General features: G+C 41.6%; 2 protein-coding genes and 1 long non-coding RNA gene across 9 annotated transcripts; 1 reads left to right on the forward strand and 2 right to left on the reverse strand.

The window, feature by feature from the left end:
* Positions 1 to 23,514: 23,514 nt before the first annotated feature.
* On the reverse strand, positions 23,515 to 74,894 carry TXNRD2 (thioredoxin reductase 2). The gene is made up of 17 exons (XM_077835372.1): positions 74,774 to 74,894; positions 73,231 to 73,296; positions 72,626 to 72,682; positions 71,905 to 72,049; positions 71,503 to 71,577; positions 69,850 to 69,928; positions 68,630 to 68,692; positions 64,251 to 64,321; positions 55,687 to 55,706; positions 55,206 to 55,297; positions 51,567 to 51,741; positions 39,378 to 39,514; positions 34,151 to 34,246; positions 33,797 to 33,889; positions 32,233 to 32,304; positions 30,180 to 30,277; positions 23,515 to 27,494 (listed from the first exon to the last, which is right to left on the reverse strand). Exons 1-17 carry the CDS (start codon positions 74,847 to 74,849, stop codon positions 27,371 to 27,373), a joined length of 1,539 nt encoding a protein of 512 aa, XP_077691498.1. The 5' UTR covers positions 74,850 to 74,894; the 3' UTR covers positions 23,515 to 27,370.
* Positions 74,895 to 74,915: 21 nt separating this feature from the next.
* COMT (catechol-O-methyltransferase) lies at positions 74,916 to 106,672 on the forward strand. Of its 7 annotated transcripts, none has more exons than XM_077835375.1 (5): positions 74,916 to 75,054; positions 94,697 to 94,979; positions 99,763 to 99,956; positions 102,247 to 102,378; positions 105,128 to 106,672. In XM_077835375.1, the coding sequence occupies exons 2-5, from the start codon at positions 94,697 to 94,699 to the stop codon at positions 105,305 to 105,307; spliced, it is 789 nt and encodes a 262-aa protein (XP_077691501.1). In that variant the 5' UTR covers positions 74,916 to 75,054; the 3' UTR covers positions 105,308 to 106,672. The 7 variants fall into 7 exon arrangements, with proteins under 7 accessions (XP_077691501.1, XP_077691503.1, XP_077691504.1 ...); XM_077835377.1 differs by having other exon boundaries at positions 74,978 to 75,136; XM_077835378.1 differs by lacking the exon at positions 74,916 to 75,054 and adding an exon at positions 77,844 to 77,975.
* Positions 80,691 to 91,559, reverse strand: LOC144275845 (uncharacterized). Its single transcript, XR_013348112.1, has 3 exons — positions 90,816 to 91,559; positions 85,073 to 85,138; positions 80,691 to 81,347 (listed from the first exon to the last, which is right to left on the reverse strand). It is a non-coding gene; the product is annotated as an uncharacterized LOC144275845 (long non-coding RNA).
* Positions 106,673 to 117,355: the final 10,683 nt, after the last annotated feature.

Raw genomic sequence — 117,355 nt, forward strand, 5'->3', positions numbered from 1 at the left:
ATTATTGGAAAAAAACAATATCAACAAATACTATGGGAAATATTAGCGCTGTCTCAGAGCAAAATATAAACCTATACAGCTCCAACTTTATTAGAATTACAAAATGATTAACAGCCCAATTAAACACATTTTTGTTTTGGACAGTATAAATTATGCTCGGTATAGCTACACCTATAATAGATTACCCTATCCAGGCCTGTTAGCTGTAATAAAAAAAAGGATACTGTACGTTTTTGGTCATTCTCTTGTAGAGAAAAGAACAAATGCTGCAGTTAATGACAGACAGCATCATTATGAAAAAATTCCATTTGCCACCAGGCAATACGATCTAGTTCCAGCAATTATTGTGTTAGTCAAACTGTGGAGAAGTTTCATAAAGAGAGAGTTTTTAAGCCGTATATTTCATTATTTTGGCAAGTTTTGTGATATAACAATTAAAAACATGCTTCGGGCCTCAAAATGTGCCTGAGATTGCCAAAATCAGATAAAACCCCTGCGGGTCCCAGACTTGCAAAGAAAGAAAAATCAAACTGTTTACATTTCGGATAAGACATTCATCAACATTTGGCTTTTGTTTCAGCCAGTGTCAGCTAATAACTGAATCGGTTTCTAGCAGAACAAAATTTAAGGAGTTTGATGTCAGGCTTTCTGAGGGTTAACTATGGCATTTGCTTTGGGTGGTAGCCGGAGTGAACACTAAAACCCTCACCACGAGAAGCCGATCTGGATGACGCTACCAGCTTCTGCGCTACATGGATAAAATCAGATTCAAGAGTATTCATGAATGTTCTTCAGGGTGAAATGGGGCCATTTTCCACCAGCAAACATCAGGAAATCACTGGGGGTGGTTGATGCAAGTCATTCCTTTCTCAGTGCTAGAGGGGCTGAGCCTGGCATTTCCCCAGACTCTCATGGTTCTAAGGAGAAAACAGAAGCCTCCAGTCCATGTGCACCCATTAAGCTGTCAAAGAGCCATTAACAAAGATATTATCCTTCAAAATGGGAGGGGAATTATTGCTCTTGAACCAATTTATGGACAAATCTATCATCTATCCACTCCCACAATTTGATGGTATTAGGAAATAATGATTTATAACAGAAATTAAGACAGAATGCCATTAGGCCAGGCCTCCACAGGGGGGAGAGGAGGGATGTCGGATCCCAAAAGGTAGGCTGGTCGACCTAGCAGGAAACACGAAGAACTACTGCAAGACCAAGCCTATTGGTAAACGAGATCCCTGGGTCACCTCCCCCCACAAAACAGGTTGAAGACCACACAGATTCTCTGTTTTACTGGAACGATGACAGCAGTTCTCAGTCTGGATTCTTCGAGGCATGTGAGCTGTGGTCTGAGTACAGAACAGGGAACCAGGATGCCATGATTATTAGACAGGTGAGTTCCATATTAGCAACAATATTCTACCAGTTTCCATTTGGAACATGCAGGACCTACTATGGGCAAGTGCAAAGATGTATTACAGCCTAGTCTGCTATGATATTTCATCAGAACAGCACCTCATCTAACCTGGAGAAAGCACATTTGCTATTTTTAGGACCCAGGGGCCTAATTTTTAAAGCTGTCAACCATTGACTTTCAAAGGAACTGTGGTGCTCAGCAGCAAATCAGTCCTTTAGTCGATGATGAAATCTCTAGAGCATTTAATGACCACACAAATCCAGCAGCTACCTTTTGGGAAAAGCAGATCCGCATTTTGGTTTACTTTCTCTTATTGAGCTGACTCGTTCTCTTATGCAGAGACCAGTTTTCTTGTAACTAGGTAACCTAGAGGTCCAAGCATTTACAGTCATCACAAGAGTATAGGTTGGAGATCTCTGAGTCTTGCATATAAATAATTTCAGATGTCACTGTTCCATATTATCTGCATATGAGTTACTTCATTCAAGGTTAGACCATGTCAGACTACCAGATGAGGATTTATGAAGATGTTTTTAATATGTACTCCTTATTAGTATTAAAATTTGATTGCAGAGAAATGAGATCACATATATGAATAAGACTAACTAAGCTAAAAAAATAATTACCTTCCTCATGACCTACATTTTTAATATTCTCCATTAGGATCTTTGACTTACAGGATATTGAAACAGTGGAGGGAAGAGATTGCAAAAATCCAGAAATCACCAGTGTAGCATTTCCCTATGATGGAGGAATAGGACATGCTAATGTTTTGTAGCAATCCTAGATATTACTGAGGACATGCAAGGTCCACTTTAAAAAAAGGTAACATTTATAGTGAAACTGTAAGGGGCTTTAAGTCAGGGTCTGTGAAGAGCTACTGGTTTTATGACTCAGCAAATTTCTCAAGAGGAACCACTACAGCAATGTGATGGGTAGTGGGATTTGGATTATAACCCTGACCAGATTCCACCCGGACACCCCCTGCTTGAAAGAGTTCTAGTTTGTAGGCAATTGCGCCTCCCCAGTTACTTCCAGGTGGCTATTTAGAACAATGCCAAATGGCAAGTGTACTAGCCAGTCAAGACGACGGGTGGCTGATTTTCACAGATACAAGTTTAATTTAAAATATATAATTTTTAATGAAGTATAATCTAAAAACTCCCAAAATGACAAACGTACACAGTACATGGAATAGGGAACAACTACTGCTCCACTGTACTATTATCTAAAGCAAAGAAGTGACCACATCTGCTAAAGACAGTCACTTGGTAATATCAAAATGTATTGGCTAGTATTTGTGTACCACTGCTCTCTACTGAAATGAGCAAGGACTGCTCAACTGTGTCACAGGCCCGATACTGCTACCAGTTTATGGAGGTTCGCCTTTAAATCAAGCTGGCGTTTTGGAGCACAAGAATTCAACTTCTGCACCTGCCACCACTGTGAATTTCTGAATGGTCATGGCGTGCAGCATAGAGAGCACCATGAAGTCCAAGGTGACTACAGACTTGTTACAATATTATGGGGCATTGTCACATGATCAGTATGCTGCATTCTGGAAGTAAATACGTTTGCACACACACACGGTGGTCATGAAAGGAGCTGGATTAACAGACCCTGGAGCCTGAAGACAAACTTGCCTTGACCTTTATTTACAGTAAATGCCTCAGTTCCAGCTCAGCATTTTATCTAGGAACAGTCATCTATTTTCCTGTGACCATGTTCCATCTCATTGGTGCACTGACATATTTACACCTGGGCCAAGGCCTGGGCAGCCATGAATAAGGGGCAATATATCAAGAGAGAAAAGGGATGCAAAGATGGATTTTATGAAATATTTTCAGTTTTCCTTTGACTCAGTCGTGCATTTCGTTACGGCTCATTGGACGCTCACTCAGCACTTGGACACTCTGTGCAATGCAGTCTAGCATATACTTGAAATTGTGTCTGTTTGCCAAACTCCATGCTTGGCAGCCCTTCAGGGGATAGGGCACATTTTTTATTTCCTGCCCTTAGGTGGAGTGGGCCATAGGGAAGGGAGCAACATCTTAAGATTCATAGGTTTTAAGGCTAAATCATTTAATTTGATGCCCCCACCCCCACCCCCAGCATAACACAGGGCACATAATTTTACCCAGTAATTCCTGCAGTGGACAGAATTATTGTTCCCGGTTCCGCCAGGGAACACGAGCTAATTCTGTTGCAGTTTAACCAAATCATATAATAGATTCCAAGGCCAGAAGAGGTCATTGTGATCATCCAGTCTGACCTCTTGTGTAACACAAGCCAGAGAACTTCACCATAATAATCCCTAGACCAGATCTTTTAGAAAAACATCCAATCATAATTTAAAGATTGCCACTGATGGAGAATCCAGCATGACCCTTGATAAATTGCTCCAATGGTTAATTACCCTCACTGTTGACAAGTTACACCTTACTTCCAGGCTGAATATGTCTAGCTTTGACTTCCAGCCATTGGATTGTGTTATACTTTTCTCTGCAAGATTGAAGAGCCCGTTATAGAATAATTATTCCTCATATAGGTACTTATAGACTGTAACCAAGTCACCACTTAACCTTCTCTTTGTTAAACTAAATAGATTGAGCTCCTTGAGTCGATCACTCTAAAGCAGGGGTTCCCAGACTTGTTCAGAGTAAGCCTGTGGGGGGCCGTGAGATGCTTTGTTCACCTGAGTGTCCGCAGGTATCTGCTTGCAGCTCCCAGTGGCTGCGGTTTGCTGTTCCCAGCCAATGGGAGCTGCGGGAAGCGGTGACCCGGCCTGTGCCACTTCCCAGAGCTCCCATTGGCTGGGAATGGTGAACCGCGGCCACTGGGAGCTGAGAGCGGCCGTACCTGCAGACACTCAGGTAAACAAAGCCTCTCACGGCCTGTCAGGGGCTTACTCTGAACAAGCCGCAAACCAAGTTTGGGAACCCCTGCTCTAAGGTAAGTTTTCTAATCATTCTCATGGCTCTTCCTTCTCAAATTTATCAACATCCTTCTTGAATTGTGGACACCAGAACTGGACACATTATTCCAGCAGCGATGTCATCAGTGCCAAATAAAGAGGTAAAATAACTCCTCTGCTCCTACTTGAGATTCCCCAGGTTATGCATCCAAGGATAGCATTCGTCCTTTTGACCACAGTGTTTCACTAGGAGCTCATATTCAGCTGATTCGCCACCCCATCCCCCCAGTCTTTTTCAGAGTCACTGCTTCCCAGGAAAGAGTCCTCTGTCTTGTAAGTGTGGCCTACCTTCTTTGTTCTTAGATGTATACATTTTCATTTAACCATCATTATCAGCAGTACTATGTTCTCTTCCCGATCATTGATAAAAATGTTAAATAGCAAAGGACCAAAAACGAATCCATGAAGGACCCCACTAGAAACACACCAATTAAATGATTCCCTGTTTACAGTTACATTTTGACACCTATCCAGTAGCCAGCTTTTAATCAATTTAATGTCTGCTTTGTTAATATTATGTCATTCCATTTTGTTAATCAAAATGTTGTGTGGTACCAAGTCAAAGCCATACAGACATCAAAGTGTATTACATCAACTCCATTACCTTCGTCAACCAAACTTGTTATCTCACTAGGGTGACCAGATGTCCCGATTTTATAGGGACAGTCCTGATTTTGGGGGCTTTTTCTTAAATAAGCTCCTATTACCCCCCACCCCCTGTCCCAATTGTTTACACTTGCTATCTGGTCACCCTAAATCTCACCCTAGAAAGAGATCAAATTGGAAAATACATCCTGTGAAATTAACTGGATATCTTTTGTGTGTGAGATAACAAGTTTGGTTGACAAAGGTAATTTGGAGTTGATCTCTTTTACCTTTTAAAATATTGGTGTAACATTAGCTTTTTTCTAATCTTCTGGAATTTCATATTTAGTCTTTTCTGAGAGGCAGAAGGGGTTAATATACTATGGCATTGACTTTATCCCTTAATTCTTTCCTACGGTAGATTGAGCAATGCACTGGACGCGTTGAGCATATTTAAACAGGGAAGCTTTGGACATAATAATTACATGTGATAGAACATTAAAAAAAAACAAACACAAAGGCACCTGGCGATTCTGAAGGCATCTTCTGGCCTCTCTAACCTGGCAGCACATAGTGGCCCTCCAACATTTCCATGTGGAAAAACATTATTTAGTGAGGGAGAGTTTACTTTGAGTGACCCTATTGCCTTTCAAACAATGAGATGTCAGGGCCATTGTGAAGCTGAAGAGATGTTTAACTTGTCTCATAAGCGCAGTTCATTGCTCAAACAGCTGAAGGGGGAAAAAAAATTAAAAAGGAACCCAGAGAAACAATTGGAAAGAAAAACTGGACATTTGAATGGAACAACTTCTGGTGTCTTTCCTCTGCTGCTGACATCCTAACAAAAACTATGGGAGGTTTTTCCTTTGTTATTTTTCTGAGCGTGAAGAAGAGAGCTCTTGGTGTATTTTGTCTTAGAGCAAGTCTAGTACAAAAGGTCACCTTGTCTACCTAATGAGGTGCTTAGTTTTACGCACTGTGGGTGATAGTCACCCCTGTTCACAGAGCCCGCCTAAGGTTTGTGAGCCAGAGTCTCACTTAAGCCTTCACAGGGCACTGTGTGGTATATAGGCTTTGTGCAAGCCCTACACAGAGGGTCAATTTCACTCTGTAACAGGCCAGGCCTGCACTGTACCATAAATGTGAGATGAAATAGATCAGGAGGCCCTCCCTTTGCCCAATCACAAGGTGCAATGGCAACCTGCCGGGAGCCCAAAGCCCGCACAAATCTGTGTTTAAATAGAGGTGACTGTGGCCAAGCTCACCTTCAATACAGAGCACTGGCCCTCGGAGACGCAGGTCCCAGAATGCCATGCTCCACCTTGCTTCAAATCGTTTGGCAGCACTGATTCCAGGTGGTCACTGTGGAGCACTCTTCTTTGGCTGGAATTTGGGGTCTTCAGTGCAGATACTTGACAGAGAAAGGCAAGGAAATAAGTGAATGGAGATCCTCAGATGTATCCCTCTGACAGGGTGGTAGATTCTGCCAGGGAAGCAAGAAATAGATAAATGTCATGAACAAGAAGTATTTATATATAGTTCTTATCTCTGTAGTAGCTGAGTGCTTCACGGTCATTAATAGATTTTAGCCTGGCAACACCCCAAATGAAGGGGAGGATTATTATCCCCACGTCACAGACAGGGATCTGCGACAAAAGTTAGGCAAAGTCATGGCTCTCAGCCTTTCCAGACTACAGTGCCCCTTTCAGGAGTCTGATTGATCTTGTGTACCCCCAAGATTCACCTCACTTAAAGACTACTTGCTTACAAAATCAGACATAAAAATACAAGAGTGTCACAGCACGCTGTTACTGAAAAATTGCTGACTTTCTCATTTTTACCATATATATTTATAAAGTAAATCAATTGGCATATAAATATTGTGCTTACATTTCAGTGTATAGTATATAAAGCAGTATAAACAAGTCATTGTCTGTATGAAATGTTAATTTATACTGACTTTGCTAGTGCTTTTTATGTAGCCTGTTGTAAAACTAGGCAAATATCTAGATGAGTTGATGTACTCCAGGTTGAGAACCACTGGGTTAAGTGACTTGCCCAAGATCACACAGAAAGTCTGGGGCTAAGTCAGGAATCGAACCCAGGTCTCCTGAGGTCCAGCCCTGTACCTTAAGCACGAACTCATCAACCCTAGTCTGATTGATCCTGGAGGCCTACACTGTGTCTGAAATTTCCTTTTCATTTATAAATTGAGCATTAGCCAAATGGTGAGTCCGTTAAATCTCTATTCAAAGTGGACTAACATTTCATGTAAGGAATTACATGCGTCAGGTGGTTGCAATCATCTTCTGCACAAATAATTTAAGCTTATTTGGTACATTTTATTCTGATTTAAGTTTTTATTGGAAATATAAATACCTGTGTTGGTCACCAAACCAAATAAAACAAACATATTGAGAAGGGTCTATTATAGACAAATATGGAAACAAATCAGCCAAAAGTCTGGTTTTATTTATAAGCTTATTTGAGGGTTGGTTTTTTTTTAATCTTTAGGGTCATATGAATTGGGTTTGTGGTTTCCACATCTGGGCTGCTGATGCCCAGCTTAGAGCGCGGGCCAAGTTGGACCTGGGCATCCTCCAAGCGCAAAATGGGACAAAACCCACACAGTTCAGTTCCAGCTACCTCAGTGCCAGCAATCACATTGCAGTGCAGCACAACTCGCAGGGGATTTCCAGGTGCCTGGGGTTTTTTGTTGTTGTTGGTTTTTTTTTACTTTTTAAAATATAATTTATTGAAAAGAGTGACAAGAAAGACACTTAGAAGAGTCTGTTCCCTTCGCAGCAGCTTCAGGGAGCAACAGATCACAGGTGCAATGCTACAGCGGGTAAAGAAGAAGTTTCTCCAGAACTTAAAAGTCTTTGACAGGCACATGGGGATCACACGCCCGCACGCACGCCCCTTTTTACAGTTAGACTGGGAGGCAGCACACAGGACCGATCAGAATGTGAGGGTTAAAAACAGTCATCTCAGAAAACACAAACACCAGCCCGAGGTCAGATTTGGGCAGTACTGAGTCCTCCTCTGGCACAACACAGTTGTTGGAAGGCAAACTGCTTCTTCCTCCTCACTCTGCCTGCTTCCGCCATGACTCCTCTGCACAGCCCCTCTTTTCCTCCATTGGAACAAAGGAATTGTGACACTGTATGTGGTGCATATAGGCCAGTATCCTGTCTCCAGCAGGGGCTAGTACCATGTGGTACAGAGAAAGATACCGCTGATCTCTGTGACCTTCAGAACCCATAGAACTGTGTTAATCAGATCAGGACTGTACTAAGCCAAACCCAACTTAGAGATATGAATTTGGCTAATGAAGCTCCTTGAGCATCCAAAATGGATTTCAGAGAGCACTGTGGTGTATTTCAATGCACATGAACACGAGAGAGACTGTTTTTGAAGCTGGGAACCATCATGGGTCTTGTCTACATTCACGATTCTTGCACTAGCATAGCTACACACCAGGGTAAGTTGCCCTGATACAAGCCCTGTGCTACAGTGGTGCAACATGTCTACCTTGGTGTTTGCACTAGTGTAGCTACTTTGGTGCAAAAATCCCTAACACAGACAATAACCTTGGCAGGGTGTTGCTTCCTTTTACAGATCTGGCTCTGTATTCCAAACCAGATCCACAACACCCTGACCCTAGGCATCTCTTGAAGCAAAGACTGCCAACATGTAAAATTGTTCATCTCTATGTACAGAGGATGGTGGGGAGGAAAGGAAGCAGAATTCATGGTGTGAACAATAGCCCACTAGTAACTAGGCTTAGGGTATATCTACACTACGAAATTAGGTAGAAATTATAGAAGACGGTTTTGTAGAAAGCGTTTTTATACAGTCGATTGTGTGTGTCCCCACACAAATGCTCTAAGTGCATGTAGTCGGCGGAGTGTGTCCACAGTACCGAGGCAACCATCGACTTCCAGAGCGTTGCACTGTCTCCGCCGCCCATTTGAATTCTGGGTAGAAATCCCAGTGCCTCATGGGGCTAAAACATTGTCGCGGGTGGTTCTGGGTACATATCGTCAGGCCCCCCTTCCCTCCCTCCTTCCGTGAAAGCAAGGGCAGACAATCATTTTGCGCCTTTTTTCTTGATTTACCTGTGCAGATGCGATACCACAGCAAGCATGGAGCCCGCTCAGCTCACCGTCACCGTATGTCTCCTGGGTGCTGGCAGACGCGGTACTGCATTGCTACACAGCAGCAGTTTATTGCCTTTTGGCAGCAGACAGTGCAGTATGACTGGTAGCTGTCATCGACCTAGTCCTGGGCGCTCTTTTAACCGACCTCGATGAGGTCAGGGGCACCTGGACAAACATGGGAATAACTCAGCCAGGTCATTTCCCTTTTAAGTTTCGTCTCATGGCGATTCAGTCCTACCGGCAGTGCACTGTCTTTTAATCAGCAGCCAGCAGAAGACGATGGCCAGCAGTCATATTGCACCGTCTTCTGCCGAGCACCCAGGAGATGATGATGGCTAGTGGTCGTACTGCACAGTCTGCTGCTAGCAAGATGTATAAAGATAAATGAAGTGGATCAAAACAAGAAATAGACCAGATTTGTTTTGTATTCATTTTCTCCTCCCTCCCTCCGTGAAATCAACGGCCTGCTAAACCCAGTTTTGAGTTCCATCCTTGAGGTTTTGAGTTCTATTCTTGAGGGGGCCGTTCTGTTTCTCGCAAAGCCACCCCCTTTGTTGATTTTAATTCCCTGTAAGCCAGCCATGTTGTCAGTCACCCCTCCCTCCGTCAGGGCAACAGACAACAATCGTTCTGCGCCCTTTTTCTGTGCAGACGCCATACCACGGCAAGCATGGAGCCCACTCAGATCACTTTGGCAATTAGGAGCACTTTAAACACCATGCGCATTATCCAGCAGTATATGCAGCACCAGAACCTGGCAAAGCGATACCGGGCGAGGAGGCAACGTCAGCGCGGTGACGTGAGTGATGAGGAGATGGACACAGACTTCTCTCAAAGCACGGGCCCTGCCAATGCATGCATCATGGTGCTAATGGGGCAGGTTCATGTGGTGGAACGCCGATTCTGGGCTCGGGAAACAAGCACGGACTGGTGGGACTGCATAGTGTTGTGGGTCTGGGGCGATTCCCAGGGGCTGCGAAACTTTCGCATGCGTAAGGGCACTTTCATGGAACTTTGTGACCTACTTTCCCCTGCCCTGAGGTGCAAGAATACCAAGATGAGAGCAGCCCTCACAGTTGAGAAGCGAGTGGCTATAGCCCTGTGGAAGCTTACAATGCCAGACAGCTACTGGTCAGTCGGGAATCAATTTGGAGTGGGCAAATCTACTGTGGGGGCTGCTGTGATGCAAGTAGCCAAAGCAATCAAAGATCTGCTGATATCAAGGGCAGTGACCCTGGGAAATGTGCAGGTCATAGTGGATGGCTTTGCTGCAATGGGATGCCCTAACTGTGGTGAGGCCATAGACGGAACCCATATCCCTATCTTGGCACCGGAGCACCAAGCCGGCAAGTACATAAACCGCAAGGGGTACTTTTCAATAGTGCTGCAAGCTCTGGTGGATCACAAGGGACATTTCAGCAACATCAACGTGGGAAGGCTGGGAAAGGTACATGACGCTTGCATCTTCAGGAACTCTGGTCTGTTTCAAAAGCTGCAGGAAGGGACTTTAGTCCCAGACCAGAAAATAACCGTTGGGGATGTTGAAATGCCAATAGTTATCCTTGGGGACCCAGCCTACCCCTTAATGCCATGCCTCATGAAGCCAATCACAGGCAGCCTGGACAGTACTCAGGAGCTGTTCAACTGCAGGCTGAGTAAGTGCAGAATGGCGGTAGAATGTGCATTTGGACGTTTAAAAGCGCGCTGGCGCAGTTTACTGACTCGGTTAGACCTCAGCGAAACCAATATTCCCACTGTTATTACTGCTTGCTGTGCGCTCCACAATATCTGTGAGAGTAAGGGGGAGACGTTTATGGCAGGGTGGGAGGTTGAGGCAAATCGCCTGGCTAAGCACAGACAGACACAAGGGCGGTTAGAAGAGCACAGGAGGGCGCGGTGTGCATCAGAGAAGCTTTGAAAACCAGTTTCATGACTGGCCAGGCTACGGTGTGAAAGTTCTGTTTGTTTCTCCTTGATGAAACCTCCCACCCCTTGGTTCACTCTACTTCCCTGTAAGCTAACCACCCTCCCCTCCTCCCTTTGATCACTGCTTGCAGAGGCAATAAAGTCATTGTTGCTTCACATTCATGCATTCTTTATTCATTCATCACACAAATAGGGGGATAACTACCAACATAGCTTAGGAGGGGTGGTGGAAGAGAGAAGCACCAGGAGGGGTGGTGGAGGAGGGAAGGACAAGGCCACACACCACTTTAAAAGTTTTAAACTGTAAAACTTATTGAATGCCAGCCTTCTGTTGCTTGGGCAATCCTCTGGGGTGGAGTGGCTGGGTGGCCGGAGGCCCTCCCCACCCTGTTCTTGGGCGTCTGGGCGAGGAGGCTATGGAACTTGGGGAGGAGGGCGGTTGGTTACACAGGGGCTGTGCTCCTGCGGCCTTTCCTGCAGTTCAACCTATGCTGGAGCGCATTAGTTTGATCCTCCAGCAGCCTCAGCATTGAATCCTGCCTCCTCTCATCACGCTGCCACCACCTTTCAGCTTCAGCCCTCTCTTCAGCCCACCACCTCTCCTCCCGGTCATTTTGTGCTTTCCTGCACTCTGACATTGTCTGCCTCCACGCATTCATCTGTGCTCTGTCAGTGTGGGAGGACAGCATGAACTCAGAGAATATTTCATCATGAGTGCGTTTTTTTTGCCTTCTAATCTTCGCTAGCCTCTGGGAAGGAGAAAATCCTGTGATCCTTGAAACATATGCAGCCGGTGGAGAAAAAAAAAAGGGACAGTGGTATTTAAAAAGACACATTTTATAGAACAATGGGTACACTCTTTCACAGTAAACCTTGCTGTTAACATTACGTACATAGCACATGTGCTTTCGTTCCAAGGTCGCATTTTGTCTCCCCCCAGCGCGTGGCTAACCCCTCTCCCTGCCCCCTCCCCTTGGCTAACAGCGGGGAACATTTCTGTTCAGCCACAGGCAAACAGCCCAGCAGGAATGGGCACCTCTGAATGTCCCCTTAAAAAAAGCACCCTATTTCAACCAGGTGACCATGAATGATATCATTCTCCTGAGGATAACACAGAGAGATAAAGAAGGGATGTTGTTTGAATGCCAGCAAACGTACACTGCAATGCTTTGTTCTGCAATGATTCCCGAGTATGTGCTACTGGCCTGGAGTGGTAAAGTGTCCTACCGTGGTGGATGGAATAAGGCTGCCTTCCCCAGAAACCTTTTGCAAAGGCTTTGGGAGTACATCCAGGAGAGCCACGAATGCCAGGGCAAATTAATCATTAAACATGCTTGCTTTTAAACCATGTATAGTATTTTAAAAGGTACACTCACCAGAGGTCCCTTCTCTGCCTGGCGGGTCCAGGAGGCAGCCTTGGGTGGGTTCAGGGGGTACTGGCTCCAGGTCCAGGGTGAGAAACAGTTCCTGGCTGTCGGGAAAACCGGTTTCTCCACTTGCTTGCTGTGAGCTATCATCTTCCTCATCCCCAAAACCTGCTTCCGTGTTGCCTCCATCTCCATTGAAGGAGTCAAACAACACGGCTGGGGTAGTGGTGGCTGAACCCCCTACAATGGCATGCAGCTCATCATAGAAGCGGCATGTTTGGGGCTCCGACCCGGAGCAGCCGTTCGCCTTTCTGGTAGGCTTGCCTCAGCTCCTTAAGTTTCACGCGGCACTGCGTCAGGTCCCTGTTATGGCCTCTGTCCTTCATGCCCTGGGAGATTTTGACAAATGTTTTGGCATTTCGAAAACTGGAACGTAGTTCTGATAGCACGGATTCCTTTCCCCATACAGCGATCAGATCCCGTACTGCCTGTTCGGTCCATGCTGGAGCTCTTTTGCGATTCTGGGACTCCATCATGGTCACCTCTGCTGATGAACTCTGCATGGTCACCTGCAGCTTGCCAAGCTGGCCAAACAGGAAATTGAAATTCAAAAGTTCGCGGGCCTTTTCCTGTCTACTTGGGCAGTGCATCTGAGTTGAGAGTGCAGTCCAGAGTGATCACAATGGAGCACTCTGGGATAGCTCCCGGAGGACAGTACCATCTAATTGTGTCCACAGTACCCCAAATTCGACCCGGCAAGGCCGATTTCAGCGCCAATCCCCTTGTCAGGGGGTGGAGTAAGGAAATCGATTTTAAGAGCCCTTTAAGTCAAAAAAAAGGGCTTCGTCATGTGGACGGGTGCAGGATTAAATCGATTTAACGCTGCTAAATTCGACCTCAACTCCTAGTGTAGACCAAGGCTATGGTAATCAAATTCATTTGCACTGTGTCCTATTTTGGTCATCAAAGTGGAAAGCCGAAATGTATTAACCCACTGTGCCATCTACAACAGTAAACTCCTTCATAACAATTTGATTTTGAGAGATGAGTGACGCAAGGTAGTTCCATAAAACATGTTTTTTCAAGTTATTGTAACATAATTGAGATATTCATTCATCAGCACAGTGATTCATTTTCAAAAATCCCAGCATGGAAGAAGGAAAAAAAAAATGTGGCAAGATTTAAAAAAAAAAAAAAAAGAAAAGGGTTTCACACATCCTCAGTGCCCCAGCTGTGTTGAAGGAAATAATTTCAGTGCCATCCATCATCCTCCTTTTCAAGAGACTACTTTGGCCAAGCATAACTATTGCTGCTGCATTGGCTCCTACGCAGAGGCAATTGGTACGAAATTGAGATGGCAAAAGACGCATGGCTGATAGCACAGGAACAGATCTTTCATCAGCATTGAAGGCAATCGTTCATTGTAGCTGGGGCTGGATCAGGAGTCAAGGAGAGGAGATTAAAAAAATTAGTTTTGGTAAGAGAAGGGGAAAGTCCTTGAAAACTTAGTTCCTGCTGCAGAAGATCATGCTGCAGATTTAGCAGGCCATGGTTCCAAGTCCTGGGTCCTGCCTTGGTAGATGCAGTACGTCTCATGAGATGAATACAAGAGTGAATTTCTCCCATCGTCCGTTTTGGCTGGCTAAGGGAGTGGAAGTTAGCCATGGAAAAAGGCCAATCTCCAACTGTTGCCAGCAAATGAATAGAGCTTTGTAGCAATAACGAGCAAATCCAGCACACCTTGAGTTTTTGCTTTTTATAGGCTCGGGATTCAGAACTTTTACTTTTGGAGCTCTGAGAGCCCAATAGATACACAGTTCCCAGGGAACTTTAGGATACTTTGCTTTCATGTGTCTGAGGGTCGAATTTGACTGTTGGCAGCAGCCTCATTCACCCACTGAGCAGAACCACCACCTGATGAACAGTGCTGGGAAAAAGTAAGCAACAGAAACCCAAGCATTGGAAAGGATAACTGGGCAGCACTGCTTCTTAGATACGGTCTACTCCACAACCTCAGTCCTATCAGGAGACCCGGGGAAACAACACAGTGGTCCCCTAAAGTCTTTACAGCAGAGTTCCAATTTGTAGCGTAGACTGGCCCTTAAGAATGGTTTATAACCAGGCAATGACTTAGAAATGTCCCTTAGGAACCAATTCTGCTGTCAGGGACACTGGTGTAGACAGGGCATAAATCCACTTAGACTGGTGTAAACTGGCTGTAGTATAATCCAAATCAGGCCCCTCTTAGCAAAAGCCAATCAATGTTTGTATAGCCTGCACCATAACAAAAAATGAATGACATGACCGTTCTCAATGAATTCTATTAATTGCAGATTTTGCCAGAGTGAAATAAAGAAACGTCATATTCCCCCATAATCTCGCCCTTACAGTTGTGAGCGTAACCACGTTACTGTGGCTACACTAGCAGGTGGTAGCTGATAATCAAATGCTACAGAGCATGTAGGATAGTGAAGCTAATGCCTCAGAAGGACACTGTTTCAGGTGAGACAGCGTGGTTTGCTTACAAAAATCTCTCTAAGGGCCAGATACTCAGCTCACATAAATCAGTTGTAGCCCCAAAGGATTTACACCATCTGGAGATGTGGCCCTGCAGAGCTAATTTATATTAGCTCTAAGACCTCTGTAAACATGATATTTAAAAGAAAAGTTATAATTTTTTCATTGTAAGTGAAAGAATAATAGAGATATGCCCATGTAAAGTTCCCTGGCACTAATGCAGACATCAAACATATTTCCAACCATCTGTAACATTAATAAATCCCAGCAAACTGCCTTCCCTGTTCAGCTTGGCCGTGACGCGGTGTGGAGCAACAAAGCGATGACCATAGTGCCATACTCGTGGGGAACAATTAGAGTCTTCTAATAGAAAGGGCCCAAGATATTAGAATCCTTAACAGCCTGTTTCTACCAGGTCGGTAGCCAGAGCTTTGAAAGTAAAGCAACTGCAAACTCAAGCATCCACTCAGAAATCCACAGTCTTACAGGAAGAAGCCAAATAGCCTGCTCTCCCTAGTGTATCCTTCACGGGGACAAGTCTGATTCCCAAGCAAAATACCATCATTGCATACTTCTAGGACGACTCTCACAGTTTGCGGCTGCAGGAGACCAAACCCAGCACAGGACACAGGGCTGTGGCCTGGAGCTGACTCCAGGGTTGTCATTACCGCTCAGGAGGGTGCTCGTATGTTGCTATCACCCTCTCTCTCCCACACATTGGTTGGCCCTTGATGCTTATTCTTCCTGTGCGCTCTCTTACCCTCCTCTCCCCTCTTTGGCTGTGTTACATTTAAACACTTGTTGGATGAATCTATTTGTTCTTGGAATAATTTATTTCTTGAGTTAAACCTAATTTGACCCTAATAATGTCGGCTTCAAAGAGGCTAAAAGGGACAATTCCTTGTTGATCCAGACAACTTATCCTCCAAACACTCTAAAAGGGAGGGCCCGTTAGTATTTTCACAGGGCATACTAATGGAAGGAGCTCCCTTATCAAACAAGGAGACTTGGCATGCACTCCAGGCATGTGGGGGCCGGCAGACAGTGTTTTCGCTGCTTTCAGCCGGCAAGGCCACACAAAGTGGGAAGTGGCCATTTGAAAGAGGAGTGGGGAGAATGACAGACGATTTGTGTCTGGGTGTTTTTTGGGAGGACACTGCGTTCCTGCCATGGGAACAGGGTGGACAAGGAAGGCAGCGACCAGACGTGAAGAGTGACAAAGCAAGTCAGCCACGGACAGCCCGTGGGAGGTCAGAGGAAATGCATCATTAGTCAAAGCTGGAGGAAAAATAAAACATGATGACAAGTGGGCCATTCATGTGCTTCCCCCTTCAAGCAATGGCCAGGCCCTTTGCAGCTCAAAAGTACTTTGCAGCTCAAGTATCTGCTTCTTTTCTCTTCAGCCAGGCTAATGCAGGAACAGCACAGATGGAGAAACTCCCTTGTCGTTTACAGTAGCTCTTCTCACATTGTTCTTGGTGACACTATGCTGAAGTACAGAGCTAGGAGAGAGCTTGGATCAGTAAAGCAAACTCAAGTGATCTCTTCTTTGCTATCTGGAGTTCAAGCCAATAGCTCGGGGGTAAACATTCACCTGCTTTTGTAAACCTAGCGATATTAACAATGCTTCCAAAACCACAAAGCAAGGGGACAAACCAGCATGAGAGAAGCGTCTATGCCTCACACACGCCATCACACTGAAGTCCATGGGAGCTGCATGCTTGTATCTGAGCGTTTACGGCTCATTAGCATGATACCCTGGGAGCTAAGAAGTCAAAATAACCAAGGGGGCAGGTGAAGACAAGGACATGTGCTTCAATGGAACAGAGCAAGATGGGTTTAGCTGATGTTCTGCTCTGCCACAGATCATTAAAATCTCAAGGTACTTTTGTTAGAACGGGTGAATCAGACATGTATTGACTTTAGGGGATCCAGCGGTGCCATGCCCAAGGCCTGGGTTTCAGTGCTTGCTCTGGTCCCTTACACTTCAGACAGACAAGAGGCTGTGTGAACTGCCTAGGGAGTCCATGCAGCTCACGGTGGGGAGGAAATGCTCAGCATGGTTTTAAAGCTGCCCCCTCTGCAGTTGCAGCATTGCTGGGTTGTGACGGGCATCCGATTGAGGGTGTAGTTGGAAATATGCAGCCACAGAGGTAAGGGACTTAGAGGAAGGAACAATAAGGGAATCCCTCAGTGCTCAGGGAGCTATAAAGAGGATCTCCCAGGCACTTACTGAACAGGGACAAAGCTAACTGACATCTGGCTGAGTGACTATCTGTAAATATAGCACTAGCCACGGACTGGAGAAGTAATGTACAAAAGAACAAAGATACAGAATAATATAAGGCAGTTCCTCCATTACTTCTGAAGGCTGAGTTACACTAGGAGGTGATTCTAAAGACCTAGAGTACATGTAAAACTCTATTTAGAGTAGGACCAAAACTACTAAGCTAAGACTCCCGATCAACCCTGCCGCTCTTACAAATGGACAAGACTAAATCAAAGAAAGCACAGTCCAAAGCCTCAAGAAAATCTTGCTTCTTTTCATCCATGGGATTGAGGTGTGTGGCACAAACTAGATGGAGAGATTGCAGAGGCAAAAATCAGAATGGTCTTTCAAGCTGTAGTTAGATCCAAGCCAAGTGCAAAAGAAGTACTTAAAGAAAGAGATGGGCGTTGGCAATCGAAATCGCCATTTCTCAGGTCTCCAAAGTGTCCTGTGCTCTTTAAATTGCTTCCTGTTATATGCTTTGTAATTGCTGCTTTATACATTACTGAAACCATTCATCTGGTCTAGCCAAAGTGAACAGCAATATAAAGACTAAGAATGGTAAGATTTCCAAACCACTGCATTTAAGAACAATGTCTTCTGGATTACTGAAGTCTCCGGCCAACAGAGCATTAGTTAACTACATTTTTCTAAGGGAAAAAACCTGGGTTTCCTGATGTTTTCAGCTGTGTTTGCACAACCCGCCTTCGTGTGAAGGCGAAAACTAATGTACTGCCTCTTCGTTCTCTGTCAGAAAGGGACCGCGCAGTATGATCAAAGGTGATAAAAAGCACTGAGTCGCACTTGTTTAGCCCCTCTTAAACAAAAATATTTAAATAAATATTTCAGATTCCTGTGTGCTTTGAGTTTCTTTAAAGACTCCAAACCCACATAAGACTATTCAACCTCCTGAATAAACCCAAAACAGCTATGGGAACTGGGCACTAGTTACATAAGCTTGAACGGAAGCTTGCCTCACTTCATTTAAGTGCGTTTACACTTCAATAAGAAACCAGAATAAAGTAGCTTACTTTCAGTAAACAGCCTGTGGCCATTAAACAGCATGTGCTAGGACAAGGTAGCCAATAGCTTTGGACTTTGTCTCTTATAGGTGGCCTGCAAAGGGGACAAATGTCTGTGCCCTTGGGTTTTTTTTTTTCCCCTCTTTGTTTTTTATGTATTTTAAAGAAGACTGAAAGTCTCCCCGCTTATTTTTCTTACAGTAGAGGCAGGGGGTCTTTATTTCCGTGGTTTTGCTGGAGAACTAGTGGGGTTTTAACACCACATGAGCTAAAGACATGAGCAGTTGTGTGGGGCAGAGCTCTGCAGTCTTATTGTTTAAAATCTTGCGGTTTGGTTTGTTTTTCGTTGCGTTTTTTAACACCTATTTAACTCAAACACTTAACAAAGAGTTGGGAGAAAAACGCTGCCTGTAAAAGACTTAAGAGCACTGCCATGATGCCTGACCACTGGGCAAGCTCCCACACTCCACACAGGGAAAGCCGCTCTGGATTCTGCTGTTGTTTCTAAGGTAGGCAAACAAGCAGAAAGTGAAACAAAATCTCTCAAGCCTTCAGACATGATTAAAAAAAAAAAGAAAAAGAAGAAGAGCACGGACATGTTTCAATCTGTTTTGTAGTTAGTGGGTAGAATGTCGAACAGTCGCCTTGAATTGGAGTATTAATACATGGGGTGATCTGAACTCCCCCCCGCCACCCTGGAATTGCAAAGAAACGTTTGCTTGTAACAAAGTTTTCCTTGGAGCTGCTGGTTGTGACAGGCTGCAAACTTCCAATACCTCGATCTAGTTAATACGGAGAACCTTGTTCCAACAAGACTGGTCTCCATTTCCACTCTTGCCTGAGGGAATATCCAGTTTTCTCACCATCCTGTAACTTTGACTGACGCAATCAGGTTCTGGAAACCTGCCTTGTTAGTTTACATCCCAGCCTTCCAGGGATGATGTTAATTTTCCACTTAGGACCAGCAGTTGTTAAATGTGCTAGATCTTGCCTATAGGAATTAAAATATGATGGCATCTTTAGTACTTAGATGCCGTGCTTAGAAATGCATGGTAGGGACCAGTGCTGGATTGGAACGGAGGTAGATTAGATAATCTAAGGTGGTCTTCCCATGATTCTAAAATAGGATTATAGGATAATTCTCAAAAGGTATATTTTTAAGAGAGGCTTTAACCAGTGCTTTGATCCTGGATGATTATTGTAAAAGTATAAATTTAAAGATACACAAAACTCATCAGGAGCAATAATCTGTTATAGTGGTTATACTAAGCACCCATAAAGAGTGGGTACAGGAGCAGTATATTGAGGGGAGCCCTCTTGGCATCCTTTAAATGCCATTAAATCATTACAGAAATCTAAGGTAGTAAGGAGTGACAAACTATGTGTAGAATATTTGTCCAACTCATACAGTAACAATGGCACATTCTTATTTGAGTGCCATTTGGTTAATGGTTCCATGTCACTTTACAAACATTAAGCCTTTATACCCATTCTACAGACGGTTAAAATGAAGCAGACATGTAAGTGAGATGCCAGTTTCATAAACTAGAGCTTGAACTAAAAACCTGGAATCTTGACTCACGGTCCTGTACTCGATCCACTTCACAAAACTGCCTCCAGGCTACTATCTGAATTCCATGTGTATTGTATAGAAGGGTCTGAAAGTCCTTTAATAAAAAGCCTTCTGTAAGACAGACGTGTAATGGCTCTTGGCTTTATTATTGCATGGAACTGAACATGTCAGGTAGGTGCTGAACATTCACAAAGTGTCACTAAAATGAGGCATTCACCTCATGCTAGACTGGAGAGGGCGAATGAGGCTGAAAAGGGCCCAGTTAAACAGATAGCCTAGGCAAGTTAATTCCCCTCAGGTGTGGCCTAACTCCTGATTGAGGATGGAGCCCAGCTGAGGAGGAACAGGCAGGGCTAGTTTAAAGCCAGGAAGCTGGCAGTAGAAAGGGGGGCTGGAGCAAGGGAGCCTGCAATCTCCACCAAATTGTCCCAGGATTCACTTGCTGCAGGAGCAGCACCTCCTCCTGGCTGCTCTGGAGATTAGCTCCTTCCAGCTCCAACGTCCCCTTCCGTCGCTTGTGTGTGTGCCCCGCAGCCATGCTCTTTGCGTAATTCAGGCTGCTCCCTCTTTGTGCTTGGACCTCCGGCCAGGTTGCTATGTGTCTTCCCCTTCCAGGGGTATCAAAGTCCCACAGGACAAACTGTCCCAGGCAGTCCTCAAATCCACTGCCCTGCCTGCATCACTTCCCCAGTGGCCAGCAGGGAAACCCAGGCCCACCCTTTACTCCAGGTTCCAGCTCAAGGACCCTCTCATCAGGAACTAAGGTCTGCAACATCTTACCTTGCTACTGTTTCCATGAGCCTTTTACTCCGCCTCTCTCAAGCTTTCACACCATCACCCTTCTGGGCAAACCCTTCCCTCAGGGGTTGGCACCCCAGGCTTTCCTTCTTTCTCTCTTTAATGCCCAGAGAGTCACTGCAGGCTTTTTCACTGCAGCCCTCCTCTTTTCTACTGCCAGCTTCCTGGTTTTATACTAACTCCACCTGTTCCTTCTCAGATGGGCTTAATCATCAATTCACCTTTATGGCTGAGGAAGAGCTCAAACTGGCCAGTTTTATGCAAAGAGATTTTTTTAAATGGGAAATTTTAGCATGCATGTTATAGATTCATAGGCCAGAAGGGATCATTATGCTCATCTAGTCTGACCTTCTGTAGAACACAGGCCAGACAACTTCCCCAAAATAATTCCTAGATTTACAACCGCATGCTGCACAAACAGCTAGGAAATCATATTATTTTACTTGACAGTGTGGGATACGGTGCTCAGTTTTAGCATCAATTCACTATCCTAACTCCTCCCTAGACTGGCAAGTTCACTAACCTGCCGGCATGCTGACATGGCTTAAGGGTTTCATTATACCCATTAACAATTAGATCATTTTCCTTTGTTCCCCCAACAAGTAGGGTCCCATCCAGGGCTACAGAGCACCAGTAGATTGAACAATGTTTTCTTAAGGCATACACAAGATTAAACACTGTTAAATCTGATGCATAATACCACAACATTGCCAGGGTCTTTTTAACGTTCATGTGTCTCATGGCAAGATGACTGACAAGGGCTACAATAAGGTGCTGAAAGGAATATTTCACCTGGCCCCTCAAACTTCAATGTAGAGGATTAGAACTAAGAAGAGCTGACAATATTGACTGAGTGCTACGATGGAAATATAATTAGCTAGCTGACATTTAATGGACAGAAACGCTCAGAATTTTTCACCAATTAAAGTAATTACATCAGAACCTGTATGTGCTGCCTTGCAAAAAACGCTGGTTTTTAATCCCCCCGATATAATTTAAATTTGGCGCTGGAACCACTGCATGTGTGTATGTTGTGGCTTTTTGCTGGAGCATCATTAGAAAATTCTTCTATGCAATGCTAAAAAACAAAAGTTCTCTTAACACAGTGCGCACTGAGTCTGAAAGAGCAGGCAATGTGTTTGATACAAATAACGTGGCTAAGTGTGAAGTAAGCTTGGAGAGATGAGTTTGATTTCAAAAATCCCTGAATTAGGCCAATATGGGCATATTTTGCTGCCAGCCTTCAGCTGGATGTCTGGCTGTCCATTGTGCTTCTTATGTTTTTGAACACTGATTAAAGTCTGCTCTTAAGCGTAAGTCTATTCCTATTTAACACCGCACTTAGGCATGTGTTTAAATCCCATTGAAGTCAGTGGTTAATGTTAACTTTAGGTCTGTTGGTTGCATTGAGACTTAAGCATGTGCATTGCTGAATAGGGATGAACTAGCTGAGTCCTAGATTAATACATTCCAAGGCCAGAAGGGACCATTGTGATAATCTAGTCAGACCTCCCGTATAACACAACCCATGAACCTTCACCAAAAGAACTCCTAGAAAAGATACCCTTTGAACAGGGACTTGAACTGTGGACCCTCAGATTAAAAATCTGACCCTTTGTCAATTGAACCAACTGGGCTCATTTAAAAAAAAAAAAAAAAAAGCCAATTTAGCTAGGATTTGAACCTGGGATCTCTCTTACCCTAAGCAAGATATACACACCTCTAGTTCAACAGCTATACCTCCATTGCAGCTACCTGTGTGTCCTGGCTACACTGCTCTACTCATGGTAGCTACCAGCAGTACGCATACACAAACAGGGGAATCACAGCAATTGCTTGTAGTGTAGAGGCAGCCTAAATAATGCAGAATACTGAATCCCCAGGTTTAAAGACTAGCCTAATTGCATCAAGATATGCCTGTTCTGTTATTCTTTTCTCTATTTTAATTTGCCACAGGATTAAAATTTTATGTTGAAACTAAGACAAATGGGTCCAGAAAGCTAAAAGCTACAGTGAAACCTCAAGAGATCAACTGCGTGTGAGTGAAAAGGCCTTTAATACAGCTAAGTGACAGTATTCCTTTTCAAGACCACACCAAGGGCAGAATCCATACGAGAATTAATTTTAAACTAACCAGTTAGAGGTCTGATTATCAGGTAATACCTAAGTGGGAACTTCTCACCAAGGAGAGCAGACTAGGGAGATAAAAGGAAGTTGAGAATGAAACCAGACAATGTGGTTCTTTCTCCTCTGATGGACAGAAGTTCATCGCATGGGCTACAACAACGTTCTACTAAAGTTAATTCCTAATTTCTTTTGCAACATGTTTTCTCCTAGCACTACCCATAATCAACTAATTAGTTTCACTGTAATGCAGTTTCACTATAATCCATTTTATTTGTGCCTTGTAAACAAGGCAAATAAATGCTTTGTTTAATCCTTTGACTTCCCAGTGTTTCAAGGGAGTTTCCTCTTAGCATGCTTCTTGAAGGCACATCATCATCAACACACATGTATTATGAGCCAATCCGGTAGCTCTCATTACCTGGGCAAGCCATGAGAATATTTGAAAGCATAGTTACAGAGCGTAAGGAGTTCCTTTGTTTTAAATTTAAAATAAAACAAGGTCACCCTGCTGTGCTGTAAAGCTAGAAATCCATTAAAGTTTTCAGGGGCTAGTAACTAGAGAGATTAGGTAGCTGAGAGATATGTCTGTGACTTCACGTTCTAGGCATTGAATTTCATTTGGTGACTGTTTTTAGTTTCCTTACCAATCAGCATCCCACCAACAGAAACATTAGAATAAAAAGGCCCCACTTTTAATTGATGACCACTAGGATGAAGTTTTCAGTAAGCACAGACCATGCTTGTAAATTAAGTTAAGCAAAGACATTGCAACACAGTCTTTAAGAAAATCATTTATTTGTCCATAATGTAACAATAAATATCAGGATCATATATATATATATTTAATAGGGGTCCAGCAATCCTCAGACTTGTCTACTCCACTGTGTGGTTTGACACACAAGCCATCATTAGCTGGCACCCCGAGAAGACAGCCTGACTGCATGTATTCATTTAAACATACATTTTCACTTACACACAGAGTAAATAATTTGCAGCATCTATCAGACTTTGCACTTGACATTAGACAGGCTGATTTTATTACAAAAGGCTATCCCTGGAGAGCACACAAGGAATCCACCAAAAAATAATACCAATCCAAGTAGTTTTCAGTTACTCTGCCTCACTCTTGGTTCTGACACATCAGTGTTTTGTAGCTATGAACGTACATCAAGATTTACTTCAGTGGACAACATGTTGTAGTCAATGAGGACCAGAGCCAGGATGCAATTTAAGATGCAAGATCAATTTTCATGGAGTCTATATAAGACCATATTGTGATTCTAAACAAGTGAAAATAAATTGTTGAAAACAAAAAAAGTCTCCCTTAGACGGCTACTTCAGACACTGATGATGTGGATTAATTTCACACCCCACATAAAATCTTGGACAGTTTCCCACCAGATCTCTTTACTGGTTGCAGTACAGCAAGTTGTTTTTTCCATTGGCAGTCTCATGATAGAAGGGAAATTAACTCATCTCACCTCCTGGGCCTCTCTCTAACGGCACATAATGCACAAAAACTCCACAGGTAGGACTGAGTACAACAGCAACATGGTCCATGGCTGAACCAGTGGGTGCCTGAGTAATGCATGCAAAGGGAATGAGCAATGCCATGGTTCAACACAGAGATCATTAGAAATTCTCACACATATACCTTATAACCAATTGAGGGCTGTTTCTCCTAGCAAGATCTCTGAAAACCGAAATGCTCTAGGTGAAGCAGATAATATGTCACAGCAGCTGAGAAAGATCAAATAGGTTTTGCTCTGAAATGCTCAATATTTAAATCAACTAAAATATTTTGAAAGAATTTTAAAAAGTTTACTGTAAGCTTTTTTTTTTTAATTGCTCAAAAATGTACAGAGGTGTTTTGGCTCCAATATTATGTTTCCGCAGGATGTCCTCTTTTACCAAAGGAGATAGGGAGGTTTTGACTACGCGTGTGTGAACATGACATTTTCAAAACATTTTTTATGAAGGAAGTAGCAACAAAAAGGCAGTACACCAAATACATTTCCGTTCCCAAAATGTTTCCTTTCACCTGCAAGTCCATAGACTTGTTCTTAGTGGTGACTCAAACAAATCAACATATGTGATGAGAAATGCAGAATGCTATATTCATTAGGCAACAGCGTTTGATTGAACCACTCCTCTCTTTTACGGACTATGCAATACAAATCCTAGTTTGAACATGCTACTCTAAAATCTGTAATGTTAGGAGTCACAGATCTGGGAAGCAACTTATCCTTAATTTGTGTGTATGGTGCGGTTTTTTTGTTTGTTTGTTTTTAGGAAAAGCCGCAATAGCTGTGAATTGTATCTTGAAATTCTAGCTTTGTGAAACTAACTTAGAAATATTGTAATGCATCATATACAGCTTTTACTTTTATTTTTCTTGAACAGCAGTAGGAAACCTATTTGCTCTCTCTGTACTGCTAGGGTATATTATCTGCTTCACCTACAGGATCAAGACTTAATACATTTATAACACATTTAAGATTTACAGTGTCAAACTTTGGAAATGAGGCAGTTAAAACCCCACAGTGCTGGTTCTGTTTTGTTTTTAAAGTCAGATCCCTGAAAGGAATTTATTGTAATACCACCTTGATGGTGTGTTGATAAGTACTATTACACTCGTTTTGATAATGTCTGCTGAAGCTTCAGAGTTTTTCAATAGCTTCTGGGGCATGCGTTGTACAATTCTGGAGGCAAGATACGTTTTAAACTTAAATTAAATCCACCACTTGTCTATAGTATAACTCTCAGTGAAATAGTAAACTAACAAGGTTTTAAAATGGGCAGTCTAAGAAAAAAGTTTCAAAGATATACATGGTCAGCGAACTGTTTTTAAGAACTTTGCAATTAACAGGGCGAGGATGGCTAGGAAACTGTCAAAACTCGTTTGCAAAAATATTGCTGTTTAAAATACAGCATGAAAGACTGATTTTTATTGTGTCTTTCTAAAGAATGGTAACTAACCCCTCCCCTTCCCACATGCATTGTTTTAAAGGGTTGTAAGTAAATATGTGATTGCACTTCTCAAAATACAGTATTAGCAATAAATTGCTACTTGAAATGAAAATCTGAGGGTTTGTGTTTTTGTTTTGCCTTTGTCAGGCTGCTATTTAACAGTATTTGGCAAAAGCATCTCTGCTATTGGACTTCTATCTTGTTTTTATATTGTCACATGTTAGTCAGGATCTCCCCCTTCTGGCCAATATGAAGAAGAAGCAGCTCACACTAGGTGAATGCTTTCTTCCTACAGGAAGTTTGGGCAATACGCTGAAAGAACAGTTTGCAGACAGGTATCTTAAGGTGAGCTCTGAACACGTACATCTCCTTTCTGTTTTGTTTTTTTTTAATATAATGCAGTTCAGATCCCAACTACCACAAGCTAATTGTGAGAGTTACAGCAGTTTTAGTTTATCAATGAAAATCTATTTTAAAAAACCACAGATCATATACACCCACTCCAATTCATGTCAAATATTTGAGCTGTGTGAACAGCACACACAGCGTTCTATGTTCAATTCCAATTTTCAGTATTGCTTGCTATTTGGCATTGGAGTAGTAATTTGTGTGATCTGCCATTTCAATCTGAGCTGAAATTAATTGGCAATTTGAAAAATGTGCAGGGAAGTTCTCACCAACCCCAAAGTTCTTTCTGTAAGTGTTTAAATGGCAAAATTTCCTCATTTCTAAAGGAATTCTATGAGCTTCCACAATGACACACACTGCCTATGCCAACAGTGAACTCGCCCAATAGTGTAACAACCCTAATGATCACTTTATATTCTCCTCTATTACCAATTCCTGTACATCGTACATTTCCCTGAAACACTGAAGGCTGCTTACCTACTGCTATATGCTTTGGGATCTGTCTCCTGTCAATGAGCCCTGACTTTGAACTCTCGTGATTACCACCAATAGGGAGCTGTATTGCCCGAGGTGAGAAGGAATTATTGCCCGTGTTCTCTATTCACTATCTGAGACCCTGGTTCAGTTCAGTGAGATTTGGACATCATTCCTCATGGATGAATTCTTGGGGGAGGTCAGTAGCAAGGTGTTCTATTGGGAAAACCCTGGCTACGGAAGTCACAATTCACTGTCAGAGAGCTCCAGATATCTGGCATCCTCTTCACCTCTGTTTCACAATGCATTTCTCTGAGGGATGACATCCAAGTGGGATTAATTTGCCAGTGGGTGGGAATGGTTAGTAGTGTGATGGCCACTGTTCCTGTAACAAAGTGACATCCATTTAAGTTTTACATGGCTTTAGCTGCCAAGTGATGGGCAAGAAACATTTTGATGTACAGAAAATGATGACTTTCTCTAGCTCCCAGCAAGACAAAGGACACAGGTACTTCAGAAGTGATGCCTTTTAACATAAATCTTATTTCCTGAAGGTTAAGTACTGCGTTGATTTTAAAGATGTGTGTGGGCAGTTCGTAAGGTAGGTACTGTATGGCTGGGATTGTAAAATTCGCTTTTTGTTGTCTACTGAAGAAGTGATACCTAGGAAACCTTGACCGCAGGACTACGATTACCAAAGCTGTGTCAGTTCAGAATGTTCTTTTTCCTTCTCAGTTCTACTGTATGCTTTTAACTTCTGTCCAGGGATTGTACTTAACCTCAGCAACCTGTGACCTTTGCATCCAAACCAGAGCGCTTTGTGATATATAACTTGGTTACTTCCTCAGCACAGGTAGGGTGAATGCCAACTGTCTTCATCATCTGCGCATACGTAGCGCCACATCTACCAAAAAAAAATGAACGAAGTCATACTCTGTACACATAACACATCTGTAATGGCACAAAGCATCAGACTGGATTTACCTTATTCTCTTTTTCCAGAGTAATATCGAGTGGAGAAATTACATTTGAAGCTATTGTCCAAAAAGCAAAGCAGAGACAATTACCAACACAACCATAGTCTATGAAGGTACTTACGTGGTAACCATTCAAGGATTTATCTTCACAACATTGTGAGGTAGGGAAGGATTATTATTCTTATTTTTATAGATGAAGAGTTGAGGTACAGAGAGATTAACTCATGTGCCCAAGGTCACATAGTGAGTGTGGTAAAGCAAGGAACTAAATCCAGATCTCGTGAGTCACAGTCCAGTTTCTTAACTACAAGACCATCCTTTCAGGTATTAAAACATTTGCAGATGGACATCAGGTTTTCCTACTGGTAGCCATGTAGGAAAAAATCATAGTTTGGTTTGCAGGCAAAAATCAGCTGGAAGAGAGATGAGACTGCCCTCTCAGAATATCAGACGGTGTATGGTGCTTACACTTGCAATTTCCTATAATGCAAACAAGAGAAAACTTCTCCAAAAGGTACACAGCATGCATCCATGATTTCCACTTCTGCACCTGCCAATCCTACTTGGTTAATTCCTTCAGTCTTCTGACCACAAGAGGCGTAGACCTAGATGACCTTTAAGGGTTTGTCTACACTGCAGCTAGGAGTGTGCCTCTCAGCCTGGGTACCCAGACTCACGCTAGCTCTGTGCGAGCTAGCACACTAAATTAGCAGTGTGGATGCTGCAGAGCAGGAGTTCAGACCAAGGGGGTTAGGTGGGCTTGGATGGTTAGCCTCAGCTGCCATGTCCACACTGTTCTTTTTAGCATGATAGCATGAGCAAAGCTAGGGCCAGTCTGTCTTTCCATGTTGAGAGGAACACTCCCAGCTGCAGTGCAGTCATACCTAAAACGTGCCACTATTCTTGTCAAGTCATTTTCTGAAAATGCTGCAACATGATCAAAGATCTAAATTTAAGTATTGTTTCAGGCTGGAAAAATTAGATACTGAGAAAAAAGGAAGAAACCTTCACTAGTATCTCATATGCATTGGCGAATCCCTGTAGGATAAAAATCAGCAGAGACCACACGTTACCAGAGCACAGATTATTTTGGCAGGGGACATCCTTTTAAATGGGGGATAAAATAAGAGCTAATATTTGATCAAGTGAAATGGCAGTTCAGACTTACTACGCCTGTATTGTACATTATAAACCCAAGACTTGTGAAATACAGCAGTATACCAACACCAAGATTTGACCTTCTGAAAATCTGTTACTGTGGCTAGAGGCAAGGCAGAAAAGTGCTCCAGTTTCAAATACTTCCTTTGCATTGGTTATTTTGGATAAAACTTCAAAACGATAACCTCCTAAAAAACGCAATACTAGAATTTCTACCACTGGCAACTAATGAACTACACATATGTTGGAAATATGCATATTTGGGGTATACTGCAGTCAACAATTTCCAAGATATTCCTCACATGATACTTGTGGTCTTGCTGCCTTAGTCCTTTCTGCTTTTCATTTATGCTACACTCAGAAGTAAAAGCCAACAACGCCATAATAATATGGTGATGACATTTAGGACAACTAGCTGACATTATCCTTAGGAAAAAGTTTCTCAGGGATCAGAGTTTGCCTTCTTCATAAAATAGTATGGCGTTCGGAACTATACATTTAATTGTTATAATAAACATTTCTGAAGATGCAAGTCAGTGACAAAGGGAGGAATGAAAAAAGCATTCGGGCACATCTCAGATCTAGCGGTGATGTTCTGCACTTTAGAGAGAGGACTTAGGATTGTTCCTCAAGCTAGGAGTGAAAAGAAGGCAGGGGACTCAACCCAAGAGGAGAAAGTGCCTCACTATCAATGAAAACAAACTCTCATTCTACCTCAGACCAATGGTTCACCTAGTCCAGTGTCCTGTCTGTCTCAGTGGCTGGTACCAAACATTTCAGAAGGTGTAAAATCTCCATATAATGGGAAATTATGAAAGAACTCTCAACACATAGGAGAAGCTTCTTCCTCACCTTCTCACTTAGCAGTTGGCTTATGCCCTGAAGCATAAAAGCTCATATAGGGCTCCAGGCAATGAAGGAGTTGTCTAGTCTCATTTAAGTCAGATGGTGGCTAGACTTGAATCAGGATCTGGAAGGTGGCACATTTAAAGGGTCGAGATCCTTAGGAGACCCGACTGGTATAAGGAGGCCTCTCATGGACAACACATCAAAGTGAACTTTTTTTTTAAAAAAAAAAGAAAAGGCTTGTACAGGTTTATAAAACCATTTCCTGCCTTGTGGGCGCAATGCTGGGAAAGGCTTCTCTGTCATTCTTTGAAGGAACCAAACTTAATAGGTGGACACTCAAGTTGACTTTTTGATGTAACAATGCCTGGCCAATCATACACTTTGCCTAAGTTGTTCCTTAACTATAGCCATTATTTCTTTAACTAAATCCAGTATATCGCAATGAAGAACGACAGTATTTTAGTGAAAATATGTGTAATACTACATAAAAGTAACATAAAACATCGATTCTTTATAGAGTTGCCAAAATTCAGCAGATATCTTTTATACTCTTACAATAACTTAAAAATCAGGCTTTAAAAGTAGAGACATTCCTTTGTACTTACTTTATTCCAAGAGCAAATCCTTGAATCACTTCACCTGCATTTGGTCCAATGAAATGAAGGCCAATGATCCGCTGCTCTTTTTTTCGCAGGCATACCATCTGAATGCAAAACATCATGGGCCATGAAGTTGGGCTTCCCCAAAGTACTAGTTCAGCCGCTTATCCCCTATGGAGCAAAGCATTTAACCACTGCTTAAATCCCACTGACTTCACTGGGATTTACGCATGGGCTTAAATGATTTGCTGAACTGAGGTTTTAATCTACATTCCCAACACTTCAGGCTTCTCTGTGGCGCATCCTGCAGACTTTAGCGAGTCATCAGTAAACAATGATTTAAAGTAAGTGACGTGCTTTGTGGTTTGTCAGGTGACATCTTACAAATGTCCTTGGTGGTCCAATACCCATCCTAACCTCATTTTGACCCAGATTGGCCAAGTTAGCACTTCTCTGATTGAGATACAGGCTGGTCACATGGGAATTCTTGGCAGCTGATTAGCTGAACTTCCTAAGATGGTCACCATTGACCACAGGTCATCCTGTGCCATTATAATTCAGTCAAAGAACATTTATGGCAGCCTGTCTGGCTAGGTACATTTACCATATATGCAAAGTGACTTTTTTTTAAAGTTAGTCAAGCCCAGGAAGGAGCGAAGAGTGTTGAAACTGCTGTGGGCAATTAAGAGTGTGGAGGCCTGACTCACTGAATGCTCACCTGTGTTCCAGAACAACATTGGAAAGTGGTTTCAGAGTAACAGCCGTGTTAGTCTGTATTCGCAAAAAGAAAAGGAGTACTTGTGGCACCTTAGAGACTAACCAATTTATTTGAGCATGAGCTTTCGTGAGCTACAGCTCACTGGATTATACAGGACAGCATCTTAGCACTTTCACTCTAAGAATAGTGACAATCTCCCTATGTGGCTGAGCATCTGTATCAGGCACTGAATCGCCACTGGTCCAAAAGGCTCTGCTACGCATGTCAGCCTGGACTGTTAAAGGCTGCATAGGGACTGTGGATTCATTCATCACAGCTGTATAACAGCAGTACTCCTGATAAGACATTCATTAATATTGAAAAGATTGTAAACAACAAAAAACCCCTCACAGAGGTTCAAAGTCAACTGCAAATTTAATGTTTATTCACTTGTTTTGTGGGAGAGTTTAATAAGCATTATCTGCAAAGTGACTCTCAGCAGATATTGTATCACTGCCATCTTGTCCTCAAATCCTGCTCTACCATTACCTCTATCTAAACGTAATGGCTGAGGAGAAGTAATGACACTTCACTTCTTATGCTGGACATGACATTGATAAAAGCAACCTAACTGTTTTTGTAGGTTGCATTTGACAAATGTATAGAGGGAAATCCCTTCAACTATCAGTGTCTGGCATATCCTAGGCATAGGGTGTTAGGAGCATAATACTTTGCGCTGGACCTATTAGGTCAATACATTCATCCCACTGCAAAGGTAGAAGTTAGTCCCCCCTGACATAAAAATGTACCAGATATTCCACTGATATTATGCTTCATCCTAGCCAAGCTTCTTTCTACAGTCAAGTGGGCCTGCAAACCTTACAATCAGAGTAAATGAACTGTTCCAAAAAATGAGATTTGCTTCAGGTCTGAAGCTCTGGTGTAAAACAGGGAGGCCTTTGTGGCTTGTTTTATAAGGACAAATGGGACGACAATTCAAAGATTACATTTAGCTGATGAAGAACTGCCTCCCTTGTCTTAAAGAAAAAAGGCGGCACAATAATATCCTGATCTGAATAAATATTCAGAAATTCCCTAAGAACTGAATGTGTTGTCTGTGGAGCACTCTATCAGCAGTGAGAACTGCTAACTCCTCGTCAAGTGCTTTGAAGATGTAAAGTGTTATGTGAGGAATATCAAAAGTGTGAGACTATGGCTAGAGAAAAATGGTTGATGATTGGGAAAAGAACCCATCAATTTTGAGAAAGTTTTTCAGCAATCTGACAAATGCTTTTTGTTCCTAAAGCAAAATATAGACCATATCACTTGTTTTAATAAAAGTTAAAAGTTCTGAACGCTTACTTTTATGTAACACTGAGTTGTCTCTCTTTCAGCCACTGTAAATTCCAAAGGTGTATAATATGCATGGTATACCTGATTGGGAAAAATGAATATTAAGATTCCTTGTTAGAATATATATTTCTATAACTACCAGACATTTGACATGACAACTTCATGATTATTATTATTGTACACAATTGGTACTATACACTAGTGCTGTATAAACAGAAAAATAGACCAAGACTGGTTTTTATAACAGCATTAATTAGTGGGCTAGATTTCTTTTTAAAGCTTACAAGATATGCAGTTACTGTGATAAAAAGTACACATGGAAAGCAAGACCAAGAGCAGAAAAAATCTTTTTCACAGAAAGCTCAGCTATTTATACAGGATATATCTCTCTATATATATGAAAAAAGTCAGATTACTCATTTCTAGTGTCCTGAATTCAAAATAATCATCTGATCTTAATTTGATTCAGACCTCTTTTGACCAAAAGGTGAGGGAATTCCTAAGTTTTTGAGCATATGAAAAACTGTAAGCTCTTCATATCTGTAATCATGTACTGCAGGGGAAATTGAAAGGGTAATTTTTCCAGACTGTCCAGTAAACAATCTTTTAAATCAACCAATCTCTTTCTTGCAGTATAATGAGGTTCACCTATAGCCATAGCTAAGCCAAATGCTGTATGCAAAAAATCAACTGCTTGGAAAGAACAATTGCTTTGTTGCCATTTATGGTCCTTCAGGTGCTGTTAAGACCCAGAAAGCAATGAATTACAGTAGAAGTGATAAAAGCACTAAAGCCTAATGTTGATTTCAAAGCATAAATTGAGTATCAAGGTAACGAAGAATGTATCAATAACTGACTGCACATGAACTAGGAAGTTGCCAATTATTACAATTTCCATTTCCACAATATAAAGCGTTACACCTAGATGACCTTTCTTTGAAGACTGAATAAAGAGACCCCTACATTTCTTTTGCAAAGTGGCTAACTGGAATCATGATTTGTTATAACAGTGCAGCAGTTGAATAGAAACAATGATTCTGAACTTCCTCACCAGCAATGGTGCATTGCAACTCACACGCAACTCATCATGGCTTGTGTGGATGGTGAATGTATTCCTGAAGCAATTTTATTCATCAGCGTGCAGTGCATAAGTATACCAGACCAGTGTATTTTCAATCAAACAAATGGAACTATAGTAGAAATCTGTTTACCTGAAAGTTCTAGGGGACGTCAGAAACCTTTAGGTGAATAAGGCAGCTGGGCAGCTAATTTTGAAGACTCAAATGGGATGTAGCAGTTTCATTTAATGATGGCTGTAACTTATCACTCATTAAAATAGTAATTTGGTTTCCCAAGTTACGTGTTACACCACCTACTTTTGAAATTGAGGTCCTTGGTGTCTCTGGAGCAGTTACATTCAATCTTCCTAACCATGTGGAGTAGTGGCTTGGGGATCTAGACCAATGACTGCACAAAAATCACTTTTACTTGTTACCATAGTTTCCACAGGTAAAAGTTCCCATCTCCCCATGCTGAAACTAAGTCCTAGTTAAACAATTAAAAATTTTAATACCTCTAAGTTATCCAGTCCATAATGTTCCACTGCCTTTTCTTCTGACAGTCCCACACAACCGTATTCCAGAGGAGTGAAAACTGTAGTGGGTACCTGGCACATCATAAAACAACCCCAAATGTTACAGTCGAACCATATGATGAAAGACACTCACTAGGCATTTAGCAGCTACAAAAATATGTGATTTGATAAGGAGACTTTTGCAACAGCGAGAAGAATTCTAGTTTCAGTGCACCCAGTCTGAAAAGCTGGATCCCAAATTAGAAAAAATGATTCTTGTCTATTTACTAGTGTGTTGGGTTTTGTTTTTAACCATTATAAACAATACTGAAAAAAAAAAAAGTAACAACTCACATTGTCATAATCCATCAGTTCTGAAGACTGGCCAAACAGACGTTGAGCCAACAACTTTCCTGCAGCCATCGCCGTAGGCGTCAATTCAGGGCGCCCCTGAGAAGAAAGAGTGGGAAAGAGATCAAGAAGCTAAGTGGAGAAATGATGTGAGGAAGTGAAGAGGCAGCAGCTGGAAGATTTTTTGAGAGGTAGCGCTGATGTTTTATAAAGGACCATGGCTGGTGGATTTAGGTCCCATCTAGATGTCATACTTCTCAGATTCACTCAAAGCCATTAGGTGGCTGCCCCAATACTTTTGCAATCTAACTGTTTCCTTCCTAGTATTCCAACTAACCACTACCTTAGAAATGGGATTCAGCAAATATCAAAACCAAGATTTCCCACTCTACCCACCCAAGCTTTTCAAACTTTTACTGACTATTGTAAAACACTTGGGGCATCTAATGACACTTCGATTAATTCCCTCCTCCCAGCTTATCCATAAGATTTCTATGTATATAGTATTAACTGTGAATCACTTCTGCGCACATGCGAATATCAGCTGAACTGCAAATTTTCTTGTAGTTTTCCTTGGATTTTATTGTCTCCTCCACCATCCATTGCACCTCCTTTATACTTGGATTCTCTATGTTAATACTCACTGAGTAGTGATGGAGTCATAGATTTCCATACCAAAAGTCAAATTCAAACAATTTAGTATTGTAAGCACTTATGTATACTGTACCTGATACACATGCTTCATAGGTCAATGAAAACTAGCCTATTTTTCTCCACAACCCATGACAAATCATGGAACTGCAAACCTATGCTTTTTTTGTTGTTTAAAAAGATCCATCAAATAATGGCTTTTCAAACAAAGCATTTTCGCTTCCAAGATCTGTAAATGTCATTTACCAGATGAAGTTTGCCATTTGTTTTTTCTTACATACATTTGCCTGAAAAATGTCTGCCAATCATTTCTGTAGCAGGAAATACAGATGTTGTTTTGGCATTCCAGAAATGAATAGAAGATTGGAACGAGAGATAAAATTGTGAAAGCACTGCCATGCATTCCACAAAACCCAACTAATTACTAAAACATCCATGCTGATAAAGAACAATTTCTCATAAAACAACAGCTTTAAGACCTTCCCTGGTAAATATTTGAAGTCAACACTCACTTTGCAGTCATGTGTACAACTACTCAGTTGATTATCATTGATTTGAATTGTTCATAAGAATCCTTTCAACATATTAAACATTTAAGGCCTCCTAGGAGAATTTTAGAAGCTTTGAAGTGCTGTATATTTGTTCTAACATGACTCAGTTTTTTGGTATTATTTCTATTCAGAACACCCTAGCAAAGCAACATACAGTACCTTCCACCGTTACAGTTGCTACAACACCCTCTGAAGAAGCGGATTTACAGTGGCTCCTACGTATGTTAAATATCATTATAACAACACTTCTCTGGTGCATGTACTATGCTTCTTCAGCAAGAATGCTATGGGAGAGAGGATTTTAACAAGCATAAAATTTATACCAGACTTGCAAAACTGTCACATATATTTGCCAGCTCAGACAAAATCTACCGCCTCAACCCCTCACGATTACTGATAATGAAGAAACTAATGAGATTTCATTTGTCAGTTAAAAAAAACCCCAAACAAAACTACTATTCACTTAAAGGGTTCTGAGACCTTTTCAAAAGCACTGGATGCACCCCTGGGAAGTTTATACAAGTGAATAGTTCAGATGAATTTATGGTCTAATTTTCCAAACAAGAGCACAACCATGCACACAATTCTACATTTGCACCAGCCAGGTACGTCTCTTAAAAGTGACAATACTCATTCTGAAGAGGTAAGTGGGGTTTAATTTGTGGATAAACTTCCCCATTGAACTCTTAATATTTAATAGCAAGTTAGTGTCTATGCAACATGAGTTTGGGAAATGAGGGCCAAGAGTGACTTTTAAGAGATAAGCAGAGGGAGAAAGCAGAGGGAGAGGCAATGCTGGCCAAGGATCCTGTGGCAAACCTTACCTTTATGGGCAGGATGGGGGGAATCACTGATATCCACATATAGCAAGAAGGACTTTGGCAGGGCTTTTTTCCTTCTTTTAAAAGGTCTTATCCAAAGGATACACGCATACACACACACACACAAAAATACACGGTTCTCAATTAGTATACGCTGAAGGGCCGAGCTGACCCTGATGTGTTGTGAACCAATGGTTTTAGAGTGTCTGGCGATTTCAAACCTGATATTTGATCTGCTAGAGAAATTCAGCTAAGTTGGGAGTTTCACTTCACTGACAGCATTGACAGTTTTCAATGATCTAAATGAATCCTTTAACAAACAATTTGGTATTCATGTAAAATGATTATATCACTTAATTTGAGCATAGAAACACACTTCAATATTGGATGAAATTCTCTGGCTTGTGTTACGCTGGAGGTCAGACTAGATGATCATAATGGTCCCTTCTGGCCTTAAATTCTATGACTCTGTGAACAACATACCCTCTTAAGTCTTGGGTTATAGGGAGCTACTTAAATGAAAGCACTGAGACTGTATAGAGAGGTACATAAATATGAGCTTAACTGAGCATATCTAGAGAACACTGATTAAATTTCCAGAGTGGTCATCCCACAGTGGGCATGGCACAGTGTAAAAATGAGAGTACCATTGTTAGTTCAGAGTCCCTGAAGAGCTTACAACCTAAATGAGACACACAGCATCAGAATAGGAAAAGGAGGGACAAGAGAGAACATGAGTCACAGTAGAACATGAATGAAGCTTTTAAGTGCTGACATTTTTGAACAGTGAGACGAAGATACAGGAAAAGGGGAGAAGCACCCAGCCCAGAAGGGTAAGTCACATGGGAAAGAAACAATGTGTGGAAGGGGAGCGAAGCAGAGATAGTTGAAGTGGTTTGCCCAAGGTCATACTGCAGATCAGCAGCAGCATCGTGAACAGAACCCAGTTTTCTGAGTCCCAGTCCAGTGCTCTACCTACACTGCCTCTAGCTTCTGAATTGGAGAGATTCAAGAAAAGAAAGGTTAAAACCACAGAGGTTAAGGCCAGAAGGGATCACCCAATCATTTAGTCTGATCTCCTGCGTATCACAGACAATCACTACCACCCGGCTGGCCACACATGAAACCCAACAACCGAAAGTTGACCAAAGTATTAGACAGCCCTCAGGAGACTAAACTATTGTGTGCCACAGGCAGCGAATAGGAGGGACCAATGGCAGGGCACTGATTAAGTGAGATATACCCAGATGATCCTGGCAAGCGACTTGCGCATCACTCTGCAAAGAAAGGCGATCCCCCGCACACCCTGGCCAATGCCAAGCTGACCTGGAAGAAAATTCTTTCCCAGCACTATCCTGAGCATCTGAACAAAAACCAGCCAGCTGAGAGAGAGAGAGAGCTCTCAGTACCACCTCAGAGCACAGGCACATCCCGTCCAGTGTCCCATCTCCAGCTGTGGCCATCCCTGATGGTTCAGAGGAAGGAGGCCAAAAAAAAACCCCCCAACCCAGAATACATTTGGAGCATGTGTGTGTGTGTATGGCAGAGAGGAATCAGGAGGTCAGGAGAGACAACTATGGCATGAACCAGGGATTTGAAAGAGGTACTGAGTGAAAGGGGCGAACTTCTAGAGATGTCACAGAGGGAGAACTGATAAGATATGGTGAGAGTCTGGGTCTGAGAAATCAAAGATAACCCCTAAAGGTGAGAGTCTGAGTGGTGGGGAATGATAATGAAGTTGTCAACAATGATGGAGAAAGGGGGAGGGGAGAGGGCGTAGGAGGAAAGGAATAGTTCAGTTTTGACAGTTTGAAGGAAGTAACAGATCATCCCAGAGAAGACATCAGAAAGACACAAACAGGAAGAGATGTGAGCCTAGATGGAGGGGAAGAGGTCAAAGGTGGAGAGGTAGAGTTATGAGATGTCTCTCTGGTTCCAGAGTCCTAGTTAGGAATGTGGACGACTATTCTCAGGACATTCTGTAACCTACCATACCTCTTGGAAGCGTTGGGACAACTGTATTCTTTAAATGTGGCAGAGTCACGAATCGTTTAAAGATCTTTCAGTTTTTACTGTATATACCCCATGGATGTCATCACAGTATTTAAACCTTTTTGAAAAAAAGATTTCTCAAGTATATAAGGACCAATCCTGAAAAGCACTGATGCACTCAACTGCTACTAACTTCAGTGGTAGTGGATGGAAAGCTGTACCTTGCAAGACCAGGCCCATATATTACACGTATTGGCTATCTCAAATATTTATAAGATGTGCTTTGGGAATCAAAGCAATCTGATTTACTGGTGAGAGGACTTGCTATAACTGTGAAGCTGATAATGCAGACATACACAATTAAACATTTTTTGAAGACAACTCATTTCTAGATGCTCAGTTTATACTGGACACTGAGTTTTTACGTGACTGAAAACATCTGGCCTTGTGCCTCGAAGTACATTCTGACAGGTGCAAGAAACTGTTGTCATAGCACATTTTGTAGATTATTATTAGAATTGAGTTAATGCTGCAAGAATCTGTGACTATTTGTTTTGCTCATTTTGTTTGACTAATTACTGAATGAGATTCAAGAATGCTTGTCCCCCTTTTATGTTCTCTTGCCATGAACTTCTGAGCAATTGAGTTTTACGTGGCATGAATGTTCACAGAGAAGCAGAACCACATGCATGAATATTTGGGGCAATCAAATTTTAAAATTCAGAGATGCTGATTCTTGTGCCAGAAGCGTTCCATATCAGGGAAGAGAAAGTGTCACGTGACCAATCACAATTAACTAATAAAACTAAAAAAAAAACCCCAAAATCAAATATTCACTGAAATTTTCACGGTCATTCCATAGACATATTGAGACTTATTCATTCAGCTCTAGTAGTTATGTATATTTTAACTCAACATTCAAGGACTGCATGAAGACATTTATTTGAAGGGATAAAACAATATTAAAGATTATTAACTTCTGCCTAGTAATGCATTTCCTGATAATCATCAGCAATAATCTCATACAGAGATACCTCACAAGATTTTGGTTAAGGAAATTACTGATCCAGGTGGCTGGCATAACATTGTACAAAGTGAAAAAAGACCAAAACACTATATATATGTTAAAGCATGATGACATCTGGTCACTAGTTATAAGTTAGGAACAAAGTTCAGCTTCCTGTTATTGTAAAATAGTTTATGTAGACATTGTACCTCTGTAATGTCTCCAATTGCATATATGTGAGGAACAGAAGTAGCTTCGCTGGCATCAACAATGATCTTTCCAGTTTCAGAGTTAATTTTCACCCCAATTGTCTCCAAATTCAGAGTTTTAGTGTCAGGTGCTCGGCCTTAAGGAAATGAAGAAACTTATGTTAAAAATATTTCTTCATCAGCTTTAATAAAAAAAAAAAAACAACCCTGTCATTCTCCATCAAAGGTTTCCAAGAACTTGGTGCTGTTCAATAACCTAACAAGAAGGAAAACAAAAAACTGTGATTGTGTAAAGCTCTCAGTGGAAATTATTGACATGAATTTCTCTTTGTGGAAGGAAAATACCATTATAGGTACCTTAGTTTACATCATTTTCAAGAAAGTTATCCCATAACAAAACGATAAGACCATTGCATTATATGCAGAAGCCAGAAGGTTTAATGTTACATATTAAATGCAGTTATCAACACATTGTTTATAACTGAAGTGTCATCTTCTCTGAAAATTAGCATTCACGCAAAGTGAAAGAACCCTTAACAATCCTATTCCTCCTCCACCACCCTCCCTTGACAATCCTTGTTTACCCTTTCATTTCTCTTTCACCTTAGATAATGAAGAAAATCAGCTAAATTAACTTCACTTTCAAGTTACTAGTGATATAATGTTTGGGTCTCACATATTATACGGGAATGTTTGTGTATTTTAAGACAACTGGTTTCCCTGCATTTTTTTTTTTTAAATTTGGTGACAATGTTTCTATTGGCCCTAAGTTTTATAACAGCTTCTTTTTTTACAAAGTTTTCATCTTGGAACACATTTAAGTTGATGGTGTTCCTTTAAGTTATATAACCAATAAAATATGCATATGGCCTGGAATCTAAATGGCAAAATACTGCAGAAAGCACCCTACTTGTCAATCAAAAGCTTGACAACATTCCACTGAGCAGTCTGTACAGTGCCTAGCACAACAGGCCCTGATCCTTGATGGGTGTTCCTAAGCTCTACTGTAATACAAATAATAAATTATTGCAAAGGTAACATGCAGAATCAAGTTATCCAGTATCAGCAGAGCTTGCTAAGGCAAACGTGATCACATAGGATAAATTAGCAGAAGAAATCAAAATGAGGAAAGTTTCCTTCTCCTATTAAAGTTGTATCCATTTTTGGAGGCTACAAAGGAAGGGAACAGGAGTATGTGCTCTTTGTGTGGGACTCACGGTTTCGTGTTTGATGTTAACGCAAAGCAAAACAAAAAGGGAAATGTGTTTGCATTATAAAAAACAAGGTCTTTGATGTTAATGTAGGAAATTATTAAACAAAAGGAAAACCTGGCTTGTCAATGCAGACCTAATTATATGTAAACATATGATTCACTGCTTTACACATCTGCCATATCACCAGGCCCCCCAAAACAATGTCACATCTGAATGCCTCAGTAAGGACTTCTGTGTATTAATTTCATCTGGTGAAACCAACACTTCCTCTGGGAGTACTGACTGAAGCTGTCGGCACTTGGCTATCTGTCTGTCTTCCCTTCTGTTGTCCCCATGGGATGTTGATCTGCTGTTCCTTCTCTGCCCCTTGCTCCACAGTCCCGATGCTATCAGGCAACAAAAATAATAAACCTCCAGGACCTTATCTTGGCTCGGATGTGAAACAACTTCCTACCGTTGTATTTCTTTGTGTACTGAGAGTAAAGCCTGGATATTCTGAAAATGGACAGCTAATGGGGTTTTCTAGTTTCCCCTTTTTCCTGCCCAGGCAGAGCCAAAAGAAAGCTTAGCACGCAACAGACATTTAAAAAAAAACAACCACCCAACTCCTAATCTCATCAATAGATTAGTTTGAGGCACTGTGACAAAACACAACACAGAGTTTATCAAATCTGCACTTAGCTTTTCAATTCCAATCTATTTTAACATGTGTATTTTGTATTAACAACTAAAGAATTACATAAAGTGTGCTTTGCTGGTCTTTCAGAAACTCACACGCCCAACTACATTGCCCAAGTGCAGTTATGAAAGCAGTAATAAAATGTTCAACCTAGAATGAATTTGTATTGGCTTTCAGCCCCGGTGGCTCACATTCACAAACTAGAATTACATTTACTAATCTTACTTCAGATCAACTGTATTAGCCTTTGGCTCATGAATTCTCTCACATGCAGCCAAGTAGCTCGGTTAATTCTAATCCCAAATTTAGGGAGCCCTAACATTTTCCCACATTCACCTATCTGCAATATTAAAGCAGTTGCTAACACGTCTTCCTAACGTTAGGTAGTAAGGATAATTGTTTTTGATAAATTACTCTTAAGTTCTCAAGGTTGTTTCAACTTTTTTTAAAGTACAGTTTTAGGAAAGTATCAGTTTACAGCTTCTTCCCAGGAAGAGAAACCTAAGCACACTCCAAACCCCACCAATCAAAGCAGAGAAATGGCCTCTCCGACAAGTCAGCACACATGCTTTTAATCACAGTTCAAAACACTAAAGATGACCACCGCCTTGAACTCTGAAAAACAAGGAGTCTCTGAAAGCATATAGGGCACAGGGCTGGCTGTAGTTTGGTTTTTGTTTTTTTTGTTTTTTTAAATCAGAACTGCAACATATTATGCCACCGTCCTAGAAAAAGAAAGATACAGATGCCTGTTCCACCTTCAAACAATGGTTAATTGACCTTTGCCCGCCATGATCCCACCCAACCCTTCAATAATTGTGAATGACAACAGCACTTTTAATAAACAAATAGGGTAACCATGTCTCCCTGAAAACTAGATATATCCCTGGCCCTATTCCCCTGCTGTCTGTACAGAAAATAATGTTTTAGGTAAGCTTTGGCAGAGTGGCCTCCTGAAGGAACTTGTCAGTCAACTGTGCTAATGAAATCAACAGGTAAACCACATATTCCCCTCTGGGGCCAACACCAGGTCAGTCATACACTAAATGTTGCCACCAGAGCCTACATGAGGTCTCCCAGTGAGCAGCTCTTAGAGTGAACTTTCCTCAGACACAATCAGATCCATGCGGCACTGGTCACGAGCCTACAGGCAGCCCAGGTGTACCATCCATAGGTGCCAACTTCCTCGGTTCCTGGGGGGTGCTCAACCTCCCCCCCAGACCCCGCCCCACCCCTTCTCCCAAGTCCTTACCCCCTGCTCCACCTCTCCAGGTCCCCACTCCTTCCCCTCCCCCCCCGCACCTCCTGCACGCCACTGAACAGCTGATCGTGGCAGGAGATGCTGGGATGGAGTGGGAGGAGCTGATAGGTGGGGCCGCTGGTGGATGGGAGGCGCTGATCTGTTGGTACTGGTAAACCACATATTCCCCTCTGGGACCACTATTTTTTTTTAGCATCCACGGAGTTGGTGCCTATGGCACCATCATATGTCAACAGTACCTCCAACTACAGTCAGGAGAAGCCACAGCAACGGGCACAGACAGGAAAAAAAATCACAACACAGGTCTGTGGGTAATCCTGCAGTGGTCTGTTCATTGAAGATTTCCTGGGGGTAGTTTATATCACCTCAGTAGGACTTTATAATAGCTCCTTTATCACTTCCTTGGAAATTGGAATGAATCCGCCCACTACCATTTTGTTGAGAGTTTCACACCAGGGACTGCACCAAGCATTTCTGCAGTAAAGGAATCCCATCTACAATGATCACACACCACTATGCATAGGACCGGCCAGAGGATTTTGAGGAGGGCTAGCAAGATGGTTTTCTGGCATATACACCAAGTTTAACTGCTCCTTCACAACCACGTCCCTCACTGCTCACCTGCTATGGTCTCTTATTACATTAACCCTCTACTCAACCAGTGATGCCTGTCTTGATCCCTCATTCGTCTACTTCTCCCGCAGCTTGCATTTTCTTCCACACGGTCCCTTAATGCCTGGACCACCCTCCCTGAATTGATTTTTAAGGCCACTACCCCCTCCTCCTTCAAACCCCTTCATCTACTATAATGCTTACAAGAAAGTAGCCAATAATGCCCAAGGAGAGGCAGCTGGCGATAACTGACATTTGAAAGGAGAGAAAATAGTAAAAAATATTGATCGTGCATCAGATTTTCAAAAGCACCTAAATGATTTAGGAGCACATCCCAACGAAAGCACTCATGTTTCAAAGGCACTTTTGAAAACCTCACCCATGGAGACCTGCAAGTTCTTGTCAGCTCTGCTTGTGTGACTTGGCAAAGGCCACAGAGTCTGTGTCAGAGCTATGATTATAGCCACATGCTTAGTTTGCTATGCCATACAGTTTCTTGTGGTATTGAACGACCCCTGCTTCTGGGGAAGCTGATATTAGCTGTTCAGCACAGGAACTAGCTCAGCAGCTGTTAAGGAGCTTGCTGCTCTCCTCGTGCCAACAAAAGTAATCTACTGTCTGGCCAAACCCAACAACAAAAATCAAAGCACCTATGGCTTTGGTTCTGCTGGACACTGGAGTGCTGGGTAACTGTATAACTGAGTGGATAGCCTGTGATCTTTAGCAATAAAATCACTAACAAGCAGACCTAGAGAGTTGTTTACATACGTTTGAAATTTAAGGCCCTTGCAGGGTTAAAATAAAAAAATAAATAAAAAGAAAATGGAGATTCTCCTAAGTCTCCCAATTTAAGGGGGCAATGACCAAGGACTGTGTGTCCATAAAGGCTGGCTCTGATATTCATATAAAGCAATGCTCTGACTGATCACTATTAATGGTAGTCACAAGCTTTTATCTTCACCATGGTAAGGAGAACAGACTCCTTTGTTTACTCATAAGAACTTTGAAGGAAATGTAGCATTAGTTATAATGATGGCATGGAATTACTTTGGAGCATTTTCCACCAAACAGTGTCTTCACACTGACATCCAAGTCATGAATGTATGGAATACATTAATGACTTGGATAATGCAGTACAGAGTATGCTTAGAAAATCTGCAGATGACTCCCTTCTGGGAGGGGTTACAAGCACTCTGGAGGACAGGATCAGAATTCAAGACGACTTTGACAAATTGGAGAGTTGATCTGAAATCACCAAGGTGAAATTCAATAAAGACAAATGCAAAGTACTTTACGTAAGAAGGAAAAAATCAAATGCACAGCTACAAAATGGGGAATACCTAGAAAGGTCGTAGGACTGCTGAAAAGTATCAGATAGTTATCGTGGATCACAAAATGAATAGGAATCAACAATATGATGCAATCAAGAAAAGGCTAATATTCTGGGGTGTATTAATAAGAGTGTCATTTGTAAAGACACCTGAGGTAACTGTCCCACTCTAGTTGGCACTGGAGGCTTCAACTTAAATACTGGGTGCCACACTTTAGGAAAGATGTAGATAAACTGGAGAGATACCAGATCAGAGGAAAGCAACAAACAACAACAAAAACGATTTAGAAAACCTGACCTCTTAGGAAAGGTTAAAAGAACTGGGCATGTTTAGTCTTGAGAAAAGATGACTGAGGAGAAGGAACTGGATACAGTTTTCAAATATGTTAAGGGCTATTATAAAGAGGGCAGTGATAATTGTTCTCCATGTCCACTGAAGGTAGGACAAGATGTAATGGGCTTAATCTGCAGTAAGGGAGTTTTAGGCTAGATGTTAGAGAAACCTTTCTAACTATAAGGGTAGTTAAACTCTGGAATAATCTTCCAAGGGAGGTTGTGGAATCCCCATCACTGAAGATTTTTTTAAGAACAGGTTGGATAAACACCTATCAGGGATGGTCTAGGTTTATCTGGGCCTGCCTCAGAGTAGGGGACTGGCCTAGATGACCTCTTGAGGTCCCTTCCAGTCCTTTATTTCTGAGATTCTATGAATCTGGAAATTGCAAAGGGGGACTGCTCATCAAATCACATCTTAGCTGTTCAAAAATGCACTCAACACACACACACAGATCAAAGTGTAAATTACACTCGGTTCCTAGGTTTGACAAAACACTAAGAAGCAATTGCGGCAGCCACATGATGATAAATGTAAGTAGCATGTAACAAAATTCAGATCCCTCATATTAACCAAAGGAAAAACAAAATGCAGCACATCTAGCATCAGCCAATTCCCTCTCACACCAGACAACAATAAATAAATGTCATGTTAAGAACAATTCTGTCTAAGAAAGTCTAGTTGCATGTCACTGCAATGGGGCTTTGGGAAAACCCCAGAAAGACTCCATCTCTGGCTAACATTTAATAGAAGTGACACAACTTTCCAGCAGGAGAATGTTGAAATCACATCCTGCTGGGAGATTTAGGAATTAAAATAAACAAACAAAATGTAATGGGAATTCAGAACAAAATATCCAGGCTCTCAGCAAACTACAGCACATTAGAGGTAACCGTTTTCTGAGATTAACAGAGATCCATTATTTCCCACTAAATAGTTCAAAGGTTAAGAATCCAATGGCCAGCCTAGTCCCTGAAGAGGATTCTCAAGATCATCCCTTTTGCACAGGGGCTTGGCAGGGTTATACCCAGAGGAGATCAGGGCATTACTTCCACATATGGGAAGTATCAAAGGAAAGCTCCAAAGCAAAATTTGTTTTCTTGGTTAATCCAAACTGATGTGGTTGTAAGGTTTGAAGAAAACTGCTATAAAAACAATTCAGGCACACTTAGTCCTTTCTTAATAAGAAAAGCCAATGATCTTCAGTCATACACACTAGGAAAGAGATCACCTGGTGCCCAGAGTCATAAGGCATAGTGCTTGAAGAGCATATATAACAAGGACAATTGGATAAAGCTTAAGGCATACATTATTTTTACAGTAAAGGTGATTTTATTTCAAAGACATGGTGCCCATATCCCAGTGCGGAGTAAGTGCAAACATAACAGCAAGCAGTGACTCGAAAATGCTTGCTCCACTGCATCCATCTGGGAGCCAATGCTCTCTTGTGTGTGGCTAACCTGTAAATCTCCCACTGCTCTTGGTGCTGGTTCTGTCTATGCTTCTCATTTTGCATCAGCAGTTTACCAGAACACCACCCTGCTTGGCTATGAAAATAATTTTGGGGTATTCCATAAAGTCAGTTCGTCTTTATCGATGGATTGGAACTCAAGGCAAACACTTTCATTTGTGTGTTGGCAGGAGCCACTCCATAGCACTTTCCAACAGATTCAAAGGAGATAGATAAAACCTTGTCCTAACATTTCACCAAAGTTGCTAATGAACTAGGTGGATTTATGCAAGCCCCCCTGGTGAGAAAACAGACCTTTGAGTGCATGAAAGAGAATCTCACCCAACCATCACTTCAGTGGGTGCACAGAGATTGCACAGCATAGCTCCTCCTCCCTCAATGGCTCCTACATTAAAGATCAAAAGGGAGGAGATGGGGCAAAGATGTTGTTACAGTGAGTTAAGTGTCTTGCAGGCACTGGCCCTCGCTTTGCCAGTGGCTCCATGACGGAGTTTGAAGAGCTAGTACTGGGAAAGAATATGGAGCCCTGTTTCCTCTACCCTGCAACACTACTAGCCAAGGAAAGCCCACTCCGCTAGACCACCACCAGGCAGGAGTAACCTACCCTCCCACTAGAGGTTCCCCAAGTCCCTCAATTAAGAGAGGTCACAAACAGACTATGCACTTCAGAAATCCATTTCTCCAACCAACCACCCAGCCCTCTACCAGAAAGGAACCACTCTTGACCTGACCAACTAGCTCGTAGCTAGAGGCTGGAAAAATCACCCACCATCACTGTGGGTGCAAGGAGCAGCCCCAAGACAATGGAGCCTCATGGAGGAACCTCCATAAGATGCTGTGAAAGGGGAAGGATATATTTTGTGGTGATTGTTGGTAGGGTTGGGGAGTAATGTACGTTGAATGCCACATGTGTCATTGATTAATGCAGACATTTCAAGAGAGCTGTTTCTTAACATGTTGGCATCACAACATTAATTTGAATGGCCAAGAGGACTCAATACAATCTCCCCCTGCATCTTTAAAACTAAAGCTGTTTGGTTCTTTTTTCTCTGGTCTTCTCTCTTCCACTCTGAGCCTATCTTGCCCATCGTAGGGTTTTATACTGGCACATATCACCCTATTATCTGAGCGCCTTCCACATAAACTCACAGGTCTAGCCAAGTGCCAGAGACTCAGTGATCTACATACACACATGCTGGACTCTTCTGTTGACCTCACCTGTTAGCAGGAGGTATCTCATGCTACAGCCATCTCTGGGGTGGAACACGGAAGCTCTTCAGCAGCATACAGGAACAAAAAATATTTCAGAACAGGAAGTGAATATTAGTATTTCCAACAGAAGTTACAGGGGGAATTTAGGAAGGCAGAATTTGACATACAACTATTAATCCACAAAAATATATGTTCAAATATTGTTAAAGCTCTGACTAACAGAGGCAAATAAATAATTGCCAGGGTCCTTAACTTACCCTGTTGCACCTAGGTGCTGTAGCATGATAATACATCAACTGTCATAAGGCCAATACAATAGTGAGTTAAAGCTGGACTAGCAGCTCTTTAACTCAAGAGTTCCTTTCTTCTGGTGAATGTTTAATTCACAATTCTGAATAGTATAAAGATGTCTACGTTGAGAGTTTTTTTATATCAAGCTTTTCACAACACATGGTGGTTTATTTTTGAAAAGGGAGAGGGAGGCATACAAAAATATTATCTCTTTACCAGTCTGAACTGAGGCCCAACCACTCTACAGTCCAGCTTCCTAAACAGGAACCATAAATTTGGAAGAAAGTGTTTTTATCTTTTATAAACACATCTGGTGTAGCTGACCCACATGATTATTAGCTCCCACCAAGATTTGCAGTAATGAAATATTTCATAACATTTTTCACAGAAGTTGGGGTGTTATCCTCGATGAACACAGGCAAATTCCAGTTTGAGCAATATGTTCTGCCTTCTTAAATTCCCCTTGCAATTTCAAATAGATACATTATTCTTCACTTCCTGTTATAAATGGTTATGAAATGTTGCTGTGTGCTGCTAAAGAGCTGCTGCATTCATCCCACAGGTTACAGCATTTCAGTGGCTGGTGAAGTGATCTCAACATGTAGGATCCAATTCTCCAGAGCTTTTCACCTTGGATCTTCATTTATGCATGTATATAGTAGATGTAAATCATTTACCTTTTGATTTGGCAGCATTTTACACTCAGGTGGTACAACTGTAAATTACTATCTAAGGCACAAAGCAGTGATGAATCAGGCCCATTTGAAGTGCTTTGAAGTCTTTCAGGAAGAAAAGGTGATATATAACAACATGAAAAAGTTATTTGCATAATACAATAGCAGATTTCAAAAAACTGTCTTTTCAGTAGAGATCCATTGTCTTCTGAGCTCATGGGAATTCTTCTGAAACAACAGTCTTTTGATGGATGTTCAGATACTATGATGATGAGCTCTATATAATTGCCAACACAGGTAGAAGATTAATCTTCCATTTCATTGAAAATCCTTAATGGATCAATTCAGCAATGTAATGTAGTCCCATTTGAGGCCTGCAGGCAAAGATTTTGCATTGAAGCCTTTAAATGACATTGTGGAAGTGAGACCAGGTGGGTGAGGTACTATCTTTTATTGGACCAACTTCTGTTGGGTGAGAGAGAGAAGATTTTGAGCCACACAGAGACCTGAAAGAAAGCTTGTCTCGGTCACCCAACAGAAGTTTGTCCAATAAAACAAAGATAAAAAGGTATTACCTCACCCACCTTGCCTCTCTAATATCCTGGGACGGACACCACACTGCATACAATTCTAGGAGTCCTACAGGACCTGCTGTCTACACTAGGACAATTTTCCCAAATATTCTAACTGGTTTAAAAACCTGGTTCAGCTCAACCAGATTTAAAACTGTTTGGGGCATAATATAGACCACATTTTGGTGACTTGAACCATACAAGTGGAAAAGTTGAACAATTTCAAAAAAACAGCTCTAGCAGGAGTGGCAAATGAATATCTAGGACAGTGGAAATCCTGTTCTATACATTTGCAAATTATACATTTTTAGCAAAGAGGATAAACTTCATGAACAGTGCTATCAAATTTTCCTTAATAAATAGGTAGCCAGTTTATTTACCAAGAGAGGTTCCTCTCCCAATGTTAACACTATAAAAGAATATATTTTCTATTACTTAATGTAATGAATAAAATTCTAGGATGGTTGTGCCACTCTGTGTATGTAAACATTCAACAATGAAATGTTTTCTATGATTCAGACCACAACTAGTTAACTGTAGAGGCTAATTTCTAAGTAACTCTACAAGCTGACTTTTTTCAATCAGCATCGTAATTGGCACATCTGCAGACAGGAAATCCTCAACACTACTAAGTTTCCCAGTCTATTATCTGAGACACCTGGTGTGGGTGTGTTGATACAGAGAAAATACAATGAATCATACCCCGACTGCACATCCATTAACCAGCTTTAACTGTTAATGTGTTTAATTCTGAAAGGGTGGAGTGCAAAAGTGAACACTGAGGGGGAAAAAGTACTTCAGTTAGTTTCCAGAATATAAAACAAATTTAGTTATTCTAACATTGCTTTCTAATACTTAGTTTTACTTTGAATCAAAGCAGTGAATTGCATTTACATTTCAACTGACCTGCAGCAGTGTATTAGTCAACTTTATAGATTATGGTTAAGGTTAAAGCCAGGTTTCTTTTATCAGCTCAATTTTAAACAACTCCCACTTCCAACTTTGCCAAAAGTAATTCAATCCACCAGAAATTCACAGGTGTGACTATACACCAGGGTAGAATTTTACTGGAAAGTCTGACGCAAATCAGATAAGATGTTTGGGAAACATGCAGGTGTGAAAAATGAAATGATGTCAGTTCTTGAACATTTTTCTAAAGATTTCAGGCTCGTTGCAATTCTAAAACAGCATGAGCTTTCTGGTCTTCACAAATACTTGTGCTTTTTATCAGTTATGGGAGAGGGGAATTAGTTATTAAAATAGTTTTTAACGGACCTTAAAGAACCCCGTTACTCTCAGATGGAGACACACAACAGTAGTGCAACAAAGCAAAAGTTGATCAGGATTTATAACCTACATCCTTCTCTCTGTGTCATAGGGATACAAAAAAGTTAGTTTAACTCAGAAAAAAAGACAACTAGGATGGCATCTGTGGTTTATTGGACAGACCACTGAGTGCTGTAAGTCAGGACATCCAGTTCCTATCAATGACTCCTGTCACTGACCCACTTGGTAAGCTTAGGCAAATCACAATCTCTTTGGTTCTCATTTTTCACCATGTGTAAAATGGGGGTAATGTTTACCCAACCATTATAATGCAATATCAAGAGAGGAAAGAGTATCATAGAAGTATTATATAATAATAATGAAATCATGGTCAAACTGATTTTTTTCCAGTGGCAGACAGATTTCTTGGGCAACAAGTTTAAATCTTTTCTGGTTTGTTAAATGCAATGTTAGCCAGATTTCTTCCCGCCTCAGCTGATATATCCTGCCATAGATATGCATGGAGCTTTACAAAAATCTAAGACAATAGGTCCCATACTCCAAAAAGAGTACAATCTAAATAAGCGACCACAGCAAGTGAAAACAAATTGACAATGGTAGTGATGGCAGAGTTGCGGGAGGTGAGGCAGAAAAAGTGTTTTCCAGTCCATGTCTGGATGCCTTATATTATACATTACTCAACACTTTGGACTCTACACGAATATGCTTGGTATTGTCTATAACATTTGATGTAACTGAAGTGGAAAACCTGTTTCATTTCATTCTTGATTATAAGTTTTTGGTGACTAGTTTAATGGCTTGGAGGCTACCATGCATTTCTGTACCTATTACTGATTCAGGAGTTGGCTCTCACACCTCAAGTTTAGGTGAGTGGAGGACAACCAGTTGAGCTCTTCACTGGGAGAGTCTCAGATACACAAATACCTCCAGCTACCAGATTTCCTGTGAGATGTTGGAGTTCTTAGAGAAGGCTGCTTCTCTCTCTCCTAACTGAATGCTGAGCACTGCAGTGGAGGAAGTGGAGTTTAGAGGCAGTAGCAGAAATGGCAGCCCCCTCGAATATCAGAATAAAAGGAACTTTTGGACTGTAACTGAACAAGTCAAGTATAGAAGAGAGAGAATCAATGGTCAGGTGCTAAGACCTGTAGAGGGGCAGGCTGTTTGACACGACACAACACCAGGGGTGAGGGATTTCATTTCAAGAGTGGAAAGCATTTTTAAGAAGCAGTTATTTTAAAATGATCTAATTTACCTACTGCCCACATCACTGTGTCAAAGTCATCCATTTCTTCTTTGCCTGAGTCAACATATTTCCATGTAACTTGCAGTTTGCCACTCTCCAGCTTTTCAACTTTACTTGGGGTGCATTTCTTTAAAAATCTTGTACCACAGGATTCCATGTAATTGGTTACTAAGTAGGACATTTGCTGTGAAGTAAAAAAACCTAAACATTGTTTTATTTAAAAACAAGCAACTTTTAAGTCTTCTCAAAAATCCACAACTCATTCATGCTCATTAAAACTTAGTGAGTACATCAACCACCTCAAGCACACTTTGTTATTTCAAACCTATGCAACCTTGTAGTTTCCTTAAAAAAACCTGATAATTTTGATTTAAACAGCTGTCCCCTGAGGACCTATTTCTTTGTTTTGGCTGGCCTTGCCTTAGAATATATCACCTCTAGCCTCATTCAAATTGCATAGGAAATAGAGAGTGTAAAATATCAGTGTGTAAAAATACAATTAAGGTTTTTTTTTTGCATTAACAGAAAACCTAATGTTCATACCTGGGATTTCTCATGCTGTGCCAGAGAAATCCAGTGAACCTGACAGAACCTGGAGATTTCTCACGACAGACAAACTGAGATCCTGACAAACTACAGTGGCAGGATGGAAATTCATTATAATTTTAAGAATCAGTATATTTACATCCATTGCAAGTCATGTCTTACAGCACAGGTCACACTTTGGCCTTAATTTTTAATTGTCCTGTTTTGCCAGATCTCACTTGTTTCATAGACACATTCTGACCACAGCCCAAACAGTGGGCTGATCACAAAGGTAAGTCTTTATATTTATCCATGGCAAGAGCTCATTTTTTTAACAGAGCATTGCGTCAAAGATGCCATAATCAATTAGCGATGTGGCATGCTGTGGTACAATTCCCTTGTATACAATCAGCTTGGGGGCCTTGCTACATACTTTAAGTCCAATGTGCTGCATGCTACAAGGGGCTTTAATCGTCATCAAGGGGACTGAAAGGGCTGGAATGCACAATCATTTTGCTATTAAATCAAGGACCAAGTCAAATAAGATGACAAAAATGCTAGAAAATTCCTTTTAATTTCCGTTTTGCCTTTTGGTGTTTACATACATATGTTTTTTCATTACCCTCTACAGATCTTTTGATGCATCTTTGGCTCAGTATATTACCCATTAGGTGGTAGACGTCATCATCCTTACTGACATTGAGTGTATACATACCAGTATGTGTCCTTTATACACAGGGTATGATTCCCAAACTCCAGTCTTGTTTATTATCTGTACCCTCTATTTTGTTTTGTAGCACACCTATGACTACTATTTCTCTTTAACAAAGTTGCTTTTAGACAGCACTGCTTCTGCAGAAGGTGACTGACATTATCCTACATACACCACTCTCCTCTAGGCAAGCAGTGAGCAAAAACCAAATGTCTCAAACTGGAGAACCACAGATGTGCGAGTGGACAGAATTATGTTGCTGCTTACTTTCAGATAAAGTCCATCAATGGCTATTAGCCAGGATGGGCAGGAACGCTGTCCCTAGCCTCTGTTTGCCAGAAGCTGGGAATGAGCAACAGGGGATGGATCACTTGATGATTACCTGCTCTGTTCATTCCCTCTGGGGCACCTGGCACTGGCCACTGTCAGAAGACAGGATACTGAGCTAGATGGACCCTTGGTCTGACCCAGTAGGGCCAATCTTATGTTCTTATGTAACACAATGTGTATGATACCTCAATGTCCTATTTACAACCAACTATTCAAAATAGTCAGACTGGGATTTTAAAACTGTTCACTGTTGTGTAGACAGCCATCATAATCTACTGCACTGAGCATGGCCAGTAAGTCCCAAGATGCAATCCTTATTCTGCAGACCTATTGCATAGCCTTGTGATAGTCACTTAGCCTCAGTATGTCAGCTTCTCCATCTATAAAAAGGGAGTAAGTTATACTTACCTGCCTCCCTCCCAGAACATTGAGCTGATTCAAGTGAGTAGATCACTTTTAAAAATGTAAAGCAAGGAGTGCTAGATTGGTTGTTTTCCAAGTCATTTGATACATATCAAAAGAATATATTATATTATATTATAAAGAATCAGCTAATTCAACTTAACATTGTCAGAATTTCAGTTTTTCTGGTAGTCTGAAAATGGGATACCTTTACATAACCCAACTAGCACAGAACTTCCTGCAGCCACTACACCTATTATGCGTCTCTGCAATCAACGTGAATCATTAAGGTATCCTGAAAAACTTTACTAAAAAAGAAAACGGTGGTTTTTCAGGAGACACCTTTGATAAATGTGTTTGAACCAATGCCACACCGTTGTCAAGGAGTGAACTGTCCCACTGACAGGTTTATTCAAAGATGTCATTGCTCTTGATTGTAGTGAGTCAGGTTGTACTTTATCATACAAGTGGTTTATTACTGATAAACAAGGATATTATCACAAAGCCACCCACACAGAAGAAATGCTCATTCTTGGCTTATACTTAACATTTTATTTTCAAGCTAAAAGTTGTGGTTGGCAATACAGTAAAGCAAATGCCAATGTTATTTCTCTTCTGAAACCTGGTATATCAATATTACCTCATCAGTCTCTGTCAGGCTCAAACTAGTTACAATCTGACTACACCTATCTCGCCTCCACTCCTCCTTGTATTTAAACTGTTATCCCATGTATTGTTTCTATCCTCATAAGACAAAGTTTCACGGGGAAAAGATATTCTCTAAGTGTTTTGTAAAGGGCCCACACATTCATGGCACTCTATAAATACTCTAAAATCCTATGGATTTACATAGCAAGATGAGAATAAATCCCAGAATATTAGCCAGTTTAGGCTATTTTTTTTAAACAGTTGTATATAGTAGATGTGCCTTTTATAGTATTGTGCCTTTTTTCAAATTCTTGAGATGTAGCCATATTTTAAAATCATCTGCCCCATCCCATTTCTACAGAAATATGGAAAACATTCTTTTAAAAAAGTTTATACTTCTAAAACAAATCATAATAATCTTTAACATGCATTGATTACGCACATCTACTATATACAACTGTTTAAAAAAATGCAACTAATTACACTGGGAATGACCACTATAGTTAGTGTTGTCTATTGGTTTAAATTCTAAGCCTCTGTTTTCAGATGACTAACTTTCCAAAGGCTTCATCCTTCAAGCTGAAATTTTCTAGGCTTGTTATCTGAATGAGAGAGAATTACTTGGAAATTTTAAGCAAGAATGGTTCAGTCAGTACAAGAGTGGAGACTTAAGCTAATTTTGGAGAGAGAGCCTTTGACGCTTTGAGCCATGGGACAACCAGAGCAAATCAAATTGGCCACTTCCCTCTTTTCTGAATTAAGCAGAAGAAAAAAAGAAGTATGGTCTTGTGGTCTGAATACAAGACTGAGTCAAGAACAAGAAATTTCAAATCTCACTTCTGATCCAATTCCCTTTGTAGCCTTGGGCAAGTCACTAGACCTCCCCCTCCACACATCCCCTTTTGTAAAACAGGGTTAATATTTATAACACACCTACCAGGTAATATTTTGTGAAGGAGAGTGCTGCTATTTCTACAGAAGACAAAAACACCCCACACATCTCAAGAGATTTAAGCTGTACCAATGGTTACCTGATCAAACCCTCGAAGTGGGATACTTCTCACCATGACCGTGGTATTATGTCCAATGCCTGTGAGAAAACCAGCACACTCAAGGGACACATCTTTTGAATAATCAATTAAAGGAATATAGATTACATGATTTCAGATGAAAAACAACCAAAACAAGGATATTGCCACAATGAGACTTGGATTATTCTAATCAATGAAATAGCCATGGCAATAATGTTACTATTGTACAAAGAAAAAACAAAGGCGAGCTAGTGTTCACATTACAGAAAACTTCATAGATAAATGTTTGCAAGACCCTCAGAATGCACCATATCTGATCTGAATTCTTGTGACTATACTGCTGAAAATGCTATTAATGTAATTTAACCACTGATGCAGGTAAACAGTTCAAGAGCAGGGAATTCAGACAAATGAGCCTTCACAGAAAAGACAAAATCTGTCAATCGTAATCATAAATCATTACAACTTTTACAAAGGATACAGCTGGCTCCAACCACCAACCTGTTATGGAAAAAAAATATAGCAGTGGAATGAGCTTGTGCATATTTTCACACAATTGATATAAAATTATTTTCTGGTGTGTAGTATGATGATAAGATTACAAGTTTGATCTGCACATTTGACACTGTTAGACAGAAACAGTAAGAGTGTGGTTTTCAAATTCCAACATAAAGACAAACGTTAAAAATTGTCAGATTTCATTCTGAACCTATTTTATTAATAAAAAAATTGATAGGTTTATAAAAAATGGAGTTGTTTTTATCTTGTGAAATAAAACATCTAAAACACATTCTGAAAAACAAAACAGATAAAAGCACACACACACACAAAGTGGGAATACCGAGGGATTAAAAGGAATCATGACTAAACTCATTTATTGGGTTGCAAATTACAGGTAAAAGCTGGCTGATTGGAGCAAAAATATTTTTTGCTTATGTTCCAAGATAGATTTTGATGTTAAGTTTGATTGTAAGCTTTCAGACAGGGACCATCACTTACTATGTATTTGCACATAGTGCAATGGGTTTCTGATCCATATCGGGGTCTCTAGGTGCTATCACAATACAATTAATAAAACGACACACAAAATGGGATTGCAACAAAAGTAGAGGATCTGTGACTCTTCTAGGCACGGACTTTTATAGACCTCTATCATATCCCCTTTTAGTAGTCTCTTTTCTAAGATGAACAACCCATCTTTTTAATCTTTTCTCAGATGGAAACTGTTCCATATCCCTAATTATTTTTGTTGCCCTTCTCTGTACTTTTTCCAATTCTAATATATCTTTTTTGAGATGGGGTGATGAGAACTGTATGCAGTATTCAAAGTATGGCTGTATCATGGATTTAGATAGTGGCATTATAATATTTGCTGTCTTATTAACTATCCTTTTCCTATTGGTTCCTACCATTCTGTTAGCTTTTTGACTGCCACTGCACACTGAGCAAATGTTTTCAGAGAACTGTCCACGGCTCCAAGATCTTTTTCTTAAGTGTTAACAGTTTATTTAGATCCCAGCATTTTGTATATTTTTCAATGTGCATTACTTTGAACTTATCAACATTGAATTTCAGCTGCCATTTTGTTGCCCCGTCCCCCAGTTTTGAGAGATCCCTTTGTAACTTTTTGCAGTTGACTTTGAACATAACTATCTTGAGTAATTGTATATTGTCTACACACTTTGCCACCTCATTGTTTACCTCTTTTCCCAGATAATTTATGAACATGTTGAACAGCACTGGTCCCAGTTCAACTACTTGGGGGACCCTGCTATTTACCTCTTTCCACTGTGAAAACTGACCATTTATTCCTATCCTTTGTTTCCTCTCTCTTAAACAGTTACAAGGACCTTTCCTTACCTGCTTTGCTTAAGAACCTTTGGTGAGGGATCTTGTCAAAGGCTTTCTGAAAGCCGCTGTATTACCCTCGTCCACATTTGTGGACACCCTCAAAGAATTATAGACAGGTGAGGCACAATTTTCCTTCACAAAATCCATGTTCACTTTTCACCAACAAATTGTGTTCATCTATGTGTTCACTATTTCTGTTCTTTACTATAGTTTCAATGCATTTGCCTGATACTGATGTTAGGCTTACTGGCCTGTTATTGCCAGGATTGCCTCTGAAGTCTTTTATAAAAATCAGTGTTACATTAGCTATCCTCCAGTCATTTGGTATAGAGGCTGATTTAGGTGGTTACATACCACAGTTAATGTTCTGCAATTTCATATTTGAGTTCCTTCAGAATTCTTGGGTGAATATTATCTGGCCCTGGTGACCTATTACTGTTCAATTTATCCATTTGTTCCAAAACCTCCTTTACTGACACCTCAATCTAGGACAGTTTCTCAGATTTGTCACGTAAAAGAATGACTCATGTGTGGGACTCTTCCACACATCATCTACAGTGAAGACTGATACAAAGAATGTATTTAGCTCCTCCACAATGACCTCGTCTTCCTTGAGTGCTCCGTTAGCACCTTGATCGTCCAGTGGCCCAGATGATTGTTTGGGAGGCTTCCTGCTTCTAATGTACTTAAAACTTTTTTTTTTTTTTTTTTGCTGTTAGAGTGTCTTTTGCTAGTTGATCTTTGACCTCTTTCTTGGCCTGACTTACTAAACTTTTACACTTCACTTGCAAGAGTTTTTGCTCTTTTTTTTTATTTCCCTTAGTAAAATTTGACTTCCATTTTCTTTAAAAAAGGTCTGTTTGCCTTTTACTTTTACTCTGTTCTTTAGCCATGGTGTCATTTTTTGGTCCTCTTACTTTATTTTTTTTAAATTTGGGGTATAAATATAGTTTGAGCCTCTATTATGTTTTTTTTTTAAAGTTACCATGAAGTTTGCAGGCATTTCAGTCTTGTGACCATCCCTTTTAATTTCTTTTAACTAGTCTCCTCATTTTTGTGTAGTTCCCCTTTTTGAAGTTAAATGCTACTGTGGTGCATGTCTCTGGTATTTCCCCCCCTGCAAGGATGGTCTATAACATAGAGGTCTATACAATCATGAATGGCGTGGATTAAGTGAATAAGGAAGTATTGTTTACCCCTTCACATAACACAAGAACCAGGGGTCACCCAATTAAATTAATAGGCAGCAGGTTTAATACAAACATAAGGAAATATGTCTTCACACAACGCATAGTAAAACTTTGGAACTTGTTGCCAGGGGATGTTGTGAAGGTCAAAATTATAACTGGATTCAAAAAAGAACTAGATAACTTCATGGAGGATAGATCCAGCAAAGGCTATTAGTCAAGATGGCCAGGGATGCAGCCACATTCTAGGTATCCCTGTTTTTACAAATGCCTGTAACAGCACCTCATTCAGCGCAGCCCTAATCCTGACAGAGAGATACTAGCAACAGGGGGACGGTGTCAAGGACACAGATTCCTTCCTCCATTGACAATGTTCAATGGGAAACATTTGGTACTGTACTTTGAACCCAGAATTCACAAATGGGGCAGGAGGAGCACTGGGGTGTTCCATCTTCAGGGAAGATTCCCACCACCAATTTAGAGGTTAATAGTCCTCAGCCTAGAACAGCTATTTCATACCTCACAGCAACCACAGACTGGAAAAAATACCTACCTTGTCTGTTTGACAAGCATGCTAAACCCTTTACTTAGAACACAGTATTTCATCCTCCTTTAATGATGAAGGTACTGTTTAAGGATTGTTTGTAGAGCACATATATCTCTGAAAGAAGTCACACTGCTACCTGTGATGTCCCTTGTCTTGATCCCTAGCCTGGGAGTCCCCAGACAGCTGCCACATCCTGGCCTCCACCCAATGGCTACTGAAACTGGGTGGGCTATGACTAGGAGTATAGCCCCATCCACGGGAGCTCTGATTAGAGGATCACCCAGCTCTACCAATTGGTCCAACTACGCTATCTAAGCCAGGAGGAGGAGCAGGAAGTTTGTCCGAGCAATAAGGTAGTTTCCTGTTATGGCTGCACTGGACCTTGCAGCCAGTCTCATTCCTACCCTGCTCCCGGCCCTTTCCTTATCTATACCTTTGCTCCTTTTCCCACCTTGCTTCTACTCCATTCTTGATCTTTGCCTTCTTTTCCCCTCCACTCATCAGTGACCAGTCCCGGCTCTGACCCCAGCCTCTGCCTTCTGATCCTGACTCCAGTTTGACCCTTAGCTCTGGCATTTGGCATCTGACCTCAGCTCTGATCCTCAGCTTCAATTCCTGGTTCTGACTCTGGCTCGACCCCTGGCTCTCGTAACTGGCAGTTGACTCTGGTGCTGACTCTTGTCTTCATTCCCCAACCTGTTCCGCTCACTAGACCTAACTCCTGCTCTGACTACTAGGCAAGACTGCCTACATCGTGGTCCGTAAGAGCACCTTGACAGTAGAAAACTGATAAATAGTGTAACGGTGTTTGGGTTTAAGAAATAAAATAATATAAATCCTCTCAAATAAAATTTAAAAAACCGTTTTCAACATCAGTCAAATATTGTACAGTAAATGACAAATCCTAGACAGGGAAAATTTAGTTGTGGGTGACCTACTGAAATCAGCTCTTTGGGTTTTTGGAAGAGGTAAGGCAATGCTAGAATGGATCATTCTAATGACAGAGCTAATCCCTAAAAGTACTACTAATATAATTCCATTTTTTACAAAATGGCTTCTCTCAGAATAATGTTCTGGTGCCGTGCAGAAAGCAACTCATGTTCACCAACATCATGAGAGCTGGGTGACAGGAATGTGCCTGGAGTTATCATCTGAGCTACGCTGATAAATCTTGTGAAGACAGGTGAAGCTTGCAACTGTCCAGTTAATGTAAAGTATTACTTAGCTTCTATAATAGATGGGCTCAGGGGATCAGACCAAGATTTGGTTAACTAAAAAAATCTGAAAAGGATAGACTATCCAGTCCAGGAAACTTGCAGAGTATTCAGCTTCTTTCGGTCTCCCATGTAGTACATTACTAAGTACGTCTGCACCCCTGTATCAAGAATCCTAGCAACAAGCTTAATAAACTGTCAATGAAAAAATGACTGACACTCTGAAATCTCCCTTGAAAACCTGCATTAGTTACAGAATCTGGAATTTAAAACTCAGGCCATTATTCTAACACAATCAAAAAATGTAGAATAGCAGAAGTCATACCAGGGGTGAAGGGGATTCCTTGAGTTGATTGCTAAGTACCCATATGCATTCAAAATGCAGACAGGACAAAATAGCAGCACTGGTTGAGCTTATAAATATTATTCAAAAGTTCTTTAAGGAGCTCATGTTTACTGAATTAGTTATTTTTATTTTTAAGAAAACAGTTAATATAATACAGCTGTATTGTATCAAAAGTTAGCCTTTTAAAAAATTCTTAATCTTACATGTGAGTACCACCGATTCTATAGGAGCTATTAGCTCTTTTTTATTGTTTAAATATTGTTAAAATTTTGGATTTTTATATATTTGGGCTTTAACCACATTATTTTTAGGCAACACTCAAATATGTAGTCTGCCTGTCTCTGAAGATTGTATGTATCAGGGTTTTCTTGCTTTAGCTTATTACAAAGAGCTTGGACAGTCATGGATTCACGCACACTACCATCTATTAAACCATATCCCTTTTAGAACACGGGAGTGATATCTGGTACTACACTCTGTTGTTGTTTTTATACTCTTAAATCCCATTGTTTGGTAATAAATTCAACCAACTCCTATACTTTAACAAAAACTATATTTAAAGAATAAAAGTTCACTAATTAAGGAAATTCCCCATTAAGGATCAACATTTCTAGATAGGAATTATGGGATTCAATAAGGAGGCATAAAGGTAGTCTCCAGTTTTACACTGATCTTTAGCTATACATCCAGGCTTTTAAAAGGACTTTAATGGTATTTGAAGCAGGGGTCAGAGGTATTTTTAACATCTGGTTTGGCTTTTTTAACACCCACCCACCTTTTCTTCTTTCTGTTTCTAGAAAGGTAAGCCTTTTAGAACATAAGGGGCAATGCCAGCAGAGAGAAGGCAGAAGGAGGCAACAGCTGCCTCAAAATAATCCATTGCATAGAGGTCTTCCTCCACCAATGGTTTTCCTCAATTAACTCTAAATCCTCACATGCCAACACAATGCTCCCTTGCTGCAAACTGTACAGACGCAATATTTAAAGAGACAGGATCATAAGAGGGCCAATACATTTCTAAGATCAACCTACAGTATCAACATTTGTATTGTTTGTGTGTGTGTGTTTTGCCTAAACTGTTGGTTTAAGCAGAATTTTCCAGGATGGTACTTGATGCAGCATATTTGACATGGAACTTAGCTATCATATTTTGCCTTAATATTAAAATATATGTAATAGAAAATGCTGGATATAGATATACATTTTTGCATAAAAAGGTATAACTGGTTTTAAAATACTTTGCAAACTGGCAGAGCCATTAGCCCTCATGAAAACGTACTGGTTTGAACATTTCAAAACACTAACACAAGAAAGCCTTTAAAAAATGAAGAATTTGAATACACATTGCCATTAAAAACAATTAATTTTTAGTGAGACAGTGTAGTACAGTGGAGAGGGCACTAAAGTGGGGGGTCAAGGAATCAGGGGCTCTGCTACTGACTTGCTATGGGCAAGTCACATCCCCACTCTCTGAGGCCATGAGGGAAACTCAGGTTTGATAGTTGAAACTCTCTCCACTTCAGGGTTTTTGTTATGGCAGGAGCAATGGTGATGCAGCACTGGCAAGGGAGAGTACGTCTGATGACACCTAGGAGCCACATCTCTGGCTAATTGAAGGACACTATCACCTGGTGAGCGGTGCTAGCGTGCAAGGTATGTGAGAAAGATGGAAGCTCCCAAAAGGTCCTGAAGAACATCTACACATTCCCCAATTTAAACAGCATTAAGCGGTTGGGAGAACAGGTGGCGCTAAAAGGGAAACTCAAAGTGGTACATGTCAAAGTTAAGTAAATAATTTATCACTCTCGGAGACACATTTGCCCAATGCTAGGGCACCTGGATTTATCACTAAATGGAAGGTGCACCTTCCTCCTCTGGCACACAATGGGCCAACATCACCTATAGCAATTACCAATGCTGAAAAACACAACACAGCCTCTATAAGGAAATATTCACCAGGAGTAGAACAAGGACTTGGGCATACATTTGCTCCCCTCTTTCATTAGATGAGATGTAGATGCAAGTCAGTAGCCACATATAACACCAACAGTTAATCTGATTTACAGCCCCTCCTACAAACCAATAGGCTCCTTGACATCTTCAGTGTCAAAAAGGCAGAATTAAAAGCCAGAACACAGCCCCTTCACACCTTGCCAAGTCTCTCTCATTTGGAGGAAGACTCCTTCAGTTTGGATTGATTTTATGGCAGTCTTTCAGTTCTCACTACTTGTGTGAAGGATTTTAGTGTGTGTATATATCAGGTGATTTTTAAGACTCTTAGGTTGGTTGGTTGTTGGTTTAGTCTGGTCTGGTCATTTTTAAGTCTCCCTTAGAAAAATAATTGAAGATTGACAGCCCTGTAATTTGTATGTTGCTAAATACAAGAGATATGTAAAAACAGCAGAATAATTAGAATCCAGATCAGAATGCAAAGAAAAGGCATTAAACTGAACCTTGGGAATATTTATAAGGGAAATAAATTGGACAGAAAAAACCCTTCTGAATGTGAACAGCTCCCTCCTTCATCAGCTTCACCACAGGCTGATAAAGTACAGAAATGCTACTGTAGCCCCTCAAGGCTTATTTTGACTAAAGCTTAGGAATGCAACATATAAACACTAGACTCCCACATTACACTGTTACAACTTGCATTAACAGCAACTGGACAAAAGCCACATTTTCATAGAAACATCTTACAGGGATAAATCTTGTGTTTAGTTTTAAAAAAAAAAAAAACAATTTCCTCACATAAATCATGCTCTCACAATTCAAGAGGTGACTGATATACTGCAAACAACTGCAGATTTAGTTTCTTTTTAAACTGTACTAAAGGGTTCTGTTTATCTGTTGATGTTTAACTGAAGACACACTGCATTTCTGTATTCAAAGTAGCCAGAACTGTGAATGGCACCTACATTTTGTTTCAGAATAGCAATTTCAGCTCCCTCAGGTGATAGAGATATATTTAGTTCCTGGAATCAGCTCACTAGAGAAAGTTAAAAATATAAACATCTTTATTTGGCTACAGTACTGGCAATCACTCACTTCCTATCATTTGTATTGTGGAATCCCAGGCACAAATCAGGACCCCACTGTGCCAGGTGCTGTACAAACAGAGAATAAAAAGACAGTGCCTGTCCCAAAGAGCTTACAATTTAGTAGAGCAGAAACCTCTACTACCAGTTATTTCACCTTTACACAGAGCTTCACCATAAAGTGTTTACTGTAACTGCCACATTGTGCATTGAAATTTTGGGGTTTTCTTTATGAACACATTTTTACTATTTTGCCTAATTAGCTTGCAATGTATAGATGAAAGTTTTATCAGACTTAATTTTGTATTAAGTTGCATATATCAAACTAGTATTTCTAGTCTGAAGTAGCCAAAAAGAGGAGAATAAGAGAATGATAAACACAATGTCATCATGTTCTATGTTCTTTGACTTGCTGTCAAAGTAGCGGTACCAGTTAAGAGTAAACACTAGCAAAAAATAAACTGGACTATGTTTTACCAATCTAAAACTTATTTCAAACATACACAAAAGAGTCAGAGCAAAGAATAACAATATGGCATTAAATTCTAAGCACTTGCTGCCCTCTTGTGGCTTCTTTTTATAACTGCAAAAATAAAATAAAAAAAAGCTACGTTCATCTAGGATGCTGAAAATTCAATTTGCTTTTCAAAGGTGTTTCTTATGCAAAACATTCCTGTGGTAGGCGCAGAAATAAAGCCACAAAATAGCTTTACTACATTAGGCGTAGCTGTATTCAGGAAAAAAATTTCAGAGGTGAAACAGAATGATAGCGAAAGCTAGAATGCAAAAGCAGTAATTTAAACCACTATTTTGCCTTACTGTAGCAAGGTAAGAATGCAAGTAACAGCATATATTAAAGTCTTACGTTTTTCCAGGAGATTTTTTCAACCAGAATATATCATCACTTGTAATTCCATATTCCAATGCACCTGGAATCTATGAATAAAATGTATAGATAATTTTGGAGCTTATAGAACACATTAAAGAAATAAATGAAAATTTGAACTTGAGCACTACAAGACACTGTACTGTTTCCATTAGCTCGATTTCTGATTTTCTGCAAAATAAAAACCACAAAGCTAAAGAACTACACAGAGGTGCTAATACACATTTTAGAATTTTACTGCATTTGTACATGCCCAGTGGTTTAAAAAAAAACAACCCACCACCAACAGACCCATCATATGTTGAACACCCCTGAAATTCCCATTGCTTCTGTGTGGAATCAACCCTATGTTCTTCATTACATGCGGTGACTTTTTAGAATGTTTAGGGTCTGATCTATAGTATTGGTCACCCACAGAATTGCCAATGTTATCTATAGATAAGGTAGCTGCAGTCATCTCTTGTACTTTTTTCCTACATTTACTATTGGAACAGTGGTTAACATAGATTAAAACAGAAGGGGGAACTCTCATCACAGCAGCCAAGAAGTAGAGTGAGTGCTGCTTACCCAAAACAAGCACAAGAGGGGAACTTTTCTTCTTCTGTCAAAGGAGTGGGAGCTGTGGTGTGCCTTTCCCCGCCTTTACTTTAACACATGTGCAGAAAAAACCCTGAATGCTTCAAGAGTAATATTAAGAATAAGTTATCTAAGGCAATCAGCAAGTTCTTAGGTGTGATAAAGCTGAAATTCTATCCAAACCATGACTGTGAAGCTGGGACTCTGAATTTTTCTATTCTAGTCTACGTAAGTTTTTATACCATGCTCAACAACACAGTATGAGTAACTTCCTGTAGTGCATTAAGCCACATGACTATACACCTGTCACATGTTTGTTCTCTCATCCTCTCCCCAGAGGAAGAAGCATGCGCACTGGAGTTTCTGGTTTTGGTAGTGTGGTGCTTTTAAAAAAAAAATGTATATATAAATATATCTGTTGCTCTGTGTTTATGTTAGAGAAAACAAGGTTGAAGAAATGTGTCCTGCACTTGGAGCAGAAGGTGGTGAGATCTGATGACCCTAGTTCATGGGGCAGTTCATATCACAGTCTTGGACCACCCCTGGAGAGGGTTCTGTCTCCCACACAGACAAGCTTTACTGTTTTTGTGGAGAGTTCCATTGTACCAGAGGAGCATAGTTACTGATCACAGTCTTCGTCCTTAAGCTTTAGATGATCTTTTACATATCCTGGACCCAAGCCATGGAGTACTTTGAAGATAAGGACTGAGACTTTGAACTTGATTCAAAATTATATGGAACGCTAGTGTAGACAGTGAATGATAGATCTGATGTGTTCACGGTAGGACACACACTGACGTGTTCTGCACTAGTTGGAGTTTCTAAAGTGCTGAAGGGTTTCATACTCCGGTATACCACCTTGTGGTTATCCAGCTGAGAGGTGAAGAAGGCATGAATAACTCAGGCCAGGTCTTTGTCTGCCAGGATGGGATGGGAGTTTCCTAGCCAAGTGGAGATGGTAGAAAGCATTACTTGTAGATGCTGCTATGTGATAGGTCATCATCAGTAAAGAATCCAAGAGTATTCCTAGACTACAGACTGAACTGCCCAGTTAGGGGGTGTGCATCTTCAACCAATAGAGACTGCACCTTGTCTGCAAGCTCTTCAGAATACTTTTCTCTGCCCACAAGCATCACCTTTGTCTTGCTTCAGCCAACTGTTCTTCATCCAAGAGCTGATCTCATTCAAACACTGGGCCATCATGTGATATGTTTGTATGCGGTGATGGATAAGTAGATCTGTAGATCATCTGCAAATTGCTGGAACTTGAGTCCACGTCATCTGAACACTTCACCTAGAGGTTATAAGTAGGTGTTGAAAAGGAACAGACAGAGAATTGATTCTAGTGGTAGAGGTGCAGTTTCTCATCACTACTCATTGTGAGCATCTTTTCAGAAAGAACTCTAACCATTTTAGCATGTATTATCCTAGGAGCCTGTCACCTCTCTCAGGCAAGATAACAGATGCTGCAGCATTCAACACTGTTGACCATGAGAGAGGTACACCATGATGAAAATGGATGACTGTCCTCTATCCATTAACAGGAGGAGATCATCCATCAGTGCCACTGAAGCAGCTGCCACTAAAACTTTGCCAATGATGCTCATCGTATCAGAGCACCAAAGTCCCAGTACCCCTCCATGACAATAGAAGGAAATGGGCAGACACTTCTGACATGGCTTACTGAACGAATATAGATAATAAGAACAGCAATGTCTACATAAAAGGATGCTCAATACCACCTCCACTACTCCTATGGAGAAACCCATTTTTTGTTTTTCCTTACAAGGACTATAATCATTTTTAGATTTGACTAGGTCATGCTTTCACCCTTCTTTCACGCAGGCATTATACAATAAGGGATGAGGAAATTACACCTGCAGAAAAACAAGCAGAAAGCCTATTTTTGTTTTTTTACACTGTGTCAAAGGAATTTACATTGTGTGTGTGAGAGGGGCAGCTGCCCCACACAGGCAGAAAAAGGGTTAAAGCAGCCTTGGGGAGGCTGCACAGAACCTAGCCAATCAGAAAAGGGCTTATTGAGCCAGCCAATAAGGAGCAGGCTTAGTGGAGCAGCCAGTCAGGGCCAGGCTGCCCCATATAAGGAGGGCTGCTGAGCTGAACAGAGACAGTTTTTTCCTAGAGGCCAAGAAGGGAGGACTAGTTGAGAGTGACAGCACCACAGACAGAGCAGTGCTGGTCAGGGGAGCAAGAGGGAGCTCCAGACTGATGGCCACCAGACTGAGGCCCTGATAGAAGGGCAGAGAAGGTGCTAGACCAGAGAAGTGGTCTGGGGAAACAGATGGCGGAGTAGGAGGAGGGGCATTATGTGGCTGCTGGCTATAGGGTCCCTGGGCTGGGACCTGGAGTAGTGGGCGGGTCTGGGTCCCTGCCCCCACCCCCACTTGCTACCGAGGGGAGTGGCTAGTGCATTGATTGCAGTTTGCCACTGAAGTGAGCGGCTAAACTAGAGGCTGTAGTTTGCCACTGAGGCAAGTGGATGGACTGAGGACTGTTGGGTCCCCCGGAATGGGGGAGAGATCCGAGTGGGGTACAACTGAAGGGCTCTGTCCAGAAGAGGATGCTGCAGTCCAAGGAGCAACATGGGTCCTAGAGGTGAGTGACGACGGGCGAAGACACCACTAGATGAGGGCGCTCTGGTAAAATGAGAGCTAATTCCCAGGATGGCCAGCAGGAGGTGCTGTGGCGGTGAGTCCCATCCCATTACAATGTGTGATATAGGTATTGCCAGCTAGTTCTGAGAGGCTTAAGGTTCAGCGAGATCAGCCTTTGGTAAACAACACAGATGGGCCTCAGGATAACTAACATGCTATGGACCCTTTACCACCAGGTCACTGGTTAGAACCCATCCCTGGTTGATAGCAACTTCATCTGAGAACAGACCAATGGCTTTTATGAAATGAATTCAATTCAGTTTCTAGTGGACAGGTATTTACCTCTCAAACTCACCATCACAATTAAAACTAACTGACATTTTCAGGAGAGTCCAAAGAATGTAAATCACTCTGATCCCAGGAGGTGTTTCCTTCCAATCAATTGTCAGGACAGTGTGGGAAAGCTTGCACAGCGAGTGCCCATACTTAACTGTCTGTTGTACAAGAAGATGACCAGTTTTAAGGACTGTTAGTCTGGCACCTTTCACCAGCACTAAAAAAACATTCTTTTAAAAGAAAGCTGGACCTGCCTATTGCTCTCCAACTTCAGATGCATGACCCTGAGACATCTCATAAAACTGGATTACATGGCATGGAATCCCTTGTGCAGCCCCTTGGAAGATTATACAAGTGATGTGCTACTTCTACCTGTTCTGCTGTTTTTGAAGGTTAAGGGTTTAAACTGTGCAAAGCTATACTCATAGCTGGAGGCTTTTAGACTCAAGGATGTTCAGGGTGGTGAAATAGGGCAACAGGTTATGGCCTGATTAAAAAAGGGATAAAAATCAATTTTGAGTTACCATCCCATATTACAAAGCCAGATTGCCAAGATCCTGGATGGGTCAAGGCTTTGAGTTTACAGCACAAGCAACATTTGCCTTTAAGTTGTTGCACAATTTCAATTTAGCTTGCAGGGTCTTTTATTTTAATTTTTTCTGGAAAGCTCACGTATTATGTTAAAGACAACTGTTCCAGTTCATACACTCAAAGAAGTTAATCATTTGTATCTTCACCTGTGCATTTATGTCCTTTGGTAAGTCCTCCAAACCTTTAGTGTGAGCTACAGCAGAAAAAGTGAAGCTATTGGACATAGCAGACGTGACTTACATGCGTAGGATATATTGGCCTCCCTCCAGTGGCAATAACAATGTTTTCTGCAGTAATAACCGTCTGCAAATAAAGATACAAAGTTATCATCATGATCCACAACCTCCGCAAGAATCGCCAGCTTTATTCGGAGACAACCTTATTGTCAGTTATTAGCTTTTAATTACATACATATGAGTAATAAGAACTGAGGAAAAACTGGCATTAGCACATGCTGTTTGTGTAAACTTGTGCACCAACCAGCACTATTTTAACACAGGTTGTATTCATCTAAAGTACGCGCACAAAAACTCTACTCCTACACTTTCCCCACCAGTCTGTCTTTTTAATCTGGTAAGGCTTTCAACTGTTCCTACGATATTGATCAGACTCAAAGGTTACTTTTGGAGGCAGTAGTTGTGTACCAATGGCAGCTAATTTTTTGTTTAATTTGGCTATAAGAAGATAGAGACTATGACCAAAATTTTCAAAAGTGACAAATGATTTTGGGTACCAAAATCAAGACACCTTAAAATGAGTCTGATTTTCAGAAAGCGCTGAGCATCTGCTATTTGAAAGTCACGCCTCTTTAAAGTGCCTCACTTCTGAAAATGTTGGCACACTTATATTTTTATTCCAGATCTTTTGCTCACGGGGCAGAAGTGATCACTAACCATGACTCCACTCAGGTTCTTGAAGTTAAACTGCAAGATACTTGCATTAAAAAAATGAACACAATGTTTTCCCAATTTTGCAAATGGAGGAAAAGCATCTCTTAGATGACCCAGGGAGACAAGATAAGGAGAAAGTTTCATCTAGTGGTTTCAGCATGACAGAGTGAGGAGATCGAAGTTCTATTTAAACCTCTGCCATTGATCTTGGCTCTGCCAATACTATGGGACTTTGGCCAAGACAATTAACCTTCTTGTGCCTCAGTTTTCTCATCTGTAAAGTGGAAATAATAATACAAGCTAACTCAACATTGGGAGTGGGGTTTATTATGCTCAATTATCAATATATTGATGTTTATTTAAGCACTTTGAGATCCTTGGATGGAGAGTATGTTACAGTTGCAAAGCCCTGTTAATTTCATGTGCAGGAGGTTCTGGCTTGATAACCGCAAACTAAATTTGCAAAATACAACCTAGATCCCAGTATATTTGACAGCTAATAACAGACTTGGGGCTAGAGTTTCTGAAGTTCAACCAGATTACGCTATAATAATCAGCCATGTAGCTCACCTCTTTACCTGCATTTGTCAAACCACGGACTGTGTGTGGATCCACCAAACTGCCTGTGAGGTTGAAATACTTCACTTTTCTGTTTAAAAAAATTACACCTGCTTAGTGAACAAAAATCCAAGGGACATACAATCAGCTAGCCTACTCTTTCAAGAGCATCAGACCTAAAGTGACACACAGATAGCAGCAAAACAGGAAAGTAAATGGAAGGGGGGCATCAGCATTTCGTAGATCTATTTGTGGCATCACCACTGACTTATGTGACCTTAGGCAGGTCATTTAAGTAATCTATACTATGTGAATAACACCTATTGTAAAAGATGTTGCAAGGTTTAATGTCAAAAAAACCAAACTCCACTGACTTCCTAGATCAGAGGTGCCAAATAAAGGCATAGTATTACTATTTCACTGTAGTGCATACTTACGAACATTAGTTTTGTGACTCCCTCTGAAGTTAGCTATACAACTCCTAAGTTACCCATTAACTTCATATTCACCACAAAGGAAACATTGCCAAACAGTCTAGACAACCTTGAGAAAGGCCTGAGGCCTGAAAAGTTGGGGATAGTGTTTTTTCTGTTCATTAAATGATAACTATGCATTCATTTTTCTAGTTCAGCAATGTTATTTACAGATTCACTGGTGTTGTGTGCAAACTCTCTCAAAGGAATCTCAGATCTAGTCTATATTAATGTAAATTCTCCTGCAAACCAGAGAGAAGGTTTTCTGGTCCTGAAGAACCATCCCATTCACTTACACTCATCCTTAAAGTTACTGTAGTGCTCCTTCCAGAAGAGGCTGGGCACAGTTCCTTCCAAAACTTATCAATATTACTTTGAGTCATCCCAGCAGAAAGATTTATCGCATTCCTAACTTAAGCTCTGTGGCACTCCAAAACTAAATCTCTGAGATGACAAAACTTCACAGGACAGCTTCTGTCTAGCAGTCACTCCTAATCACTTTGCACATAAGTAGGGCCCTACCAAATTCATGGCCATGAAAAATGCATCACGGACCATGAAATCTGGTCTCCAACTGTGAAATCTGGTCTTGTGTGTGCTTTAACCCTATACTAAACAGATTTCATGGGGGAGACCACTGTTTCTCAAATTGGGGGTCCTGACGCAAAAGGGAGTTGCAGGGAGGGGTCACAAGGGTATTTTATGGGGGCAGTAGTATTGCCACCCTTACTTCTGTGCTGCTGCTGCTGGCAAGGCACTGCCTTGGGAGCTGGGCTCCTGGCCAGCAGCTGATGCTCTGAAGGCAACGCCGCTGCCAGCAGCGCAGAGGTAAGTGTAGCAGTACTGCAACCCCCCCTACAATAACCTTGTGACACTGCCCCACCAACTCCTTGTAGGGGTCCTGACCCAAAAATTACAACACCCTGAAATTTAAGTTACAATTTTTAAAATCCTATGACACTGAAATTGACCAAAATGGACCATGGATTTGGTAAGGCCCTACACATAAGGAAAAAGTGGCAAAATTTTTCACTCATTTAGCTGACATTAACAAACAGATTAACAGTCTCTGCTGGAGAGTTTCAATACTTGCAAAAACGCAGGAAATGCCAAAGCTGAAACAGCAGTTCTACAAAGAAGAGAAAAGCTGCTTGATTATATGAGGGAAGATGAAATTTAGAGTTTCATTTACTTGTCCTGTAGCTGCACTCTGTGTCCCCAGTTCAAGGATTTGACGTAATTTTGAATGGCTTCTGCCATCGTAGACCTATCAAGAAACAAGACATGAAGTGTTAAATCATATTACAGATTCTGAAAATGCAACTCAAAGATTGATGCACAGGTAATTGATGGGAGTTAAGAATATTTTTGCAACATAAATGACATTAGAACAAAGTGCTAAATCAAAACTCACACACAATATCTTCTTTGTAAAACAAGCAAGCCTGATTTTTTCAAAAGAGTTGCCAAAGAATGGCCCAAGTGAAATTCAAATTCTGTTGCTATCTCAGAATGAAGAGCAGCGGGGAAAATTTTGGTACTTTTATTACATATCTACAGGAAACACAAAATGCATAGGTACAATATTCTTTACCAGTCATGGTGAACAGGGTGGGATATATTCCAGCCATAATGTTGGGCATCTTTAAGGGCGGTCCCTAAAAGAGCTGCTTGATGCATAAGCTTTTTAGGAATGCAACCAACGTTCACACAAGTGCCACCAAGTCCCCATTTGGTTCCTAAAGAGAACATACGAAAAATCCAAACAGATAATCTTAAACTAATGCAGTTAGGTTGGAAATCACAGGCGCCCCTTACACAATCTGCTGCAGATGAGTTTCTAACTCTGCTTAAGGTATATTTATGGAAGTAACTTTTTATTTTTAAATTTAAAATTAGTACTGAAAATAGCTTAATAGCTTACACTGCTCAATGCACAAAAGATCCAAAGCACAGCAACACCAACTATAAACATTCAAATGTCTGTATTCCTACCTCCTAATTTACATAATAAATCATATCTATAAATCAAGTGGCTCTTGAATTTTTTCTAAGATAATGAACACAAGCTGAATTGTAAGTTACATTTGCTAACAGTCATGTTTTAACTGAGACAATGATTTTAAACTTTATCAAATTCCGCTCCCATTGAAGTCAAGGGGAGTTATGCTACTGACTTCTAGAGGGAAAAGGTTGACTTACAGTGTACATCTACAATGCCAACCACCACCACCACACTGGCACTAATGCGTTTAGAAACAGACCTATTTAAAGACTTGTTTGGTATAAAAAGTGATCATGGCTTACTTTCATACCTTTAGGTGAAGGATCCACATAATCTAGAACTGCCACCTTCTTTCCAAACTGAGCAGCTTCAAAACAAAAACAAGGAGAGCAAGTATATTTAGCAAAGGGGAAAACACATGAAGAAAAACCTCATTATAGTGCTGCAGTTTTGGAGGGGAAAAAAATTAAGGTTATTAAACATGTTAAATACAGTTAGTAAAGAGAGCATTTCCCTGGCATTTCCAACAGCTGTCTGGCTTTTCTAATTTCAGCAATTTTTCTTACTATGGTAAACAGGCAGAAGGTATAATAAAGAGTAAAGGAAAAAAGGATACCATCTACTGAAGCATTCAGTGTAATTTAAGCCCTTATTTCACTACTGTTGAGTGTTAAAAATCCAGATGGCAATGAAGCCAGAGTTTAAAGAAAGATAAGAGGGGAAAAAAAAAACCCCATACAAGACTGTCCTGTTCTTGTCTATGAATGACTCCTTAAATATAAGTGAATTAATGATTTAAGAAAACATTCTTTGTAGGGACTGAATGCTTTAAGGAGACTAGCAGAGACAGTAATGAGAACTAATATTGATATAATTTAAACAAAAAATTGAAATTATTTCTTTACAGCTCCAAACCTTCTTTTGCACAAGCAAGGCCTCCAGAACCTCCACCAATCACCAGAAGATCATACTCATTTTTGCCTATGAAAAAAACATATAAAAAACAGAAGAAGAAATTAGAAAGATGGCAGAGGTACATTACAAGCTGTCAGGTTTGGGTTTTTTTATTAAAATATTGTCATATGAGTGTCCCATAACACTCTACTGTACCCACTAAAACATTCTACCCTCCAAAACAACAATGTGCTAGTGCATGAAAACCAGCAGATAAAACTAACCAGTTTATTTTCTGAAACGAAAAGCAAAAAGTAAACAAACAGCAAAAAGGGTGACAAGTAAATTAGATATTTTACTGACAATGTCCACCAAAAGGTAGGTTGACATAAGTCCTAATGCCTCTAGCTTACTAGATCATTATAATTGGAACTCTAATGCATATTTTATTGACAAGAGTGTAACAGGTCCTATACTGTGGCTGAAGTTTCCATGCATGCAATCTCCAAAGCAACATGTTAAAGAGACTTATGAAACTTTGGTTGAAAGAAAGTTGTTGTAGAGGTAGACATTCTTCTACCCAAACTATTTAATTTTTGTTATCAAGGAACGAGATGCCGCAATCTAAATTACAAACTAGTGGTCTGCGACAACCAAGAGTATTTTAACAAACTCACTTTTATACAAAGGTAAAAACCAAGTGATTTCCATCAAAACCAGCCAGATCCCTTGGTTTGCTAACAGCTGATTTTTCAAGCTACCAAAAGCCATCAATTTGTAGTTAAATAAATAAGAAGCGATAGCACTCAACAACTTGCAGGATATGAGAAAACCCTGTATCACCAAGCTTGAGAGGGGTAGCTGTGTTAGTCTGGATCTGTAAAAGCGGCAAAGAGTCCTGTGGCACCTTATAGACTAACAGACGTATTGGAGCATAAGCTTTTGTGGGTGATGACGTGCATCCAAAGAAGTGGGTATTCACCCACGAAAGCTCATGCTCCAATACGTCTGTTAGTCTGTAAGGTCCCACGGGACCCTGTATCACCAGTTTCAACGGAGGGAGTCTTCTTGGCAGATGTGTACGTTTCAGAAGAGAGACAGGTGGAGCCTAGAACAACTGACCTCCCTCCACAATATAATGGTTGTGCTTAAAAAGTTGTTAGGTGCCTTCAGATAAGGTGTCACAGCAAGGTCGGGGTGTCTCAGAGCTGGGGGAGGGGGACAGAGTCCTCCCGCCCCCAACCCAACCTTTCCAGGGCAGGGGGAGATGGCCACCTACCCGCCCCTCCCCCGCCGCCCCCAGCAGCTCCCTAGGTCCAAGAACCAGGAGCTCACTGCCCCTCCCCCCACCCCGGGAGGGTGTCAGTCACCTCCCCCAGCGGCTGCCCCCCAGATTGAGGCAGGGTGGGGAGGCCGCCCCCCGTCCCCACCACAGCAGCTCCCCCGACAGGGCGACGCGCTCCTGTCCCCCCCGCAGCAGCTCGCCAGGAGACAGAAGGGGGAAGCCATCCCCCGCCGCCGCTCCGGCAGAGGGTAACCGGCAAGGAGATGGGGGCCGCCGTACCTGACAGGACCCGAGCCGTACGGCACAGCACAGGCTCCCATGGGAAGCGCTTCCGCCCCCGCCACAGCGCCGCCATGTTGTACGGCAAGAGTTACCGCGGCGGCCGCCGCCCGGGCAGGACCCCAGATGCCCGGCCTGTCCGGCTCAGCGCCTGACTGAAAGACAGGGAGGAGCCACTGCCCTCGTGCGCCCCTCAGGGACCGCCTGGAGGCGAAGAGGGTCGGCTCGGGGCTCTGCCACTTCCCGGAGGCGGCGGCGGCTCCGCAGGGAGGCTGCACTAGGTTAGTTGTGGGGCTGAGTGAGTCAGGCGGAGGGCAGCGCCCGGTGGGGAAGGACAGCCTGGGGTGCGGGCTGAGCAAGAAGGTACGTGGGTGTTGGGCGACCCCGCCGAGGCTCTCGGCCGGGCGAGGGACGGGGGTTCGAGTCCCCGTTCCGTCTGAGGCGCGGTGTCCTTGGTCAAGTCACTTAGCCTCTCTGTGTGCCCTGGGGAGCAGCGCCGCCCTGCGCACCTTGCCCGAATCAGTGCCCTCAAGCCTGTGGGGAGGGGCTCAGATCCTGCACGAAACATTATCCCACAAACTCTGCCTACCCAGCCTTTCCCATGAACCAGAGGGTTTCCTTGCTAAACCCCTCCCCTGTGTTGTGCTCATATCATTCCAATTTAGTTTTAAGACATGGTTGTTGGGGGGGGGTTAAACAGGTCCTCTGGCGACATAGGAATTTACTTTGTTTCAATTAGCAGGTTTTCTGGAATTGGCACACGTGCCTCAGCAACCCCTCTGATAAAGAAATGGAGGGAAGGTCTCTGCAAAAGGGGGTCAGATTAAAAAAATAAGAGTATGGTACACAGTTTGAGCAAAGAATACCTCTTAAACAAGAGCAAAACTCATTTTGTCCAAAAGTTGACATTTGATATTCTGGGGGTGACTGGAGGTGTGAAGATTTCCCCCTTCTTTCCTGAGGTTGTAGAATCAGCCCATCAACACTACTGCAGATGAATGACTGGAATATTTAATGTAGCATTAGCACATCACCTCTTCAAGATGAGGAGGATCTATGCAACGTGCACCCCACATTTTCTCCATATCATGTCCCTTAGCACAGCAGCACTACATCATTGTTACCAGGGGGCCCGCCCCAGCCACACAAGTGAAGGCAGGAGAGCCTCTAAGGAACTAGTCTAGTGGTTGGAGTTGGATCTAATCCTGATCCTACAACTGACTGACTATACAGCCTTGGGTAGCACTGCACTGGTGTGCCTCCTGTTATCCATCTGTAAATTAACAATAATTATATTGACCTACTTCACAGGGGTATTACGTGATTTAATTATTGTTTGTAAAGTGTTCTGTGATCCTCTGATAAAAGGTTCTATAGAAATACAAACCAGTCATTAATCAAGATTATGCCAGAGGGACCAGCACATTTTTTTTTCATTCAAAAGTTCTGGCTATGGTCCAGTTCAAGGGCATGTTACGACAGGGGAATCTAGATACTTTGGTGATTCGTTTGTTACAAATACCAAGGTAGACTGATCTATTCTTGGGACTTTAAGGCCTTGGCCTTGTGGAGAAGCAGCCCTAGAAAGGGACCATCTTTAGTCATTCTCTACTCCCTCCCTCCTTAAGGTAGCTGAGGAACAGCACTGATTGGCTCATGAGAAAACTGCATCCAGCCATCTTGTGCTTGAAATATGGTCAGTCCCATGCAGGGCTGAGGGGTCACTGGGTGGGGGGAGAGGCAGGATGGAGGGAAACTAAAATGGGGAAAAGAAAGATTTGAGGGACTAAAGACACCACCTAGGGTGGATAGAAATGCTCTGCATACACAGTAACTTTCTTTGTTTATTGTTGTTTTACACACACCATGAAATGAAAACAGCAACGCTTTGATAAAAGGATTGAAAAGCTGTTCAGTATCATGATAAACACCTCCTTGGTATATTGCTTGTTGAATGCTGAATAGGTGATGTGCACAAAACTAAAGATAAGAGTTCAATATGTCCAAAAGGTGGAGCAAGTTCTCCTTGCCGTGGATTTATCATAAAGGTTGTTTTCCATGGGAAAATGTTGCTCGACGATTACATTATTTCATTACTAGGAAAAGTCGCTTATCAGCAGTGTCTTGCTGCTTAAAAATGTCCCATAGCTAGGAATCCTTAGTAAAAAATTCTCTGATACTCAGCCCCGGAGAAATGTGCTCTTAGGACCATCAATAGCATTTCTTTCAGTATCAGCTGCAGAGATGGGTCATGATGTGACTGGAGAATTTGTCCCACTGATCCTAGTATGATAATTATGGCTGCTGAACAGGTATTAGAAAAGCAAACCTGAAATCATGTTCAGAAATGCCTTTTGTGCTGATAGATGAATGCACATATCTCCTACACCCAAGCTGCTTTGATATGGAGCTGTGAAAGAACACTCTCTTAGAAATCTGGAATGCAAACAAATTTCTTAAATGACATGTTATTGGACTCAGCTTCGTATTTTCTGAATGTTGTCAATTGTAGCAAGACATTTAAATGTTTTACAGTTTTATACTCTGGATGGCATTTAGTTGATTTTGGGGGGGAGATTTGTTCAATGCATTGTAAACAATACATTATAAAAATGGAAAAAGGAATGACAATGTATGATGTTTCAGAAATACTTTTAAATAAATTCTGCAAGAAACCAACCCATATACGTAACCTTCGTATTTGTAAGACGATAACAAACCTGCCAAGAAGGAGACTTTCATTTGGGGATTAATTTTCAGGACAATTTTAAAAGTCTGTGTCTCTTTGTCATGATGGATTATATATCTGTGTTTTTCAGTGAAACTTTTAAAGTCTCCTTCATGGAGAGAACCAGTTTGAGATGCACACTGTGAAAAATGGTTTTGTAACTTTCTGTTTGGTATGATGCTGTGTTGTTGTAAATGTGTTGGCTCCAGGATATTAGAGAGTGGGGGTGTGTGAAGTAATTTTTTATTGGATCAAGTTCTGACACACAATCTTTGGAGCTCTGTGTAAGCTTCTCTCTCTCACCCACTGAAACTGGTCCAATTAAAAATATTACCATGCCCATGTTGGGTAACTGATTGGTACAACAGGTTATCTTAACTTTTCTTTCGTTTTGACTTTATTCTCCTTATACCTAACGAGTGCTTTCCAACTGTACTAGCTAGAAAGAGAAGAGGAAGCGAACAGCCAAATTAGGTAGCTACTGTTTTTTTTTTAAAGTTACTACACTATTATTCTGTTTTGCAAGGGAGGGGGTGAATTAAAGCAATTGTATCTTACTGTAGTTGTATTGAATGTCCTATGAGGGTGTGGGTGGAACTGGGTTAATTGGTTGAGCTAAACAGCCTTCTATGGAGGACTTACAGTTGCTTTCCACATACATTGCTTTCTGTGGTCAGTTGCTAGTGTGGGGCCTGATCTTGGCATAAAGGAGGGGGGTGAGGGAGAATTAGAATCTGCTGGTGACCTTGAGAAAGAGAGGAAGGCATGGCCTGTGATATAGGTGAAATGAATGGGATTGTCTATGGAAGTGACTTGAACAGTAAGGCAGGAGAAAAGAGCCAGAGCTGCGGTGGGGCAGGAAGAACTAGTGACATCAGGCTGAGGTGACTGGTGGTCCTCGGGCTGGGTTCTTTTGAAATAAGAAAGCTTGGGGAAGTCAAGCCAGCTAAGTGTGTGGGAAATACCTCAGGGTGGGGGCTAGACTGGCAAACAGGGACATCTACTTGCCTAAGATAGACAAAAGCTATGGAAAGCTAGTCAAAATGGCTTGTAGCACTTTTGCATGAGACATTTCAGTGGAAAATTATGTGACACTTTTCAAGCTCCAGTTCTTTACTTTGGGGGTTGTAGAAATAGAAAATTAGACCCTTTTTAACAGTTGTATTGTTTTGCACTGGTAGAAACAGAACTTCAGTTAATTTGCAACTGAAAACTGTATGCTATCTTAAAATGAAAAAAATGGCCTGGATGTTAGAACTCTTGCAAAAATTGGCTTGTGGAGGTTTTTTAAAAGCAGAATATCTCTGAAATGTCTAAATCTAAATGAATTCAGATCTTGGTTTGGGAGAGTGATATAGTAATCGGATTTCATCATAAAGCTTCTGTAGATCCCAGGACACTGTTAAAATCTGGGAACTTTCCTGCATTGAAATGTTAGGATTTAATAATATGTAAAATCTGAAGATGCATCTAAAGGATAGAATTTCACTCCAGAAAAATTACCAGAGGGGGTTGGGAGACCCACAGAATTACTCTCTGTTGTAAATTGGGTCATAATTTAATTTCACCAGGTTTTTTAGGTTTAAAAGAAAGTCAGCCACTCTAATGTGTTTAAGTACCCCAACAAGACTATTTGTAACCTGAGACACTTCCTTTGGCTAAAGACGTTTTCTACTGTTTTGAAATAGCTGCTTACAGCTTGTGGAAAAATAATTGTTTTATTTAGAATCCTTCCAGCAAAATTTCTGTTTTTTAGAACTTCTCTTTTTTCTCTTCTTTTTTTTTTTTTAAACACCAGAAACTTTTGGCGTGTTAGTAGGGTCTTTTTGTTGTTCAGAAGTTCATTTGTTTTTTCTCTTTTTTTTCTTCCTTACTTGAAGCTGTCATTTTTTGTTTGTGGCATCTCCTCAACAGCTAATTGATGTCAAATGAGGAAGCAGGAGCAGATGGAGTTGTAAGCAGCAAAGTTCTTCATTTTATGCAAATAAGTCAAGATATATTAAAAAAAGGGAGGGAGGGGAGAAATATATAGAAGTATGGAAACTTAACTGCCTCTGAATGTTTGTTACATTCTGTGACAAGTCAGCAGATGTTGAAACCGCTCTAAATAATAGCCTTTTAAAATGGAGACAATTGGTTTGTAAAGCAAACAGTGAATGGTTTCTTATTCTCACTAACTAGTGTACTTTGCCTCTAGTTCTCTATTAAACTTTAGAGTGGGGTTTTGCCGGCCACCTTGCTTGATTGTTAACTATTTTATGCATTAAGACATCTTCCAGGTACTTTTCTGGAACAAATATGGCCCATTTTTACTTTCTTGAAGAACTTAATGTGACTCTGAAAAATGGAAAATACACATACAAAATAAATAAAAATCCCCTCATGCTACTATGGAAGTAGAAGGCTTGAAAGAATTGACTGGAGGAAAAACATTTCACTTGATCTGTAGGTGTCTGTAGTAACGTCCCAGCTCTTTCCTCCATCTCTCTTTGTTTAGGCTTTAAAAACCAGGCTTTGGCCAGGGTTATTGGGAAAAGAGAATGTGTGCTGCTGGAATATGTGTATGTGCCATGCATTGACTAACTCATCGTCTAGTGCAGTGTTTCTCGACCTATTTACCATTGTGGGCTGCATATGCAGCTCTCTGTGGTATGTGGGCTGCATCCACACAATATATATATTTTACCTATTTGGCCCTGAGGATGTCACATGGGCCGTAGCTGTGTGCTGACTGAGCGACAAGCAGCCCATGGGCCATGGGTTGAGAACCACTGTTCTAGTACCTTGGGTACACAGCGAAGTTGTATATCCAACTATAATGGTGTATTTAAAGCTATATGCAACCCCTAGGTTGGCCACAGTAGTAGTGGTGTAAATGTGTTTCTATTGTCATATCTGATTACAGAAAAGGGGACTGAGCTATATCAGAATAAAAGTAATCTTTTTACTGGTATGAGTGTGTCCATATTTAAGGGTATTTTTTTTTACCAGTATAGTTGTACTGGTACAGTCCCAAGTGACAGTTATAATGGCACAAAAACTGTGGACAGAACAGGTCTCAGGGTGGAATCAGAGCAAAAAGCATGATAAAAATTTTCCCAAAGCTAAATAAATGTTTTAGAGCTTATTAGGATTTTTTTAATAATATAAAGATTAGACATTTATATGGACAACAAGAACATCCCTCGCTACATTAGACTGATTAAACAATTTATAATAGATGTAAATCCTCAGGGCATAAGCCAACACTTCACAGTTTTGGGTCAGGAAGAAGACTTCTCCTATGGGCAAGTTATTCCATAATAGCTCATTACAGTGTTTCTTGCACCTTCCTCTGAAGCAGATGGTATAGACCACTGTCAAAGCTAGGGGCCTAAACGAGTTGAACCTCTGCTCTGATTCAGCATTGCAGATTCTATGCTTTTACATATGCAATGGAGCACGTCAAGAACAGAAGGGGTTACAAATTGTCTTACCTCATCTGACATCACAGATTATCTTAATGCTTACAGTAGGGGAGGAGGATAAGACCAATGTGCAGTATGTGTTCTCGTTTGACTGAGCTGTGCAGTCTGAACAGTTAGAAACTCTTCTTACCATAAAAAAGGGGAAATATATTCCGCATTAAAATTAACTACAGTGCTAATTCTAGTTATTCCTGCAGGCACGGACCATCTTGCGTTTAGAAGAGACTGAGCCAGATTTAGTGCTGGTGCCAACGTTAAGAAATCTTTAATAGTGGAATCATGTTTAATTTTGTAAACAGAGGTTTTTTTCAGATGCAAATGGGGAATTATTGCAGGTCAGATGAGTTCATCATTGCTTTCTACTGGTTCTCTTTGGCGTCTGAAATATAGGAAAAGATTTATTAAGCTGAAGCTCTAACACAGGAGTGGCCAACCTGAGCCTGAGAAGGAGCCAGAATTTACCAATGTACATTGCCAAAGAGCCACAGTAATATATCAGCAGCCTCCCATCAGCTCCCCATCCCCCGCTCCCAGCACCTCCCACCCACTGGCAGCCTCGCTGATCAGCACCTCCCCCTCCCTCCCCGCACCGCCCGATCAGCTCTGGGGGGGGGAGAGGAGAGAGGGCAGGAAGGGGTGGAGTGGGGGCAGAGCCAGGGGTTGAGCAGTGAGCACTCCCCCGGCACATTGGAAAGTTGGCCCCTGTAGCTCCAGCCCTGGAGTCGGTGCCTGTACAAGGAGCTGCATATTAACTTCTGAAGAGCCGCCTGTGGCTCGGGAGCCACAGGTTGGCCACACCTGCTCTAACACATGGGGGTGGGGGGGGCTTTTAAAGTTATTCTGTATCAAAATAACGTATTGTTGTTTATTGTGCTACGTGCCAAAGTATTCATTTATGTTTTGCTTAAAGAGGTACAAAACCACCCTAGTCCTCACACACTAACCCCGACCTCCCACAGTTCCTTATTCATTTAATCCACTTGCTCTTATATTTTTTTCTTTCTCCTGAAGCTCTGTTAATTAGCCCCCCTCTACTTCATAGACCTTCATTTGCTGCCTTGTCATCTACCATAAACCCTTTCTTTGTCGCTCCACACCATTTGGCCACTGTTGGGGTGAGAGCGTTCTTCTCTGCAGCCCATTTAGAGCAGTTTCCATGATAGCATTGTAGAAATTTGCTCACTCCTACTTTTGCTAAGCTTCCCAGAGAGGATAAAGGGGAAGAAAACAATCCACAGTGAAGTCTATTCATAGCTGTATGCTGAAATGGCTTTTGTTTCTTTTCTCCCTCTATCTGAGTGAGTTTCAGTTCAACTATCTTCAGTATTCCTGCTGTGAAAGGGACAGACGTGCTTCGGATTTTGTTTTCGAGCATGACCTCTGTCTCATATTCAGCCCGAAAGAAGTAGTTTGTTAGAGTGTGGCTCTTCTGATCTGTCTTGCAGAATTACTTCTAAACGTAAGCTACGAATGTTGTCTTATTTGATTTTCTGTAATGCACTGATCACTTCTCCCTCATTTTCCAGTTTATGATGTTAACACAATTTCTTATACGAAAGTCCCCAGCAGCACTACAGTGTATGGATGTGCGTGGGACTTGTATCTCCCATTTGTACATCAGTTATAGTGTGATAAGTCTCAACTGGAAAAAAAAAAAAACATGGGCCATATTCATCCCTGCTGTAACTCCACTGAGCACAATGGACTAACCTACACTGAGGATGAATTTGGCTCATGCCTGACTGCCAGCATCCGCTGTGCAGTAACTAAGTAACAAGAACAGTGTCACTAGAAGGTAGAGCCAACATAAATTGTGCAATGAAGAGTGGGGGAAAAGGACACATCTCCTTTTAGAATCTCTGTATACCAGAACATGTAAGCTGTGCCAGTGATGTGATCAAAGGAGACTGCGACTTCTGCAGGCTCTTGGACTCGTATCCTGTAAAATCCATATCACTACAACACAGGAAAAGATCAGAAGGAACAGCTTCTGTTCTATGCATGAAGGTACATGTTTATATTTTCTATTTTTTAGACGTGTTATCTGATATGCTATGCTCTCTTAGAGAATGCTACTATTTCAGATGGCGCTGGGTAGGAGGAAGAAGTTTTTGCCAGGTTTCTGACTGCCAGGCACTTTAGTGATGCTAATTTGGGGGCAGCAACAAGTCTTTAAAGAACAGTAGGACATATTATATGTAATGCTTTCATATTGTATTGTCAACCACAACAGTTGAAAGAGCAAGAGGAGATAATCCTGATTAGGCTGAAAATGTAAATGGTGGATAACTACATCGGCATCTAGTACTCATTAAAATTACTTTTCAAGAAAAAGCTGAATATAAGGCAAGCTTATGTTCAGTGATATTTGCAATGATGTTTCGGGGTTGATGAATGTGTTTCTGTAGCTATATTTTTACCCTGGTTTGCATTTTGATTAGGGAGCACAAAATGCCTTTCTTCCCTCTGAAAAGGAACTGCAACTGGTACTGCTGCTACTCGCAGGGTATCTGCTTGTTGCCCTTGGTGTTTACCTTCACTTAATGGGACATTCAAAAAAACCCAAAACCCATTTTTCCTTACCAGGGTTACTAACTACACCTCTGATTATTAAACCTAGATAATGTTTAATATCAAATTTACTTCAAGGTTTCTGCACTTGCTCAGCCAGGGACTACGGTAATAGACTGCTTAAACTTTGATTTCTGGTTTTCAAGCACTAGTGCAATACTGCAGAATTTATAGTGTACCACAACAACCATCTGCTTGATGGCTTTTGTCTGCATCCCCAGAAGCATGCTGGTCATATTGAGCACTAACCCTGTCAGCAATATGAGTGTGGGCATTCAGATTCATTCAGTATTTTCTGTTTCATCTTATTTCAGCAACCTACGGCCAGAGATCTAGTTTTACTTTTTCTTCGTTGGTCCGACACCCAGCTGCTATTGTCTGTCAACATTCTATCAATGTCTGTGTTAGGGTACACATGGTACATTCAACAGCGCAGCAGGTCATGTGTTGACCGGCAGGGTCCAGCCCTACCTGCTGATAGCTCAAAATAATAGCACAAAATTGTAAACAATTATGAAACAGAAATAAGGACACTTTAGAAACAAATAAAACAATTAGAAAAATGATATCCCAGTAAAGCTATTGCTATTCAGGGCGTAATATAATAGTTTATTTTAAAAATGCTTTTTAAATGTAAGAAATAAGGCCTTAATACTGCAATGTGATCCGTGTGTGTGGATCCTTACACCTACTTGGATTGGATTGCTGGATGGGTGAGACCTGGGGGGAGAATGATCAATCAGACAATCAGAATCCGTTTTATAGAGCACATGGTCTCTACATGGCTTTTTTAGGACAGTGAGTGCAGAAGAATATCGTAAAGCCAATAGAAACTACAGAGGGTGTTTTAGGAGGGCAGAATATAATTATCGTAATTGAAATCTGTCTGGTGCAATGGAGATAAACACCCCTCTGAAGCCTAATTAATGGGGATTCTAGTCCATAAAAAGCATTTATTATTTTCTGCCCTCTTCCCGTCATCCAGAAAAATGAGAAGAAACCTAACTTTGTTTCCACTGAACCTGGAAAAAGGCAGAATAAAAGACAAAAGAAACAGATTCTTAAATCAGCAGAATTTTGCATTTAGTGAAGATTGACATTTATGTAGTCACGGTAACAAAACTGAATTATAGGACTAGGTGAGTATGAGGATCCAGAGATTTAGATTTTTAAGTGAGGAAATCCTTAGTGGGGAAAAAAGGTGAAAAGTGCCCGTAGCTTGATAACAAGATGTTGATGGAAAAACTAATTACGGTTTGTACTTTTGTACTTGACAAAAGCAGACAAGTCCAGATTACGGTTTCTTGGCTATCTGATTTCTTCACATTTAGAAATACACTGGCTTTCTGATAGTAAAAGGTAAAAAAACACCTTGTTTGACTTTCAGCCTTATTAGAAGATAAGAGTAAAAACATTCTATTTTAAAATACCAGATTGAGGGTTGTTTTTCATTGGTTGGGGTTTTTTCCCTTTTTTAAAAAAAAAATAAATTGTGTGATTACTACGGCAATCTTATCTTTGGCAGACACTTACCTGGATGTTCTAGCCAAATTCCTTTGCTGGTCTTGCTCCATGGAAAAAACTAAAAATAAGCACCCACTGAATGGCATAGAAAGAGAGGTGGTTTTAGTCATCTTAGTGTAGGACAGGGAGGCAGGAATTTGAATTTTAATCCTTGCTTTGACACAGATTCCCTCTGTCCTTTGGAAAAGTAATTAACCCAGATTTTAAAAGTCTGTGCAAAAGCATGCAAGCGCTTGTGCACATGAACAAAATGCAGATGAAAAATGCTGGCCATGTGAGCCAGGCTCGCAAACACGTGTATATCCTTGACTTCCACTGGTGCAACAGGTGTTTTGATGCACAATTTGGGCATGAGCTTTTAAAAATTTCAGACATAACCTCTCTGAATCTGTTTCACCGCCTGAAAGACTGGGATACTACTACTTACCTACCTCACAGGGGTGAGAGGAGGGTTAATCAGTTAATGTGCAGGGCCTTTTGAAGGAAAACACTATGTAATTGCTTAGCATTATTACATTCTCCTCTGATGGATGCTGGCTATTAGCAGCAGTCTTTCTGCAATGAGTTCAGGACCCATTGTCCCAGGGCACTCTTCTATTGTAGTCTGTTCATCAATACCATCAGGCCAGTGGACAGATTCTTTTGTGAAGGAAGGTTGAATGGTATAAATTTACCAAGCATTCTCCATTCACACCAGGTTATGTGAGCTAATAAAATCTAGATTGGATTATAAACCCCCCTGCATTGTAACACTACAGTACCAACTAGCTACTCAGACTCATAATAAACTCAGAACAACCAACCAAGCAATTGGCAGTTAGATTAAATGTATGAAAGATGATAGCAAAATTGGAGGTAATATCAGTGGGACAAAATCGATTAAGGGAAGCATTTGAAGCACTGTTTGTATCCACATTTTTACCAGTTATTCATAACGTCAAGAATATTAATGTGTCACCTTGGTGTTTGTTATCAAGGTGTCCCAAAATGGATCTCTCTAGTAAATATAGATAAACACTTTGTCTTTCTCAGATGCCATCTCTCCAAAACATATCAGTGTACCTTCCAGACATGAATTAATTTAGCTTCACAATACCCTGTGTAGCATTTTACTCATAGTGTAATGGAGGCCCCCAGCAGTTAAGTGACTTGTCCAAGGTCAGACAGGTAATCTGCTGCTAAAATGAGAATAAAACTTCGTCTTCCTGAAGGACCATAAGGCCATCTCTCATGGAAAACAGCAGCCTAAGGGCACATGATGTCTTTGCCGCATAGGGAGTTTTGTGAGTATTTCCAGACAGGACTACAGCAAAGTTGTGTAGTTTTATCTTGGATAAACTGATAATGATATACTAGGATTCAGTTTTAATTTTTTAGAACAAACATTAACAGAGAACAGACATTTATTTCCAAGTATTTTTTCATTATCAACTCATTTCTGCAGCAGCCGGCGATGAGGACTTAATTATTCAAAATGTTATCACTACAGAACTCAACCTTCCCAAGATTTAAATAATCCTATTTTAATCTAATTTAATCATTACATTTTAAATGTTTCATTATTAAGCATAATTAAATCCTGAGTTCCTTGTGCCAAAGCTACTAAGGCACACACTTGTATGAGCCCTCAAATTTGTAAAACAAGTTGTTTACTTTTCTTCTTAGCAAATTTCAGTTTGCAGCAAATGGAGATCCTTTTTGGGGGTGAAATGGGAAATAAATGATTACCACTATTCACCACTTTACATCAAATCCCCCCACACCTTTCTATGGTACATTTATTATGAAGCATAGAAATATGACAACTTTAAAAACTAATCTCGTCATTTCTAGTTACCAATCAGTTTTGTATCTCAAAAAACTCTAGGTGCACAACAGATGTTAACTGATTCAGTCTGATTGGAGAAACACCCCTAGAAAACTGGTAAATAATATTAATAAAAGGCACCTTGGTTAAGGTAGTAAGAGTCACCCGTACTTGAGTAAAATCACAGGTGAGGATGAATTGTTCTGACTGCACCTTCTACATGCAGCTATTTTCGTGTTAAAATGTATGTGATCCCAGAGGCTTTTTTGCTTTGTTTTTATGAAAACAACTGATCATATGGTTATTCAGTTAATCCCAAACACAACATTTACTCTTCTTTAAAACTATAATTGTATTACTGGATTTTTCATTGTAAAAGAGCACAATAAAGGTCTAGATGAAAAGCTGAGTTGCATTACCAAATCAGGATATGATCTCATCAGATCTTTCAAACTGAGTAGGGTCAGGTGCTTAAGGAAAACCCAGGTGCTGCAGAAAGTATAGTAAATGATTTAGTACCTGAGCCAGCACTGACTAAATGTCACATGTGGAAGAAAGGAGTTCTAGTCTGTATGTGTGGAGGTGCCATTTTTAGGATAAGAGAAATTGATGAAATTCTCATTAAACGTTCCATGGTATTTTTCATAAGAGTGTGTTACCCTGATGTCCTTGCCCAATATGAAACCTAACAACAAATTGCCTCTAGTCTACATAGCACCATCATTCTCAAATCAGGGAAGGTGTTCACTGCCTGTTCTAAACTAGTGTGGAGTGCCAAAGAGTACTTTTAATCAGTTTCCACCTTTCGCCCTAGCAATGGTTGCACTTCAGTGTTTGGTGAAGTATTCTTTATACTTCATAAATCCATTGGCGGGGTTTGGGAAGTGCTGGAGAATGCTTCTGTGCAAGATCATTATAAAGACAAATGGTGTTGGATCTTTCACCGTTACTTTTTTTTTTGTTTCAATACTTGGTATTGTCTCAACACCTTCTTTCTTTCTTGTGGCGTTTCCAAATATCATAACTGAATAGGCTGGAAGCGTTTACCTGCAATACCCTACTTGGCTAGCAGATGCTGATCCTTCTGTAACAAGGATAAGTGGGTGTGGGCTGAGCAATCATGAGGGAGGAACTCTAGGAGTAGCTAAACCTGGGGAGAAAGGTTAATCTGATCTTTATCCTATTGTCGTTTGAAAAACCAAATTCAAAAAGAAAGGGCCACATTTGCACTTTATATACTATATGAACTGTGTTTGTTGAGCAGATTGGGAAAAGCACCTGCTCTCACAGACCAAAACTGTAAACATTACCCAGTGGGGCCACACCTTTGCTTTATGAAGGTTTGGGCACAAAAATGCAATGGAACCTATGTGGTAAAATCTGATGAGAAACTAAAGTCCTTTATGTATACTCTCAGACTACATGCAGAAGAGACAGCCAATATATTGTACATTTGGGGATACATGAGATAAGTCACATGAATGAAAGGATAGGATATACTCGATGTAAAAGGGTGAGTTATTTATACAGTATGATCTAAACAAGCAAGATTCTGCATCTATACCATAACATATGAAGAAAGATTATCAGTGCTCTGACACGCTGGGACATTTAATATCTGATATCCTTGAATAATCTGTTTTCCTGAATGTGGATTTGGTGACAAAACTGGTTCATCATTTTAGACCAGTGGTTCCCAAACTTGTTCCGCCGCTTGTGCAGGGAAAGCCCGTGGCAGGCCGGGCCGGTTTGTTTACCTGCCCCGTCAGCAGGTTTGGCCGATCGCGGTTCGCTGTTCCAGGCCAATGGGAGCTGCTGGAAGCAGCAAGGGCGGAACAAGTACGGGAACCATTCTTTTAGACTATGATATCCCTCCAGTGTTATGGGGTTTGTTTGTTTAATTCCCTTGCTAACATTTTACATGTTGTCTATTATTGTTCGTCTTTAGGCAGGGACCATATCTTCCAAATATGTTTCTAACACAGAGGCGCTAATGTCAACTGGGGCCATTGGGCCCTACTGTAATACAAGTATTTAATAATAACAGTAGCTATCTTCTAATAATATTGTTATGTGAGATGCACATCAGTGATTTATTTCTGTTTCTCTGTACATTTTATGTGTTCTGTGAATCCACATTAAAACTGCAATTATAGTTGCATTTTCTAATAATGTCATAACGAACTCAGGAATAAGAATCTGTCCTCTTGGACAGTGCTGGTTTTAAGTTGGTTGAATTACATTTTTAACTTTGCACATCAGATATTTATTAGCGAAAGAAAAAACAAACTGCCTATTATTTTGGTATGGCACTGTACCATTTCAGTTTGGGGGCATACTCCACATTTAAGCACCTGGCTCTTGAAAATAAGTTGCTTTTATTGCTGAATAGATATTGCAAAGATTTTTCTTTCACACATCCCAGCAAAATGGGGTGGGTGTTCTGATATTTCCCAAAGGGGAAAAAGAAATTAAGGTTTTTACAGAAAATATCAAGCTAAACAAAGCTGATTTGCTTCTTTTAAAACCCACTTGCTCTGGAATGCAGATTTCAGGATAATGTCTTGCAAGGGAACTCAGTTAATAACTTTATATTGCCAGCTTGCCTAGGTCCCTTGGGTGCTGTACAACAATTAAAAAATCCAATTGAAATTTAGAAACCTTCTTAAACAAAACAAATAAATCCCAAAGCGGCAAACAGCAAGTGTGCTAGATGGGCTAAGGCTAAGAGGTTTATATTCTATATAAGCTCTAGCCACAATCCCCCAAATATTAACTCTAGAGATCTAGAGGAAAGGCGTTCTAGTCTTTAACCACTTGTAACCGTAAGGTAAGGCATTTATGCGCATAGGCATCAAACTAAAATACTATAAGAGACCAATTCTTCAAAACCCTTAATCATGTGAAGCAAGTAAAGACTAATAGTTACTCAGCAGATTGAGTTTGAGGGGTCAGGCTTTTAACACTATCCCCAAAATAATAGGCCCTTTGAATTACATTAGATTTTCCTACCAAATCTCTGTTAGCTAAAACATAAAAAGAAACCAGTGTTAAAAGCAGAGAAGAACAGTTTCCTACTCTAGGTCCCTTATGGCAATGTGAGACAATACAGTTATAATTTAGCTTCAAATCCGGAGTCATGGATGAAATCTGCAGTGAAATAAGTTATTACTTATAGCCCTTGACTCAAGAATTTGCTTCCCAACTCCAGGGCAAGCCTTCAGGGCAAATGGAAAGGCCTGTCTGTTCATTGAGCCTTCTGCTTAAGGGGAGGCTGGTGGGGATTTGAGGTTGGGTTATTTGTGGCTCAGAGAGTTTTCCTTAGCCTGACAAAATGTCAGAACTATGTATGTTTTAACATATGACATTTAAAATTGATGTTAGGCACTACGTGTGGCAATAGTGGGGCCAACAGGGGTCAAAACAAAACACCTGCCTTTGGAAAGGAAAAGTTCTCAGTGTCTCTTAGAAGTGGGGGGAGTGAGATAGTTTCACAGCACAGGGCCCACCAGCTATAAAGCTATGATCACCTGCCAAGCTGAGCCACGATGGCAGAATGCCTAAATAGAAACTGATGTCAGAATGCAAATATACATCTGCAGGGGGCCCAGGGAGGAGGTGTTTGCATACACAGAGACTAGATCTATATAATTAAATACAAAAAACCCAGCAGAGATTCTGTAAAATGAGTTCACTTTCTAGGCAGTGAGTGCAATGTGATTTCACCCATTGAGTGATTGTGCTTCCCCCAGCTTCAGGCAATGAAGCAGCACTGTTGGAAGACCTCCTTGAAGGGACGGCACATAATTATTTCATGACAACCTTGCCAATAAATAAGGATAACAGCATAAGAAAAGTGCACTACTGAAAACTACTTGCCATCATGACCTTTCCCACTGAAAGCCTGCGTTGAATGTGGTATGAAAGGGATGCGAAGGTTCTTACCTTGGCTCGTTACGTCCAAATAGTCCTTTGTGAAGGCAGAAGAGGGGAAAAGCAGCCTCCTCTCCTTTTTACTGAATATTTAAATGCTGTAGGTCAGATGAATCCAGCTGGCGATACTGTGCAAGCATTCCTCCAGGGCAGAGACTGAGTTAACAGGGTACATGGGGCAATAGGTATATAGCAGCTGTGTCTCATCAGCATACAGATGCTGTTTCAGCCTGTGTTCAGAAGTGGTCTCGCCAAGAGGTCTCACGCATATGTTGAGCAGCCCAGGAGAATGCTTGCATTTCTGAAAGATGCAACCTAATACTCTTCAGTTACTGTCCATCCTGACTAAGTCCCAGGTGTGACTGGATCCTTCGAAGGACAGTCCTAACCATACTGGCAAAATCCATTCGTTGTGAAAGCAACAGCCTATGGTTAATCTTATTGGAAGGTGCTGAAAGGTCCAGTGTAAACAAAATGAAACTCTCTGGCAGTGCTCGTGATAGTGACAAATGCATTCTCTGATCCAAGAAAGGCCTCAATGCAGACTGGATGCTGCCCAGAATGTCACTGGTATCCAGATGCACCTGTACAACCACCTCCAGTAAAAGGGAAGGTTAGGCATTCTGTGGTAATTAGTGAGCAGTCTGGCATCAATAAATGGTTTCTTGAGGAGGGGCCCTATGCCCGCACCCATTTAGTAACATTTAGTACCTTTACAACCACTTGATAATACTAGTCCACCAATGACAGCCACACCCCTCACAAGAAGCCACTAGAACAAGTAAGGAGGTCAAATCAAAAGGGGTGTTTGTAAACCAATGATATCCTCAGAGGCCAAGCTAAGCTCCACCCGTGGAAAGCGTGAAGCTTCTTCATTCAGGTTTGGAAAGACCAGCCCAAAGGTACGCATTCTTTTCTACGAAAAACATAGGAAACTGGCCAGAATGATCAACAGAACTACTTGTGCATGGGGGCAGATGGGTCAGATTGGTGTACATGCCTCTGGAAAACATGAGAGAAGCTTCTTGCTATCTGGGTTAAATGGCTAAGAAACATGATTTCCTCCTGCCAAATGATGCCATCAGGCCTTAAAAAGCAGTAACTCGGGTCAGTTCTTTGCAGTGGGCATATTAGAATGTTACAAATGTGAGCGTTAACATTGCTAACTGTTGGAAGCCAAAAGAAACAGACTGGAAGTGTTCCAAACAAATTATATGTTCTGTGCAACTGAGATAAGTGGATGAGTGAACAAACATCAACTGTAGCATGAGTTGAGCACATCTCCATGGCAACCTAATCATCTCCTGAACTCAAAATGTGTCCTGCATGGTAATTTAAAGTTTTTGAAGGTGGATTTTTCCACATGAGCCATACTTCTGAAGAGCAGACTAAAGAAGGGAAATGTAGGGACCCCTAAAATGTAGGAATAACCTCAAAAGGTTAAGTTTGGGGAAACAATCCCCTCCCGCACACATATTCCCACTTATGGTTCTCAGGCTAACCCCACTCCCTCACATCTGTGAGCTTAGACCAAGCGTTGGAGGATCCACTTGTAGTGTCCAGTTGGTGCAACAGCTGCTCTGCTGGGCCCCTGGCTGTGGCTGCCCTATTTAAAAGGGGGCATCAGAGCATGTAAGACTTCAATACAGTGGCAGCCAGAACTGTTGGGCCTGGCTGGGAAGATTGGACATGAAGGGGTCTGACAGAAGGAATCAGCACTCTCTCAGGTTATGAGCCATTTCTCTTCTCAACTTCCCCCGGGGGTTCTAGTCTGTGAGGTGCTCTGTGAGTTCAGTGGAAATTCAGGAAATTCAGCACTTTGCAGGACAAAGCCCTCTGGGGGTTGCTGTTTCCTTTTAGACCACCCAGGGTGAGCTAATTTAAGGAGAAAGAGTCTGTCCAGGCAGCTAATGGGATAATGAACAGCTGAGCCTGACAAAAGGTCAGCAAGACTCAGTAGCAGAAAGGTGGTCACAGAGAGAGACTCTAAGGGAGAAGAGCTCCCAGAGACCACAGGCCCCTAGGAGGAGGGTTGTGTTATCCCTGAGCCAAGGGGAGACACTATTTCAAGTTTATTTTGGGATTTAATGAAGTAGAAGCTCTGCACGGGAATTTGTCTGACACCCCTTTAGACTGTGTGGAGTTCTTAAAGGGCCCTGAGGGAAGGGTGATTGAGGCAGGGAGTACCTGCAGCACCAGAGTTGGTCAGAATGGTGCGCAGGCAGCCCTGCAACAGGCCCTTTGAATGGAGTTTATTGGATTGAGGGGAGGGAGTAGAAAGGGTTAAATAACAGAGGCTGGTAAACTGTTCGTATTAAAAATGGCTTAGAGAACAATGTACTTTCCAATGCAGAACTGTGGGGTGTGGTAGGCAGGGGAAGGAGCCTCTGAATTCCATAGATGTATGTGCAAATCCCAAATTAAATTGTAAATTGTAAGGGGAAACGATTCTGGCAGTCACTCACCGTTGTCCTGACTTGTGCACGTTCCAATTCCCCCGTGCAGTTGTCAGCCCCAGCTCAAGTGGAGACACAGGAGTGGAGGAACAGAGGTGTTACAGGCTGCATCAACAGGTGCCCTGGCAGTGTTGCATGGGAGAAGCTTTTACAGAGCCTGGCGCAGTCAGTGTTCTTAGTTCTGCACTTCCATAAAGACTAAATTAATTCTTCATTTAAAGAAACAGTCCATAGCAGCTCTTTTGAGCTATGGTCGGTTCAAAATCAATGAATCATTCCCTACCATAATAAATATACCTTTCTGCAGAGAGTTGTCTGTGCAGGTAAATGGCTTTGAAGGGATTTATCGCTTGAGCTTTATGGGTGATGTGCATCCCATCTGGTGAGTTTCAAGCCCTAATGCCCTACACTTGGATAGACACATGTCTAGAGAACATACACAAGGGCACCTTCAGCAAAGAAACCAAGTTTCTTGGAAACAATAGGCGCAGTATCATGAGGTGACTGCAGCTGGCTGCAAAACCCAGCCTGTCAGTTGAAGAACAATGCACCCTTTTGTACATTCTCCTGAAATTCACGGGCCTGGATTCCTCGGCTCTGGCACAGGGATTCAACTTTGTATTTTGTAACTGGAGTGGGGGGGGGGGGGGAAAGAATCCATGCTTTCAAATACAAAGTGAAGTGAAGTTTGTGTTACAGGCAGCAGTTGTACTGCCAGCTTCCTTGGATCGCGCCAAGCACCTGCCTCAATTGCGACCTTGAAGTGGGAGAGGGTAGTTCAGTCTCTGTGACACGCTCAGTCCTTCACTTCTCCGCAGACCGTGCCAGCAAGGCAGGGGCCTAACAGTGATGGTTTTTGTGGTGTGTTTCCTGGAGACTTGGAGACCAGTACTTCTTCGTTAATGCTCATTTCACATAGGACTTTGCATAACAACCGCTGATCTCTACAGATCACAGTGCTCAGATTGAAGGTGAAAAGCTCCAAATTTCTTCACCAATCTCAACACAACCACAGTCCTGCCTCACCCAGACAAGAGGGGATGAAAATCACACCTAGTACAACTATTTAGGATTTTAAATCCTTTTTAATGGTTAAAGCAACTTTAAGGATTTTAAAGAGCACAGCCAGTCTGTGCAATGGTGTTTTGGGATGGAGTCAGAACTGAGTGGCTACGTGGGGGAGGGGAGTAGGGAATTAATAATGACACTTGTTGACCGCCTATGGAATTTGCCTCTAAAGGGAACTCTCAGATCACTGTCTCTCTCTGGATACAACATAGCCGTTTCCAACCACACTGTACAGTAGAATTATAGTAAGTTCTATATATTCCTATCCTGCGTGTTGCTTATGGGTTATTCTATTGTAACAGTTATGCGAAAGATGGTTCTCTCCTGTGCCACCTTAACTAAAAACCTGTTTTGTCTCTTTTATTCCAGATGCTGGAGAGCTATCCAATCCTTTTGTCCATAGTTACCAGCCTGCTCTTCATTTTGCTGCTGCTTGCAGTGCTCATCAGAAACAACGGCTGGGCAGCCATTCTGTGGAATGAAATCATCCTGCAGAAAATAACCAATTTCATCATGGCTCAGAGCAAAGAAGAGAGGATTTTAAACTTCGTGCTGCAGAATGCAATCAAAGGAGACCCCCAAAGCGTAGTGGACACCATAGATAAGTACTGCTCCCAGAAGGAGTGGGCCATGAATGTGGGGGATGAAAAAGGTAATCACATCAGAGATAAGCTCTTCAAGGCTATGTTTGAGTTTGAGACTGGCATGGTACAGGATACGTCGTTCTGTTAGTCACTGAAAAAACACAGCAATCTTGCATGCCGTAACAGTGGTTATGCAAACGATCATGCACGATGGTGTAAATCTCTCTGGAAGAATCCAGCAGGTGCACTGTAGGGTCATGGGGCCAGATGTGATTTTTTGATGTGCCATGCACATTGCTTCCTAAGGGAGGGAGGGCGGACATCTGGGGAGTTAAACAAAAAAGCCCTGACTTGGATTCCTGCCAGTTTCTTGCTACGTAGCCTTGGAAAAGTCACTGCCTTGCTTTCTAGACCTTGGTTACAATGGATCGTATCCTATTTCCAGCACAAGGTGTCCATGAGCCTTAATTCACTGGTGTTTATGAAGCATTTTGAGATCCTTGATTGAAATGTGCGAACCATGAGTATTTAAAATAGGAGGAATTTTGCACATATAAACAATAGTTATAGGCAATGTATTTTCGAGGGAAGAGAGATCATACAGATGTAATATACACAAGAAGCTGTCCCATATACTAATAGGAAAATCTGACATTACTATCCCCTGGCAAGTCATAGTTTCTCTTAAAGGCCAAATCAGCTAAGTGGATAAAATTTGTCCTCTTGGGTGCACATTCATTGTCTCACTACTTTGCATTCAAAAAAGTTCAGTTATTGTCTCATACAACTGTAGTAGCTCACTTCTAACATACACATCCTGTGACTTACAGATCTGAGAGCTTCTTTCAGAACATGACCCTTTTAGTTGAAGGCAGTGCAGAGAATTTGGAGGTTAAACATAGTAATCTAGGGTTAACCCTAGTAAACTTGTACTTTTACACAGTAGTCAGAGACCCCGATGTTTTAGGCCTAGTTTATGAAAACAGTTCCTGTGATTCCACGAGTAGTACGTTTAGGGTGAAAGCCGTAGCTTCTAGTATCTGTGCACACATTATTAAAGCTCTAGCCCTGGTAATATTTTGTCATATTCTGAGGTTTTTGCTTGGACAAAATGCCCTTGGCTTTCAGTAGAAATTTGCTTGAGTGAAAACTGAGTGTGGATCTTAAGATTTAGCCCACGATTCATTGAATTATGTAGTGACACTATCTTGGATTTATTTGGCACCTTTCATCTTAAAGGTGCCAAAGCACCTGACAGGAGTGGCTTCAATGCTCAGTAAAGTGCAGTCTCCTCTGTGGTTTTGAATAACACACAGATACACCAAGTTACCAACTCCCCAAACTAGGGGATTTTGCAAGGGCATCTGGTGGGATAACACCTTGGGATCATTTAGTGACCCCAAATGGTCTAGACTGTGCCTTATAGCTCATTTGAAACAACAGTTTCAATGGTACACTGCTAGGACATTGGTTCAATACTTGCTGAGAAGGACCAGTGCCAACAACTGAATCACCAGCCCTGATCCCTGAAATGCCCTGGGTTTCTTTGGAGGCCTCTTATCCAAGTATTGACCAGAAATGACCATGCTGAGATCATATCCCAAGAAGGTACATAGCACTACACCAATTTATAACAAGCCATCCCTAATCTACAATAAATTGGAACAATATGCTGTGCTACAAATGACCAATTGCATTTATTAAAACAAATAATCCTATAAATAAGCATTGACGACAAACTTGCTTTAAGATAATATACAGAGTCTGTCGCATAAATAATATGGGGTCAAGAGTTTCACCATTAGGGGCAACAGTAAGTGCAAAAGCAGGGTATTTAGACCATACGGATAGAAAGGAGAGCACCAGTCACTCCCACTGAAGTCCCTGAATTAATACAAATAACGTACAGTTGGAGCACTACACACGTATGTGCCAATAAAAGCCGGATGGCAGGAGGAGGCTGAGTTATACTGTTAATTAGGATCCCTGGGCTAGATCAATGAGAGAAGAGCCAAACCAAGAGGCCTTGCAGCAACATCAGTGAAAGTTTTGCACGAGAGCTGAGGGTGGAGTATAGCATTTAGTTACTTAAGTCAATCAGTTTAATATTTGCATCATTTTGCAGTTGAATGCATTTTTCACCAGTATCAGCCCCTTTTCCCTTTCTCCCCAGTTCTCTCCTTCCCTCTTTCCTGTCTTTTTGCATCTCCTCCTTTGTTCTCTGTATTTCTTTTTTCCCCTCCCTCCTTTTAATCTACATACTCTTTCCTGTTTTCTGTCCTAGTCTCGCTCCCCATTTTCTCATTTCTATCTGCTCTGTCACCCTTCCTTCCTCTTTCTTTGGCACTTTTCAACCCACCTTTCTATTTTTAGTCTCTGCAAAGCTGCTAAAGTGCTTTCCATGTGGAAAAGCTGCAGAGGGAAACTAATTAGCTTTCTACTATGTTTTCCTCTGCAGGCTTTCCATATGTAAAGCAGCACTTCATGAAAATAGAGAGAAACAGTCTGAAAGTTTCTTGAATTGGGAGTTGACTGCACAGTGAGCCTGAGGGGATTTCTGCAGACCTAGTTGGTTTCTCTTACATCAGCAAGGGACTCAGTTCAGAAGCACACTGACCATTCCTAGTCAGCTTATACATACAGTAGTCTGAAATGAGAAACTGACTAGAATCAGACAGTTCTGAACAGTTTGTCTTTGCAGCTCTGACCAATGCCTATAAGGTTTGTTCCACTCGCTGCAATTGGCAGTGAACTTAAACTGCAGTGTGATTTTTAAATTGAGGTGCACATGGCTGGGAGTTTGAAACCCACATAGAAAACCATTTTCACACTTCAGTGGTTAGGTGGGTTTTAAGAACTGCAGGGGGTATTACTTCACATTGCCCAGCAGTGACCCCTCCAGCCTTGTCCTTTCCTTAGCTGCAAAAATGGTGGTCATATTACAGGACCTTGGATGAGGCAAGTGAAAAGAATGGGAATCAGGGGGGCAATCCTCATAACTAGGGCCCTTCCAAATTCACGTCCATTTTGGTCAATTTCGTGGTCATGGCATTTTAAAAATTGTAAATTTCATTATTTCAGCTTTTTAAATCTGAAATTTCACACAGTGTCGTAATTGTAGGGTCCTGACCCAGAAAGGAATTGTGTGGGGGGTGGGTCGCAAGGTTATTGCAGGGGGGGGTCGCAGTACTGCTACCTTTACTTCTGTCCTGCTGCTGGCCGCGGCGCTGCCTTCAGAGCTGGGCAGCTGGAGAGCGGCGGCTGCTGGCCGGGAGCCGAGCTCTGAAGGCAGAACCGCTGCCAGCAGCAGCGCAGAAGCAAGCATGGCCTGGTAGGGTGTTGCCACCCTGACGTCTGCGCTGAAGAGCTGGGCCCTCAGTCAGCAGCCGACACTTTCCGGCTGCCCAGCTCTGAAGGCAGCACCGTAGAAGTAAGGGTGGCAATACTACTACCCCCTAAAATAACCTTGCAACTCCCTTTTGGGTCAGGACCCCCAGTTTGAGAAACCCTCTTCTCCCCCGTAAAAATCTATATAGCATAGGGTAAAAGTACACAAAAGACCAGATTTCACAGTTCGTGATGCATTTTTCATGACCATGAATTTGGTAGGGCCCTACTCATAATCGGACAGAATCTCCCCCATCCCCACCCCTCCAAAAAAAGGGAAGATAAAAGTTTTCTGAGAACAGGGGCTCCTAGGGGAAAAGCTGACAAACCTGGCAATACAGTGGGTGCCAAGGGGCACTGCTCCAGTAAGATAGGCAAAATCCCAACGTTATTTATTTTTAATTCCTAAGATTTGAAGGCTAAACAAGAATGCTCAATTACAAATTGCAGCACCACACCAGTTCAGTTTGTACACAAGCGATACATAAATAAATAGCACAGGACAAGGTGAATGCTAATAGTGGGTAACTAAGCAGCTCAGGTGGCTCATGCATCATGATGCCAAAGGCTAAATACCTTCAAATATTCATTCAGGTATCTAATGTATTTGCACTACTTAGGACCATAGAAGATTAAAGATGGAAGACACTTCCGTCACTGAGTCCATTTCTTTGCAAGGATTGGATATCGTTTCCAATTTTATTTATTTATTGTAACAATTGGCTAATGGTTCCTGGCCTTTATAGCGCAAATAAATAGTGCCTTTGTCAGCTGGCTAGACTGTTCCTTTTATAATGAGTATTTCTTAACTTAAAAGTCTTACATTAAGGCGACTGCGTGTAATATTATTTACAAAATGTGAACTCTCTCAAAGTTTAAGAGCTCTACATTTCATGAATGGGGACAGATTTTGCAACAACTAAATTTCTTTGCAAAATGTTGCATTTTTCACTCAAAGTTGTGGTAAATTTATTTAATACAGGCCCATCTTCACTCAAAAATGTGGGTTTTTATTTTAAAAAAGTTATTTTTCTTTTAAAACACCCCCACGTACTTATTTTTTTGAAAATTTACTATTTGAAGCCTAGGTCAGATGATCAATTTTCCCAGTATTATACAAGACAACCTATTTCTTGAAGTCGCCCTAGTGCAAAAAAGAAATTGCAAAAGCATTCACAAGACTAATTTTCAGTTTCACAGGGGCCCCGTTGATACAATAAGCAGCAATTTCGTTTGAGGTATTTGTAAGTGGTTTCTTTCCAAGATTCCTGACATTTCAAAATGAATCTCATTTTAAGTGCGAGCCAGTCTGCAAAGGAAGCCCTGTATATTTGATCATACACCATCACATTTTGAATCTCCTTATAGCAGCTTATTAATGAACTTGTAAGATTCCATCCACAAACTTTATTATTTGATGCCGTTTGATTTAGTCCAGAGTTAACCCATTTCTCTCCCGTTCAGGTTTGATTCTAGATAAGATACTGGAGGAGACAAAGCCATCAGCCTTGCTGGAGCTGGGAACGTATTGTGGCTACTCTGCTGTGAGGATTGCTCGGCTGTTAAAGCCCAGCGCTTGCTTACTGACCATCGAGTTCAACCCTGACTTTGCTGCTATCGCCAAACAGATGATTGAGTTTGCTGGAGTGCAAGATAAGGTACATCTTGTTCTTCTGTGGCTGGTAAATGAAGAGACTGAGTAGATGTTATGTCAGAAGAAATATTGGTATTTCGCCCTCTTATACTTCAGCTAACACAGCAATTGCAATATCCCAAGCTATTTTAGCAGTGAACTGAGCACGGCCATTGGGCTCATCTGTGTGGTAGATGCGTCAAGTTAGGAAATGCCCATTAGGGACTGGGGCAGGGTCATCAATCCCTTTTCACACACACTGTGTTTAAGATAACTGAGTAGTTAGTAAAGATGGCGCAAAGCTAACAATGTTGGGAATCGTTAGGGAAGGGATAGATAAGAAGACAAACTATCTTACTGCCTTAATATAAATCCATGGTAGGCCCACATCTTCAATACTGCGTGAAGATGTGATCAGCACATCTCAAAAAAGATCTATTGGAATTGGAAAAGGTTCAGAAAAGGGCAACAAAAATGATGAGGGGTATGGAACAGCTGCCATATGAGGAGAGCTAAATAAGACTGGGACTTTTCAGCATGGAAAAGAGACGAGTAAGGGGGGATATGATAAAGATCTATAAAAATCATGACTGGTGTGGAAAAAGTAAATAAGGAAGTGTTATTTACTCCTTCTCATAACACAAGAAGTAGGGGTCACCAGATTAAACTAATAGGCTCCAGGTTTAAAACAAACAAAAGGAAGTATTTCTTCACACAAAGTCTGTAGAATTCCTTGTCAGAGGATGTTGTGAAGGCCAAGACAAAACAGGGTTCAAAAAAGAACGAGATAAATTAATGGAGGATAGGTCCATCAATGGCTATTAGCCAGGATGGGCATGGATGGTGACCCTAGTCTCTGTTTGCCAGAAGCTGGGAATGGGTGACATGGGATGGATCACTTGATGATTGATTACCTCTTCTGTTCATTCCCTCTGAAGCACCTGGCATTGCCCACTGGCGTAAGACAGGATACTGGGCTAGATGGACCATTGGTCTGATCCAGTATGGCCGTTCTTATGTTCTTAGAGTGGTGTGATTCAGATCCAAATTGGGGTTTGGAAAGAGATCGGGGCTCAAGTGAGAGCAGGGATTAGAGCTGAAATTCCGCAAATTGCATGAGCTATTCTCACAAGTTTCCAGCTTTCTGAGCCAGAACAAGAATACGTAGCAGCAGGTACAGGAACTGTGATTTAAATCCAATGCTCTCTAGTGTTGGAAAGTGTTCAGATTTCATTCTCTAGGTTTGGCTGTTTTTCTAGTAACCGGTTACCCATGTAGGCAGACGATCGATGGTTTATCGCACTGGGAATGGCTAGGTTCTTTGACTTACAATCACCTATCAACCGACTTGTCAGAGGAACACAGAGAGGCTCAACAGTGCTCAACAGTGCTGACAAGTCATTAGATAGGTGACTGTAAGCCAAAGGCTGAGGCATAAATCAGCAGCCAGAATAAACAGACTCCCTCACCTTTAGTTTTTGCTCAAGCCATATGGTGCCTACTTACCAAATACAGGTGCCGCAGTTCCTCTCCACTGAACAGAGCTTGTGCTGATAAACCGATTATCAGGGTGTGCCTGCCGCTCCCCTGCTTGCATCCTCTACAGAGGCCAGGACTACGCTACAGATTTTGCCAGCATGGCTGTGCCCATCAGGGGCGTGATGAGGTGCAATTATGCCTGACCCAGCTGGCTGGCAAAAGGCCCTAGTGCAGCCCCAGTTACACTGGCACAGCTGCATGTTTACTGAGATTGCTTATGTCACTCAGGGGGCTGGAACAAGCTATGCTGATGCCAGTATAAATTGCATCCACACTAGGAACGCTTTGCTGGTGTAGTAGACCAGTATAGCTATACCAGCAAAGCACTCCTAGTGTAGACATAGCCTGACTATGCATAAGAAGAACGGGTTCATTGTTTTGCATGCTCTCCCCGCAAGCTCTGTTCCAAACGAAATAACCCCAGTCTTTTTAACCTCTCTTCTGTACATTCTATTTGCTTTAGATAAGAAGGTTTGATTGGGATGTGACTGCAGTGCCAAGCCAAGCTGCACGCTGTTTTCAGCAGGGGATTCCCTTGTCACTAGCAGAGGGTCACTTTACCCAGCAGAGACAAGGTCACAGGCTTCTTATAATTGCACAGAGAAAAAAATAATTGAGTCAATTTATCAAAAAAGCCCATGTGATCCAAAGCCCGCTGAAGTTCTCCACCAAGGCTATTAACATGGTCACGGAAGTCTGACTGCACCTTAAAGGGTGAGGGACAACGTGCTTAAAACAAGGTGCCCGGATCAACATGAGATGTATTTGCTTTTCAGGTGAAAATTCTAGAAGGCCCTTCGGAGACAATTATCCCACAGCTGAAGAAAAAGCATGAAGTGGACACACTGGATTTTGTCTTTCTCGATCATTGGAAAGATAGATACCTGCCAGACACCATCCTGCTGCTTGTGAGTTGGAATGATTTCAGACCTAAAACCCCCATAGTGAATATCCAGATGTCTGTAAGATCTTCCCAGAACAGTTGGGAAGTGCGTGTTTTCTATAGCGGGGCACGCACCAGAGAAACTTTTAACAATCAACCAGCCACGTGGTGAAAAGGGATGGAGCTTAGGGGCTGGATTCACAACAGTGCTAAGTGCCCTCGTCTCCCCTATTATTGTCAGTGGGAACTGAGAGTGCTCAGCACTTCCCAGGGATTGCAGGATCTTCCTGTCTGGAAAGGCCTGAAGCTGAATACCCAATGAGAACCACCCACAAACACTGGAGGAGTACGATTTGGGTCTGAATGTCATGACTTAAGTCTTTCCCTATCAGATTAAGCCAGGACACCTGATCCAAATGCCCTGAATTTTGGAGAAGTTCAGATTTCAGACCCAGCCTTCACATCACTAATTTCCTGGTGGCAAACTCTTCTCCCTCTGTTGTCAGGGTTTGTGCTCCTTGATGAAATTCTCTCTCGATAACACGTTTGTACCTTCTTTCTGTGAACATCTGGGGCATCCTTACCATCTGATGGGATATAAAGCAGCCCTTAGCAGAGGGAAGACTATTCCTAGCACCATGCTAAGTTCTCATTCCAGGAAATGCCATTCAGACTCTCCCCACCCACAGCTAGAAGTGGGGACAGATTCTGTCAGCAACAAAGGTAACAGATAATGACACTTCATTACAAAATTAGAAGGCTATTATAGCAATAGCAAATTATGGGTTGGCTTTAAACAGCCAGGTAATGACAAACGAGAGCAGTTGAAGACCCCAGGCTATTTCCAAACGTCAACAAATAATCCAGTGATAATCACAGCCTCTGTGTTTATAAAAAACAGCGCAAATGCACCTAATATCACAGCTCAATAGCACTATTAGACCTGTGATTATCTCTAGACTGAAATGACTAATTGGATGGAAATGCCATTTTTCAGTTACATTCTCCACAAATATCTACCCACTCGCTCTTGTATGAGCCTCTCTTGCATTAAGACCATGGGAGTCTCTCTGCTGACTGCTTCGCACTAGCCACATTCTCCCTCTCTCGCATAGCACCAGTTTCACCCCCTGTTTGGAGAATACAAACACTGAGTTTTAGGCTCCCACTCTCTCCTCCCTACAAGCAGCTTTTTAAAAAGTCGAGAGTTTCTTTGGGACTTCTTGTTAAAACCCACCATTGAATTTACACACCAGTAGCTGGGAGACAGTAAAATTTTGTTCTGAAATTGCTTTGCCTCCTGAGAAAGTTATTTTTTAAACTTGCTCTGTAACAGTTACCAAGCTCCGAGCCGTTTGGAGGGCTAGAGCACCATTTCCAGCTCTGAACCTCAAACAAACAAACAAACAAAAAAAACCAGCTAAAGCAAAGGATTGAGGATCATTTAGATCCAGCTTCTTAGTCAACAGTTTGATGAGATTACAAACCATAGTGTTGTTTTGCTTATTCTCATGAATCATTGCTGTGTAACATCACCTATGGACCAGCTGAAGGGAACACTTCGAACATTTCTCCAACTTGGCATTTTGAACATAGTTTTTGACAAGCATTTCAGATGACCTAGGTTGTGGTTTGAGTCCCACGCAGTTTCCCCTTCACACAGTTCTAGAAAAGGTCCTTGATACAAGGAGCACCTGGCAAACATCAGCGGAGTCACAAGGACACAGCTGTTAGTGCTGGAAATGCCCTTTTCACTCGAGTTTCTGATCTGATTATTAGAAAGTCAGGCCAGAGGATATCTACATACCTCCCAAACTGCCTCTTCTCTTTGGGTTGGCACAAACTCAAGAGGTGAGCATGGTGAGCTAACCACCGGTGGCCTCCACAATATTGATTTGTGGGGCAAAAGCCATGCACGGAGCCTTAAAGATGCAACCCTCCCCATAACTGCAGGGTGGGAACAAAGCTGATAAGCTGCAGGCTTTTATTTTGAAAATTACGTCAGATAAGTAGTGTCTCTTTGTCAAGGAAAATACAAGTCAGCAAATATTACGGTTGCAGCTTTACTGTTGTTAAACATTGGATGCCTGGGTATATGGCAAGTTACTTATGCCCCTTGAATTCTTGGTAACTTGCCAGCCTGGCCCTCTTTGGGCACTAACCGTGCTCCGTGCCCTGTCGCCAAATAAAGTGGCCAAAAGTTGGATGGGATTGAGGAAGATTGAGCACGGGAAATCTCAGTCCTGAACTCTGTGTTTTTCCAGTAGTGGGCTAGAGGCCCAGTTGAGACTTTGCTGCCCAGAATGCCATGCAGCCCCCTCTCTGGTGGCTTCACCAGCTTCTGCAAAATTTCAATATTAACCTGAAATAAAAAGGAATGGTCAAGTCTCTACCTGTGTGAAGAAATCCTTCCAAATGTGAATTACTTAGAGTTGTCGTCTTAACCCTGCAGAGACAGCCAGAAACAATAATTTAGGCATGACCTGTCCCCATTCGTTTGAATCTGAATCCCGATGACATCAATTTCCTATCAGCATCATTAACTCTTTTGCTGCTGATGACGTTAGCAGAAAGATCCAGCTTTTCAGCTGTTGCTTGCAGAACCTGTAGAGAGTGTCACAGCTATTTTTCCCTGATCAAACCCATGTTAGTACAGGAATTCATTTTAGCAGGAAATGTCACTAATACGAAAGTGCATTGCACTAGCACTTAGTAAACGTTAACTCCTTCTAAAGTGAACAGATTCACCAAGTGCAAGTCTCTCTTCTTTCTAGGAACATGGCTTGCTGAGGAAGGGCTCTGTTATCCTGGCTGACAACGTCGTTTGCCCTGGGGCTCCAGACTTCATTAAGTACATCCGCAATAACAACAGTTTTGAATGTACCAACTATCCCTCACACGTGGAGTACATGAAAGTGAAGGATGCCATGGAAAAGGCCGTGTTTTTGGGATAAAGGGAGTCACTGGTATCCAACTTTTGTTTCAAGTGGTGTAAATGCAACTGCACAGGTTAACTCTGACCGTGCTTCAAGTTTAGCTTTCTGTACTTTTGGGGCTGTAGTTAAAGCAAGTTATGATGAACAAGATGGGTTTAAGAGAAGAGGGAAACCAAGGTCTAGCGAGCATGTGCATAAGTAGGGTAGCCTGCCAAAGATTTAGATGCAGAGGCCTGTTTTTTTCTCTTTTCAGATGGCTATCTGCATCCAAGATGATATACATTCCCTTAAGGTGATCTGCTTCTTGCCAAACAGCAAAAATCAATCTTTTTACTTTGAGTTCAAACCCTACCAGCCAAGAGTGAAACAAACTCTCAGCAGTCGCTGTGATTTTCTGTGTCCTTAAGCCAAAACAGACTAATTGCTTCTAAGAGCGAGAAAGACACAGTTTGCAGGGAAGGAATATTTCAGCAGCTCTGATTTCGCTTAATAACTGGTAATGCACCACCGTGAAGAATCCTGTGGTTACGTCACACGCATTCTTCAGTAGCTACCAGTAAAAATTCATGGTGCACTGTGCTGGGGAAAACAAAACAAAACACAAAAAGAAAAGGAGTCCTTGTGGCACCTTAGAGACTAACCAATTTATTTGAGCATGAGCTTTCGTGAGCTACAGCTCACTTCATCAGATGCATACCGTGGAAACTGCAGCAGACTTTATATATACACAGAGAATATGAAACAATACCTCCTCCCACCCCACTGTGGTTAGTCTCTAAGGTGCCACAAGGACTCCTTTTCTTTTTGCGAATACAGACTAACACGGCTGTTACTCTGAAAACAAAACACAGTTTGACAGTGGACAAGGCAGACAAGATAATTAATGTGATTGTGGGGAAGGGGCCAGGAAGGCTACACAAAATAAATGGGTGAAAATATACATTTCCAGGGTTCTTTTACCAGACAAGTAGCATTAAGCTTCTTTATAATGAACTACCAAACACACATAAACTGCCAGGACCTTGATAAAATGCTGTTTTCCAACCCTTTGCATTGACCATAACCAATGCAAGCTCTTTGGAGATGGGATATGCTTCTTACTGCAGGCCAAGAGCTGCATAAATGCAAGATGCTGGCTGATGATTTATAATAGGACACAACAGGCTGTGCCTTTCTGGGCGATTACTGTACACCCTGGGTTGTGTTCACATTACGGTAAATACTAAGGATTATTATTAAGGTACAAGACCAAACCCAAAGTGACTTTATTCACCCAAATGGTGCAGTAATCCACTGGCAGGGCACTTCTCAGCGTGTCCCATTGCTGTTGCACAACTGTGTAAAATTCAAAATTTATAAGTAAAAATGAAGGGGAAAAAATGACTTATGCAGTTACTGAGTGTGTGACTCCATTTTATTCCACAGGAACTCTGCCCAGCACTTCCGCTGTAGGTTTCAAGCCAGGGAGCAGCTACAGAAATAGACCCTGTATTCTAAAACCAGTAGATATGTACTCCCTCTCCCCTTCCACTTTGGATTCTCACAGGCATGTTATTTAGCCAGCTGCTTTTGCAGTTCACCTCCCTGAAGCATCATTTATTCTGGCTCAGGAGCTGGAGAGAATCACATCTCTAAGTCAGTGAAAACGAGCTTGGCAAAGACTTCAAACAATACAACCGGAAAGGAGAGCAAGTTAACCACAGTTGTAAGATCAGATTGAAAATGGACAGAGTTAACTAGAGGAACCCAGTGTAAAGTGAGGAGTCACTCCTGTGCTAGGCCCCAGCTAATCCACAAGCCAGAAACTGGTCTGGTGACTCTCAGGGCAGGTGTATGTAAGCCTCAAAGGAGGAATAGCAGCTCAGTCTGTTCAACATCACTCTATGGATTGGAACGCTCTCCTGCCTCACAGTGACAACAGACTCCCCGAGCCTTGGCCTGCACCAGCCTTGCTCTAACTCTGGCCTCACTCCAAACCTGCTCTGAACCTTGACTCAGCACTAGGTCTTACTGCCATGGTTCTGATCACTAGGAATGACCATGCCCCATCATGGTTTCTGACACCCAGGCAGCTTGTGGATGCATACTTTCCAAATAGGCACAATGAGGCAAAGCCACGATAATTTACCTCAATGAGGAAAATCGCTGATAGTCTGTCTCTCTCAGTCTCTCTCAATCTTAAACTCTGCTGGATCAGATCCCTGGTCCATCCACTCCAGGACTGACTCTCCAGCAGTGGCCAATAACTGATGCCTCAGGAGGTGAAAATGTCATGTAGTGACCATAGCTAATAGTGCAATATTGCACTGTGCGCATCGTTCCTTTCTGAGCCTCTAGGGGCAGCCTTCTCTAACCCAAAATAGAAATGTAAATGACATACAAGTGCCTAGCTGTAGATACCATTAGTGATCATGTGTGTAACTCACTGGCATGGTACCAAAGCCCTTCTGGCGATTTTAAACAGTTTGCAGGACATGATTTACAAGCCCATCTACAGCCGGGGGTGAGTGTCCAGTGCCCACTGTTTTAAAGGTCATAACTTTGGCAGGCCTCTTCCATTTTTAGCCTGTATGCCTTTGATTGCACATAAGTCTTCCTCTCACCACAGCTGGTTGCTGTGACTTATTGATACAGATGAAGTCCAACACATGTCAGAGGCCGGATGCCTGGTCTGCTCAGAAGCTCTATATTGTGACATTGTTGCATGTAAGAATTCTGAAGCAAACCAAGCGCCGGGAGATCATTTGCATGTGAACGAAGGTTTAGGTGCTGCATGTGGATGCAGTCCTCTGCTGTACTTTGCAAACCAATCAGGGAAGAGTGTTCTCATTTTTTAGCCTACAGACCTTTAAATGTGTGGATGTGAAATAAGTTATTATGCAAGGAGAATATCATCAAGAAAGCAGGACGAAGTACAGAGAAGCCATTAGGTTGGTGTAGATATTACACAGAGTGGATTCCCTCCTGTGGCATGGCAATGTGAGCTCTGTATGCAGTCAGAGCCATAGCCACTTCTTTTAAGGTCAGAATTAAGGGTTTTCCTCTTACTAGAACTACAGGGCCAGCATGGCTGTGGAAGGGCTGAGTTCTATTCCAGTTCATGCATCATCAGATTGTTAACCAAGTTCCAAATGCAAGGACAAATTTTGCCCTCAGCCAAACCCATGTAACACTATTTGTTACTGGTGACCGAGGATGGAAAGGAAAGAACCTAGCTGAGTTTGAATGACTGGCAAACAGAGCTGCTTTTCAGAGTAAAAGCACACGTTGGAAGCAGTGAAGGTTGTAGGCTAGCCATTTATCCCTGTACAAAAGCAGGCTATTCAGGATCCTAAAGATCCCAGCATCGAGTGAGTATCAATGCAGTATCATCCTATTACAATGGGTGTCAAAGACAACCTAAATAGTCACAATCCTGTTCTCATGGAACAGCAAATTAGAGCTTGAGTGTTTGACCAAAGACTGTCAGCTTGTAAAGTGCCACTGATGGAAATTACCTATTAAATAAATTCCGCCAGCCAGTTCTCCCAACTCACCTTGCAAATAATCAATTCTAAGTGAGATAAATTAGCCAAATGAAAAATATTGGCAGGGCCCAGTGGTAGTGAGCCATGCTACAAGACAGACCGGGTTCAGTTCCTACAACAGTATCTCCTCACCCTCCCACCCCACTCCCCATTATGGCTGAGGGCCAACACACACAAAAACTGGCTTTTTAAACAGGTAAGATGACAGTTGAAAAGATTGGGGGAGGGGAAGGGATCAACCAAATTTGCTAACATCCCTTTAATTTTTCATTTACTTATTGTCAGCTTGTACCACAGCCTGGCACTGCTGATGCTGTGCATTAGTTACAAATAAAGCTGTTACAGGAGGAAGCAAAAAAATCCTGGTGAACACCCACTGTGGTGACAGGAAGCTCACTGGAGATTTTGTTGAAATCAGAAACAGATCAGGGCTGTGATATTTCATGTCAATTGTTCCCACGTTAACCTTTCACCTCAGGGACTCCGTTCTCCAGTTTGGCCAGAAGATGATGAGCTGAAAATGAAATTACTCTGACAGCTGTAAAAGGTCAACTGTAGAAACCACAGATTTGTTTTAGCTCAGTATCTTACCTACAGCATCTACTATTCATTGCCACTTTAGTGCAGCCATAACGAAAACAGAAGTCAGATTCTTTCCTGCAGCCGCATGTTGGCAATACCTACTAGGAGCCAGATTCTGAGGGCAATAGCCACATTGCTTGTAAAATGAGACGTTTCCTTTGTGTGTATAAGAGCAGCAGATGATTTTGCACAACATGCATTCCAGACATCTGAGATTTAAAGGAGGGAAGGGAAGTTGAAGATAAACTCCCCAGTACTGCTAACAAGCATCTTTGGAACCTCAAAAGTGATAACTTATTAATGGTATAATGACGTTTGACTGGTAATATGATTCACTGTTTAACTTCCGGGAGAACCTTGCCTCCTCTTGCTCGCCACCTCACTGCAGGGTACTATTACTGCTACAGATTTTTGCTGGGCCTTTCCCATGCTTGATGAGTGGGGGTCAGGAAGTGTGACACTGTTTGCGACATCAATCTCTCTGATCTGATCAACATTGATAAACCTGCCAGGGAGAATCCGTCCTCAAGGGTGTAGCTCAGAGAAGATCTGTTGTGCAGAGGTTTGTTCTCTACGTTGTCCAAGGTCACAAATATCCAACTCAGCCTGTTACATTCAGTTGTTATATAAAAGTTGACAGAAGTGAAAGACTGGATTAGGTCAAACAAAAAGATCTGCTAATACCACCCAAGGACTGTGTTAAGGTCATGACTAATAAACAAAAGAAGAATGGAATCAGAAATTAACTAATCTAATTGGTAGACAAAATACAGAGGAGATGGCCTGTGCCACTCACCACCTCCTTTAGGGGATCCTTTAAAAAAAAAGTCTTTAGGGAAAATCAAAATGGTGGAAATTGGTAGACTGGAAGGAGAGAACTTTATCATTATGGCTGCTACTCCCACCATCTCTTGGGATGCCAAGATCCAGTACCACACTGTTAGGCCTTCATTGTCCTGAACCTGAAAGGTGTCCTGACCAATCCAGGCCAGAGAGAGGGAACCAATAACATCATCACTTCTACCACTTTGGTTAAGTTCTGAATAGCACCTGAAATGGGAGACTTGGGTTCCTGCTGTCACCCCTCCCTCATGTGTCCTTGACCTTTCTCCACTTTATTTCTTCTCTTTTCTATCTTTCTCAAATTGCCTTCTGTCTAGTAAGGGTCTGGCTTAGCCAGACAAGATGGCATTTTTTACAACACTGCTATAAGCTCATGAGCAGATAGGCAGCTAAAAGCAATGCCCTATACCTCCCAGTGCTCATACTGGTTTGCCAGGTCTTGGGGTTGACTGATAAGATCGTGTGCTGTCCCAAGTTGCTACAGGAGTAGGGACCAGAGACAGAAACTGCATTTTCTACATTGGTGGTTCTTTGCTGTCATGTTGTGTGTCCATTTGCCTTGTTTGATCTTCAAGAGAATGGGACTGGTCTTTATCATCAGCTCCAGGCCAGCTGAACTAACTTCTCTTTCCCCCAGAAAAGAACAGTTATCCAATTCTAAAAGACTGTCAAATGGGGCAGGCTGGGGGGTTCCCTATAAAAACTTTCTACTGCTGAAGGAAAAGGGAATGAGCAATATTGTAAAATGAAAGCCTTACTTAATACTTGACATTTGAAATGGTTTGACTGATTTTCTCTCTTTTACTGCACCTTCAACACAAGGTTATAAAATGTTTAATGGGGACGGTTGTCATGAGACTAAGCAGGTTGAGGTCTCTGTACTCAGAACCTTGAACCATGTTTAACTCTTTAGTGTTGTACAGTGATAGGATCACGTTAACACTGTTGATTGCCTGGGCCCAGCTATTCCATCAAAATTAACACAACAGATCTGTCAGCAAGGGGCCATGTCATGTACTGGAAAGTTGTCTCCTCAGCTTCTGGATGGATCTCCCTTCCACACTGCAGGAAAACTAAATGATCTAATATACCCCAAAAGCATGTAAAAAAGAAAAGCACAAGAGAAGTCTCACACCTCACCCAAAGCATGCATCTAGCTCCAGTCAATTCCTAGCATCTCTGATTTTGTTTTACCCCCCCCCCCCCCACACACACACACTTTACAGCCATGTGACGTGGTGTACTAAAATATTTCATCAGCAAGCGTGGGGAAAGGGCAGTGACCTCACAAATGGTAAAGCCATCAGTAAGATATGCTTGTCAATCCAAATGTGGAGTCCTTTGAACAGACCCATGCAGATGTCTCCCTCCCTCCACAGAAACACCCTTATGTCTTAGTAAAGCCATGATCTACACTCCAAAGTCATTATATGGCTTTCTGCTATAATGCTGACATAAGCCCTAGAATTACCGTTTCCAGCTGCAGTACATTAAAGCATACACCAATCACTTTCATTACTAGAGGTTTTTTCGCAGCACACTGCTGGCCTGTGCTAGGGTCCCACTACCCTGTGTCCTGGCTGAATGATGTTATGTGGCAGAGAATATTTAGAACATCTGATGTAACAAATAACCAATGGCACACATGTTCTTTCCAGGCATGGTTTATTGAAAACACACCAAACTGTTATCCTACATACCTGGTTTCTAACAAGCATTCTACTTATCGGTGTTATGGAAAATTCCTATAATAATACATTCTGTTATGGTAACATTTGTTCTATGAAAGCATAATTATCTTTTATTGCCCCCCCCATCTTACTCTTAAAATAAAACCATTCTAAGTGTTCCAGTTTATAGTACAGTGTAAATACAATGCAAAAACCCACCAGTCTAAACTACAGCAATAATGTTGAGTAGTATTACAGAAAACACATTGGTGATTTTTTTTTTCTTTATTTTCCTACCATGAAAATTTTAAGGCACATGATAGTTACAAACACATTAGCTACTAATTACCAGTAAGCTTCTTAGTCTAGTTATGTTTTTGTTTTGCTGAACAATTATATCCTCAACTGGATTGGCAGGTTTTGCAGCATACGCTCTTTCCCCCTCATGACTCATCCTGCCATCGTGTTTCTGAACATTCTACCCCAATGTAAATTTAAGAAAGGGGGAAAAAAATAGTTTATAATACTGTCCCTTAATGCACTAGACTAGTTACTGTACTGATAATCAGAGGAAAACCTTTCTGTGAAAGGTAAGGAAACATCAGTTTTTTAGGAGCAGAACAGTGAAGAGACTTTGCTAGAAACTATACCTCTATAAACACCTTTGAAAGTATGGGGGGGAGGGGAGAGAGACAGAGACCCCCCCCAACCCCAACAGCACAAAAGCATGGGCTGAAGCTAGTAGCACATTACGGTTTTCAAAGAAAGAGTGAGGCCATGAGGAGTGTCACAGCAGGAAGCAATAAAATCAACCTCATTAATATGGCCCTTGGCCCCAGAAGCTTTGCCTCCGCTGTCTAGGAACTTATAATGCCCCCATCCCTGTTGGTAATCAAGCCTAAACCGCACAGTAAGCTGCAGGTAAGTAACGAAAGTGGGAGACCCTCTATCCTAATGCTCTGGGAGTTGAACCCAGGTGAAAAAGTGCTTTGCATATCACAAGCCTTGTGTGTAGCAGGCCATGTGTCATGAATTCTCATCAGTATTGGTAAGAGCTTACTGGAGTGGTGGAACCATACTTGCAAACCACTGCTTCCTCTGTGTGTCTCCCTATCCTCGGCCAGTTCCTGGTCCCCAAAACCAGTCCTTTTCATGATGTTTTAGAGACAGTGCTGCTCTGAGAGCTGTAGGAGGAATCCCTGGGTGGTAAAGAAGGGTGGTGCTTGCTCTGCACTATTCACTCTACCCTATGTAGGGGGCATTCCTGAGAACATAGCGAGGGGTGGCCAGAGCACACCAAACTCCAGGAATCTACAGCTGGCAAACTGATCTGTGGGCCACTAGTCCAGCCACTAGTCTTTGGGCCTCCCCAAGTTATGCAGAGAGGTGAACTGGTACTTGGCCAGCTCCAGAATCAGGAGAGCAGAAAGGTGGCTTAGCTTGGAGCCCCATATGTCCGCACCCCTCCTAGGATCCCGCACTGAGCACAGCCTGGCCCACCATGGGTAGCTGTAGGAACCTATTGACTCGGTACAGCTATTACTCCAATACACAGCAGCCAAACCTACAGCCACAGGGGGCTCCTGAGTCATGGGAGCCCCACCAAAATTAGCACTTGTTTTCTTCAGTGGTCACAGCGTAGTGCCATGGGCTGTGCTAGGGCTGCTTCCTGGGGACGGAGCTCCGTGGGATAACTTGAGTCCCCGAGGGAATCAAACTATCCCCCACTTTATCACAGCCCTCTAGCTGAGGCAACAGAGGTTTGCGCCTCCTCCTGATCAACAGAAAGCCTGCACCCACTGTCCTGCTAGCTTCCTCCACAAGGACACACTAGAAACTCTGGGGTGTTTTTTCTAGCTCTTGCTCCTCTGTGGGCCTGATCTCCGGCTGTCATGGTGCAGGCGTCTGGAGCAAATGGCAGGGAGGCGGTTGCATGCCTAATCCTGAGACCTGATGCTGCTTGACTTCAGACTGATTTTGTCACACACACTATTGCTTTCCCGCCTCTGCATTCGAACGCTCTTGAAATGCCTAGTGCGTCCTTCCTTCACATTCCCTATCTTTTCAAATGAAGCCCAAACATAGATGGGAAGCAACAGGTGGGTTGTGGGGGGAGGGATTGGAAGGGCTGGGTAAGGGGAGACATCCTGAAAAGTCCCAGTAGGTTATCAGCTAGCTATAGCTACCATACATCGGCCCTGCACCAATACATTTCTGTAAAAGAGCGCCTCCCACAGGTGAGCCCACCCCCTGCAGCATGCTTCCACTGCAACTTGATTAAATATGATGCTAGGACTGATCAGCAGCATCATTTTAAAGTAAACAGGTTCCTGATTTGGTCTATGGCTGATGCTGCTGACACTGGAGGCCATTCTCATGTCTTAAATCGGCCCTGGGATCCCTCTCTCTGCTCATTGTCCAGGGAAAGGCTTGCAGGAGAGGAGCAGAAGAAAAGCAGTGAAATGTACAGGATTAAATTCTTGTTATTGCTACATACTCTGAGTAAATCTTCATTGTGGTGAGTGTGGTCAGAGCCACACTGCTCCTGTTAATAGTCCTGATATTTTGCCTCTTGGTATAAACACCGCATACTACTAACTGGGGGGAGGTGAGGTGTCTTACTCAGGAGCAAGCAGCCTTGCAAACAAAGCAGTCACAAAAAGACAAACCTGGAAACAAGGGAAAAGAACAATCACTCACAATGATTCCAAGCATCCAGCTCCATTCCGTCTAATCGGGTGGGATGGTTTCTGCTTAGAATATAAAACACAATCTGCTTCTCGAACACCCCTGTGTTTTTTGTTTGGCCAATTATAAAGAGGCCATTTGCCCAATCTGGATTCTGATCCAGATTTTTAACATCCCTATAGCATGGGTGTTTAGATCTAGGTTTTTGTTGGAGGGGCCTCTCTCTGCATAGGAGATCATTTAAGTTTATTGCCAGTCTCCTCTCCCCAGGGTATTTCCTACAGCCTTCCCCTTTTGCCATTGTCCCTCCTTACCTCTCCCTGGCTTTGGAATATTTGTAGAATGACTACATCGCAAAGACTTAGCAGAAAAGCCTTGCAACATTTGGCTAGTTATCTGCAGTAATCTTTTGCTGAGACTCCTTTGGTAAATACAATACTCTGATACCCGAGTCTCCTGGGACCTTTCCTTATGCACTTCTAATAGGCTACAAAGAAGGTTCCATTGCTAATTGCTGCAGAAATTTTTTTTTAAAAAAAATCCTTTCATATACAAAAACACACGAGGTACAGAACCCAAAGCAGTATAAAACTCTTCTGTGTAACAGCCTGGTTAAAAGGGTCTCCACTTATCGGTAGAACAAGTATGAAAAGAGCACCGTTGTTAGAATATACAGTAAAACTATGTATCTGGTTTCACTCTCTATGCTTTACATCTACAAGAAGAAAAAACTCCCCGCCCATCAGAATCCAAATGGTCACAGATGGATCTGTCTTTGCCTCCCTTGCCCAGCTGAGCATCTTTGACCTCACAGGACTCTCTCACCAGGGTAAACATAACCAATCTCCCAGCCACTTCACCTTTCTTAGGACCCAGACGTAACCTCTCTGTGCGTGAGCGGGATGGGAAGGGGGATCAAGTTAGTGCCTGTAGCTTGAGCATCCGTCTTTCCCTGAATCAACAGTCCTCCTGCATACTACTTGCACGGTTTTGGCAACCTATCCTCTGCACAACTATATATATTTATTTATAGATATGTATTTGTCAAATTTTATTATACTCAAGAAGATACAAAGCTCTTGAGGCTTGCTTTTTTTTTAGTTTTTTAATTTTGTACAAAAAATTAGACGTTTACTATTACAGTAACATTTTGTTTTTTGTTGTGGGTTTTTTCTTCTTCATTTTTAATTTACAAAGGAAATGGCAGGCACTGAAAACCTAAAATTAAGTTTGCTTGATTCAAAGATGTGCTTTCCAGTCACACTGTATTTAAGAACTTGTAGGTGTAAACATGGCAACCAAATGACAATGGTAACTAAGCAAAATAAGTAAAAGGCATCCATCCAATGCTAGGAGAGAGATTTGATTCTTGTTTCATCCTTCTCCCTCATTGGATCAAAAACCCAAAGGAAATCAATGATTTGCATTTAATACATAGCATCACCAGATAGCATGTGTGTAAAATGTGACTGTGGGGGGCAAAAATTCAACCTTGTGCAGAGAGTCTGCCTGTGGCCTACCAGGTGGCTTTGAGTAGACCCTCAGCAAGAGGCTGAATTTTACCCTTACTTAAGTGTGCAACCTAAAAACAAAAAGCAACACAACAAAACCAGGGTGATGATTTCTTTAAGAAATATATCAGTTACTTTTCATCAGGCTCGACAGCCAAAAACACGCATGGATCCAATAGCAACCAAGTCTATCATTAAAAATATAAGGGGCGTCAGATTACAGTGTGTTCTAATCGGAACTCCCTAATGAGGAAGTTTCCATTCTTCCCCGATGTGTTAACAGCTATGGGAAATAAAATTATGTTGAAGATTAAATAACCATCAACCCAACATCAACACTTGGGGGGGAAAAAAGCAACTCCTTTACTGCAATCATCATGAGCAACAAAAATAAAAAGGCAGCCAACTCCATTTCTCAGCACAGATTTCTGAATTGGGACAGTGAAACCTTCAACAAACTGTTTACATATGTGGAAGTAAAAATAGAACCATTACAGAAGTCAAAAGGCAGAAGTATTTTACACCAGATTATAATGATAATATAACACAGTGTGATATCGCTTCCTCTAATAGCAGATTATACAGCTTGCATCAACTTTGTTGTCTACATTCCAGTTCATTCAATCAGCCGAAATAGTTTTTTTCTCCTTTCTTTAAAATCCAACAAACCCACTCAACGTTCCTGCATTTCTTGTGAAAAAAAATAATAAAAGCTCAAAACCAAAAAAACCAAACTCCCTAATATAAAAATCTTTTAAAAATTAAATTCACAGTTCAAAACAAAACCCAAAAAACAAAAACAAATGAAAAGTGCTAGTTTCCTCATGACTATACCTAAGGATATATTTCAAATATTCTGCAGTTCCTCTTTCACTTGCAAAGCTGTCCTCTTTCCCACCACGTGACCGTCTCTTCTCATCCTTGGCACCATCCTCATTTAAGAGTCACTAGTTAGATGTAAGCTTGGATTCTTTCTTCTTTTGGGGGAGGGGGACAAAGGGAGGTGGCTGTGTCTGGTGGGAATGTAATTGAGTTTTAAAAAGCAAATTGTCTTGCTGTAAGGCATGGTGCTCCGGGGTTGGCTGATGGCAGTTGTCTGTTTTCTCCCCACACCCTCCTAGAATCTGCAGACTGTTCACTGATGCAGCGCCCTCCGAATTTGAATGGCAGTGGTGATTAATGAGATCCTCTGTGTTGGTTCAAATTTGTTTTTTCCCCTCAGTATAAAAAAAAAAAAAAAAAAGC

This window comes from Eretmochelys imbricata, chromosome 15 (genome assembly GCF_965152235.1).
Source record: "Eretmochelys imbricata isolate rEreImb1 chromosome 15, rEreImb1.hap1, whole genome shotgun sequence".
In the NCBI taxonomy this organism is placed as follows: Eukaryota; Metazoa; Chordata; order Testudines; family Cheloniidae; genus Eretmochelys; species Eretmochelys imbricata.

Excerpts from the sequence above, each read along its gene's own strand:
- TXNRD2 (XM_077835372.1), bottom strand. The coding sequence starts at position 74,849 with ATGGCGGCGCTGTGGCGGGGGCGGAAGCGCTTCCCATGGGAGCCTGTG. Across the intron at positions 72,050-72,625 it reads TGTGGATCCTTCACCTAAAG|GAACCAAATGGGGACTTGGT; the intron begins GTATGAAAGTAA and ends TGTTCTCTTTAG. Across the intron at positions 55,298-55,686 it reads GTTGGTGGTTGGAGCCAGCT|ATGTGTCCCTTGAGTGTGCT; the intron begins GTATCCTTTGTA and ends ATTATTCAAAAG.
- COMT (XM_077835373.1), top strand. The coding sequence starts at position 91,622 with ATGATATCCTCAGAGGCCAAGCTAAGCTCCACCCGTGGAAAGCGTGAA. Across the intron at positions 99,957-102,246 it reads TTGCTGGAGTGCAAGATAAG|GTGAAAATTCTAGAAGGCCC; the intron begins GTACATCTTGTT and ends TTTGCTTTTCAG. Across the intron at positions 102,379-105,127 it reads CAGACACCATCCTGCTGCTT|GAACATGGCTTGCTGAGGAA; the intron begins GTGAGTTGGAAT and ends TCTTCTTTCTAG.